Here is a 130,042-nt window from a genome sequence, read left to right on the forward strand (position 1 = left end):
TTATGGTTTATGTTTAAAGTTTCGGCTTCTGACCTTGTTTCTGTAGTTTTTCCACAACCATATTTTTAATATCAATAAATTAACTGAAAGCTTTATGGAAACACCAATTCCTGCACTCGCGTCATGCAACGTGTACTGGTATGGCACCAAATTGATTCAAGGAAATTTGACCTTTTTTCTATATGAAGAATATATTCATTCATGAGTTATTATGTTACTTATAGCTAAATGGTAATACGTATCTTTTATCTAATTAGGCAGTTATCATGTTACTTATTAAGTGGGATTCGCAAATCATAACTAGACAACCTGTTAGTGTTGTACAGAAGAAAAGGTAACGTGTATCAGTTCTGGGCACTTTAAAGTATGTCTGTAGTCTTATGTTATTCATCTTACCGAAAAAGTGTCCCGAGAATGTAAACTAGATAGCTAAATAATTATCGCGAAAATAAAGTTGTTAAGTGTCAAGAAACAATTCGCGAACGTTTTCAGGTTATCTTAAGGCAGTAAAATCTAACATAGATTTGGGTTTAACAATTACTTTCAAAATGTCATTACTGCCCATTATTTAAAAAAATATCATATCAAAAACTTTGGCTGTCATCTAAGACGCCACTTTGGAATTGGAAAAGTGGCTTTTCATAAACAATGGATATTCTCATAACATAACATATGGAAATAATTCGTATCACATGCCGGACATCTTTTTGTCACAAATGAGGACTACATGCTCCAAGGTTTGTTTAACTTACTTATTTTCATTTTTGACATTTCCCAGCATTCACTGCACTTACTGCTTTAGGCAATGTATTCTGTTCATATGACGACCAGAATGTTTTAATTATAGATGCATTATATATAAAGTTATATTGTTAATTATCCTAGTATTAAACATTTGTTTTGTATTGTACTATGGTCTGTTTAATGCAGCGAACAATTTTGCATTATTTAAGAGACTTTAAGAGAATCAACTCCTCCGTGGGATAATACCATTTTGGTGTCTTTATTTACCTTTGTCAAATGAGATTCCTTTGTGTGTGTTTCTATCTAAATATTAATGGGATAATTAAGATAATTTGTGATTCTCTTAAAGTGAATAAGTACGGTTATTATTCATACGATGTAATCTTAATCCTAATACCTGTCTGTAAATAGAATTATTATTTTAAGGAGATATTTAATTACTTATTGCTGACGAATAATAATTAAGTGATTACCATATCCTCCTTTTCTTACGAAACTACTTTGCTTTCTGATATTTCTCTGACAAATATTAACGAAATTACGGTTCCTTATGATTTGTATGGTTTGATGGATATTTGTTGTTTTATGTTTATAGGAATTGGTATTATTTAGAGACTTGTATTTGAAGGCAATCAGTAAATCAACCTAACTTAATGTTGAGCTATACATTTCTGAGCAAATAACCTGCGGCGTCACTGGTGAGCAGCACTCTGCTTGACAACAACTATAAACTTCACAGTCAACTCACGGTGAATCAAAGCATGATTATACTATCTCAAACCCTTGTCTTCTAACCATATTTATAGATTTTGAAGCGGAGTGGTTTGTGATTTTAGTAACAAGCTTAACATGCTGTATCTACTTGATATGCTGTTTTATTTACATTTTCGCTGCATTGTTTGTAATTTTACACCGAATGTGAACCTTTTCCCATAAATGGTATTTGAGGTAGAAAAGCACCAGGCATCAGTGTTATTTCTCGGGCAAATTGGTCAATTGACTATAGAATGTATAGAATTTCTTTAGTGGTATTTGATATATAAGCAAATGGAGTATCTACGCGTGCTCGGCGTGCATATTGGATGTTTTGGGCAAACCAACCCTACCTTACATCCCCCCGACGATGTTATCTTAGCATTGACGTCTTAATATTTGCGCGGAGTTCCTTTATGGGTCGAAAATACTAACAGCCAATTGGACTGAAAAGGGCTGGTGCATTTTGACGAAATACATGGAACATAAATGTGTAAATAATTATGCATAAGTACAAAGAATGGACACTTTGTAGAAGAACAGAAGAACTACACAATTTAGCAATGATGTAAATCTTATGGCAAATAGGCAAACAAGTTTCACTGCTGACTAGTAAACAATTTTAATTGCATAGGCAATGCTGGTGCACTACCAACATCAACATTTTATTGTAGGTATAGGCAAGTGATGAGAGTATATTTTAAAGATACACAACCAGTATCTCCATATTTGAAAAGGTGCAATGCAATACAATTCCTGCTCCTTCTGATGCACGACCAACATCAGCATTATTAGGATGTAATTTGTGAAAGTCTAATGTATCTTCTAAAGGCCTTAGATTTCCATCTTCCTAAAAGCATGATCTCTTGTTCAGATTTTCCTTATAATATGTGCGAACTCCAATCCGAATACTGTGGAATTTGTAGTATTTAGGTGACAGGCTTGCAAAGTGAAAAAGCTTCGCGAAATGTGTTTTGAATTTCCACAGGGTTAAGGAGGAATTGTTTGCCAATGTAAAAAGCGGACCCTGATTATTCCCTCACAAAATGAGATAGATTTCCAACAAATTGACGGGGGAGAAGGACTTAGAAGGAGGGATGATGATTGAACAGGGTTTGCTTGTTTTCTTAGTTTTGTGGTGTGCAGTCGTATGTGAACAGATTGTCAATTGAACGACTTGGTGGACTTTGCTGCTTTTTGAATGGAGAAGTTCGCCCTTTCGAAAGAATCCATGAAAGGATATCAAAAGAAGTGCTTGACACTACTGTTTTATAAAAGGGTTTACTGCAAATACTAAGGCAGTGGCTTTGCATAGTGTCCTTATGGCCTCATGTAGAAGAGGTTTTCGGCAGTCAGAGTTTAAGTTTGATTTGTGTGCGCCTAGAACCATGCGGCGTACAAAGAAGGAACTACACGGAACAGGATTCGTCTTTATTGACATAAAAACCCCAACATAATTCAAGATAAAACTGCTTTTCATATGCATACTATAAAACAGTTTCTGATTTCATATGAAATTACTTCAATTGTTTTGTTTGACACGATCGAAAAAGGACAAATCTTAATTACCTACTAAATAAGCGTCACTACTAATTTAATAATTCTTTAATATAAAGATATTTCAGAAAACCAAACAAGATAATATAAAGAAATTTATTTCAAAAGATTGCTGAGCTGTACCAACCTTTGTAACGATTTTCTATGAAATTTAATCCGCATCAACGCCTGAAAGAACTTTGTTATTAACTGACTTTTGAATGCAAGATTTTTACACAATCTTATTCTATTCTAAACCAATATCATAATTTTTACAGTACAGTAGTAAGATATCCACCAGAGCTCGGTTAGTTTCGAAAACCAGACAGATCCGCCCATGCATGACTAGATAATAGGCATTGAAAGTATTAAAAAAGTGCTATTTTTAGCCAAGAATATAGCAAAGTCTAGGATTAAAGAGAGACAACTTGTTTTCTGGTTGTTCAGTTGTTTTTATGTTGTACTCTCCCTTGCCCTTGATAAAAGAGATCAAAATTACAGTTTAAAGGGGATGGTTGATTTTTAGCATTATTGGCCAAAGGCAATTTTTAGCTCTATTTTAGCCAAAGACCAGAAAAGTATGTCGTTCGTGCATCCATCTGAACACAATTGCTTGCAAATGTTTGTACAATTTATGACCCTGGGGCCTTTACTCGTCACGCCTCGGGGGTTCACAGGTTTGGTATACTTATATAGGGAAATGTTTGAAAATCTTTTTGTCTAAAACCAGTAGGCAGACCCTGACTATATTGAATAAGGCATCATTAAGCATCTACCAAGATTGTTTAAATTATGCTCCTGGGGTCAAAACTGGCACTGCCCCGGGGGTCACAACTTTTCTCGAGACTTACATAAGAACAACTTTCAAAATCTTCTCGTATCAAACCACAAGGATCAAACAATTGATATATGTTGTGGAGCAACTTATGATGACCCTCTACCAAGATAGTTGAAATTATGCCCCTGGGCCTAAGCTGGCCCCGCCCATTTTGACTTACTTTTTTGTTTTTAAAGCTACAGCAATGAAATCTGGACCATGTGTACAGTTTTGAAAACAACTATTTATGTTTTTCTCGGATGACCTTGACTGTGACCTTTTGACCTGCTTTCTTATATTTGAAGATACAGCAATGAAATTTTGACTGTGTGTACAGTTTCGCAAACAAACATCATTGTTGTCCTTGGATGACCTTGTCTGTGATTTTTTTACCTACTTTTATATTTTTGAAGCTGCCGTAATGAAATTTGGACCATGTGTACTATTTTGTAAACATATATTTATTTTGTATTTGGATGACCATGAATGTGACCTTCTGACCTACTGTCTTATTTTTGAAGCTACAGCAATAAAATTAGACCATGTGTACAGTTTTGCAAACAAGTATCTATGTTGTCCTCAGATGACCTTGAATGTTACCTTTTTACCTACTTTCTTAATTCTAAAGCTACAGCAGTGAAATGAGGACGATGTGTACAGTTTAGAAAACAAATATTAATGTTGTCCTCGGATGACCTTGACTGTAAACTTCTGACCTTCTTTCTTAATTTTGACGCTAAAGCAATAACTTTTGGACCATGTCTACAGTTTTGATAAAAAATTCAATGTTGTGCTTAAATGACCCTTTTTCTGCAATTTCGGGATCATTGAGTAAAATAATGATAAAATAAGTGTTTTCAGATTATTTTATTACCAGGAAAACTAAATTTTGGTCCAAAATCATGAGCGAGTCCCTTTAAAACATTAGGTTCTCTTTGAATGTGTGCTGTAACTAGTATGTACATGATTTGGATATGAACATCTATTACTGGCACATATTAAAAAAGTTCATGCAACTAATCTGCTTACAACATTTTCTGTTCTTAGATGTTGAATGTGCAACGTTTTCAGCTAACCAATACACAAATCGTTCCAAGCGAACTATATGTTTGTTGCCTATAACCCATACATACATGCCCTGGATTAAAATTACCACAAGAGCCATGCCAGTAGAGCATAGGCTCTCATAGGCCTCTTGTTTTCTTTATTTGCATATTCTGTTTACTTGAACTATTTTAATTAAATCTAAAAATGGTGTAAAATGGCCCTAATGAGGAACTAAATCGAAATATCATTTATTTTTAGTGGGTGGTTTAAGTCTGCGTCCATTTGGCAGATACTGATATAATAAAAAATCTTTTCCCCAGTGTTTAGTGGCAAAAATATTAAGAACACAAATGCTTTATTCAATTTATTTAAAATACAACTAAGTAAGTTTGAATCAGACTGTATATAAATTGATGATACGTTAGACTTTCTTACCTCAGTAGTATTTATAATTAGAGGTCTTAAACCATGAACATATGGTTTATTTGTCAGTGCTTATACATACCTCTTCTCCAAATATAATATTTGACTGTGAGTGATTTAGTTAGTTAAATATATTTATATATAAATAGTGAAGTGTGAGTATCAATCAGCTACGATGTTGTTATACTTGGATGGCTGTTAACTAATATAGCTTTCTTACTAATAGAACGTCATGCTAGTGATCTGGCAGAATGGGTTTGAACGCCAACAAGCACACACGTCTTTCAAGGTTAAATTCTTTAATATCAACGGACAATTTTGCTGTTCCTATGAATGACAGGCATTTAAATTTCAATCTTGTCGTAAAATTCAGAGGGCACTATGATACCAAATATGGCAGATGATGTTGTGTTATTTTCAAAATTTGAAATATCATGAAACAAACAAGCCAACACATTCCTGCAGGTTTGTACAATTAATCAACAAAGAGTGATTATACATAAAAAATAATAATGTAGTAGAATTAAGGGACAGATGGAGGTTTAAGACGACTTGCAAAATGGAAAAAAACGTCATTTTAAATATTTAAACAAGCATTAAAGCTGCACTCTCACAGATTGATAGTTTTTCTTGGCCATTTCTCAAATGACAGTTTTTCTCTAAAGCCTTTCAATGGATATTAAAGTAGTAGGTGAAGTGATTCTTTAACTTAAAGCTACACACTCATAGACTCACAGTTTTGACATTTTTAGGAAAGGTGTCTCAGAATCCGCTGATATTGGCATTTTTCCTTCAATTCAGTCAAATAAGATAACTCAAAATAGAACATATCTTTGTTATTTGGATAACTGCCGAAAATTACATTTTTTCTAAGAGTGTAAGTATCGGTTAAGTCATAAAACAAAAAGTTTGGAATTTGAATATGATCGATTGTGATCTGATATTTTGTCACAATTATGATTGGCTCATTCAAGGACAAAAATAAACAAAGGTCTCATTGATGTAATTCCAATGTTATTGTACAGGCTTTTGAAATAATTGATGTTAAATTTCATTCCTATTTTTTCTGTTATATTATTATATATTATTTGTATTCCTGGCACTGCAATGTTACACAGCTGCAATGCCAACATGGAAGAAAAATAAACGCAAGATGGCATTGGCGGACCAAATAAAGAAGAATTAATTGTGTTCAGTTAAGTTTTAAAGCCTACAGAATATGCTTTAATAGGGCACACTTTTGGAAATACCATATTGTGAATTGGGATCTTTGAAATGTGAAACGTTAGATTGGTATAGTGGATAAGGTGTCCGCCTCAAACCCAAGGTTGTGGGTTCAAGCCCAATCAGGGTACTTTCTCATGCCTCTGAAAAAGGATATCAGTACTGGTTTCTACCCAGGAAGCGGACTTGAGGGTAATTCTACCTTAAATAATTTGGCATTAGCTAAAATGTTAGCTGACCATTTTTGTTGACTTGTTTCGCTATCAGTCAGAATGTTTGCTTACTGCGACCGATATTTATTTTCTTTATTTTGTAGCTAAACACGTAATATCGATTCGTATTGCATTATGAGATTGCATCTGTTCAGTTTGAGTAAATGTAAATAAATTTTTCCAATTTAGAATAGTCCTTCCATTAAGATCAGTTGAAATTAACATAACTTGACATGTGTTGTTACAGATTCATTTTCATTGAATTGATTATGGGTTTATTTTCTTAAAATATGTAATAAAAACAATGCTGAATTTCCTTGTTTTTTTCGAAGAAATATTGATGAGATTTTGGCATAGCATTAGTGTCATCATCCATCATTGTTGTTTGAAAATTAAACATTCAAACAATAAAACAAAAGAAAACACCTAAGGTCAAGCCAAATATTCAAAGTGGCACTTTAAGTCATTGCCAATGAGACATTGAAATAGAGACCAAAAGTAAAAACAAAACACATACTAGTAGCAAAAATATCCTTATTAAAATGTGTTGGATACAGCCTTGCAGTGGTTAGCCTAACAAATCACTTTACATTGATACTAGTTATTAAGCGTGCAGCCTACAACTCTATAAGTCTCTTTCTACTAGTCTATAATTAAATATTTATCTAGACAAAAAATGTGCATATAATAGTCCAAACCTCTGACTTATTGTTTGGCTTTAGTTCTCTTATTGTGGATTTACTGTTTAAGACAGAGACATTTAGGATTTTTCATGATGGAGATCTAATTTTGTACTGGAAAATCGTCAAAGTCATGCATGGGGGTTAAATAAAAGACATAAAACATAAGAAAGATTGAAAAAATCTCATATGCTACTCAATCCACTTAAAAGGGCTTGACAAAGAAATCAAACTGGGAGCAAAACCTAAATTAAACTTAATATTACATTGGATTACATGCAGATCACTTATTTCTTGTCTTATATTTAAAACAAAATTAAGTAAAATGTCGATCTTATAAAAACTGAAAGTTACTGGAATTATAATGGTTTGCATATAATGGAGTCAGACATTAAAAAAGTGTGATAAGTGATCAAAAAGCTTGGAACAATGTTAACTTATTATTCGAAATAGATCAATAGGATTACTGAAAAAGGTGACTAGGTCTGCCACAAATTGCCGAAAAGCTTTAGTTAACTGGCTAAATATTTTAAATTTAAGGCTTCTTTTTAGAAAATAAATGTTCAATTAAGTATCTATCACTGTTTTGTGGTTTATAAAGAAAGACAAATTACTCAAAGACATAGAGACTAATCGATTAAGACAAAAATGTTGCGTACGGAAACTTTTAATGTGTGGGTTTATCCACAGCCTATATAGCAGGGAGAGTAAGCTCTTTGTGAAGCATGATCTGCCGTGAACAAGACCTGCTGAAAGACAATAAAGTTCTTCCATTTGAGCTTATCCGGCTTTTAATCCCACTCACTTTGTATGGTACTCTACACATTGAATTAACTAGGTGGCTAGTCCCCACCATGCTCACACCCACTCCATCCCCACAGGACTGGGAACACCAAAAATGTTCATTGTTTGGCCCGAACCCTATTTTACTGAAACTAAGGCATGCATGGGAATAAACTGATAAAGCAAACTGGAGGGTTAGCTTATCTCCGACCAACCACTACAACAACAACAACACAGAGTTCTGCACACTGCAAGCAATGCTTTTTTACAGATCGAATAGAAATATTATTTTAATGGGAAGGAAAGCTGAAAAAGATGCAAACTATGACAAACTGACATATCATAGGGAAATTCTACTGAGATTGATAAAATGCTTCCACTTAGTGCATGTTACGATGTATTATTTTATGCATCATAGCGGGCAATCATTGGGGCCATAACATTTTGTTATGTGCTGAAAATGCTCCAACGCGTCTTCCATTATAGTGCCAATGAGTGGAATATGGATGTCAATAGTGAGTATTGACTTTGCAATGTGTAACATGTACTTAAAAAATGTTTGTGAAAGCCTCCCTATGAAAGTACGATATTATCCGATTTTAATTAAACATGACCAACTATTGACATCAACAACAACTTAGGACACATATCTGGTCGTAAATAGCTATCAGTATAAAAACGAACAATAGTACGGACTGACCGAACAATTTATAAGGCTTTTTTGATATCTGTTACCTTTGAAACCATAATCTAGGCTCTATGGTAATAATATTATTTTTAATATACTATTTATTTAATGATAGCACATGTTCTTGCCTTTACAGTGATATTCAAAACGAAAATAAAAAGCTAAAATGTATATCGACTACTTAATGTATTGATGCGTTTTGTGTGAAAACATGCACTTAATTAAATGTTGCTTGCCGTTGATAGAATTGAATATTTCAGATAAATGCATATTAAGTAACTTGTTTAATTTTACATATTAAAAAATAATAATAAAACAATAATTGTTTGAATCCAGTTCCAAATGATGCTTAGTCCTTAAGGTAGACAAGTTGTTTCAATTCTTCCCATAACAACAGTGTTTCTTTACGAATAAAAATGAGTTTTATTTTTAAATATGTTCTAATTGTCCTGGGAGTTTTATCTTTTCTGGACTAAAAAAAATAACGAGTGAAAAGGAAGTGTCGGAACATTTTCCATTGTCAAATGCAGATCCCATGCAGATTTTAGTTTTAGCGTCTGTTCAAATGGTTTAAAGGGAACTATTTTCGAAACAATCCCCTCCTTCTTCTTTAAAGCGAATATATAAAACAAAACAAAAACATATTTTTCGCTATTCGCTCGCTTTGTTTATATGAAAAGAAAAACGAAAATAACAATATTTTTTTTAGCTCGGTCGCTCATTTTTTCCCCTCCAAAATCCATAGAACATAAAAACAATTTGGTATGGCCCTAACAGTTTTACTCTACTTTTATCCATTAGAAGGTTTCACCCTAATACCAATCATTGCTTTAACTTAAAAAGAAACGAGAAAACAACAGCATAAGCTTCGTTTAGTTCGAAGTATATGCATGCATCACAGTTTCAAAGCACAGGAACGTTCAAACATTTTATGTTTTGTCCAAGGTCAAGGTACTAAGTCACTGGCCGCGTTGAGCTCGTATGAATGAAGGGAAAGTTTAAAACAAGCTTTGAATAAAAATAGGGCATTTAGTAATGCCATAACAGTTTTTACGAAATCTCGTTAAATGAACTAAGAGTCAACAGCATGTGTATAATAACATTTCCCGAAATACATATCTGGGTGGACCAATCCGCCCTACTAGAAACATATTATATTGTCAAAATAATGCCTGACAAAACATGGAAGAGAAAAGAAACAAGGTTCTGTAACAACAGATATGGCAAGAAAATATGAAGAAAAACATGGAAGTAAACACTGTGTTTACTATCAAAATAGAACCATTATGAAACAAAAACAGTCAGATCGGCTCATCGACCTTACAAAATTGACAGATAATTAATCATAAGGTGATGGAAATGGTGGTTGTAGATTTTGTGAAAATGCCGAGGCTTTCGCCCACGCTAAATTTTCATCAGTAATGGCAACCAGGTATCACGATTGGCTGTTCAGTGCCAAGTGAGATAAAACTCAAGAAGACTGGCTGAGGAAATCATTTTCGCTAACTGCTGACATGGTTAAACACCACCAAACTAATGTTTAAGAAATGCCATCAATAATTTTATGTAAACATAAAATTTCATATATGTTTTGTCCAAGGTCAAGGTACTTGCCGGGTCGAACTCGAATCGATGAAAGGTAAACATAACACAAACTGTGAATGAAAATAGGTCATTTATTAATAAATATCGTAAAATGAAACGTAAGAGTCAAAGCATGTGTATGATAACATTTCCCGAAATACATATCTGGGTGGACCAATCCGACACGATGAGAATCCTCCACCACCACCCAGAGAGACCGGACTGAGACCTACTACGAGTTCATCCAAGCTCATGAATGCAAACGAACATTAAAGACAAAATAAAAAATGAAATTATTAATTGTAAAACACTAGCAAAACGAACAGATACATGATGTGCATACTGCATATCTTTAAGTATATACATGCATGTGGCCTAGAACATCAGGTAACGGCTATAAAACACACACTATAACATTGAAATCAAACTACGGCCAAAACCGTCTGGGAATGTAAAACAAATCGGCCTGAATGCCAAATTGGCGAAAAGCTATTGAGAGCAATTATAAAAATAGGTAACCAGTCCATGCAAATCACAACTGCGGCCTTAGACCGTCAGAGATTGGACAAGAAACTGGCAAAAATGCGGTTTAAAGGGTAGTTCTGAAGAAAAAACATAATAGGTAAAAATAATCAAAAATCAACATTTATAAGTTAATTCATAAGGACGCGGCACTGAACCGACTAAATATGAACATACATTGCTTATGGCCTACAACAACAAGGAGAAAACAAAAGCATGGAAATTAAAACTGCGGCCTTTAACCATATGAGATTGTACAAAATTTGGCAAGAATGACAATTTGGCAAAAATTCTGTTGGAGATCAAAGCTTAAAGTAGGTAACGTGGATCGTAAATCAAAGTGCGGCCTTGAACCGTGATCGTGATTAAACATGAATAAAAGTTTACCGCGGCCTTTATTCGTCGATAAAACTTGTGTAATGCTAAGAAGTATATCAATGCACATACATATAAAAAAGAGCACCGCGGCCTTAAACCGTCAGCAAAATGGTTGTAATGCTAGTACATTGATTAACAGCAGTAAATCATAAATGGAAAAACCACCGTGGCCTTAAACCGTCGGTGAGACCGTGTTTATGCAAAGTGTAGCTAACAGATGGTAATGGCATTTAATGTGCTGGGTGATGTTATGAGTAGATCTGCTGCATAAAACCTTCAGATCCAGTTCAAGATGGATATGAAATATTTGTATGATCTGCTGCCTTAAAGCGACAGATCAAAACAGTACAAGATGGTAATTATGCATGAGAAGAGGTTATTGTTATGAGTTGACGTGTATTTTTGGTAAGCGGTTGATTGCCGCTGGCCAGGTCATTGTATATTAGAAATAGAGATGTCATTTTTTTGTACAAGCGTAGCTTTAAATAAAAATGAAGGTGACCCTTCAGAACAGTGCAAGAAAAGAGGGGAGCGTTGAAAAGTGAGGCTTGTGTAAATAGCGCAACAGGGCCTGAACTGGGAATATTGTAGTGTGTCCCTGGAGTGTGGAGGGGACACCCTGCGTTTTACCCATTGAAATGTTTATCCAGTATATGGTAAATTGACTGTGTCTTGTTTACTTGAGAATTTGCAGTGGTAGGCTTCATGTGACCCCCTGCAGAAACCACAGATGTGTGGGTGAGTGCATTTGACATTGTGACAAAGCGTATGTTTTTGAAATTCTAGCAGGTCTTTTCATGGCACCGATTGATGCGCGAGTGGGACGAGGTATGAAAGGATGGATGAAGGAAAGGAGATGACTAAGTGGGTTGTTGTTGAAAGGATGTACACGCCATAAGCCAAGTCTGCAAGTCAGTATGCTATATATCCCAGGGAAAGGGGACGGATTCGCGCTACCTTCTGAAATGGGTGTCGAAATAGGGAAAAGCAAGACCTGGACAACAAGCTGCAATATCCAAGACGATATTTTACGTATTTCATCAGCTGAGCAGTTTCATGGGGAAATTGGGGTTGTACACACTGCTGTGAATTTGATAAAAGCTGATGTCCAGGAATCTATGTTTGTGATTTTCCGTGCGTGGGTACAGGATTGGAGTGAAATGTTGGTCGAGTTGTAATAATAATTAGGCATTAAAGTTAAGAAAGAGGGTACTAGGGAAGAGAGGTCGATGAATTTGTTTCATCAAATATCTTTACAGATTGACCTCTTGATTTTGGCGATGATGGGTGTAATGATGAGTAATTGGCTCAGTTTAGTGAGCGCCATTACCTGTCATATTGGCTGTGTGATTGGGAATGGCTTTTTGAAAAACATAAAAGTCGTTCGAAATTCAATTAGTATGCGTTGGGGTTCATGTCTGAGCCCAGTTAAAAAAGATAGAAATGCCGTCATATGGGAGGGAAATGGTCATAGGTAAAGTTTGTCTGAAATCGAAGCTAATTGCACTAATATTGTACCATTTTTAGCAGGAATCGACTATGAAAATCTTGAAAAACATGGTAAACATTAATTGAAAAGCATTGGGTGCCTAAAGCCAAGCCGTGAGTAGTTGTAGTACACATGGTGTTCTAATGAAACCAAGGAAAAATGATGCGACAAGAACAGAAGAGAACAGAACAATTTATTTGGATTTAAACATCATCATTATCCATCAACATGATCACACATATAAACAATAATCAATATACCATTTAGTATTACATCTAGAATACATTACAAACATATCAAATATATACTTATTACTAGGGAGAACATGCATCAAAACAAATTATCATAGCAAATATTATACTTGTATCAGTTATAACATATATTCATTTTATAAGCATATAGCATAGTTTTATGTGTTATTTTTATGAAACATACATAATACGAAAAGCAACATCAGCGAAACAACAACAAATTGATTCGTATTTTACGCGCATAATGTATGCACGTCACTTATTACGGAATTAGTTTCTCTTTACTTTATTTTTATCAACTCTAGACTTTTTATCATGTTAGGTCTGTCAATATAATAGTTAGGTAAATATCGTTTGCGTATAACTTTATATTATTACAAATGCACAAGAAGTGATACTCATCTTTTATGACCACAATATCACATAGTTCACAGTATCTTAGATTTCTGTCAATGCGACTTCTTTCATATCGCCCGGTTTCAATTCTTAGACTGTGACGTGATATTCTCATTCTGAAATAATTTTAAAAATAGTAGGGAATATTACTAGTAAGATAAATTTCGTATTCAAACTAACCTTAATTTTTTATACATATTTAATACTGAAATTTTCATTATATAATCTCTCCAGTTTTGCATATTACAATCATGTAATCATCATTTAATCTGTGTTTAAAGATAAGTAAAATATATCTGTATCAACTAAATAAGGCTGTTCCCACACGTCACTAAAACCATACAAGTTTTTCACATCGACAACCAGTTATTTTTGTTATTCAGTATGCAATTCTCTAAACACATCAACTTAAACTAGTACTTTATTAATCTATAATACCTAATTATGAATAGCAGGCGTCTTCCCAGTTCACCATAGATCGCAGCATTACTTGCCAACAATTTACCACCTAAGATTCGTTTACAGAAACGCAAATGTATACGCTCAATTTCAATTTTGTAAAGCCCCAAACTACTGATGAATCATTGAGTATAGAAAATACAAACGTTCAAACAATTGGCATTTTGTCTTCGCTGTGAAACTAATACTTTTTTAATTAAACAATAACATTTTAAGGCATTTAAGGCATTTCCACGCAATAGATGTACATTTGAATTAAATGATCCATAACAGTTAAAAATCGTTCCTAAATAATTAAGGTTGTCTACAATCGCGAGAGAAGTGACACCATTCATCCAATGTTCATCATTACGTAAACGACCGCGACGTCTAAACACAATATTATTTGTTTTATCAACATTTACCATCTATCATAGTATGTCCTAAGATTGTCCAAACTGCGCTGCAGGTCTTCTACTGTTTCGGCTAGAATCACCATATCGTCAGCATACAACATCAAAAGTAAGACCGATTTCCTCAATTATAATTCCGCTATCAATGTTTGACTGTAAATTTAATTCCAGATCTCCTATAAAGATGGACCAGAAAAAAGGAGAACAAATATCACCTTGCTTGAAAACAACTGATATTTCGATAAAATCTGAATATTGATTGCAATGCTTAACTTTAGATTTATCAAAAGGATTCATAGATCTGACAGTTCTAAGCATCTTACTATTTATTCCTATTTTAGACATCTTTAACCACAGAGAATGTCTGTTCACGCTGTCAAAACATTTCTTCATGTCCACTCATGCGCAATATAGACGAAGTCCGTAATTTAGCCTCGTATCAATGAAGGATTTTAAACATAATATTGCGTCAGTTGCTGAAAAACCCTTACGGAAGCCGAACCGTGCATCCGTTACTTTGTTGTATTTGTTTCACCAACTAGTCAGTCGTTTATTTATTAGTGAGGAATAACATTTTGCTAATCTTCTCATAAGAGTAATTCCCCTGTAGTTGTTAGTACCGTGTCGTCGCCCTTTTTGAAGACAGGAACGATAATTCACATGGTGTTGGAAAATGACCCGATGGAAAATTAAATAGGTCTGTCATATGTCCCGCCATTATATCTCGAAATTCAATAAAATATTCATTAATGACAAGGCGTGTAAACTAACCCAAACCTTAAATATTGAAGTTCACTTAGTGTGTTAATAAACCATCGGAAATGATGGAACAAGGCGTGTAAGAGAAGCCAAGCAAACCATATTGTAGTACACATAGTGTGATTACTAAACCATGATAAATGATGATCTGTTACAATCAATAAGTTGTTCACCAAATCAGTATTATGCCGAGCAACGGTTTCCTGGTTTACATGGCTATAGCAATGACCAGCACGAGAACATCTGAGCTGACACCTGAACATCTGACACCACGTTCATATTCTCCATTGTTTTAACGTAGCTCCAAGAAAACCCCGAATATTGCACGAAAGGAGGCCCATATTAGTCCATATTGGATTCAAATCACAATTATGACGTATGAATTCCCGAAGTCTTGAAGAAAAAGAAGTTGAGTTCGACACTACTGGGCGCCGCCATCTTGAGTCGCGCGATCCCGTGAACAGTTGATTATTGTTTGTTGCCTTTTCCGCACTAAACTTTGCTATTAATCTTGGTCGCCGCCCCAAAATGTTTAGTTGAAAACGTAAAGTATAGCAAACAGCTATACAGTAGAACACCGCTACTTCGAAGCCGTCGGGACCCAGCTAAATACTACTTCGAAATAACGATTATTCAAAATAAACATTGAGAGAAATAATCCGAAGTTCCACCAACAATTGTCTCCGAAATCCGGCGCATCCGAATTCTACTCTAACGGCGTCACAAAATATTTGTGTCGTGAAATTTCAAATGGCTGCATTATACCATTGTATTTTACACTATGTAAAATGATGTTAAATAAAATTGCGAAACATATATTTTTTTATTATTTTATATTTATATTCTCATGGTATGTTATGGAGTTATGACGTCGCTTAACTCCTTTCCCCTTTACTGCCGATACGGATATCCTCCCGGGTTTATTACCGGGCCCTTCTCCAGATTGCTCGGCATTGGGTCGAGAGAATAAAGCATCGATCGGTGTTGTTGTGGCAGACATTTCGAATGACGATTTTACCGAAAAAAACATCCGTTATATACAAATAATATCACTCAACATTAATCACTCTATGTATTCGATACCGTTATTTGCTCCATACACGCGCCAATTAACCCAAGGCATTCCTTAAACCGCGATTATTGCACCTTATTATAACGTTAATTGGTCTGTCACGCCGATGTCAGCGTAGGTGTGAAAACACAACAAAGCGAGGAGCATGGGTCGTCTGCTAACGGATTCGGAAATTACATCGACTATTTTTTGTGCACAGTTTCGAATTCGAAATAAAGATTGATAAATACACGTGAAAAACGTATTTGGTACCGAATATTTAGTTCGAAAAATCAAATAAAGAAGGAAAAAAATCGGGACCGAAAAAGTTCGAATTAATTCGGTATATGATATACGTTAATGACCTTGAAAGTTACAAAAGTTTCCAATCTTTCGTGAAAACTTATAATAAAATGCCGAGGCTTTCGCCCACGCTAAAGTTTGATCAGTAATGGAAGCACTATTGTCTGTCCAGTTCCACGTGAGATTAAACTCAAAGGTGATTGGCTGATGCAATGATTTATACGGGAGCTTACTGCTGACATGGTTCAACACCACCAAACTAATGTTTGAAGAATGTCATAAATAATTTTATGTTAACATAAAATTTCATATATAAAAGTAGAGGCTTGTTAACTAATTGACGTTGTAGGTTGGGGGAAAATCGGACAGCCCCTCCCTGAAGGGATGGATATTGTAAATCAAGGATGAAAATCAACACCAGTGTTCAGAAGCTGTCGATCTAATATTTAATCAAAGCGCTTTAACCGTTGACAGTCTCTCGGTCTGTTTCGTTTTGCTAATCATGTAATGCCGAATGGAACAAACTGTGTGTGAATATTTCTCTGTTTGTCTCAGTATTAACATGTCCAATGCATTTGGATAAGCCGGCATGGTAAATTAAAAACGAATAATGTTTGAAATGTAGAGTAGATTTCTACGGTCTGAATTGAAAGACTAAAACTGACTAAATGCTTTATCCGTGGCATTGTTAAAGAAACCAATATTCCAGATAACGTTCATATACAATTTTTTGTAATAGTTCGGGTATTCTGCATATTGAATGAATATTGCAAGTGAATGCATCTCCATTGTTTTGATTAAATTAAGTATCATAAAAAATCTAAAAGCACTTCAAAGGAATTCATGAGCACGCATATACTATCCTAAGTTATCAAGATATAAATATTTCATTTGTTTACATAACTATGCTCGCAAAACGTATCATGCATGCGCGAAAGTCTTTCAAAGCTTCTAGCGCTTTTAATCTTAGACCACTTTACGACATAATTGGATAGTGTGGTCAATTCTGTTATCATACTCTTTTATATGACATTTTGCAGGAAACTGATCAAGATACTAAAATGCTTGCATACAATAAACATGTGATTTCCGCCTGAATCCAGTTACTATTGTATTTACCCAGCCATCAAAGTTCAGCAGCTTGAATTATACGCCGAGGTCTCCGTTTATTATGCGTTTGGTTATGACAAAATGCTCGGCCAGTCACGAAAACCTATGACCCTGATTCCATTTTTAACCGAAATATTCTAGTATACAAATACATACATGTACATTAGGCCTGTTTTCTAACGTACATAAAACCTTGCACAATGGACGTTTCTGGACGGTTTTCATTTTGGAGACGAGTAATAGATTCTATTTAAGCTTAAAAAAAAGGAGATTGGAGCCATTTTGAAAGTCGAAAGTTACATACAAACGCTACATATTCTACATACCCACACAAACATTATGTGAAACAATTGGCAGTTATGCGTCGATAGTCATGATACTATCCACAACGCGCAAATAAAGCCACCTCACGAACGATATCATCGAAACAGACAAGTGGTTATAATACAGGACAACAGCACAAGCCCCCAAAACGTTTAAGCAACAGAAACAACAAAGCTCATGTGTGCATATTTGAATTGCAAATATTTTGGAGAATTCTTCGAGCTAGTCATTGGCTAAAACGTATCAAAATGCGGAAAATTTCATTAGTTCGCTTCAGATGATTTCGGTCCAGGAAATTAAGACGAAACAAAGTCTCTACACACGTGAAATAGCTTGACATTTCGAACGGCGATGCTTTTATAATAATCATTATTTTTCTAAAATATACGCCATTAGTCAGCAAAGAACAATTCAATTTTAATTAGGTAGGGGGGAGTGGCTTACATTTTACGTAGGTGCTGTGTTCCAAATTCAAATGTGATTATATAATGAGATTTAAAAAAAGTATATAATCAATAAAAAAGAAACAATCACATCCGGGAGATTAAAGGCAAATACATATTGTGTTGTTGATTTCAGTATCATTGCAGGAGGAAAATCCCGTTAAAAAGGGGCATCATCAACCCAATTGATTAAAACCATAATTTTTGTCAAGTAGAACAAAATAGAAAACATAAACTTGAGGCTTAAGTCAATTTTCGAGGCTCATGGTAGTATCGAATGAACTCTTCAGCAAAGGTTGAGAGAACCTTACAGTCTTGGTATCGGTTTAGTCATCGATAAAAAGACTAACGGAATTTTTCGAATTTGCGCGAAGCTTTGTGAAAGCTGTAGCTTCATCCCAACATTTAACACTCCATTTTGGAAAAATGACATTCGGGATATCTCCTGCATATGAATATCTTCAGCATAATATTAGCAGGAATTAAAGAGATCGCAGAAAATATCGTTATATAAAGGCCACATGTATGAAGAAACTGCCCGAGACCATGACCCCCATCTCACGCAGCTACTTGAAAGCTATGCTTAGGAGAGTATTTAGCTGAACAAGATAAAAGTGCCTACTTCACCAAGCAATAAACATGTGAGAAAAATGTGTCCCTGTTTTCCCTTCTAAAATAGCAGTTGCAATACACATTATGGTATTGTGAATTACATTCGCAAACTTCTTATCTTACTGAGTGAACGTGCCAACCACTTTGGCAACCTATTCGATGCGGAATTTAGCGCACAAGTATAACGCTACTAAGACTCGAAAGATTACACTGTTATTAAATGTAAATCCTCTGGATCAGGAATTTGATGAGTGCTATTCCAAACCGGACAACCAGTTGCGTTTTCAAGCGGTGCTGAGGTCATACAGTGTTTTATTAATGCACAAAACTTCGAAAAAGGAACAGAAAATGGTGAAATTTCATCATTTCTATTCATTTAAATGTTGACGAGGCTTCATACATTCATAGTTTCAGACAATGGTTAAAAGGAATACATTTTTGTCTTTGAACAGGGGGCATATATTGTAGGGTTACAAAAAAGTGATTTTGGTATCCAATGTGGGTTTTATCTACTCTCATAGCAATCATACAACGCTAGTTAATCTTTAATGTTTCTGCTACCGACTGAGTTAAAAACACTATAAGTATTAAGAAAGCTTAAAATAGACAATGCACAAAAATGACGAAATAGAAAAGTGGTATTTGCAACATTTTCAAAATATGTTGATTTATAGTCCGGTGCATTTTTAAAACACTTTAAGCAACACAATGCTTATATAGACAATGCAAACATGCAAAGTTTACGCGTAGATTATGGTTTAGAATTGTTTGTCACAAAGTTACAAATTAGAAGAGTTGAATTTCATCGTTTTCACCTGTTCGTGTTATAACTCAAGAATCGTTCGCTCTTATATATTATGGCTTACTTCAGAGGCCCCAACTCGCAGTGTTTAGTTGCATCTTTTTGCGATTAAATTTTACAAATGTGTACACTGTATAATCACAATAGTGTGCCCTATTGAAAAATGCTGTTTTTAAGTGATAGTTTACTACCTTTAAAACAAACAAAAGATATAAAACATAATCCAATTACTGAAAGGGGTGTTATTGAGGATTCAGGGTGAGACGAAAACAAAAATAAAATATTGCAAGAACAATTATAGACAAAGAGCAGAAAATCAGCGACAGCAGCACCTACATAACTGCAGTATGAAAATAATTCAGTGAACTAGCATCAGACAAGGTGAACATTAGGAGGGTTAAACCAATATAGTTTTATCAGGAAAGTTCTACTACAACACAGCATTATGAAAATTAATACACACAGTAAACCAGCATTGGAAGAGTAAATATTGCAAACTAGTATATATCATATCTTTCAAAGATGTCAAGTTCCCTACAAATGAAAAACAACTAAAAAAAGGCTATACAGTGGTTTAAGGTCCAAAACAAAATATCTACGACATTTGCAAATATAGATTTGTCAATACAGTTTTGGTCCGCTACCAGAAACATAAAGACAGTGATGCCGAGAGAGCGCCATCTTTTATAGGAAATATATGACTTATACCACTAACCTTGTGAAATTATTACCATAATCAAGTTGTTTTTCTATTTTTTGACCGATATCTATAAAATAATTCTAAAAATACTCATTTAAACCGGCGCAGATTAACATTACGCTTACCTCCCTAATAACCTTCATATTTCAATTATCATAAATTATTTATTCAATATGTTGTTCTCTCATTTATTTATTTTAAGTCCAACATTGTATATGCACCATTTTTAAATTGATGAAAGATGAAAACAAAATGTTGGAATTGATATTTATTTTTAAAGAAATCACGTTTAAATTTTCATAAAAATATGAATTTTTATTGACAATGTTTGTATCATTATAAAACAAATATTCATCGCATCTCTCACATACTTATGATGACTAAAATGTTGTATCTAAGAATCGCAAATAAAGTGCAAAAGAACAACAGACTTGCCTTGAGTCATTCCAAACGCACAACGCAATATAACAGGCACAGACAGGAAAAACCGTTACTTGTATTTCGATGACTCAGAAGCAAGTGCGGATCGATCCAAGATCCAAGATATTACTCTACAGGATGCGCATTGAGACGTAACTTGTACATGCGCCCCGTCCCTTTAGACTCGAAAAAATAAGGTCTGCAAACATTGCATGGGGACTGGGAGAAATATCTGCTCATTTTCGTCGAAAATGGTGCATTCTTGTGTTATTAATGCATACTTCTTTTAATCATATTGGCATTCAAAGTTTACATATTGGACGCTTTTAGGTTGGGGTTGGATGCCGCCTTAATCCTCTAGTGATCTCGTAGTGTACGGCTCATATATAACATTCCTTCTCGCAAAAAGGAACTCGGCACTGGGTTCGATTCCCAGCTAAACATAGACGTGGGCTTGTTTCTTGGCACGTGCACTGACTGTGTAATTATGCACCTGTGACTTTACCTGAGGACACTCAGGGCATTTTCGTTCATATTGATATTCCATAAAAAGCCGACCTTGGTGTTAGAAAACAAAACAAAAATAAGATTGAAGTGAGTCCATCCACATTGTTAATGCTATATTTTGAATAAGGAACCAGTTCCAACGTCTTTGATTCTCCTAGTCAGGAATAGGTACAGCTGTGCAGAACTCTATAATATGGTCCTTGAAATACGCTTGTTTCTGGATTTGATCTGTCCGTTCATATTGCATTTATGTACACTTTTTGTGCCTACCGTATTCTAAATAATATGGTACAACATTTCATTTAAACAAAAACATGATCACAACATGATCACAACGACAAACTTTGATTAAAATAGTTTATACTATATTTAATCACTTCAAATTTTAATATTGCTTTTAATTGCATCTTTTACAAAATAAAGAGTTAGATGACAATATGCATAGGCATAATAAAATAACACATAAGTTCAACATAAATCAAAACTATGGAGTTATACCTCTTGAATCGTTTGCACTTACATATTATGGCTTATTTCACGAGCCGCTTTAGTTGCATCTTTTGCGATTGTTTTTTATTTCCGATTTGAAATTCTAACTCTACAGTATAATTATAATAGTGTGCCATATAGAAAACTGCTTTTTGATAGTTTTATGACTTTATTATTATTATAACACATATATAGGATCTGACACGAGCTGTCATTTAATACAAGATTTTATTAAACGAGTTTATGAAATTCGTTAGTAAGCGAGCGTCTGGTTTCCAGAGAACATGATGTTCTAGCCGCCATGGGATGTGCTGCGGAATTCGTATTTGTGTTTTCGGTAACCGACAGCTGATTAAACTGGCAAGCAAATGGCATTGATTGCATATTGCTTGTGTTGGTCAAGATGGAAATGTTTGAAATGTTCTTGTGGTTTTTGTCACTAATGTGTCTGTATTTGTTGACTGACTGGATATTTCTGTGACTAATGATCTTCATTATCTGGTTGGCGGAACATTGTTATCAGAAAGTTTTTGTACAAGATGCTTTCTGGCACTATAATTGACCTTACGACAGGATTTGATTGACAGGTCCTATCAGCCAATCAGAATACAGCGCTGATAAGCCGTGTTGTTATCCGCCATTTTGTCCGTCAAACTGACCAGAGTCCGTCATATACATGCATTGACATTTCCTCGCCTTTTTAAATATTATGGTAAAAAGGTGTTGTAATGACACTTGTAATTCGGATACAAGGTAGCCAGACCGGCGTGGAATTCGTTCCGTTTCCGAAACAAGCGAGAAAAATGCAATCGCTGGATCAGACTCTGTGGAAGACATCACCAACAGTTGAACTTCGAAATTTTGAAAGATCGTTCAAAGGCGAAACATCTATACGTCTGTAAAAAAGTATGTTTCTGAAATAACTAATTAGTTGCTTATAAGGGGGGGGGGGGCAAATCAATCCGCTTTAAATTTTTTTAATACTGAAGTTGTCCGTGACCTAAATTAGTGTTACTATTTTTAAACTTTAAACATCGTACATTTATGCTTTCGCTTGTGTTGTCAAATCGGCAGAAATGGCCATTTAAGATCAGGTTCAACATGGACACGATTGATTTCATTCAAGATAGAGCTTTTTTAGTTGATACCTTAATATAAGCTAATAAACTGCTTTGCCTTCAAAGTAAATTAGGAAATATTGTAAAACTAAATTTTTGTCCGAACCGGCGCATGCTTCCGAATCTCATCTACTCGTATGGTTACTATATAAACAATGGCTATTGTAGCTGTCATTTCGACACAATTTCATAGATTTCTTATTTTCATATCAGCACTTTGTCGACGGGAAACCCAGTCAAGTAAACCCTGACCCTCAAGCAGCTACTGTACTGTTTGGTGTATTTGACAAGCTTACACCGGGACCGGCTCACATCAGCAAGACCTCCTCCAAAAATCAGATTTATATCTGAACCACCCCAAAAAAACAAGAACAGAACGGTCTGAATCGTTAAGGTTTTATTTGCTGTATAAATCAATTTATTTCATGTAAACAATGGCTATTGTAGCAGTCATTTCGACACAATTTCATAGATTTCTTATTTTCATATAAATCATTTAAATCAATTATTGAGTTCACTTGATTCTGCCAAGCATGTGCTGTAAAGACTCACTGTAGTCTCTTATTATGAATAATGAACAAGTCAAACATGTACATGATTTCGATGTTATTCTTATATTTGGTGCCAATTACGTAAATCTATTATCTTTAATGAAAGTTTATCCCATTCTTAAAGTTGCACTCTCACAGATTTCTGTTTTGACACTTTTCTGTTTGAGAATGGGGCTAATTTTGTCATTCTTTCAATCAAGTCCTTATATATAACCACAAAGCAAACCTCTTTGAGCCAAAATATGATAAATGCAATCAGATCTTTTGTAAGTTGTCAAAGCGATCAATCTGTGAAAGTGCAGCTTTAATAGAGAAAAATAACTTCTGCTTATGCAAATATTTTAAAATATATTTGCCATTGCAATAAAGAGATGTACACCTACAATATCATGTATAAGCACCAAAGAAATGTCAAAGTTTAAGTAATGTTTTCAACACAACAATGTATTAATCTGATATTAAATATGAAACAACTGGTGTTATATTACAGGACTGAAGCTAACACCATAGGTACATCCTTCCAAGAATCCAACAACACAACATGCTGAACAACTTCAAGGACTCTCTTCAATGACCACACTTTCCTGAAATAAATAAAAGATGCCACTATTTAAATAAATCAGTTACATGTCTTGTTAAATATTTTAATTCTGGCTGTAAATGCTACTGCATTTGATGTTTGCTTTCTACATGTATATAATAATGAAATATTGACAAGAAAACAGCTAACTGTATGTTTTGTGGTTGTTGTCTTTTTTTCTGGACAAATAGTCCATAACTTTTGTACAGCAAAGTAAAACTAAATGTTATAAAAAGCTTTAAAACAGGTCCTACCGATTATTTGTAAAACTTACCATCACTGGTTTTCTCTTGCGGTTGACATTGCCCGGACTGGCAAATATCATGGGGGGGGGGGCGGTTTCTGGTCTTATTCTAGGTCCCCTGTGCCAGGCTGTGGCGGTAGGCTTGTTGAAGACAATAACAACGGGACTTCCTTATATCCATCAATCAGAATACTTTAATGGTGGCAGCATTGGTTACAACCAGCTGCCCGGTCAGCTTAGTTGGTTAGAGCGCCGTGCTAGTATTCTGGTGGTCGTGAGTTTAAGCCCCACACCGGGGGCACTTTTCCTCCCAGGTTTACCAGTGTGTGAAATTTCTGTAAGAACAAGAATCAAAGCATATGAATGTTTAAGCAATGCAAAAGTTACAGATAGGTATCACCCACAATAGTCACTTGTCAACTATTACACTATTATTTATAGTCGCTGAGAACTGAAACTTGTTATGCATTAACATAAAAAAACAGATATCTGCTCATACTATAAAATATAAGGTTATATATAGCTGGCATGTAACTGTCATTTTATGTCACTTCCGGGTTCCCCATTCGGGCCATTCATGATATACTCATATTGTGTGATAATTTAGTCTTTGTTTCAACAATCCTGTAAGAATAACCGGCGTTATTAAAAGTTAAACTTACCCTTTGCATTTACAGTATGCGTCACACACACGCTTTTCCTTTGTATCGATGTCAATGTTGACAACATGGCGGCTATCCGATTTCTCTGACTTGGCATTCCACTTGGATAGATTTCAGCCCGTAAATGTTAGATATCGTCGTCTTCTAAAATTATATCGAGCTTTCCGATGTAGCAGCCGTTAACAAATTCCTTTGCCTATTATTGTTTTCGCAGTGAAATGTCACATTTATGATAATTTGGCCCCAAACCGTCAGGAATATCGGTAGGCGAAACGACGCCATTGCTTCCTTGTTTGTTTGACGGACATAGACAGAGTTCGCTCCCTTGATATCAGGGGGCGTGGCTTAGTAGCCGCTGTCGTAAGGTCAATTCGTTAGCCATTTGTCTCCCGGAAGTCTTTCAGCTTCATTATTGGGGTAAGTAAGTGTTGGCATTTAAACCATTTTGTTTACAAACAATGCGGAGGGATATCTAGGTTGCGTGTGATTAGTCTAGCCAATAGAAATGTCTGATAGGTTATCTTACAAATGTGTAAGATAAAAATATTCGTAATGGGTATATTACACGGAAAACAAGGGTAAGCATGTGATAAAAACTTATCCATTTACTCAAAAGGGTGATATAGAAGCTTCAGTATGATATGAAAACGGACATCGCCTTATACAATAACAAGAAAAAACACGAAAAGAAAATGTCAAAAAAAATTAATAGACAGAGACAGCAATGCCAACATCATGCACGAAACTGCTGTTTTAAAGGGCAATATCAATGTATGTCCAAATAACACCAGACAAAACACAACTTAGAAAGATTTATATTTGTCAGACGGTTAACTCAGGTGCCACAACGTCTAACTTACAGGCAGGGGTTGTAGGTTCAATTTCCTGATTCATCGCAAACCTATCCCGTAAACAGATGATTTTGATTGTAAATGTCACATTCCACATGCTTGTCGCGCTTAAAATCTCTAACCGCTAAATACTTAACAAATGCATTTGCGTGCATAAACATAAAAGTCACACTGCACGACATTGAATGATGTTTTGATGCTTGAAAATAAATCTGACAAAGATTCGCACGTTTAAAAAATGTCCGAAATAATGCTGTTTTGTTTACATATAACGTGAGTGTGAAGAGGTATGGAAACCGTGATAAGACTAAAATTTCATCACATTTTTTTCTCCTTCATTAGCTTCCACAATTGTTACTTCCCCTGAATTGTGGACTTAGCTGAGTTCCCTCACTTTAGGGCAACCCATTCCCTTATAAAGCTTGTCAGGCTACTGCTGTTTATATCTTTAAATATGAAGAGAATATTTGTTGAACGACGTCGTAGGATCAAAATTTCTTCCACCGAATGATTACAGAAAAGAACATTATCACGATCAGCGTAGCCACGCGGGAAACAATAATCTTCTGTGATCACGAGTGGAAACCAGTGTGATCTTACGCCGAAATTCAACAACTTATGTGTCATTCATGCTAACTTTAAGATAATGTCAATTTGCTTTCAAACAAACCATCGTGACGTCATTTTTGTGTCATTATTTTAATAAAATTCTTACTGTGATCCGTTTACTTTTTATTCAAAACTGATATATTTACTGCAATGAAAACAACAGTGAACAAAATATGATATTTCACAGATTAGGTTACAATAAAAACAAACTTAAACTAAACATGTCCGATGCCACTTTTTCTACATACTACCATGTCGGCTCTAATTCAGCAAAGAAAGCGTCGGAAAATTGCAAACCCCCACTTAACAAACATTGTGGAAGATAACATATTCCAAACTACTATGTTCAAAGATCAAAGATAAAAAATCCCAATTAATGTTTCCATGTTTACAAATATGTATTCGTCAATTATTTCTTTTTTCCGCTACCAGAAGCCTAAAGACGGTGTAGCCGACATGGCAGTCGCGATTAATGGGAATCATATAAAACAGAAACAGTCGAGCAACGTTCAAAACCAGTCCAGTATAAATGCCTCCGAACTGCAGGTGAAAACTAGCACTACACGCAAATCTCGAGGAGTTGTTTCCGAGCAGATTAAAAATACGACAGTGGGGAGTAAGAAACCAGTTGGATCCCAGCAACTTACAGCACAGGGGATCGAGAAACAAGACACGACGGCTAAAAATAGCTCACCTCAGTCTGATGTGTCCGAATACTCAGGCCAGAAGTGAGGAGAATTGTGGGATCACATTTTGTTTACTCAATGTACAAGGTTTAATTGGTAAACGATTTAACAAATTAGACTCAGAAGAAATGATTGCTTTATTTAATGAAAATGATATTCTCTTATTAACGGAAACATGGCTAAATGATAGTTATAACTGTCAGGTAAAGAACTTTCATTATTACCAGTTGAACAGGCAAAATAAACATAAAGGTGCGAAACGCGATAGCGGTGGTGTATTTATGTACATGATAAACTGAAAAATACCACAGGTGACAGTGTATTATGGTTAAAACTAAGTAAAGACCTGTTCCAGTCAGATGTGGATGTTTTTCTGTGTTTATCTTACAATGTTCCAAGTGGCAGCAGTAGGGAGTTATTTAATGACTTAAATATATTTGATTTAATTACAAATGACATGCATAATATTGAAAATGATTTTGAACACAGTGTTTTCTTTATTTCTGGGGACTTCAATGGGAGGGTTAGCGACAGACCAGACTAGCTAAGTTTCCTGGTATATCAATAAGCCACTATTTGTCATTATTTGATAAATTTATATACCCAGTGTTAAATTATGGCTGTGAAGTCTGGGGGTTAAACGATAGCATAAAGATAGATCGAGTTCATTTGAAGTTTTGTAAAGAGATTCTAGATGTAAGAACTCACACACAGAACAATTTTGTTTATGGAGAACTTGAAAGAACACCATTAGTCACTAAAAGAGTTGTAAGCGTTATAAAGTACTGGTTAAATTTTTTGCATTATGATGATATCAAATATGTAAGAGCAGTTCATAAAATATTGTATAGAGACTTAGAGCGACTGCCTAATTGTAAATCATGGGCAAAGAGCGTTAGAGATATTATTTACAAACATGAGGATTTAATGAAGTTTGGTTATTTCAAACTGTTGGTGACGTTGATAAATTTATATATGAATTAAAGCAGATACTGCAAGATGTTTATGTACAAAACTGGTTTGCAGAAATTAATGACTCATGCAGAGCAAAATCATATGTGCTGTTTGCAGATTTTAAGTTACAATCTTACTTGTGTGATGTAAATATTGTAAAATTTCGGAAAGCCCTTACGAGGTTAAGACTCTCTCATCACATAGACTAGAAATCGAGACCGGTAGATGGCATAAACCTGAATCTATACCTGTTAGTGAACGAAAATGTCAAATTTGTAATATCCTCGAAGATGAGTTTCATTTTTGTTAGAATGTACATTGTAAAATGATTTAAGAAAACAATACATCAGTAAATATTATCGGAAAAGACCAAATGTACTGAAATTTGTTGAACTTATTGCCAGTGATAGGAAAGCTACATGTAGAAAATTATCGATGTATCGATACATTTGTTTATATTTAACATATGTTATAAGTTTATATCTATATAACAGCCACTGTCTCCTCACTGTGATACTATTATAGTATTATATATATTATAGTTTCAATTATATAATAATATAGTGTTAATTATTGTAAAAAAAATGTATCTATGAAATTGTATTTGACCACTGATCTATGAATTGTCATGATATGTGTATATATGCAAAATTCTTGTATGCTCATGGGCCTATGGCCTTTATGCATTTGAAATAAACAATGAAACTACTATAATTAATATCACTTACCATAAAAAAGGCCATACACACTGTGTTTTCTACATTTTCGCCGCCATCTGACTTCTTTGTTAATAATAACAATAATAATCTTTGTTAATATTCTGTTTTCTTATGTTTACTACTAATCCTTATGGTATCTTACACAAATGGAGGCTAAATATGCTTAAAGCGGAACTTTACAATTAATATAGCTGCTACTGAATGAAAATGAGAAAGTCTAGACCGGATGAAGTCTAACTGCTGGGATCCCAAATGATCAATGATTCAGATTGAGAGGTTATTTTTATTCTTATATGTCAAGATATCAGTTATGTTCATTTAAGAAACACTTTTTATTTGCACATATGATTTAAAAGCTGAACTGTATAAATTAAGAGTTGACATTTGTAGAATTAAGAGTATATAAAACGATTCCAGAACAAACATTTTCACCAGTGTGTATGTAAAGATGAACTTTTTTTTAAATTAATCCTAATGTAATTAACAAATTAACTCAGCTAGTATCGATTTCAATTGATTTTAACCTCGTGTTAACCACATCCAGCAAAGAGAAGTGCTGTCATGTTGAAAAGAATGATTGCTAGAATCATTATTTAAGATATATTATAACCCACTGAGGGTCATATGACATTATAAGGACCGGCCAGTCAGCCACCGAAAGTGTATATGGACCGAGTCGTTAGCTTTAGAACGCTGGAAACTTAATTTATCTCGTGGGAACTCAACACATAGATCAGCATTTCGTTATGAAGTTGAATAACGCTCATCAGTATGTTGAGATTCTAGTTTGTATGAACTAGTTAACGACCGAATGGTTGAAAGTAGCCATTTTACCGAAATACTTTGGTCGAAGCGATACTACTTTACAGGTTTTGAAGTCCAATGTTTAACAGTCATGTCGTGTGTGCGGAATTTTAATTGGTTCTCAATGCAATGTTGTTCATTTGATGTACCGTGGTAGGAATCGAATGGGAGACAGAATGGTCAAGGATTTAAACCTCTATCATGATTATTGGTGCCTATTCGAATGTGTTTAGTTGTGATCACTTTACAAAAAATGCATTTTTTCGATCCTTAAACATACTTTAAAATATGTTATATCAAGTTGTAATGCTAAGCCTGCGCATTCTCTAAATTTGGATAGCCTTGCAAGCCACAACGCTTCCACAACGCTTAGACCCTAGATTTTTGCATTGTATTGTCTGGGAATTTACCATAACCAATGGAATTCCTGGATCTAAAACTGGCGATATTCCTTCCAATGGTTTTATAAAGATATATAAACAATTTAATGAATAATGACTAGGCATAGAAATAACATATTTGACATCGTCTAGCGGTTAGCTATGAGCCATACTTAAAAGGTGCGGTTTGTTTAAATATGTTTTCTGATGTCATTCCACCACAATGATTCAAGTGATGTCGCCTTCAGACATTTTGGTAGAGCCAAGGAATGCATTGTTTTTGGTGCATAGAATGCATCCGCGTTGCAGTTGTTTAAAGGGCGTTACTCAACGAAATAAAATTCAACTAAAGGCTGCTCATGTGGTCCAAATTGATACTGCGCCTTTGGTGGATGCGATAAGATTGTATATACTAAACAATCTTATTAGAGAATCAAAATCAATGACTAATGTTTTATGCAATATCTTAACACGGTCGGAATAAACTTAGCACTGGACATTTACTGACTATTTCTGTAACAGGCCGGCATTTCCGGTAAATAAAGAGTTATAGTATTTGTCTAGGGATCGGGTATAATGTCCAGGTGAATAAATGGATAAATCGACAACTACAATATCTTTCTATCATATGTGTATTCCATGATAATCGTTTAACAATCACAAATGTGTACATAACATTCCTTTTCTATAAAAAAAACTGAAAAAAGACAACGAGATAACAATTAATACATAGTTATAATTATACATTGCATGTTTATATATATACTGTTAAACATGTTACTTCAGATAATCTTGTACACAAATATCATAATGCTAAAACTCTAAAAGGTAAAATTAAAGATGTTTCCCAAAAGTGATGTTTGAAATGAGATCATCTCACGAAAAACTTCATACATGAATACGCTAATTTCACAACATAATGATATACCAAGGAAATAATCAATAACGGCAAATTAGCTACGGGTTGCATTTTGTTTAAGATCATTATTAGATCCAGAAATTAGTTTTCCCGGTATGCACCTAAAATACTTATTTTATTATTATTTTACTCTATGCCATCGAACTTGCAGAAATGAAATACAATTAAAGCATAAAAAAAATCGTTTTAGTGGGATGCGAACACACGCCGGGTTGAGAGGTTGATACAACAGAGGTTGATATTTTGACGTTACAACTATACATTGATATCATCACGTGAAAATGTCAATCAACCAACCTTGCAATAACGACATCGCTAAGATCAGTTAGTAACGCCGTCTTCAAAGGCGATATTTGAGCAAAAGTCAACATTTGTCTATGCTGATACATTTTTGTATTATCTAAGTGTTGCCAACAAATAGGTTACTAAACATGTTACTAAACATGTGACGGTGCACTGTACAAATATTAAATGCTATTCATCGTTGGCTGAAAATGTTCGGACATACATCACTTTGTCTTGTTACGTGAACAAAGTGCGCTATATTGGCCAAAATCTGCATGTCATAAAAATATCCTACAAATGTCAGGTATGTATATACACTCGGAATAAAATGCATGTATCCATTAATAAACCTCTGCCTTACCGTTAAGGGTATCACTTTTAAAGGTGTGCGTATAAGTGTCAGGTTTAAACAAATATAACATGAAACGCGTTTGCAATATAATATGGATTGGGTCGGCTCTAAAGTGACATCTTGCGATTGCCTTGAGGGCGACCTATCCCCATAACACGACTTGTATCGTCGTCTGTCAAAATACCTATCCCTGTGATAATGCAATATGTACTTTTAAAACCACGATCCAGTGCATTAAGCAAAGCATGCGAGCAACGTATTTAAACTATGCCATGCATGTTGGCGATAAATCAAACGGTATATTACGCATAGGTAAAGCCTCCTGCATTTGTTCAAGTGTTTTATTATTTTGTGCGTCTTTGTCACAATAGAAACGCTTCATTTGAACTTCTCAACGTGTCCATCATTCTAATATCTTATTTTATATATATAATGATTTTAAAATAATATATATAACATAAGTCCACAATTATACATCGACAAAATAACCTAAACATGCAAAATAAAATACGAATATAGTTGAAAATACATTTTACTCGTATTACACAAACGGGCCACTTAAACATGCCTCAGTAATAGCCTTTTTCACACGAACCGGCCTCACTAACAGACGTTTCTTACACTTACAGGGCCCATAAAGAGACGTTTCTTACACAAACAGACAACATCAACAAACCTTTCTTTCACTAGTTGGCCACATTTACAAACCTTTATGCCGCCTTAACGCACATTCCTTTCAATAAAAGGCTTCATTTACAGATGTTTCTGACACTTGCAGGCCACACGTTCAGACGTATTAATACTAACAGGCTACACAAACAGACGTTTCTTACACAAACAGGCCATACTAACAAACTTTCCTACAAAATTCATAGACGTTTCTTACACAAACCATATGAGCAAACTATCTTACACTTTCAGGCCATATTAACATTATTTTTGTACATTGACAGGCCACACTAGGTAACTTTCATATTCTTACAGGCCACATTTACGAACGTTTCTCACGCAAACATGCCATACTAGGAAATTTACTTACACTTTGAGGCCACATTTGCAGATGTTTTTTAACACTTAGGGACCACACGAACAGACGTTTCTTACAATAACAGGCCACATGGACAGACGTCTCTTACACTAACAGGCCACATGGACAGACGTTTCATACACTAACTTTTTATATTAACAGATGTTTCTTACACTAACAGGCTACAGGAACATACGTTTCTTACACTAACAGGCCACATGAACAGACGTTTCTTACACTAACAGGCCACATGAACAGACGTTTCTTACACTAACAGGCCACATGAACAGACGTTTATTACACTAACAGGCCACATGAACAGACGTTTCTTACACTAACAGGCCACGTGAACAGACGTTTATTACACTAACAGGCCACATGAACAGACGTATATTGGACTAACATGTCATATTAACAGACGTTTCTTACACAAACAGGCCACATGAACAGAGGTTTCTGACACGAACAGGCCACATGAACAGACACTTCTTACACTAACAGGCCACATGAATAGACGTTTCTTACACTAACAGGCCACATGAACAGACGTTTATTACACTAACATGTCATATTAACAGACGTTTCTTACACAAACAGGCCACATGATCATACGTTTTTTTTACACCAAAAGGCCACATGAACATACGTTTATAACATTAACAGGCCACATGAACAGACGTTTCTTACACTAACAGACTACATGAATAGACGTTTAACAGGCCACATGAACATACGTTTTTTTACACCAACCGGCCACATGAATATACGTTTCTTGCACTAACAGGCCACATGAATAGACGTTTCTTACACAAACAGGCGACATGAACAAACGTTTTTTACACCAACAGGCCACATGAACATACGTTTATTACACTAACAGGCCACATGAAAATACGTTTCTTACACTAACAGGCCACATAACCAGACGTTTCTTACACTTACAGGCCACATGAACAGATGTTTCTTACTCCAAAAGGCTACAGGAAAAGACTAATCTTACACAAACAGGCCACATGAACATACATTTCTTACACCAACAGGCTACATGAACAAACGTTTTATACACTAAGAGGCCACAAGAACAGACGTTTCTCATAATAACAGGCCACATGAACAGACGTTTCTTACACTAAAAGGCTACATGAACAGACGTTTACTACACTAACAGGCCACATAAACAGACGTTTTTTACACTAACAGGCTACATGAACAGACGTTTCTTACACTAACAGGCAACATGAACATACGTTTCGTACACAAACAGGCTACAGGAAAAGACTATTCGTACACTAACAGGCCACATGAACATACGTTTCTTACACCAACAGGCTACAGGAACATACGTTTCTTACACTAACAGGCCACATAAACAGACGTTTCTTACACTATTAGGCCACATGAACAAACGTTTATTACACTAACGGGCCACATGAACATACGTTACTTACACTAACAGGCTACATGAACAGACGTTTCTTACACTAACAGGCCACATGAACAGACGTTTCTTACACTAACAGGCTAGAGGAAAAGACTATTTTTACACTAAAAGGCCACATGAACATACGTTTCTTACACCAACAGGCTTCAGGAACATACGTTTCTTACACTAACAGGCCAAAGGAACAGACGTTTTTTTTACACTAACAGGCCATATAAACAAACGTTTCTTACACTATTAGGCCACATGAACAAACGTTTATAACACTAACGGGCCACATGAACATACGTTTCTTACACTAACAGGCTACATGAACAGACGTTTTTTTTACACTAACAGGCCACATAAACAGACTTTTCTTACACTTACAGGCCACATGAACAGATGTTTCTTACTCCAAAAGGCTACAGGAAAAGACTAATCTTACACAAACAGGCCACATGAACATACATTTCTAACACCAACAGGCTACATGAACAAACGTTTATTACACTAACAGGCCACATGAAAATACGTTTCTTACACTAACAGGCCACATGAACAGACGTTTCTTACACTTACAGGCCACATGAAGAGATGTTTCTTACTCCAAAAGGCTACAGGAAAAGACTAATCTTACACAAACAGGCCACATGAACATACATTTCTTACACCAACAGGCTACATGAACAAACGTTTTATACACTAAGAGGCCACAAGAACAGACGTTTCTCATAATAACAGGCCACATGAACAGACGTTTCTGACACGAACAGGCCACATGAACAGACACTTCTTACACTAACAGGCCACATGAACAGACGTTTCTTACACTAACAGGCCACATGAACAGACGTTTCTTACACTAACAGGCCACATGAACATACGTTACTAACACTAACAGGCCACATAAACATACTTTTCTTACACCAACAGGCTTCAGGAACAGACGCTTCTTACACTAACAGGCTAAAGGAACAGACGTTTTTTACACTAACAGGCCACATAAACAGACATTTCTTACACTATAAGGCCACATGAACAAACGTTTATTACACTAACGGGCCACATGAACATACGTTACTTACACTAACAGGCCACATGAACAAACGTTTCTTACACTAACAGGCCACATGAACATACGTTTCTTACACTAACAGGCTAGAGGAAAAGACTATTTTTACACTAAAAGACCACATGTACATACGTTTCTTACACCAACAGGCTTCAGGAACATACGTTTCTTACACTAACATGCCAAAGGAACAGACGTTTCTTACACTAACAGGCCACATGAACAGACGTTAATTAGACTAACATGTCATATTAACAGACGTTTCTTACACAAACAGGCCACATGAACAGACGTTTCTTACAGTAACAGGTCACATGAACAGACACTTCTTACACTAACAGGTCACATGAACAGACGTTTATTACACTAACAGGCTACGTGAAAAAACGTTTCTTACACTAACAGGCCGCATGAACAGACGTTTATTACACTAACAGGCCACATGAACAGACGTTTATTACAATAACAGGCCATGTGAACAGACGTTTCTTACACTAACATGCCAAATGAACAGACGTTTATTACAATAACAGGCCACATGAACAGACGTTTATTACACTAACAGGCCACATGAACAGAAGCTTCTTACACTAACAGGCCACATGAACAGACGCTTCTTACACTAACAGGCCTCATGAACAGACGTTTATTACACTAACAGGCCACATGAACAGACGCTTCTTACACTAACAGGCCACATGAATAGACGCTTCTTACACTAACAGGCTACATGAACAGACGTTGCTTACACTCACAGGCCACATGAAAAGAGATTTCTTACACTAGCAGGCAATATTTACAGTCGTTTCTTACTGTAACAGGTTTTTCTTACACTTACAGGCCACATAAGCAGACGTTTCTAAAACTAAGAAGCCACATTTTCATACGTTTTTTGTTTGTATCCGAATATATCATTTCAATAGATTTAATAATATTTTACCATCATGTCTCATGATGGATTTATAGATATACATATAGCATAGAATAAAACCAGTTTAGGAATTTAGTGGAGAATGGTTAAATGCTAATTTCCGTGCCGGTTCGCACCCCACACACTCCGTACAAGAAAATTTAAAATCACAGGTACGCTATTAGTTTTCCGCACATCTAGTAAGTATTTGTACTAGTTATAAACGCACATATGTGTTGTTTAAGTGGTCATGTTTATAACTGATATTTGCGCAAAACGTTTAAAGTCCCATTATTTTTTTAGCAATATCAACTCTTTTGTATATATTTCCAAATGTCTTCTCTTAACCTTTTTGACCTATTTTAACCCCAAGAATGATGCATTTATCGCAATTACAAAATGCAACATAACCGAATGTATTATCTTAAATTTGGCATATTGCGTGACTTTCCGAAAACCTGAAATTCTGTGTTGCTTTTTATACTAATCATTTACATTTTAAAAGTTTGTGTTTAAATAGTTTTCCCGGTTATGCTTCAGAAACACTAATCATTATTCTTTTCTATAAAATCGAAATTTTATAAAAGAATACAGTTATAGTTTAAAATATATTTGGGTTAAGTTGGATGCGAACCCACGGAATTAAGTCAGGAATTAAACTGGTAAGGTTTCAGCTGAAACACTAGACCACGTGGTCTTCGATACATTTTGTCGATATATTAAATCAACTAATTACGCAACAACAAAGCATGAAAATTGTGGTCTTCAAAGACGATATTTGAGCAATTATCAAGATTTGCTGAAAGGTTCCAGCATATAGTATCTCCTTATGATTTGCCAAATTTTATTTTGCCATACACAAAAAGTACAATTAACAAAAACATAAGCGAGTGCGTATCTGGGATTTTTCGCTGAACAACATTAATGCTATGCTTCGCCCACTTATCTGTCACAATAACATATATTAAGTGAGTGGACCAATTTCGTTGGTATTTCCCATAGAATTCTTTTCAATAAAGCATCGTGTGAATCTCTGGTTTTTATCTGACATTATACAAGACTTTATCATAGTTATATACTCACTTTCATTTTTGTTTTCTTATGATTTAATCCTTAGTTTCACTGAGACTTTAAGGGCTGAGGTGACAGCCGTGAGACTGTTCTCTCGGTCAGTACCTTTGCTGGATGGATGATTTAGCTAAACTACTTTTGGAGATATGCGCAAAATAATCAAATAAGACGGACGGAAGGACAGGCGGACGGACAAATGTACCCCCAACCTGACAGAATGGGGGTACAAAAACATACGATGCAGTCTCCCATCAAAATGCCAATTCGAAAATATAATAAAAAAGAAAGGTCATATCTTAGATTAAAGACTCTAAAGTAAAAGTCTAAATAAAATAATTTTGAAGCAGAATTTTGTAAAAGGAATTTCGAAAAATTCCGCTGTCAATCAACAAACGACAATTCCTTTTCTTATTTCGTTGCTTGATACACCTTTGCATGTTTTTAGTATTCAATCTTGGTAATTTGTTCACACATTTCTTAAACAAAATGCCGGTTATACTTTTTGCCATTATATATATATATAATTTCTGATGGTTAGAATTTTGCTTCTCTGTGTGATTGCTTGACATTTTGATCACATGATGGAACACCATTTTCTCATTGGACTATTTATTCGGCATTTTGCAGCTAGTTGCGGCTCTCCTTATTGATTTTAGTGATGTAATAATTCCGAAACAGAAAAAAATCAGTATCGGCATTTTGAAGTGATATTAAAACGTTCCAGCCGTCACAATGCATCAAAAGTAAATGTCATTCAATTTGGAAGACCATTTGTTAATCAATAGCATGCTATAACAGGGTCGTTTATTGTCGTTGATTGTTTTTCCAACCTTCCTTTCCCCAATGACTGAATCCACCATAAATATGCATCAAAGTAATATAAGAGACATACCAGACATTAGCGTCAATAACACTTATATTTGAGAACAGACATTATCGGCGTATTACCTATCTATATATTGTTTAACTGTTTTAAACGTTTAAGAATATCGGCAACAATCGCAAATTTCCACTATTGTTTACATTGGCTCACTATGTCGTGGCCACGAGATAACTGAGTCGTGGCCACGAGATAGAATGTCGTGACCACGACAAGACTTAGTCAATACGTGACTAATTACCTTAAGTATATTTTGTTTACTTCTTCTTGTTTCAGAACGGCTTGTTGCAAAAATTCAAACTTATAAGCATCCAAATGTTAACGATTAGTGTAACCGAAAACGCTGTTATTTGCCAAAAAGTGAACATAGTCTTTTGGGGAATCCCAAAAAATGGCTGTTTTATTGACTTTGACAAGTTTTGAAGCAAAGTAACGCCCGTTAAAATGCTTATCAGCGTTTTCAGCATTTGAAAAACCTCTGGAATAAATACTAGTACGATTCAATTATATTGATTTCGCAAATAAACAACCTAGGGTTGTGTGTTAAACTGTTGTTCTTCTGGATTCGTCTATCTGTCTGTCACAAATTGTGTCTTCTGTATATCTCACGAGCCACTTCAATGATTTTGTATAACTTGCCACAAATGTTCACGCTATTAAAAGGATGTGCAGAGCTCATGTTACCATCACGTTAGTTCAAGGTCAATGTCATTCTTACAGGTCAAAGGTCATATGACTATTATTTGTCTATATTTTGTGTTAGCTCCATATCTCTCTTTTGAATGATTTTAAAATCACTATCCATTTAATGAGACAAAAACATAGAGCGCATGTTACAACCAGCTCGTTTCAATATCAAGGTAACACTTGGAGATCAAAAGTCATATGACTATATTTTGTGTCCGCAAAACGGCTTGAAATACTCAAATGTTCACCATATTGAGACGACTTGCAGAGCGTATGTTACAACCAGCTCGGTTCAAGGTCGAGGTCGCAATTAGAGATCAAAGGTCATATGACTATAATTTGTGTGCGCTCCATTTCTCGTGACCCGCTTGAATGTTTTTTTTTAAAGAGCTGGCCCAAAATGTTCACCGTATTGAGGCGATGTGCAGGCCGAATGTTACAACTAGCACATTTCAAGGTCAAGGTCAAACCTCAATGTCAAAGGTCCTATGAATATATTTTGTGTCTGCCTACATCTCTTGAACGGTTTCATAACGTTAAATATGTTCGCTCCATATTTCTTGAACAGCTTGAAGGAATTTTAAATAAATTGCCAATTATATCCTTCAGAAATAGTGTAATCGAAAAATCATGTTTGCTCCATAAAAATACAGTCAACCAAGCCTCAAGCACTTTATTCAAATAACAGTATCAGCAACAAAATGTACTTTCTGTGTATGTCCCGCTGTTTCTATTTTGAGCGTTCTGTGCTTTTTCATACATATTTGTTTTATTTTTCCAAATGTCAATCAATCAATGTGGCTCTGAATGAGACAACCATAGGGGAGGACATCGATTTTTTAATACAAAAACAACTGTCTGGTTTAAGAACGAAACTAGTAAGCGAAACAATACTTATTTCATTTTAAGCAGAACTCAGATGTTTTAAAAATCCCTATCAAATTCAGATATCCCAAGATTTCTGTCAGATGAATTGTTATAGGTCTTAGCTAGCTGCCAGAAATGCAGACCAGAAATAGAACAGTTAGTTTTCTTTGACAATTAAACGACCTTTAACTCTTTAAATGTATATTTATCTTTCAGACCCAAGCCCGAGAACTCTGAGGTTCACGGCAGACGAGCTTGTTCAGATTCTAGTTGGCCGACAGGAGAGGGGAGAGCGGATATCAGACGATGAGACTGACCCAGAGTAGCAGGATTACTCTCCCCTGACCTAAAATGTATGTTATGTACAATTTTGTCGAATGTAGCTTCATAAATATTACACCAATATACATGTACATGAAACAGCAATGTTGATCAGCATGGGAAATTGTGCATTTGTGATTTCTATGACACTTCACTTCATTTGACGTTTGAGTTATGGCCCTTGACTTAGTAAAATATGGTCTGTTAAATATTATATTATAGGAATGTTGGTCTGCAGGGGAAATTGTACACCGGAAATGTTTTTGGCATATCACTTTGTATCACAAAAAATATTTCTCTTTTAAAAAATGGTCTGAAAGATCTTATGTTGAATGAATTTCCAAGGGTATTGCCCCTAAACACATGAAACTTCATAGCAATACTAGTCAGCACAAGAAATTGTGCAACTTAGATTTCTGTGACATTTAACAACGTCTAAAAATAGTCATGCTCCTTTCATTTAAAAAAAAAAATGTTCTTCAGAAATATGCAAGTGTACCCTCCTGTACCTTGTGTAGTTCCAGGGTAAATGTAACTTGATGTACCAGGATAAAGCTTGATAAAAGTTCATTTCGCTATCGCTTTATCCTATGCAAATGTTTTAATAAATATAAATATCAATATTGATTACAATTCTTTCATGCGTTGATGCTTTGTAAATACAGGAGCGTACACTTGCATATTTCTGAAGAAGCGCTGGCGACATTCATGTATATATTTGCATGTTTTCCTTGGTTTATACAGCATGAAAAAAATAGATGGACAATTAAATTTATTCAATAAATCATCCCACCAGTATTTTAAGACCCACTCGCAAGATCATGGGAGGTTCTAGGCAGCGCCAGCAGAAGCACCTGAAACACAATTGACAAGACTTACGGGTATGTTCTTAATTGGACGATGTAAATGTGGTGTAAAGTTAAATTTCAGAACTAGTCATTTCTGTAAATCTCTAAACTAGTCACAACCCCAATGCCACGAAACAAGGTTTTCAATTTGCGCTATCAGAAAGTTTTGGCAAATTGAACAGGTGATGGATCGACATACAGATGGAAAAGGGAGCGCAATATCTGCTTGAGCCCTGTTGACAAATAAGCAGTGTCAAGCCTGCTGCTTAATAGAAATGTTTAAACAGTTCTTTAAAAGGTTGATTAATTAAATATCAAAGCTTTTTTATGAATATGGATCTCATACTGTTTAATTATTGGTTATGTTTCAGAGCACATACAAGCTACTTATGGTGAACATTGGTGCTAATTTGAAATTATTTTAAAATCTACCAATGCATCAACAAACTACAGCCTGGACAAGCCATAAAAACAAGTAATTTGAGCAATGACCCTTTATTGTGCCCTTTGACCAACAGACATTGGTCTTGTATTTACATGCTGGTTTCTCAAAGTGAACATGTGTTATTTTAAAATCACCAAATGCATTGACAAATGCCAAATACAAAACAATATGACCTTAAATGGTGGCCTTGACCTTCAACTTACTGACATACGTCTCCCATATGACACACTGTATTGTTATGGTGAATATTTAAGCCACTTTATTTCAAAATCCCTCTATGCATGGCGAAGTTACAGCCCGGGAAGGCTAAATTACAATGAATTTTGATAAATGACCTTTAAGTGTTACCTTTGACCAACAGACACGGGTCTTGCATGCAAAACACCGTCTCGTCATCATAAGATTCAAGCAATCCTGTATGCATGGCCAAGTTAAACTGTTTTGAAATTTAAAAAAAAACATGAGCATTTGCATTATCGAACTCATCAATATTCTGCTACTGTTATATTAGCCCCTAATAATTATTGACCACTTTCTACTATGTCAAGGGCTATTAATCCTGTAAGTTGAGGCGAAGTGTCACACAAAAATGCAAATGCATAAATTACCAAGCTAATAAACATTGTTATAAAGTTACTTGTCATGTTATACAACACTTTGGAGATACATGCGACAAAAGATCTTTCAAATCATTCGTTGATAATATAAGGGTCATTAATCTTGCTAGACTAAAGTGCAATGTCACAGAAATCGCAGGTGCACCTTTTCTCGTGCTGACCAACATTACTATAAAGTTTCTTAGCTGTTGAGCTACATCCTACATAATATTTTTAGAACATTTTTTTTTTTAAATTAAAGGAGCATGACTATTTAGACGTTGTTAAATGTCACAGAAATCTAAGTTGCACAATTTCTTGTGCTGACTAGAATTGCTATGAAGTTTCATGTGTTTAGGGGCAATACCCTTGGAAATTCATTCAGCATAAGATCTTTCAGACCATTTTTTAAAAGAGCAATATTTTTTGTGATACAAAGTGATATGCCAAACACATTTCCGGTGTACAATTTCCCCTGCAGACCAACATTTCTATAATATAATATTTTGCAGACCTTTTTTACTAAGTCAAGGGCCATAACTCAAACGTCAAATGAAGTGAAGTTTCATAGAAATCACAAATGCACAATTTCCCATGCTGATCAACATTGCTGTTTCATGTACATGTATATTGGTGTAATATTTATGAAGCTACATTCGACAATATTGTACATAACATACATTTTTATAATTAAAGGGCCATGACTCTTGTAATAAAAAGTGAAAAGTCACAGAAATGGCAGGTGCACCATGCTGACCAATATTGCTGTGAAGTTTCATCGCTGTAGGTGTTTTTGAACTGACGGGACATAAGCAACTTCCATGTAGACCCCAGATGCCCAAATGCCAAGAGGGTATAACAGTTTAAATGCTGTGTTAAATTTAAAAAACTGAAGTTTGAAGAAATAAATGGTTTTAACATCAAGCACTTTTGGCTGACCAGAGAAAGTTCAAAGATTGTCCAAATATATTATAAGAACATTATAGGATGTTTAGGTCAGGGGAGAGTAATCCTGCTAGTCTGGGTCAGTCTCATCGTCTGATATCCGATCTCCCCTCTCCTGTCGGCCAACTAGAATCTGAACAAGCTCGTCTGCCGTGAACCTCAGCGTTCTCTGGCTTGGGTCTGAAAGATAAATATACATTTAAAGAGTTAAAGGTCGTTTAATTGTCAAAGAAAACTAACTGTTCTATATCTGGTCTGCATTTCTGGCAGCTAGCTAAGACCTTTAGCAATTCATCTGACAGAAATCTTGGGATATCTGAATTTGATAGGGATTTTTTAAAACATCTGAGTTCTGCTTAAAATGAAATAAGTATTGTTTCGCTTACTAGTTTCGTTCTTAAACCAGACAGTTGTTTTTTGTATTAAAAAATCGATGTCCTCCCCTATGATTGCCTCATTTAGAGCCACATTGACTGACATTTGGAAAAATAAAACAAATATGTATGAAAAAGCACAGAACGCTCAAAATAGAAACAGCGGGACATACACAGAAAGTACATATTGTTGCTGATACTGTTATTTGAATAAAGTGCTTAAGACTTGGTTGACTGTATTTTTATGGAGCAAACATGATTTTTCGATTACACTATTTCTGAAGGATATAATTGACAATTTATTTAAAATTCCTTCAAGCTGTTCAAGAAATATGGAGCGAACATATTTAACGTTATGAAACCGTTCAAGAGATGTAGGCAGACACAAAATATATTCATAGGACCTTTGACATTGAAGTTTGACCTTGGCCTTGAAATGTGCTAGTTGTAACATTCGGCCTGCACATCGCCTCAATACGGTGAACATTTTGGGCCAGTTCTTTAAAAAAAAACATTCAAGCGGGTCACGAGAAATGGAGCGGACACAAATTATAGTCATATGACCTTTGATCTCTAATTGCGACCTCGACCTTGAACCGAGCTGGTTGTAATATACGCTCTGCAAGTCGTCTCAATATGGTGAACATTTGAGTATTTCAAGCCGTTTTGCGGACACAAAATATAGTCATATGACTTTTGATCTCCAAGTGTTACCTTGATATTGAAACGAGCTGGTTGTAACATGCGCCCTTTGTTTTTGTCTCATTAAATGGATAGTGATTTTAAAATCATTCAAAAGAGAGATATGGAGCTAACACAAAATATAGACAAATTATAGTCATATGACCTTTGACCTGTAAGAATGACATTGACCTTGAACTAACATTTGTGGCAAGTTATATAAAATTATTGAAGTGGCTCGTGAGATATACAGAAGACACAATTTGTGACAGACATATAGACGAAATCCAGAAGAACAACAGTTTAACACACAACCCAAGGTTGTTTATTTGCGAAATCAATATAATTGAATCGTACTAGTATTTATTCCAGAGGTTTTTCAAATGCTGAAAACGCTGATAAGCATTTTAAAGGGCGTTACTTTGCTTTAAAACTTGTCAAAGTCAATAAAACAGACATTATCTGGGATTCCCCAAAAGACTATGTTGCAAATTATATACTATTATACAATGATGTTTCTATGACTGTAAGCATGTATTATCGATTTGACAGACAATGCATTATTTAAATATTGTCCTCGGCAGTTTTTATGTACTACATATTATCAAGTAGCACAAGGTATAACACACTCTAGATATGTTAGCCGTTCGTGTTGGTTCAAATTTGCAACATGACAAATCCGAATAAAAAATTAAGATCCTAAAATTTGTACTGACTCCTAATTTGTTGTATTTCCACAGTTTCATAGTCTTATGAAAAGAAAGAATTAATATTAATACATCATTCTTGATGCAGAACTGCATCAGGAGACTGGTTATGCCAACCAAATAAGCATTTAACGCCAAAGAAACAAGAGACATTACCAAATAGTGTTTTATTGGAGAACTTTTTCATGATACTTAACTAATGATTTTTTCAGTTTCCAATAGCTTAACTATCACTTTTGGCAAATAACAGCGTTTTCGGTTACACTAATCGTTAACATTTGGACGCTTATAAGTTTGAATTTTTGCAACAAGCCGTTCTGAAACAAGAAGAAGTAAACAAAATATACTTAAGGTAATTAGTCACGTATTGACTAAGTCTTGTCGTGGTCACGACATTCTATCTCGTGGCCACGACTCAGTTATCTCGTGGCCACGACATAGTGAGCCAATGTAAACAATAGTGGAAATTTGCGATTGTTGCCGATATTCTTAAACGTTTAAAACAGTTAAACAATATATAGATAGGTAATACGCCGATGATGTCTGTTCTCAAATATAAGTGTTATTGACGCTAATGTCTGGCATGTCTCTTATATTACTTTGATGCATATTTATGGTGGATTCAGTCATTGGGGAAAGGAAGGTTGGAAAAACAATCAACGACAATAAACGACCCTGCTATTGATTAACAAATGGTCTTCCAAATTGAATGACATTTACTTTTGATGCATTGTGACGGCTGGAACGTTTTAATATCACTTCAAAATGCCGATACTGATTTTTTTCTGTTTCGGAATTATTACATCACTAAAATCAATAAGGAGAGCCACAACTAGCTGCAAAATGCCGAATAAATAGTCTAATGAGAAAATGGTGTTCCATCATGTGATCAAAATGTCAAGCAATCACACAGAGAAGCAAAATTCTGAACCATCAGAAATTATATATATATAATGACAAAAAGTATAACCGGCATTTTGTTTAAGAAATGTGTGAACAAATTACCAAGATTGAATACTAAAAACATGCAAAGGTGTATCAAGCAACGAAATAAGAAAAGGAATTGTCGTTTGTTGATTGACAGCGGAATTTTTCGAAATTCCTTTTACAAAATTCTGCTTCAAAATTATTTTATTTAGACTTTTACTTTAGAGTCTTTAATCTAAGATATGACCTTTCTTTTTTATTATATTTTCGAATTGGCATTTTGATGGGAGACTGCATCGTATGTTTTTACACCCCCATTCTGTCAGGTTGGGGGTACATTTGTCCGTCCGCCTGTCCTTCCGTCCGTCTTATTTGATTATTTTGCGCATATCTCCAAAAGTAGTTTAGCTAAATCATCCATCCAGCAAAGGTACTGACCGAGAGAACAGTCTCACGGCTGTCACCTCAGCCCTTAAAGTCTCAGTGAAACTAAGGATTAAATCATAAGAAAACAAAAATGAAAGTGAGTATATAACTATGATAAAGTCTTGTATAATGTCTGATAAAAAACCCCAGAGATTCACACGATGCATTATTGAAAAGAATTGTATGGAAATACCAACGAAATTGGTCCACTCACTTAATATATGTTATTGTGGCAGATAAGTGGGCGAAGCATAGCATTAATGTTGTTCAGCGAAAAATCCCAGATACGCACTCGCTTATGTTCTTGTTAATTGTACTTTTTGTGTATGGCAAAATAAAATTTGGCAAATCATAAGGAGATACTATATGCTGGAACCTTTCAGCAAATCTTGATAATTGCTCAAATATCGTCTTTGAAGACCACAATTTTCATGCTTTGTTGTTGCGTAATTAGTTGATTTAATATATCGACAAAATATATCGAAGACCACGTGGTCTAGTGTTTCAGCTGAAACCTTACCAGTTTAATTCCTGACTTAATTCCGTGGGTTCGCACCAAACTTAACCCAAATATATTTTAAACTATAACTGTATTCTTTTTTGAAATTTCGATTTTATAGAAAAGAATAATGATTAGTGTTTCTGAAGCATAACCGGGAAAACTATTTAAACACAAACTTTTAAAATGTAAATGATTAGTATAAAAAGCAACACAGAATTTCAGGTTTTCGGAAAGTCACGCAATATGCCAAATTTAAGATAATACATTCGGTTTTGTTGCATTTTGTAATTGCGATAAATGCATCATTCTTGGGGTTAAAATAGGTCAAAAAAGGTTAAGAGAAGACATTTGGAAATATATACAAAAAAGTTGATATTGCTAAAAGAATAATGGGACTTTAAACGTTTTGCGCAAATATCAGTTATAAACATGACCACTTGAACAACACATATGTGCGTTTATAACTAGTACAAATACTTACTAGATGTGCGGAAAACTAATAGCGTACCTGTGATTTTAAATTTTCTTGTACGGAGTGTGGGGTGCGAACCGGCACGGAAATTAGCATTTAACCATTCTCCACTAAATTTCTAAACTGGTTTTATTCTATGCTATATGTATATCTATAAATCCATCATGAGACATGATGGTAAAATATTATTAAATCTATTGAAGTGATATATTCGGATACAAACAAAAAACGTATGAAAATGTGGCTTCTTAGTTTTGGAAACGTCTGCTTATGTGGCCTGTAAGTGTAAGAAAAACCTGTTAGAGTAAGAAACGTCTGTAAATATTGCCTGCTAGTGTAAGAAATCTCTGTTCATGTGACCTGTGAGTGTAATCAACGTCTGTTCATGTAGCCTGTTAGTGTAAGAAGCGTCTGTTCATGTGGCCTGTTAGTGTAAGAAGCGTCTGTTCATGTGGCCTGTTAGTGTAATAAACGTCTGTTCATTTGGCCTGTTAGTGTAAGAAACGTCTGTTCACGTGGCCTGTTAGTGTAATAAACGTCTGTTCACGTGGCCTGTTAGTGTAATAAACGTCTGTTCATGTGGCCTGTTAGTGTAATAAACGTCTGTTCACCTGGCCTGTTAGTGTAAGAAGCGTCTGTTCATGTGGCCTGTTAGTGTAAGAAACTTATGTTCATGTGGCCTGTTTGTGTAAGAAACGTCTGTTAATATGACATGTTCTTGTAATTAACGTCTGTTCGTGTGGCCTGTTAGTGTGAGAAACGTCTGTTAATATGACATGTTCGTGAAATTAACGTCTGTTCGTGTGGCCTGTTAGTGTAAGAAACGTCTGTTCCTTTGGCCTGTTAGTGTAATAAACGTATGTTCCTGAAGACTGTTGGTGTAAGAAACATATGTTCATGTGGCCTTTTAGTGTAAGAATAGTCTTTTCCTCTAGCCTGTTGGTATAAGAGACGTCTGTTCATGTGGCCTGTTAGTGTAAGAAACGTCTATTCATGTAGCCTGTTAGTGTAAGTAACGTATGTTCATGTGGCCCGTTAGTGTAATAAACGTCTGTTCATGTGGCCTAATAATGTAAGAAACGTCTGTTTATGTGGCCTGATAGTGTACGAAACGTATGTTCCTGTAGCCTGTTGGTGTAAGAAACGTATGTTCATGTGGCCTGTTAGTGTACGAATAGTCTTTTCCTGTAGCCTGTTTGTGTACGAAACGTATGTTCATGTTGCCTGTTAGTTTAAGAAACGTTTGTTCATTTAGCCTGTTAGTGTAAGAAACGTCTGTTCATGTGGCCTGTTAGTGTAGTAAACGTCTGTTCATGTAGCCTGTTAGTGTAAGAAACGTCTGTTCATGTGGCCTGCTATTATAAGAAACGTCTGTTCATGTTGCCTCTTAGTGTATAAAACGTTTGTTCATGTAGCCTGTTGGTGTAAGAAATGTATGTTCATGTGGCCTCTTTGTGTAAGATTAGTCTTTTCTAACCTGTTAGTGTAAGAAACGTATTTTCATGTGGCCTGTTAGTGTAATAAACGTATATTCATATGGCCTGTTGGTGTAAAAAACGTATGTTCATGTGGCCTGTTTGTGTAAGAAACGTCTGTTCATATGGCCTGTTAGTGTAAGAAACGTCTGTTCATGTGGCCTGTTGGTGCAAGAAACGTCTATTCATGTGGCCTGTTGGTGTAAAAAAACGTATGTTCATGTGGCCTGTTAGTGTAAAAAACGTCTATTCATGTGGCCTGTTAGTGTAAGAAACGTCTGTTCATGTGGCCTGTTAGTGTTATAAACGTATGTTCATGTGGCCTGTTGGTGTAAAAAAACGTATGTTCATGTGACCTGTTTGTGTAAGAATCGTCTGTTAATATGATATATTAGTGTAATAAACGTCTGTTCATGTGGCCTGTTAGTGTAAGAAACGTCTGTTCATGTGGCCTGTTAGTGTAAGAAACGTCTGTTCATGTGGCCTGTTAGTGTAATCAACGTTTGTTCATGTAGCCTGTTAGTGTAAGAAGCGTCTGTTCATGTGGCCTGCTAGTGTAAGAATCGTCTGTTCATGTGGCCTGTTAGTGTAATAAACGTCTGTTCACGTGGCCTGTTAATGTAAGAAACGTCTGTTCATGTGGCCTGTTTGTGTAAGAAACGTCTGTTCGTGTGGTCCCTAAGTGTTAAAAAACATCTGCAAATGTGGCCTCAAAGTGAAAGAAAATTTCCTAGTTTGGCCTGTTTGCGTGAGAAACGTTCGTAAATGTGGCCTGTAAGAATATGAAAGTTACCTAGTGTGGCCTGTCAATGTACAAAAATAATGTTAATGTGGCCTGAAAGTGTAAGATAGTTTGCTCGTATGGTTCTTACACAAACGGACAACATCAACAAACCTTTCTTTCACTAGTTGGCCACATTTACAAACCTTTATGCCGCTTTAACACACATTCCTTTCAATAAGGCGTCATTTACAGATGTTTCTGACACTTGCAGGCCACACTTGTAGACGTATTAATACTAACAGGCTACAAAAACATTAATATCGCCTTTGAAGACGGCGTTACTAACTGATCTTAGCGATCTCGTTATTGCAAGGTTGGTTGATTGACATTTTCACGTGATGATATCAATGTATAGTTGTAACGTCAAAATATCAACCTCTGTTGTATCAACCTCTCAACCCGGCGTGTGTTCGCATCCCACTAAAACGAATTTTTTTTTATAATTTAATTATATTTCATTTCTGCAAGTTCGATGGCATAGAGTAAAATAATAACAAAAAATAAGTATTTTAGGTGCATACCGGGAAAACTAATTTCTGGATCTAAAAATGATCTTAAACAAAATGCAACCCGTAGCTAATTTGCCGTTATTGATTATTTCCTTGGTATATCATTATGTTGTGAAATTAGCGTATTCATGTATGAAGTTTTTCGTGAGATGATCTCATTTCAAACATCACTTTTGGGAAACATCTTTAATTTTACCTTTTAGAGTTAGGAGTTTTAGCATTATGATATTTGTGTACAAGATTATCTGAAGTAACATGTTTAACAATATATATATATAAACATGCAATGTATAATTATAACTATGTATTAATTGTTATCTCGTTGTCTTTTTTCCGTTTTTTTATAGAAAAGAAATGTTATGTACACATTTGTGATTGTAAAACGATTATCATGGAATACACATATGTTTATCTTTACTTCCGACCGTGTTAAGATATTGCATAAAACATTAGTCATTGATTTTGATTCTCTAATAAGATTGTTTAGGATATACAATCTTATCGCATCCACCAAAGGCGCAGTATCAATTTGGACCACATGAGCAGCCTTTAGTTGGATTTTATTTCGTTGAGAAACGCCCTTTAAACAACTGCAACGCGGATGCATTCTATGCACCAAAAACAATGCATTCCTTGGCTCTACCAAAATGTCTGAAGGCGATATCACTTGAATCATTGTGGTAGGAGAATGACATCAGAAAACATATTTAAACAAACTGCACCTTTTAAGTTTGGCTCATAGCTAACCGCTAGACGATGTCAAATATGTTATTTCTATGCCTAGTCATTATTCATTAAATTGTTTATATATCTTTATAAAACTATTGGAAGGAATAGCGCCAGTTTTAGATCCAGGAATTCCATTGGTTATGGTAAATTCCCAGACAATACAATGCAAAAATCTAGGGTCTAAGCGTTGTGGAAGCGTTGTGGCTTGCAAGGCTATCCAAATTTAGAGAATGCGCAGGCTTAGCATTACAACTTGATATAACATATTTTAAAGTATGTTTAAAGATCGAAAAAATGCATTTTTTGTAAAGTGATCACAACTAAACACATTCGAATGGGCACCAATAATCATGATAGAGGTTTAAATCCTTGACCATTCTGTCTCCCATTCGATTCCTACCACGGCACATAAAATGAACAACATTGCATTGAGAACCAATTAAAATTCCGCACACACGACATGACTGTTAAACATTGGACTTCAAAACCTGTAAAGTAGTATCGCTTCGACCAAAGTATTTCGGTAAAATGTCTACTTTCAACCATTCGGTCGTTAACTAGTTCATACAAACTAGAATCTCAACATACTGATGAGCGTTATTCAACTTCATAACGAAATGCTGATCTATGTGTTGAGTTCCCACGAGATAAATTAAGTTTCCAGCATTCTAAAGCTAACGACTCGGTCCATATACACTTTCGGTGGCTGACTGGCCGGTCCTTATAATGTCATATGACCCTCAGTGGGTTATAATATATCTTAAATAATGATTCTAGCAATCATTCTTTTCAACATGACAGCACTTCTCTTTGCTGCATGTGGTTAACACGAGGTTAAAATCAATTGAAATCGATACTAGCTGAGTTAATTTGTTAATTACATTAGGATTAATTTAAAAAAAGTTCATCTTTAAATACACACTGGTGAAAATGTTTGTTCTGGAATCGTTTTATATACTCTTAATTCTACAAATGTCAACTCTTAATTTATACAGTTCAGCTTTTAAATCATATAAGCAAATAAAAAGTGTTTCTTAAATGAACATAACTGATATCTTGACATATAAGAATAAAAATAACCTCTCAATCTGAATCATTGATCATTTGGGATCCCAGCAGTAAGACTTCATGCGGTCTAGACTTTCTCATTTTCATTCAGTAGCAGCTATAATGTAAAGTTCCGCTTTAAACATATTTAGCCTCCATTTGTGTAAGATACCATAAGGATTAGTAGTAAACATAAGAAAACAGAATATTAACAAAGATTATTATTGTTATTATTAACAAAGAAGTCAGATGGCGGCGAAAATGTAGAAAACACAGTGTGTATGGCCTTTTTTATGGTAAGTGATATTAATTATAGTAGTTTCATTGTTTATTTCAAATGCATAAAGGCCATAGGCCCATGAGCATACAAGAATTTTGCATATATACACATATCATGACAATTCATAGATCAGTGGTCAAATACAATTTCATAGATACATTTTTTACAATAATTAACACTATTTTATTATATAATTCAAACTATAATATATATAATACTATAATATTATCACAGTGAGGAGACAGTGGCTGTTATATAGATATAAACTTATAACATATGTTAAATATAAACAAATGTATTGATACATCGATAATTTTCTACATGTAGCTTTCCTATCACTGGCAATAAGTTCAACAAATTTCAGTACATTTGGTCTTTTCCAATAATATTTACTGATGTATTGTTTTCTTAAATCATTTTACAATGCACATTCTAACAAAAATGAAACTCATTTTCGAGGATATTACAAATTTGACATTTTCGTTCACTAACAGGTATAGATTCAGGTTTATGCCACCTATCGGTCTCGATTTCTAGTCTATGTGATGAGAGTCTTAACCTCGTAAGGGCTTTCCGAAATTTTACAATATTTACATCACACAAGTAAGATTGTAACTTAAAATCTGCAAACAGCACATATGATTTTGCTCTGCTTGAGTCATTAATTTCTGCAAACCAGTTTTGTACATAAACATCTTGCAGTATCTGCTTTAATTCATATATAAATTTATCAACGTCACCAACAGTTTGAAATAACCAAACTTCATTAAATCGTAATGTTTGTAAAATATCTCTAACGCTCTTTGCCCATGATTTACAATTAGGCAGTCCCTCTAAGTCTCTATACAATATTTTATGAACTGCTCTTACATATTTGATATCATCATAATGCAAATTTTTTAACCAGTACTTTATAACGCTTACAACTCTTTTAGTGACTAATGGTGTTCTTTCAAGTTCTCCATAAACAAAATTGTTCTGTGTGTGAGTTCTTACATCTAGAATCTCTTTACAAAACTTCAAATGAACTCGATCTATCTTTATGCTATCGTTTAATCCCCAGACTTCACAGCCATAATTTAACACTGGGTATATAAGTTTATCAAATAATGACAAATAGTGGCTTATTGATATACCAGGAAACTTAGTTAGTCTGGTCTGTCGCTAATCCTCCCATTGAAGTCCCCAGAAATAATTTTATCTTTAATCTTTCAACATAGTATTTTGGAATATGTTATCTTCCACAATGTTTGTTAAGTGGGGGTTTGCAATTTTCCGACGCTTTCTTTGCTGAATTAGAGCCGACATGGCAGTATGTAAAAAAAGTGGCCTCTGACATGTTTAGTTTAAGTTTGTTTTTATTTTAACCTAATCTGTGAAATATCATATTTTGTTCACTGTTGTTTTCATTGCAGTAAATATATCAGTTTTGAATAAAAAGTAAACGGATGACAGGAAGAATTTTATTAAAATAATGACACAAAAATGACGCCACGATGGTTTGTTTGAAAGCAAATTGACATTATCTTAAAGTTAGCATGAATGACACATAAGTTGTTGAATTTCGGCGTAAGATCACACTGGTTTCCACTCGTGATCACAGAAGATTATTGTTTCCCGCGTGGCTACGCTGATCGTGATAATGTTCTTTTCTGTAATCATTCGGTGGAAGAAATTTCGATCTTACGACGTCGTTCAACAAATATTCTCTTCATATTTAAAGATATAAACAGCAGTAGCCTGACAAGCTTTATGAGGGAATGGGTTGCCCTAAAGTGAGGGAACTCAGCTAAGTCCACAATTCAGGGGAAGTAACAATTGTGGAAGCTAATGAAGGAGAAAAAAATGTGATGAAATTTTAGTCTTATCACGGTTTCCATACCTCTTCACACTCACGTTATATGTAAACGAAACAGCATTATTTCTGACATTTTTTAAACGAGGCGAATCTTTGTCAGATTTATTTTCAAGCATCAAAACATCATTCAATGTCGTGCAGTGTGACTTTTATGTTTGTGCACGCAAATGCATTTGTTAAGTATTTAGCGGTTAGAGATTTTAAGCGCGACAAGCATGTGGAATGTGACATTTACAATCACAATCATCTGTTTACGGGATAGGTTTGCGATGAATCAGGAAATTGAACCTACAACCCCTGCCTGTAAGTTAGACGTTGTGGCACCTGAGTTAACCGTCTGACAAATATAAATCTTTCTAAGTTGTGTTTTGTCTGGTGTTATTTGGACATACATTGATATTGCCCTTTAAAACAGCAGTTTCGTGTATGATGTTGGCATTGCTGTCTCTGTCTATTAATTTTTTTTTGACATTTTCTTTTCGTGTTTTTTCTTGTTATTGTATAAGGCGATGTCCGTTTTCATATCATACTGAAGCTTCTATATCACCCTTTTGAGTAAATGGATAAGTTTTTATCACATGCTTACCCTTGTTTTCCGTGTAATATACCCATTACGAATATTTTTATCTTACACATTTGTAAGATAACCTATCAGACATTTCTATTGGCTAGACTAATCACACGCAACCTAGATATCCCTCCGCATTGTTTGTAAACAAAATGGTTTAAATGCCAACACTTACTTACCCCAATAATGAAGCTGAAAGACTTCCGGGAGACAAATGGCTAACGAATTGACCTTACGACAGCGGCTACTAAGCCACGCCCCCTGATATCAAGGGAGCGAACTCTGTCTATGTCCGTCAAACAAACAAGGAAGCAATGGCGTCGTTTCGCCTACCGATATTCCTGACGGTTTGGGGCCAAATTATCATAAATGTGACATTTCACTGCGAAAACAATAATAGGCAAAGGGATTTGTTAACGGCTGCTACATCGGAAAGCTCGATATAATTTTAGAAGACGACGATATCTAACATTTACGGGCTGAAATCTATCCAAGTGGAATGCCAAGTCAGAGAAATCGGATAGCCGCCATGTTGTCAACATTGACATCGATACAAAGGAAAAGCGTGTGTGTGACGCATACTGTAAATGCAAAGGGTAAGTTTAACTTTTAATAACGCCGGTTATTCTTACAGGATTGTTGAAACAAAGACTAAATTATCACACAATATGAGTATATCATGAATGGCCCGAATGGGGAACCCGGAAGTGACATAAAATGACAGTTACATGCCAGCTATATATAACCTTATATTTTATAGTATGAGCAGATATCTGTTTTTTTATGTTAATGCATAACAAGTTTCAGTTCTCAGCGACTATAAATAATAGTGTAATAGTTGACAAGTGACTATTGTGGGTGATACCTATCTGTAACTTTTGCATTGCTTAAACATTCATATGCTTTGATTCTTGTTCTTACAGAAATTTCACACACTGGTAAACCTGGGAGGAAAAGTGCCCCCGGTGTGGGGCTTAAACTCACGACCACCAGAATACTAGCACGGCGCTCTAACCAACTAAGCTGACCGGGCAGCTGGTTGTAACCAATGCTGCCACCATTAAAGTATTCTGATTGATGGATATAAGGAAGTCCCGTTGTTATTGTCTTCAACAAGCCTACCGCCACAGCCTGGCACAGGGGACCTAGAATAAGACCAGAAACCGCCCCCCCCCCCCATGATATTTGCCAGTCCGGGCAATGTCAACCGCAAGAGAAAACCAGTGATGGTAAGTTTTACAAATAATCGGTAGGACCTGTTTTAAAGCTTTTTATAACATTTAGTTTTACTTTGCTGTACAAAAGTTATGGACTATTTGTCCAGAAAAAAGACAACAACCACAAAACATACAGTTAGCTGTTTTCTTGTCAATATTTCATTATTATATACATGTAGAAAGCAAACATCAAATGCAGTAGCATTTACAGCCAGAATTAAAATATTTAACAAGACATGTAACTGATTTATTTAAATAGTGGCATCTTTTATTTATTTCAGGAAAGTGTGGTCATTGAAGAGAGTCCTTGAAGTTGTTCAGCATGTTGTGTTGTTGGATTCTTGGAAGGATGTACCTATGGTGTTAGCTTCAGTCCTGTAATATAACACCAGTTGTTTCATATTTAATATCAGATTAATACATTGTTGTGTTGAAAACATTACTTAAACTTTGACATTTCTTTGGTGCTTATACATGATATTGTAGGTGTACATCTCTTTATTGCAATGGCAAATATATTTTAAAATATTTGCATAAGCAGAAGTTATTTTTCTCTATTAAAGCTGCACTTTCACAGATTGATCACTTTGACAACTTACAAAAGATCTGATTGCATTTATCATATTTTGGCTCAAAGAGGTTTGCTTTGTGGTTATATATAAGGACTTGATTGAAAGAATGACAAAATTAGCCCCATTCTCAAACAGAAAAGTGTCAAAACAGAAATCTGTGAGAGTGCAACTTTAAGAATGGGATAAACTTTCATTAAAGATAATAGATTTACGTAATTGGCACCAAATATAAGAATAACATCGAAATCATGTACATGTTTGACTTGTTCATTATTCATAATAAGAGACTACAGTGAGTCTTTACAGCACATGCTTGGCAGAATCAAGTGAACTCAATAATTGATTTAAATGATTTATATGAAAATAAGAAATCTATGAAATTGTGTCGAAATGACTGCTACAATAGCCATTGTTTACATGAAATAAATTGATTTATACAGCAAATAAAACCTTAACGATTCAGACCGTTCTGTTCTTGTTTTTTTGGGGTGGTTCAGATATAAATCTGATTTTTGAAGGAGGTCTTGCTGATGTGAGCCGGTCCCGGTGTAAGCTTGTCAAATACACCAAACAGTACAGTAGCTGCTTGAGGGTCAGGGTTTACTTGACTGGGTTTCCCGTCGACAAAGTGCTGATATGAAAATAAGAAATCTATGAAATTGTGTCGAAATGACAGCTACAATAGCCATTGTTTATATAGTAACCATACGAGTAGATGAGATTCGGAAGCATGCGCCGGTTCGGACAAAAATTTAGTTTTACAATATTTCCTAATTTACTTTGAAGGCAAAGCAGTTTATTAGCTTATATTAAGGTATCAACTAAAAAAGCTCTATCTTGAATGAAATCAATCGTGTCCATGTTGAACCTGATCTTAAATGGCCATTTCTGCCGATTTGACAACACAAGCGAAAGCATAAATGTACGATGTTTAAAGTTTAAAAATAGTAACACTAATTTAGGTCACGGACAACTTCAGTATTAAACAAATTTAAAGCGGATTGATTTGCCCCCCCCCCCCTTATAAGCAACTAATTAGTTATTTCAGAAACATACTTTTTTACAGACGTATAGATGTTTCGCCTTTGAACGATCTTTCAAAATTTCGAAGTTCAACTGTTGGTGATGTCTTCCACAGAGTCTGATCCAGCGATTGCATTTTTCTCGCTTGTTTCGGAAACGGAACGAATTCTACGCCGGTCTGGCTACCTTGTATCCGAATTACAAGTGTCATTACAACACCTTTTTACCATAATATTTAAAAAGGCGAGGAAATGTCAATGCATGTATATGACGGACTCTGGTCAGTTTGACGGACAAAATGGCGGATAACAACACGGCTTATCAGCGCTGTATTCTGATTGGCTGATAGGACCTGTCAATCAAATCCTGTCGTAAGGTCAATTATAGTGCCAGAAAGCATCTTGTACAAAAACTTTCTGATAACAATGTTCCGCCAACCAGATAATGAAGATCATTAGTCACAGAAATATCCAGTCAGTCAACAAATACAGACACATTAGTGACAAAAACCACAAGAACATTTCAAACATTTCCATCTTGACCAACACAAGCAATATGCAATCAATGCCATTTGCTTGCCAGTTTAATCAGCTGTCGGTTACCGAAAACACAAATACGAATTCCGCAGCACATCCCATGGCGGCTAGAACATCATGTTCTCTGGAAACCAGACGCTCGCTTACTAACGAATTTCATAAACTCGTTTAATAAAATCTTGTATTAAATGACAGCTCGTGTCAGATCCTATATATGTGTTATAATAATAATAAAGTCATAAAACTATCAAAAAGCAGTTTTCTATATGGCACACTATTATAATTATACTGTAGAGTTAGAATTTCAAATCGGAAATAAAAAACAATCGCAAAAGATGCAACTAAAGCGGCTCGTGAAATAAGCCATAATATGTAAGTGCAAACGATTCAAGAGGTATAACTCCATAGTTTTGATGTATGTTGAACTTATGTGTTATTTTATTATGCCTGTGCATATTGTCATCTAACTCTTTATTTTGTAAAAGATGCAATTAAAAGCAATATTAAAATTTGATATGATTAAATATAGTATAAACTATTTTAATCAAAGTTTGTCGTTGTGATCATGTTGTGATCATGTTTTTGTTTAAATGAAGTGTTGTACCATATTATTTCGAATACGGTAGGCACAAAAAGTGTACATAAATGCAATATGAACGGACAGATCAAATCCAGAAACAAGCGTATTTCAAGGACCATATTTTAGAGTTCTGCACAGCTGTACCTATTCCTGACTAGGAGAATCAAAGACGTTGGAACTGGTTCCTTACTCAAAATATAGCATTAACAATGTGGATGGACTCACTTCAATCTTATTTTTATTTTGTTTTCTAACACCAAGGTCGGCTTTTTATGGAATATCAAAATGAACGAAAATGCCCTGAGTGTCCTCAGGTAAAGTCACAGGTGCATAATTACACAGTCAGTGCGCGTGCCAAGAAACAAGCCCACGTCTATGTTTAGCTGGGAATCGAACCAAGTGCCGAGTTCCTTTTTGCGAGAAGGAATGTTATATATGAGCCGTACACTACGAGATCACTAGAGGATTAAGGCGGCATCCAACCCCAACCTAAAAGCGTACAATATGTGAACTTTGAATGCCAATATGATTAAAAGAAATATGCATTAATAACACAAGAATGCACCATTTTCGACGAAAATGAGCAGATATTTCTCCCAGTCCCCATGCAACGTTTGCAGACCTTATTATTTTGAGTCTAATGGGACGGGCGCATGTACAAGTTACGTCTCAAGGCGCATCCTGTAGAGTAATATCTTGGATCTTGGATCGATCTGCACTTGCTTCTGAGTCATCGAAATACATGTAACGGTTTTTTCTGTCTGTGCCTGTTAGATTGCGTTGTGCGTTTGGAATAACTCAAGGCAAGTCTGTTTTTCTTTTGCACTTTATTTGCGATTCTTAAATATAACATTTTAGTCATTATAAGTATGTGAGAGATGCGATGAATATTTGTTTTATAAAGAAACAAACATTGTCAATAAAAAGTCAGATTTTTATGAAAATTTAAACGTGATTCCTTTAAAAATAAATATCAATTCCAACATTTTATTTTCATCTTTCATCAATTTAAAAATGATGCATATACAATGTTGGAATTAAAAAAAAAGAAATGAGGGAACAACATATTGAATAAATAATTTATGATAATTGAAATATGAAGGTTATTAGGGAGGTAAGCGTAAAGTTAATCTGCGCCGGTTTAAATGAGTATTTTTAAAATTATTTTATAGATATCGGCCAAAAAACTTGATTATGGTAATAATTTCACCAGGTTAGTGGTATTAGTCATATATTTCCTATAAAAGATGGCGCTCTCTCGGCATCACTGTCTTTATGTTTCTGGTAGCGGACCAAAACTGAAAAATCTATATTTGCAAATGCCGTAGATATTTTGTTTTGGACCTTAAACCACTGTATAGCCTTTTTTTAGTTGTTTTTCATTTGTAGGGAACTTGACATATTTGAAAGATATGATATATACTAGTTTGCAATATTTACTCTTCCAATGTTGGTTTACTGTGTGTATTAATTTTCATGATGCTGTGAAAGTAGAACTTTCCTGATAAAAACTATATTGGTTTAACCCTCCTAATGTTCACCTGATGCTAGTTCACTGAATTATTTTCATACTGCAGTTATGTAGGTGCTGCTGTCGCTGCTTTTCTGCTCTTTGTCTATAATTGTTCTTGCAATATTTTATTTTTGTTTTCGTCTCACCCTGAATCCTCAATAACACCCCTTTCAGTAATTGGATTATGTTTTATATCTTTTTTTTGTTTTAAAGGTAGTTGACTATCACTTAACAACAGCATTTTTCAATAGGGCACACTATTGTGATTATACAGTGTACACATTTGTAAAATTTAATTACAAAAAGATGCAACTAAACACTGCGAGTTGGGGCCTCTGAAGTAAGCCATAATATATAAGAGCGAACGATTCTTGAGTTATAACACGAACAGGTGAAAACGATGAAATTCAACTCTTCTAATTTGTAACTTTGTGACAAACAATTCTAAACCATAATCTACGCGTAAACTTTGCATGTTTGCATTGTCTATATAAGCATTGTGTTGCTTAAAGTGTTTTAAAAATGCACCGGACTATATAAATCAACATATTTTGAAAATGTTGCAAATACCACTTTTCTATTTCGTCATTTTTGTGCATTGGCTTATAGTGTTTTTAACCCAGTCAGTAGCAGAAACATTAAAGATTACCTAGCGTTGTATGATTGCTATGAGAGTAAGTAAAACCCACATTGGATACCAAAATCACTTTTTTGTAACCCCACAATATATGCCCCCTATTCAAAGACAAAATGTATTCCTTTTAACCATTGTCTGAAACTATGAAAGCCTCGTCAACATTTAAATGAATAGAAATTTCACCATTTTCTGTTCCTTTTTCGGAGTTTGGTGCATTAATAAAACACTGTATGACCTCAGCACCGCTTGAAAACGCAACTGGTTGTCCGGTTTGGAATAGCACTCATCAAATTCCTGATCCAGAGGATTTACATTTAAGAACAGTGTAATCTTTCGAGTCTTAGTAGCGTTATACTTGTGCGCTGAATTCCGCATCGAATAGGTTGCCAAAGTGGTTGGCACGTTCACTTAGTAAGATAAGAAGTTAGCGAATGTAATTCACAATACCATAATGTGTATTGCAGCTGCTATTTTAGAAGGGACAACAGGGACACATTTTTCTCACATGTTTATTGCTTGGTGAAGTAGGCACTTTTTTCTTGTTCAGCTAAATACTCTCCTAAGCATAGCGTTCAAGTAGCTGCGTGAGATTGGGGTCATGGTCTCGGGCAGTTTCGTCATACATGTGGCCTTTATATAACGATATTTTCTGCGATCTCTTTAATTCCTGCTAATATTATGCTGAAGATATTCATATGCAGGAGATATCCTGAATGTCATTTTTCCAAAATGGAGTGTTAAATGTTGGGATGAAGCTACAGCTTTCACAAAGCTTCGCGCAAATACGAAAAATTCCGTTAGTCTTTTTATCGATGACTAAACCGATACCAAGACTGTAAGGTTCTCTCAACCTTTGCTGAAGAGTTCATTCGATACTACCATGAGCCTCGAAAATTGACTTAAGCCTCAAGTTTATGTTTTCTATTTTGTTCTACTTGACAAAAATTATGGTTTTAATCAATTGGGTTGATGATGCCCCTTTTTAACGGGATTTTCTTCCTGCAATGATACTGAAATCAACAACACAATATGTATTTGCCTTTAATCTGCCAGATGTGATTGTTTCTTTTTTATTGATTATATACTTTTTTTAAATTCTCATTATAGAATACATTTGAATTTGGAACACAGCACCTACGTAAAATGTAAGCCACTCCCCCCTACCTAATTAAAATTGCATTGTTCTTTGCTGACTAATGGCGTATATTTTAGAAAAAAAATGATTATTATAAAAGCATCGCCGTTCGAAATGTCAAGCTATTTCAAGTGTGTAGAGACTTTGTTTCGTCTTAATTTCCTGGACCGAAATCATCTGAAGCGAACTAATGAAATTTTCCGCATTTTGATACGTTTTAGCCAATGACTAGCTCGAAGAATTCTCCAAAATATTTGCAATTCAAATATGCACACATGAGCTTTGTTGTTTCTGTTGCTTAAACGTTTTGGGGGCTTGTGCTGTTGTCCTGTATTATAACCACTTGTCTGTTTCGATGATATCGTTCGTGAGGTGGCTTTATTTGCGCGTTGTGGATAGTATCATGACTATCGACGCATAACTGCCAATTGTTTCACATAATGTTTGTGTGGGTATGTAGAATATGTAGCGTTTGTATGTAACTTTCGACTTTCAAAATGGCTCCAATCTCCTTTTTTTTAAGCTTAAATAGAATCTATTACTCGTCTCCAAAATGAAAACCGTCCAGAAACGTCCATTGTGCAAGGTTTTATGTACGTTAGAAAACAGGCCTAATGTACATGTATGTATTTGTATACTAGAATATTTCGGTTAAAAATGGAATCAGGGTCATAGGTTTTCGTGACTGGCCGAGCATTTTGTCATAACCAAACGCATAATAAACGGAGACCTCGGCGTATAATTCAAGCTGCTGAACTTTGATGGCTGGGTAAATACAATAGTAACTGGATTCAGGCGGAAATCACATGTTTATTGTATGCAAGCATTTTAGTATCTTGATCAGTTTCCTGCAAAATATCATATAAAAGAGGATGATAAAAAAATTGACAACACTATCAAATTATGTCGTAAGGTGGTCTAAGATTAAAAGCGCTAGAAGCGTTGAAAGACTTTGTGCATGATACGTTTTGCGAGCATATTCATGTCAGCAAATAAAATATTTATATCTTAAGATAGTATATGCATGCTCATGAGTTCCTTTGAAGTAGATTTTTTATGATGATACTTAATTTAATCAAAACAATGGAGATGCATTCACTTGCAATATTCATTTAATATGCAGAATACCCAAACTATTACAAAAGAAATGTATATGAACCTAATCTGGAACCTTGGTTTCTTTAACAATGCCGCGGATAAAGCATTTAGTCATTTTTAGTCTTTTAATTCAGACCATAGAAATCTACTCTACACTTCAAACATTAGTCGTATTTTATTTACTATGCCGGCTAAACCAAATGCATCCAACAAAATGCATTGGACATGTTAATACAGTTTTAGTTTAATGTTTCTTTCTACAATGACAGGATCCTCGTGTAAAATTCCTCTGGATCGAATTATGGTTCTTAATACTGCCCAAAACCTACGTCACTCGTGGTTAAATATGCATAAGCAACATGCTTATTTCTGAGACAAACAGAGAAATATTCACACACATTTCGTTCCATTCGGCATTACATGACTATATAACAAAACGAAACAGACCGAAAGACTGTCAACGCTTTAAGCGCTTTCATTAAATATTCGATCGACAGCTTCTGAACACTGGTGTTGATTTTCATCCTTCATTTACAAAAGCCATCCCTCCAGAGAGGGACTGTCCGATTTCCCCCCAACCTACAACGTCAATTAGTTAACAAGCCCCTACTTTCATATATGAAAATTTATGTTAACATAAATTATTTATGGCATTCTTCAAACATTAGTTTGGTGGTATTTAACCATGTCAGCAGTAAGTTCCCGTATAAATCGTTGCGTCAGCCAATCACCTTTGAGTTTTGTCTCACGTGGAACTGGACCGACAATTGTGCTACCAGGTAGCCATTACTGATCAAACTTTAGCCTGGGCGAAAGCCTAGGCATTTTATTATAAGTTTTCACAAAATATTGGAAACGTTTGTAAACTTCAAGGGCATTTACTTATATCATATATAGCTGTTTGCTATACTTTACGTTTCCTACTAAACACTTTGGGGCGGCGACCCTGTTTAATAGCAAAGTTTAGTGCGGAAAAGGCAACAAACAATAACCAACTGTTCACGGGATCGCGTGACTCAAAATGTCGGTGCCCAGTAGTGTCGAAACTCATCTACTTCTTCTTCAAGTCTTTGGGAATCATACATCATAATTGATATTTGAATCCAATATGGACTAATATGGGCCTCCTTTCGTGCAATATTCGGGGTTTTCTTGGAGCTACGTTAAAACAATGGATAATATGAACGTGGTGTCAGATTTCAGCGCAGATATTCTCGTGCTGGTCATCGATATAGCCATGTAAACCAGGAAAACGTTGCTCGGCATAATACTGATTTGGTGGACAACTTATTGACTAGTTTCACTGTTTACCTGTTTTTTCAGGATTTTACTTACTCAGGAAGAGCAGGTATTCCTAAATCTCATACTCAAACTCCATCGTCCCCCATCATGCAAGCCACAGATTCGACTGAAGATGATGAATAAATCCACCCGGCAATTGCAGACAAACTAGTCCAACCGGCGTCAGGAAACGGAATCGGAATGAATTTAGATAATGCTGACGGTGATGCTGCTGGCATTATGTTGGACCAGCACTCGTTTGATGAAGACATTGCTGAAGTGGATGCTTTTGTTGGATTTGGTGATCTTGATGTACCAAATCTTTGACGTAAATATTCATTAAAGTTTCCTATGTCTTCGGTCAACTTAGTACACAGCGTGGTGAGTAATGTCAGTACCGGCATTAATTTAATTGGAATGAAACACAACTCTGAGTTAGGACAGAAATAATTGATTTGAACAGACTCTTATAAGTATTTTAGATTTAGATTTAGATTTAGACATTAGGAATCTACTTATTGGTTTATTGCATTTAGTAGGTACTGTATGAGGTCTGTAATTTGGCTTGTCAAGATTTAACTTACTTGGCCATGTATTGAGTGGGGGACTTTAAAATAATGGGGCACAAATGTTCATCATATATTAAACATTCAAGAAGTGCTACGAAAATGAAGAGATATTATTTCTTTAACAACAAGAAATGATCTCGCCAAGTTTTGTTGTAGAGAACATATGAACCTTTTCATATTTGAGATTATTGCAACACTTTGTCAAACAATGTATGTTACCTTTTTTCAGCACTGCAAGTTGAAATCCAAAGATTGCGTCAGATATGTATGTGTCAATGCTGTGGAGAGGTTGTATTTTCCATGTCATCACGTGATATGTATCACTTGTGCCGAAAGTCATACCCAGTGTCCAATATATAATGCTCAAATTCATTATAGTATCCGCGTGTTTATGTGATGGTAGAAAAATAAGATATACGTTGTTGTGGTAATTAGGTAAATAATCAAAATTATATTTTTGAGTCAATAATATTTACTAAAGTGTTCAATTTTGTGGTACAAAGATGTTATGTACTGTTAAAAAAATTTGAAGCTGAAACCTTTAAACCCGTATACAAAATCGATTATTAAATGTTACTTCAAGAATGTATAAAAATGTTTTACATAATAAGAATGACAGAAACAAATATTCAACCGATTATGTTATGCCCTTAGATATATGTATCTAGGGTCTAAATAATAGCTGCGCATGTCACAACCGTACCTACACATCAGGGCTTCTAAAGGATTGCAACCTCAATCCTCCCCGGGAAAAACAACAACAAAAATCGGCTGGTTCAAAAGTACGATTGTAGAAATGTCTGGTACCCGGCGGAAAGTGGTTGGACGACAAAAGATGTAAAAGTATTGTGATATTTTTGCTAAATGCTTCTAGAGTATTTGGTGTAAATTCTTCAAACTTTCCAGACAGTTAAATCACAAATTCGTCTATCAAATAATTTGGAATAATTATACGCTGTTGCTTTTAAAATCCATTTAAAATATTATATGCTGAAAAATGTGTATTTATAAATATGTATTATATCTATAGAAATATAGTTATATAACAAACTGTTTCCGTCCTTTGAATGGAACACTATTCATGATGTCTTAACATAGACACATATCTGACGAAAGATTTTCAATAACTTACGTAAAAAAATATTATTGAAAATACTTTAAGATTTTATTAGTTTTATAGATTTACTACATGTTTGGGCATGCATAAAGATTTATTTATATTGTCTTATTTTTAGCTTCTGTTGCAGTATTTAAAACAAGTATAGTTTGTAAGAGTTTTATTAAACTGACTATAATTAAATGTATTGGATGGGAACAAATAAGTAGCCTTCAGAAAATTGTCTTAAAAACTGCTAATTAACACTTCCCAACGCCGCGTATAGCGTTGATTCCAAGCCGTTAACGTGGGGGAATTATAGAAATTAAAGCGGTGGGCGTTATTAATGTTGGTGCCAAAGTATTGCTCCTTCACACCTTATAATCACATGAATGCTGATCCGTTAGGGAAACTGTGCACCTCGAATGTGTGTGACATATGACTTATTCTGGCAGCTCTACTTTCAGACTAAACCGGTGCAAGTTAATATATTTATGAATTCTTTACTGATGTGATATAATATATTAATACGTGTACTTATCATTCCAGCATTAATCGGTTTAATAGGAGTATTTTTCATTCTTTAATAAGAATGTGCTAAAGTTATGTTATTGTGATAAAGTTTCAATTCATTATTTTTTCTATGCAACAAATTGTGGTATAATTGAATGTGTTTTTATTGTTGTAATTTTCATGTTGATTATTGTTTACAACTATGAGCCAAACCATTATTTTTTAGGTCTAAATTTGGCTGTGGTGGCTAGGCATTGCATTAAATGAAAGGAGCATATGTGGTAAACGTTTAGATATGAAATAAATAGAACTTGGTGTAAAATCTTCAAATTATTCAGACAGTTTAACCGCAAATTTGCCTTTTAAATAATTTTGAATAATTATACGCTGTTGCTTTTAAAATTAATTTAAAACAGTATAGGCTGAAAATTTTGTATTATATTTTATTTATAGAAATATGTTTTCATAAAAAACTGTTAAAATTTAATCCATACTTTGGAGTAGAACAATATCCATGATGCAGTTTTAACATTGACACATATCGAATGAAAGACATAAAAGTATGTAAAAAAACTATTGTAAATACTATAATATTTCAGTAATTTTATATATTGATTGGAATGGCTTTATATTGATAGTCTACATGTTTGTGCATGTATAAATCTTCATTTATGTTGTCTCATTTGTAGCTTTTGTTGATGTATTTTAAATAGCTGGCCATTTCATCTTAACATTGTTTGTGCCTATTTCTAACGTTAGTTTATTTACGTGTAACTAGAAATAAATTAAATTCATGTGCAAGTCCAAGAATGCATATAGTTTGTTCACTTTTATATGAGTTGTATTTATACAATTTATGTGAATCTTTTAAGCAACAGTTTTACTGCTTTCACAAGGTCAGCTATGCAAACACGTATGTTTGAATGTTGCGTTTATCCATTTTATGTGAATTAGAATTGAAACTAAATTTCAAGGTTCAACTTAAGAATGGGAAGAGTGCAAGTTTGTTGTTTACATAACAATCAAATTGTTATCCATGTAAGTTCTCTGTTGTTTCATTATATTAATCAAGTGCTAAAACTGTGTAAATATTTCGGTATTTTTATTCATTTTATAGAACATATCTGTAATGATGTTAAGCTGTATTTACTCATGCATTCCTATGAACCAGGCATATCATATGAGATTTAGGCAGAAGCATTGTTTGTTTTCTTTTTATCTAACTTCTGCTCAACCATTGAAAGCCAACTTAAGTGAGGTTGTGCCTACAAACTAGTTTAAACCCCCAGTAAATATATATTTAACTGACCGTTCCAAGGCGTTCCTAAAATCCTTGATAGACATCCCTAGTTTTATATATTTTATATGTAGTGTGTGTTGTTTGTGGAGTTTTGTATTGTTGTTCAATGTTTTTGGTTTGTGATTGTTTGTTGTTGTGTTATATGTCATCGGCGTTTACCCAGTGCCATTAAACCGGGTTTATGTTTAAATATTTTGCTAATGAGCTTGTTTCTGTAGCTTTTCGCATAAATATTTTCATATAAACATTAAAGTGTAAGTAATTATTGTAAGTCTGATGATTTTGTCCACCCCCAGTTTCCTTGAATTATGATGAAATATGTGAAAATGTAAATGTACTGTATAATTTCAACTAGATCAAGATGGGTTGATTGTTGTATAATCATTTCATTTCAAGATGAAAGCTGTCGAAATTGTTAAATACGGTTTTACAGGAGATTCTATTTCTTATTGATTACCAGTATCATTAAACAGGCTGACTTTTTAGGGCAAATAAAAAGAAATAGGGCTTCAGATTGTATATATCTGGCACAAAAATAGCACATTTAATAAACTGAAAGGAAAAGTTACAAATTCAAGATAACTTAATTGGGTATTAAGAAAAATTGATTTAAAAAAATAATATTTTTGCAAAGTCTAAAAAGACTAAAATTTAATGATACTGTAGGGCCTGTTAAGTGATGTGAAAGAGAGATGTTTCTGTCTTCATGTGTGTTACCTGTGAGTGATATTGTAAGTGGTTTAAAAGTTTAGTTATTGCTCATGCCAAATTGTGTATTTGACATTTAAATAAATTCATGAAAAAAGCTTCTTATTATCAACATACAAATACTGATTATCCCCATATTATTATATGCGCATACAATGTATTTGCATGTCTGAAGTCGGACATAATAATAGTGAAATTGAGAAACATTATCTGTACTGTACTTGATTTATAATTGTAAATGTAACTACCCATACAAGTTGCAATTAGCCATAACAGTCGTTTGCTGACTGATTCAAGATTTTGACCTAACTAACTGCTTTACAACAAGTTTCATCACTACATCTTTTCTAGCAGAAACTGTTTTTCAGTGTTAAGCAACAGTGACCTTGACGATGACCCTGCCAATAACAAATGGAAATTGGAATGGAGTTTCTCAATCTCTAATGTATGGAGTTTTTCATCCGCTTATGTGTGGAGTTTCTCAATCTCTAATGTGTAGAGTTTCTCAACATTCTAATGTGTGGAGTTTCTCAACCTAATATATAACTGTTATATTTACATTTTAAATAAATATGCATTACGATTAAAAATTGGCAGTATCTTCTGCAATCCAATATTTCTTCTTTTGGAAATGTAACCGACATATTTGTATGAAAGAATAGCGGATCTTTGTTTAGTAGTTTATCAATGGTTAAATGATGTCACGCTATATAATTATAGCGCAATATTGACATTGACAATGATGTCAAAACTTATTGCGTGTTACACAAAAGAACGTCAAGTTTTATCTATACAAATCACTAGGCGAATGTAAATATAACATTGCAAATTCCTTCCCAAATAGGAGGAATTACAACATATAGAGAAACTACATTCAATTTTCAAATGTCTTGTAAATAGCAAAATAAACGTAGAGAGAGAACAATATATTTTTATTTTGCTATTTACAAGACATTATAACTATATTTCTTTAAATATAATACATATTTATAAATACACATTTTTCAGCATATAATATTTTAAATGGATTTTAAAAGCAACAGCGTATAATTATTCCAAATTATTTGATAGACAAATTTTTGATTTAACTGTCTGGAAAATTTGAAGAATTTACACCAAATACTCTAGAAGCATTTAGCAAATAAATCACAATACTTTTACATCTTTTGTCGTCCAACCACTTTCCGCCGGGTACCAGACATTTCTACAATCGTACTTTTGAACCAGCCTGTTTTTGTTGTTGTTTTTTCCCGGGGGAGGATTGAGGTTGCAATCCTTTAGAAGCCCTGATGTGTAGGTACGGTTGTGACATGCGCAGCTATTATTTAGACCCTAGATACATATATCTAAGGGCATAACATAATCGGTTGAATATTTGTTTCTGTCATTCTTATTATGTAAAACATTTTTATACATTCTTGAAGTAACATTTAATAATCGATTTTGTATACGGGTTTAAAGGTTTCAGCTTCATTTTTTTTAACAGTACATAACATCTTTGTACCACAAAATTGAATACTTTAGTAAATATTATTGACTCAAAAATATAATTTTGATTATTTACCTAATTACCACAACAACGTATATCTTATTTTTCTACCATCACATAAACACGCGGATACTATAATGAATTTGAGCATTACATATTGGACACTGGGTATGACTTTCGGCACAAGTGATACATATCACGTGATGACATGGAAAATACAACCTCTCCACAGCATTGACACATACATATCTGACGCAATCTTTGGATTTCAACGTGCAGTGCTGAAAAAAGGTAACATACATTGTTTGACAAAGTGTTGCAATAATCTCAAATATGAAAAGGTTCATATGTTCTCTACAACAAAACTTGGCGAGATCATTTCTTGTTATTAAAGAAATAATATCTCTTCATTTTCGTAGCACTTCTTGAATGTTTAATATATGATGAACATTTGTGCCCCATTATTTTAAAGTCCCCCACTCAATACATGGCCAAGTAAGTTAAATCTTGACAAGCCAAATTACAGACCTCATACAGTACCTACTAAATGCATTAAACCAATAAGTAGATTCCTAATGTCTAAATCTAAATCTAAATCTAAAATACTTATAAGAGTCTGTTCAAATCAATTATTTCTGTCCTAACTCAGAGTTGTGTTTCATTCCAATTAAATTAATGCCGGTACTGACATTACTCACCACGCTGTTTACTAAGTTGACCGAAGACATAGGAAACTTTAATGAATATTTACGTCAAAGATTTGGTACATCAAGATCACCAAATCCAACAAAAGCATCCACTTCAGCAATGTCTTCATCAAACGAGTGCTGGTCCAACATAATGCCAGCAGCATCACCGTCAGCATTATCTACATCATTCCGATTCCGTTTCCTGACGCCGGTTGGACTAGTTTGTCTGCAATTGCCGGGTGGATATATTCATCATCTTCAGTCGAATCTGTGGCTTGCATGATGGGGGACGATGGAGTTTGAGTATGAGATTTAGGAATACCTGCTCTTCCTGAGTAAGTAAATTCTGAAAAACCAGGTCAACAGTGAAACTTCGGTCAAAGACAGGAGATGTGTAGAAGTTAGCGAGCATTAATAAACCGAACGGATGTCTTGTCTTGGCCAAATTTTGAAAGTTATCTTTTGAGAACTACGGATATTGACTAGGGAACTGATGTATTTGCGATCAAAACATGAGTATGCTAAATGATCTTTTGTTTTTCCTTAGGACAATTCTTATATGTCCATGTCTTTGAATTTTGTTTAGATATTCCTCTTGTTTAGAAAAACGTATATGTGTATCCACTAGCCAAGTAATGAGATACAGTCGAAACTCGTTATGTCGACTTTGTCGGGACCTAGGGAAAAAAGTCGAGATAACTAACATTCGACACATCCGAATTACAAACAGGTATCACCGATCCCAAGACATATAATATAAGTCCGACATCCGAATCCTGCAATTGAACGGTCTTGTTACGGTCGTGGACACAGCAAACGTTTTATTTAAATTATAAAGTGATAAAAATGAATTATCTGTGCCAAATGTATTTAATTTACGTTTATTGATAACACAAATCAGATATAAAACCACAATTAAATGCACTTGTATATTGTAAGAAAACGGTAAAGCACATAAGACAACAGCTTAAAATAGCATATTCGTTAAATGTTGTCGAATTTTCAGATGATGTCATCGTCGACCTAAATTGTGCATTTCAATGAATAATTTGATCAACAAAAACTCTTTAATTAAAAACATAAACAAACAACTTTAATTATTCACACTTAACAAATATCCTCCAATTATGACAGTTTGTTATTTTTGGAACGCACGGTTTTTGATGTTATCGAAGGACGGACCGCATATGTCGGGTATTTAAATGTCATCTTGCGATCGCCTTATGAGTGGCCGTTAAATTTAACGGTGCACGTAAGATGACATTGCGACCACCTTGGGGCACTCGTACGGCAAACGCACTTTTTGCACGGACTCTTACTGAACTTCCGATGCCATCAGGCGACTGTCCAGTGCCTATACGGGCTACAAGTAACCATGGCAATCGCAGTCACCAACATCGTACGAAACTTAGTGATATGAAGTGACCGCAGTAGCTGAGCCTTAAAATGAAGTCGTTCCGCTTTCTGCGGTATGGCTCATCTCAAATGATGCGCGTGCGGAAAACACTCGAATATTTACCTTTTTATGTAAACAATAGCCATGCGATAATGGCGAATAAAACAGAAATTACCAAAAATATGCCAAACAGCCTAATGACTCCTGAGTTTTTTTAAGTATCTATGCTTATACATGTGTGTATTATCTGAGTGTATTTAAATAATAGGTTATTAAACATGTGACGGCGCACTGTAGAAAGATGAAATGTTATTAATCATTGACTGAAAATGTTCGGACATATATCACTTGGTCTTGTTACGTGAACAAAGTGCGCTATATTGGTCAAAATCCGCATGTCATAAAAATATCCCACAAATGTCAGTTATGTATATACATACGGAATAAAAATGCATGTATCTATTATTACTCTTCTGCTTTACCAATAAGAGTATCAGTAAAGGTTTGCGTATAAGTGTCTAGTAAAAACTAATGTTACAAAAACTGTTTGCAATATACTTAGGATGGATTCGGCTCGCGAATGCCATGAGGGCGACCAATCCCCATATCACGACTTATATCGTTTAAATTATTCGTCTGTCAAAATACCTATTCCTTTGATAATACAATATGTACTTTTAAACGCATGATCCAGAGCATTATGCAATGCATTCGAGCCTCGTATTTAAACAATTTCATGCATGTTCGCGATAAATCAAACCGTGTTATATTACACATAGTTAAAGGCTTCTGCATTTGTTCAAGTGTTTTATATGTTCGTCTATGTCACAGTAGAAACGCTTCATTTATATTCCGCGAGTCTTTCATTCGAATGTCTTCTTATATATTTATTACATAATTCTAAAATAATACACCAACAAAATAACCCAAAACATAATACAAATTCGAATACAGATGAAAATACATATTATTCTTAGTACACAAACAGGCCACATAAACATGCCTCAGTAACAGCTTTTTTTTACACGAACAGGCCTCACTAACAGTCGTTTTCTACTACTAAATGGCAACATAAACAAACATTTCTTACACTTACATGCTGCATTAACAGATGTTTCTTACACTAACAGGCTACACTAAAAGACTTATCTTACAATAACGTAAGTATTAACAAACCCTCTTTCCTTAATGGGCCAAATTTACAAACCTAAATGACACATTAAAACACGTTCCTGACAAAATCAGGCCTCATTAACAGATGTCTCTGACAGTAACAGGCTAAACAAACAGACGTTTTATTACTCTTTCAGGTCACATTAAAAGACGTTTCTTAAACTAACAGGCCACATGAACAGACGTTTCTTACACTAACAGGCCACATGAACAGACGTTTCTTACACTAACAGGCCACATGGACAGACGTTTCATACACTAACAGGCTTCAGGAACAGTCGTTCCTTATACGAACAGGTCTCATCTAAAGACGTTTCTTAAACTAACAGGTCACATGAACAGACGTTTCTTACACTAACAAACCACATGGACAGACGTTTTCACACCAACAGGTCACATGAAAAGAAGTTCATTACACTAACAGGTCACATTAAAAGACGTTTCTTACACTAACAGGCCACATAAACAGATGTTTCTTACGCTAACAGGCCACATGGACCGACGTTTTTCACACCAACAGGTCACATGAAAAGACGTTTCTTACACTAAAAGGCCACATGAACAGACGTTTCGTAAACTAACAGGTCACATAAAGAGACATTTTTACACCAACAGGCCACATTGACAGTCGTTTCTTACACTAACAGGCCACACGAACAGATGTTTCTTACACTAACAGGCCACATTAACAGACGTTTCTTACACTTACAGGCCACATGGACAGACGTTTCTTAAACTAATGGGCCACATGAACAGACGTTTCTTACACTAACAGACCACACGGACAAACGTTTCTTAAACTAACAGGCCACATGAACAGACGTTTCTTACACTAATATGCCACATGCAAAGACGTTTCTTTAACTTACAGACCACATGGACAAACGTTTCTTTCACTCACAGGCCACATGAACAGACGTTTCTTACACTAACAAGCCACATGGACAGCAATCTTAAACTAACAGACCACACGGACAAACGTTTCTTAAACTAACAGGCCACATGAACAGACGTTTCTTACACTAACATACCACACGGAAAAACGTTTCTTAAACTAACAGGCCACATGGACAGACGTTTCTTACACTAACAGGCCACATGGACAGACGTTTTTTACACTAACTGGCCACATAAACAGACGTTTCTAACACTAACAGGCCACATGAAAAGACGTTTCTTACACTTACAGGCCACACGAACAGACGTTTCTTACACCAACAGGTCGCATAAACCGACGTCTCTTACACCAACAGGCCACACGAACAGACGTTTCTTACACCAATAGGCCACACGAACAGATGTTTCTTACACTAACAGGCCACATGAACAGACGTTTCTTACACTAAGAGGCCACACGGACTGACGTTTCTTACACTAACAGGTAATATGAACAGACGTTTCTTACACTAACAGGTCACATATAAAAATCTGTTTTTTATAAGTGATATTTTTATGACTTTTAAATTCAATTAGTATAACACACAAACTTCTCCATTTACTCAAAAATGTAATATAGAAGCTTCAGTATGATATGAAAACTAACATCAAGTATCGCCATATACAATAACAATAAAAAAACGAAAAGAAAATGTCAAAAAGAAATCAATTGACAGAGACAGCAATGCCAACATCATACACGAAACTGGTGTTTTAAAAGGCAATATCAGTGTATGTCCTCGTAACACCAGACAGATAACAACTGAGAATGATTTATAATTGTGAGACTGTAAGCTCAGGTGGTACAGCGACTAACTTACAAGCAGAGGGTTGAATGATGTGTTGATGCTTGAAAACGACTCGCCTCGTTTAAAAAATGTCCGAATTAATGCTGTTTTTTACATATTACGTGTGTGTAAAGAGGTATGAGGACTGTGATAAGACTAACATTTCTTCACAATTACATTTTTTTCTCCTTCATTAGCGTCCACAATTATTACTTCCCCTGAATTGTGAACTTCCCTGTCTACTGTTGTTTATATCTTTACATATTAAGAGAATATTTGTTGAACTACGTCGTAAGGTCGAAATTTCTTTTACCGAGTGATTACAGAAAATAACATTTTTTACGTACAGCGTAGCCACGCGTGAAGCGTTAATTTTCTGTGATCACGAGTGAAAACCAGTGTGATCTTACGCCAAAATTCAACAAATTATGATTCATTCATGCTAACTTTAAGAAAATGTCAACTTGTTTTCAGACAAACCATCGTGACGTCATTTTTGGGTCATTATTTTGATAAAATTCTTCCTGTCATCCGTTTACTTTTTATTCAAAACTGATATATTTACTGCAGTGGAAACAGCAGTGAACAAAATATGATATTTCACAGATAAGGCTACAATAAAAAAAACTTAAACTTAACATGTCCGATGCCACTTTTTCTATATTCTACCATGTCAGCTCTACTTAAGCAAAAAAAGCGTCAGAAAATTGCAAACCCACACTTAACAAACATTGGGGAATATAACATATTGCAAACTACTATGTTTAAAGATCAAAGATCTAAGATCAAAAATCCCAATTAATGTTTTCATTTTTACAAATATGTTTTCGTCAATTATTTCTTTTTTCCGCTACCAGAAGACTGAAGACGGTGTAGCCGACATGGCGTCGCGATTAATGGGAATCATATAATTTATATCGGTTACCTTAAAAAAGGCCATACACACTGTGTTTTCTACATTTTCGCAAACATTTGACTTCTTTGTTAATATTAACTATGCTAATATTTTGTTTTCTTGTGTTTTCTTCTAATCCTTACGGTATCTTACGCATATGGAGGCTAAATATGTTTAAAACGGAACTTTACATGTAACATTTAAAAAAGCTGCTACTGAATGAAAATGAGTAAGTCTAGACAGGAATTAGTGTAACTGGGATCCCAATGAGTCAGAATCCAGAGGCGTATCCGTATTTTTCATGTATGGCACGTGAACAGTTTAAAATGTAATGTTGAAAATGCCATTAAGTTAAAACAAAAGCAGAATGCTATTTCTGCTAAGACACATTCTTATCTAGTTCCTTTTATTCTTATTTGTCAAGATATCAGTAATGCTCATTACATATATAATGACTTTTTATATGCTTATATGATTTAAAAAGCTGAACTGTGAAGATTAAGAGTTGAAATTTGTAAAGTTAAGGGTATATAAAACGATTCCAAAACAAAATTTTCACCAGTGTGTATGTTAAGATGTTATATACCTTTTTAAAAATAAATCCTAATGTAATTAATAAACGAGCTCAGCTGGTATCGATTTTATTTGATTTTAACCTCGTGTTTACCACATGCAGCGAAGAGAAGTGACGTCATGTTGAAAAGAATGATTATTAGAATCATTATTACCTATTATGACTTCTCGCACATAGCTGCTACTGGATAAATATGACATAATGTGTAGACAGGACAAATGCTACTGGAATCGCTATGACTCAGAACCCAGAGGCGGATCAGTACATTTCATGTATGGCACGTTAAAAGTGCTTACGTAAATGCCATTTAGTTAAAACAAAATCAAGATGCTATTTTTTAAAAAGATAAGTTGTTCTTTTTATTCCTATTTGACAAGATTTCATTTATTTTCATTCATTAAAATTATATTTTTACTTGCTCAAATGATTTAAAAGCGGAACTGTAAAATTCACTCATAGAATTTGCAATATATAAAAAAGATTCAATTTCACCAGTGTGTATGTCAAGATGTAATAATTATACTGTTTTTAAATGAATCATAATGCAATCAGCAATTTGGCTCAGCTGGTATCCATTTCATTCGATTTTGTAACACCGGCAGAAGTGTACAAGTTTGCTCGATCTATTCCGATTGTATGACCTATTTCGATGCCGTCCGCGTTTACAAAATAAAATGAATGTGGCCGGAGTCAATCACATGCATCAAAGGAAATTAAGTTCAAGTTGGATAGAATGATTGCTATAATCATTATTATTTCTTAAAAGTACGTTATGCGCTATATGGTGGTCGAACTAATTCGCCCCGTATTTCGTCCAAAGTATGGTTGTTCATATACTAAATAATCATGTAGCTGACGTTTGTTTAGGGGAGCTTAAGTGCTCAGTTGCAATAGAAAGACCAAGCTGCGCAAGACCGATTGTTCATGTTCGGCATATTGTTTTTTGTCAAATTTGTTAGCCACTCTGATAAGCGTAATGAATATATACCTTCAGCAACAGGCAACTTTGCTAACAGTTTTAGTTGCAAAACTATTTATTTAGAAACAACTAGATTTAGAGTTGTGTATATTAGATGAATATACCACCATCAGGCGGTCTACAAATTCATCAGCTCCGTTGGACCAGCCGGACAGAATGCAAACTATCCGCAACTTTTGAACGCTAGATACATTTGTTTCTCGTGAGAACCGACTACATAGTTCAGCATTTCTTGATGAAGTTAAATAAAGCTCATCAATATGCTGGGATTCTGATTTGTACGGATTTGTTATCGACCGAATGGTTGAAAGTAACTATTTTTACCCAAATACTTGGGTCAAAACGATAACAGTTTACAGGTTATTAAGAACAAATGTGAATGAATGAATGAATGAATGAATGAACGAACGAACGAACGAATGAACGAACGAACGAACGAACGAACGAACGAACGAACGAACGATGAATGAATGAATGAATGAATGAATAAATGAATTGATAAAATGTGATTGATTTAAACAGCTAGGGAACTAATGATGATGATAATAACATGGAAACAAAATTGAAAACCTCCCATATATTATCTGTTTTTGTCGAAGTATATATTGCGAGTATCCAACTTTGCTGATGAAATTTTGGTATATATCGCGAAAGGTATCGCAATACGCTGATGGCATATCGGAATATAGCGATATGTGTAAATTATATTTTTATTTGCTCAAATAATTTAAAAGCGGAACTGTAAAATTCACTCATAGAATTTGCAATATATAAAAAAGATTCTATTTCACCAGTGTGTATGTCAAGATGTAATAATTATACTGTTTTTAAATGAATCATAATGCAATCAGCAATTTGGCTCAGCTGGTATCCATTTCATTCGATTTTGTAACACCGGCAGAAGTGTACAAGTTTGCTCGATCTATTCCGATTGTATGACCTATTTCGATGCCGTCCGCGTTTACAAAATAAAATGAATGTGGCCGGAGTCAATCACATGCATCAAAGGACATTAAGTTCAAGTTGGATAGAATGATTGCTATAATCATTATTATTTCTTAAAAGTACGTTATGCGCTATATGGTGGTCGAACTAATTCGCCCCGTATTTCGTCCAAAGTATGGTTGTTCATAAACTAAATAATCATGTAGCTGACGTTTGTTTAGGGGAGCTTAAGTGCTCAGTTGCAATAGAAAGACCAAGCTGCGCAAGACCGATTGTTCATGTTCGGCATATTGTTTTTTTGTCAAATTTGTTAGCCACTCTGATAAGCGTATGAATATATACCTTCAGCAACAGGCAACGTTGCTAACAGTTTTATTTGCAAAACTATTTATTTAGAAACAACTAGATTTAGAAGTGTGTATATTAGATGATTATACCACCATCAGGCGGTCTACAAATTCATCAGCTCCGTTGGACCATCCGGACAGAATGCAAACTATCCGCAACTTTTGAACGCTAGATACATTTGTTTCTCGTGAGAACCGACTACATAGTTCAGCATTTCTTGATGAAGTTAAATAAAGCTCATCAATATGCTGGGACTCTGATTTGTACGAATTTGTTATCGACCGAATGGTTGAAAGTAACTATTTTTACCCAAATACTTAGGTCAAAACGATAACACTTTACAGGTTATTAAGAACAAATGTGAATGAATGAATGAATGAATGAATGAATGAATGAATGAATGAATGAATGAATGAATGAATGAATGAATGAATGAATGAATGAATGAATGAATGAATGAATGAATGAATGAATGAATGAATGAATGAATGAATGAATGAATGAAAATGAATGAATGAATGAATGAATGAATGAATGAATGAATGAATGAATGAATGAATGAATGAATGAATGAATGAATGAATGAATGAATGAATGAATGAATGAATGAATGAATGAATGAATGAATGAATGAAAGAATGAAAGAATGAATGAATGAATGAATGAATGAATGAATGAATGAATGAATGAATGAATGAATGAATTGATAAAATGTGATTGATTTAAACAGCTAGGGAACTAATGATGATGATAATGGCATGGAAACAAAATTGAAAACCTCCCATATATTATCTGTTTTTGTCGAAGTATATATTGCGAGTATCCAACTTTGCTGATGAAATTTTGGCATATATCGCGAAAGGTATCGCAATACGCTGATGGCATATCGGGATATATCGATATGTGTTTTTGCTTTAGTATCAATTCCTATTATTAATTTATTGCATTTTCAAACAGTGTATAAAACATCTCTCTAATTAGAAATAGCGCCATTAAGTGTAGTTTATTAACTGACTTAAGAATCAGGTGAATGTATAAGTAGTGTCAAATGGGTTGGTTAAACGGTTACGTTTGCGGTGCATAACTTACCTTTTATATCATGGGTTGGTAAAAGATTACCTATCTTTAAACACAAGATTGTCGAACTCGCGTATATTTAAAATCGTAGTAAATGCAGGGTGAGCTATCTTATAGCTTCATAGTTTATGTGGGGAAAACAATAAACGTATTACGCTAGCCCTCCTTTAATGTGATTGAAAAACAATATCTCGAAATATTAACCATTATCTTATTAAACTATTAAAGGCAGTGGTTTAGTGTTATCATGATGCCTATCACTAAAGAAATTGAGATCACCAGATGATCGAATTACTTAAGCATAGTGACCTGAAAAGTGAAGTAATTAAGGTTGGCATTATATAAGATACTATTACACTTATTATTACGAACTTGCTTTACAAAACCAGACAGGTGTGGAAATCGTTATAATTTTTATCAGTCTTTGATGTATAATATATTAGAACATCAAATATGTATAATTTTAAGATTTTATAATCATAACAACTATTTTAAGATATTCTTAAGTATAAGTGATGGGATGGCAACATTAATCACAAAAACTTGTACTTTAAAATTTACATAACCTAAATAGACTTTAAACTTCACTATTAGATTTACCTTTTTGACGTTTGTATTTTTTGTTTTGTTTTAGTAACAACGGATTTGTTTGTATCATAGTCTTTAATTAAATGATATTTGTGCTCTGTGTAGCACTTTGCAGCAACAAGTGTTAATAATTGACTAACAATAAGTATTCCTAGTATTTACATTTCATGTTAGTGCAAAATCATTGGCATGCTATTTCAATTTGTATCCCGTAGACGCAATATGTTCGCATCTGCATACCTGTTGTTACAATCATGCCAACACATTATCAAACAATATCCAGGCGGTCTCAAAAAAGGTCCAGCCAGAGCTCATTCAACAACATTTTTGCTACTACATTCAGTCCCCACACATTGATTTGTATTTAGTCCACTGCGTTTCCGAAAGCCTTTGTCAATCCATTTTGCCCAAAACATACAATAAAGATGCTTCATTAAGTGCTCAGTATACAAAAGTTATTCTACCTGAGACCAATGGATATGGGAAAAACAACCATGAAGCCCATTTAGAGTAAAAGCAACAACAAAGCCTTATTCATTGCATAAATACTACATTTTAAAAATCATCAGAACCATTTTGAGCGAATCAAAAGCATGTGCTGTTCTAGTTAAGCATCATCACATCGTGGCAACACTACAGGCCAAACCGATACCACGACCATACATATACAACTCTAGTTAAGACCATTCAGAGCCAAACCTACCACATTATTGCTACCATCAAGCCCATTTAAAGCCAAATGAATTAATGTTTTGCAATCATATTAAATCATACTTTTATATTGTAATAAACATCAAATATGTATAAAAGGCCAATAAAGAAGGGCGTGTTGTATTTTTCCTTCGAGTATATAAACAGTAGATATGGATGTGCATTTACTGCTTTGTTATGTGTATTTTATGAAATCAAGCCGTTGTTTTGAATTCACAAACGCTAGGGTTAAACATTATAATTAAGCATATTGACTATATTATCAATTTGGTGCATCAAATTGATTCAACTAGCTTTAAATATTTGGCGTTGCACGGTTTATTCTTTTGTTAACAAATAAATGGAGTAATGAGGAAGTTAGCGTAATCTTATTCTTTAATATCAATATAAGATGGCTTATTCTTTAAGAAATTGCAGGGAATGAGATTTAAACAGAAAACTAAATAAAAACGAACTTACATAGTGTGTGTAAATTGAGATATTGATAACTTATGATGACAGAGCAGGACATCGGGCGTATCTGGACAGTGGTAAATATTTTTCATAGCATTTGTTTAGGTTATTTTCAACAATTAAGTAACTCAGTTTTATTTTAACAATCAAAAACTCACATAAGAAAGATGCATTGAGAGGAAGCAATTCTAATTTAAAAAAATGCAATGAAGTTATATCGTGCTTTGAAGCGGTTCGTCGTCAAAAAAACCAAGATGTTTGGCGCAGTTAACCAGCTCCTAAAAATGGAATCAATGACATAGTACGGTTGATACTGAATTGGTATTGTAGACATATTATGTAGTGACCGTACAATGTATTACAACGTATAAGCTGCAAAACCATGCATACGAATAGGGTATATCATTGGATCAAAGAGACTCAATTGTATAACAATGGTAACAATAACGAGTTTTGTTAATGACTAAATACATAGCACCTGTTGCTTGGTCGATAAGGAATGTTTTGGTGTCATTTCATATCAGAAAGTTTATGAACTCTAGACACTCAAGATGATAACTATCGAAATAAAAAGGAGCATATTCCTAAAACTCATCTTGAGCCTCAAACTAATAACTATCTATTTTTTTTTGGTGTTTGCTTGCAGACGACAACTCTATCGGGTCATTGCACCCACAGCTGGTTGTTAAAGTATCTTCCATGGCCAAGAGTGTAAGATAGGTTCATCCCGACCCGAGCGTTGAGTGTTTTGTGACACCCTGCGCGAGCGGCTATGGTAGATGCTTTTCTCCCACCTCAGTTAAACAAAATTAAGTAAAAATGTATTTTTTGCTGGAACTCTATTGTGCGTAGTGAAAATAAATGCGTATGGATAAGTGCTATTTGGTGGTTGTCATGAATATGCGCGCATTGATTCAGATTATGTCAGTAGTCAAATCGGTCTTTAAATTGTTCTGAGTGGAGTGAAGCATTATTTCTTAAAAGGTGCGTGAAAACATTTTTATGGTGACATTTGAAGCGAAAAATAACTAATTAGCATTCTTAATATTGACACAAGACAAGGTTTCTATGATGGTACAGACGACAGTTTCATACGGGTACTTTTTTATTTTTGCCTGTGGGCAAGATTATGAGTATCTTCCATGGCCGAGTGTAAGATATGTTCATTCCGACCCGAGCGTAGGGTGTTTTGCGGAAACGAGGTTCACCGAGTTTCCATAAAACACTTTGCGCGAGGGTCGGGATGAACCTATCTTACACGAGCGGCTATGTTGGATGCTTTTCTCCAACCTCGTTAAACAAAATTAAGTAATAATGTGTTTTTTGCTGGAACTCTTTTGTGCTTTGTGAAAGTAATTGCGTAATGGATATGCGATAAATTGTGGTTGTCATGGATATGCGCGCAGTGATTCAGATTATGTTAATAGTCAAATCAGTCTTAAAATAGTTCTAAGGAGAGTGAAACATTATTTCTTGAAAGGTGCGTGCAAACTGTTTAATGGTGACATTTGAAGCGAGAAATAATTAATTATCGTTCTAAATATTGTCACAAGACAATGTTTCCTTGATGCTACAAACGACAGTGGCGACCATTAAAAGGAGTTCAATACGGGCATTTTATCTTCGCCGTGGGCAAGATAAGAAGTTCTAGCATGGTAAAATTAGTGGATCTACTTATCTGAGGTGAGAGAAAAAGAGTTTCTAGCATGGCTAATTTTCTGGATCTACTTATCTGAGGTGGGAGAATAGTATATCTATATTTCAGCAAAAATGGCCTTGTCATCCGCATTAAACAACAAAAATGATGTTTGATGTTTGAATGACCATCATCATCAGTTAGCAATTTCCCAAAATCATAAGAGGCAAACAAGTATTTTAGGGTACATTAAATGATTCAAATCAACAGGAGGACATCTTGCCTGACTTCACATTGACCAGCAAAAAGTCAGACATTATTATTTGCTTTGAAACATAATTCAAAATCATTTTCCCTTAGATCTTAAAACGCATCAACTTAAAGGTGCACTGTTTTGACAAAATCGATATTTTACGATACTCAATACATTAACAAAAAGTTACATAGGTACATGCAAATCAATAATAAGCAATTTCAAGAGAAAATATAGTCAACAGTGTTGTGTGTTTTTTGGACCTGCTTGTCCCCCACAAAATCATTTGTAAGTTTTAGGAAAGTTGTACTGACGAAAATTTAATAAGAATATAAATGGTTTACCGAAACAACCAAGACAATACATTTCGCTCATCATTATGGTATCCTTGTAATATTACAAATGTTCTTAAACACACTTATTTTTAACAAAAATAACAATGTTATCTTTACTTTATATAATCAGAAATATCTTAGCAACTTTACAATTTACACAACAACTACAAGACAGATGAGTATAAAACTACAGGAAGATCCTCAGGGAACCATATCCTTAAACCATATTTTATCAAAATGAATGAATATCAGCCTTCTTTTATTTATATATCTTGTAAATTATCTTTTGCTTAACAATAACATATTTAAGCAGTAATTAACATTATACTGCGGCATATTAATATCAACGTCGTGCAGATTGTCAAATTCAATTGAAATACCATTGATAGCTTTTGATCAATACTGTCTTTATAAATTATATCTGAAAATCAAGACATGATTTACGTAACATTTAAAAACAATTACCTGATACCTTATATCTTTTCATGCTGTTCGAACAAGTTATGCTCTTGAAGATATTTATAACCTCCTTGTTTAGGTGACCATATTGAATATAAAAGAGAGGGCCAAGATGGCCATATATCGTCGCTCATCCGATTGGACAAAGGGTTATAATGATATTGATCGAAATGCATACTGAATGCCTCCTGCCTGTTAGCGGCAAGTGAACCTATAAAACTTCCCGCTCGTATAAAAACGTGACTTTTCACAAAAGATCACATTGTTGATGTGAATAAGTTCATGAAATTTGAAGTTGATTTTTACAGTAATTGTAAAACAATTAAGAAATTATAGAAATAAAATATCAAAAAATCTCTCTATAATTATTTACATAAGAAAATATAATAAATTATAAACACAAATTTTATAAAAGGGTCACACAAGGAATATTTTCATGTAAATATATTGAAACATTATTTCGCCGATGTTTGTGCATATATATAGTTGTTTGGTGCTGCATTGAATCTTAAAACGATTTGACAGTAAATCTAAACGTTATATAATAATAAACATTGTAGAACAATTTACAAATGTGGTTTGGGGTGGGGTAAACGGTATGGTTACCTGAAAATAATGTTGCTTTTTTAATTTTCAACGATTTAAAATTTATAGATGCACTCAAATACTAATGGCTCACCATTCCATAATGATACCAAGAATGAAGAAGTGTAAAAAAACTGAGATCGAATCAAAACCAGATTCATGGTCAAGAGCGTGAGCTATACGCCGCGCAGCCATTGTCCTATTGGAAATTGCAATATTGTAAGTATATAATTGACTTGTAATCGCAAATGACTTGTTCTGAGGGTTTAGGGGTGTTAACCCGGTGGTTCATAATACATTTTTTAAGTTCTAATAAAGGCAGGTTTAAGGTTAGTGTAAACCTAAACAGCATAAAAACGTTTATATAATACAGCCACTGTCTGTAAATACAGATTCAAATATTTTGTATTCGTAATAGCTTTTGTAAATTGATAAGTACAGGGCACGCCCATTGCCGGATTGATTCGACGTTTCAGGTGATGATTTTGGTGTCACTAACAAGGATTTGCGATGGATTAGGAGAAACCTGTACCGACATCTGCGCCATCGGGGAAGTTTGCACTCGGAGCGGCATCTCTGAATGTAACTCTACAACACACTACACAGTGACAGGACAATATCAAACGCAATGCTTACCAAGTAATTATCTATTTAGAATATCTTAATAAAAGTTGTTATAACATATAGTGTAAATTGTTTAAATTCATAATTATTTGAATAATAATAGTTTTTGTTTTCAGTTATGAAGATTTGACCTTGTATACATCAAACAGAATTACTTATGTAGAAATTTAGTTATTTGACCATGCGGAAGGGAAATTAAAAGGAACAGGCATTACTGTGCCTGAAATCAAGGAGGCATGTTCCATTCAAGACCCATACAGTTCGTCAAAGCTAAACATCACACTGTAGGTCATTGTTCAAAATTTGGCTTGTATGGGATGTAACTTGGAACACTGGTTGAATTAAGACAAATGTTCGCATAAATAATCACGAGGAGAAGTCGGCATGTCTCGCGCATGACCCATGTATGTTGGTTACACTCAGTGGTCATTCTTCAAAACCTATGTAGTTTTGGTTGCCCTAGCCTAAATTTGGCCATGTAATTGGAGATATACTATCATGTTACCACTAAGAAGGGTATTATTGGTATAACAGAAGTTGTCCAAGCATTGTTTGCTTAGTAAACATGATCTTGTTAAGTTAAAATATGCAACAGCGAGTGTGCAATGTTAGGCTAGAACGATTTGATTAATGTTCTTTTCGTTAACGTTTTACTTTCACTTTCACTTAAGTGAATTACTTGGGCCGGATGTAAAATAAAAACTATTCATTAAATATTGTTTTACACAGTGTCGACTCAAATGCAACGTGCATCGTACGTTTTTTAATGTAAAAATTTATGTACGTTGATAACAAATCTTCGAGGATCTTTTGTTTAAACAGTTTTAATTTCACTTTCATCGAAAACAATAGGAAACAACGCGATATTACTTACAATTTCATTTATTGAATAATGTGGTCTGACAATGATCTGCTAAATCGATCATATCCAACACGCACATAGTTGTTACTGAATATTGCATTAATGGTCACAGATTAACTAATCAACAGTGCAGCAAAGCGATTTCTTAATTCATCGAGAATTTAAAACACACAAATAATTTTCTTTAAAAGGTTTCATAGTTTGTATCTACAATTGTATTGACGTTTTAATGGACTTGTTAATTATTTGAAAAAGTATCGCATTCGAGCCTGTTGACAAAATGATCCAGATGTAGCTTTGTAATATGGCCCAGCTGGTCGCCAGACAGTTGAAATATTCATAATCGTTAATAGAAGATGTTTTACTATTCAATGTTTCTTTTTGAAGCAAACTATCAATGTAATACTCATACTTGAGAATTCTCGAAGTTTATAACGAATAACCTAGGTGTTTCATAAGAGAAATAAATCTGTTTCACCATTCTAGTTAGAAGTGCTCACAGTTTTTATAGATTCATAGTGATTTTCTATTTGAAAAACAGCGCGAAAGTATATGGGAAGGGATTGTTCACAATCTTCCACACGTCGCTCATTTGGAATAATCCGTTAGATAGACAAAAGAATAACAAGTTGTTTCCCACCAAGCGAGATTTCAAGTATATTATGTTCTCCTGCACAGAACGGACTTTTCAAGTAAAGGGGTTCGTTCGTTTCAAGAGTTTAAAGTGTTATCTGCTACGGCTTATTCCATAGTAATATTGTCAAAGATACCAGAAACAAAAGCACAAGTCACATCCTGTTTTCGTGAGATGGGAATTCGTATCACGAGAAGATTTGTTCAAGGAACCCGTCGGTAGCACATCGGGTAATAATGTTCGATGATACAAAGCCCTGTGCGACGCGTTTATGCAATTCAGATTCTGTGGTATTTGTGGAAAGAGTCCTGTGTTTGAAAAAAATGGAGGAATGGGCAATATGAACCGTCTCGGTCAGTGATTATGAAGACAGTATAAAGAAGACACCAGGCGTGGTTCAGTAAACATTCATATTGCTAACGTTTTACATTAATTTGACATTAATTTGACATAAAAAGTTCGCTTGTAAATAGTTATTATCCGGCGATGATTCATTTTGATTTTCTTCGATTTTACGCTGGAATTGAGTAACATGACAATAAAATTGATATGAATTACACTGTTTTTGACCTCGCGGCAAACCAATTGTACAGCTTCAAGATTCGCATATAATCCCATAAACACTGCACGGATCATCAATTAAAACACAAACCATTATTATAAATTATTTATATATCCATTTGTCAAGAAGCGTTCAGATATATCAAAGAACTTTAACCATTTCTTTTTATTGTTCACAATTTGTTTCCATTTTTTTCAATCCATTCGCCATGACGATAAAGAGGCAAAATAGTATATAATCTGATTTAGTTTGTTACAGTTCTTCATCGTAACAAATATGTCTCCGGTCAGGTGCCAAACGGTGATGTCTGCTTTGCTTATTTAAGCAGGATGACACCAGACATTAAACTATTGGCCATTGTCAAGGTTATTATGGGATTCAGCTGGTTTCGTTGGATATTTCATAAGCTAGATTTCAGACTTAATTTCGATTTGCATATCATAATTATGTGTTATTTTAGCTATATATTTTCAAAGGCTATATGACTGTCTCTTTGGGAAAAATCGAGACTATTAGTCCGTTATGATGCAGTTTTTTTAAAAATGCGTAAAGTGGCTTAAAATAACTTTATTTTTGTAATCATCATGCTGCATTTTGTAGTCATATAAGCATCTGACAAGTTACAAAAAGTTACTTAACCTAAAACACTACTCAAAAAATAATCGTTTAAATTTTCATTTTGTTCAAAACCGTGACAAACATGGCGGCCTTTTCCAGCTTACTTAAACGAGATTCATTTCTAAGATGGCAGTCTATGCTTTGCATGCTCTTGAAAACTTTGCTACTGAATATCAGTAGCAATCTAGAAACGTTTGCCGAGAAATAAATGCTTTACAAGGCTTATAGGGGAAGATTTATTCTGAAAATATATCTTTGTACAAAACAATAACAAACAACAAAGTACATAGTGATATAGATATATCATCCATGATTTATATTGCTTATCAATAAATCGATTGCATACGTACTAATGAAGAAAATGTTTATCATGACAATACATGAAGCATTTTACAAAGCAAGTTGGAAGAGACAACGATTTCAAAAATGTTTTAGTTTAAAAAATGCGGTCACGGATAAATATATTGTTTTCCAATTATATTACAAAAAACGTCAATTTATGTCTACTGAACCTCTGTGCAAAATATGTACGGAAGTGAATAGGTTCCTTTTAAAATGACAGTAAAAACAACAATATCAGCGTCAGTAGTGGGCTGTCATTGATCGTTTTGCCAGCGATTAAATTACATCAAAATGTATATATCAGGTTTGTTTTACGGTATATATCAGTACCAAATTGTTAAAACATTGCTGTTTGAAACGAGTGAAATACAAACTGCCTTTAACACAAGAGCAGAGAGAAATCAGGGCGATCTCCCAGTCTATCATTTAATACAATTATAAAAATAAACCCATTGCTAGATGGCAAAGTTTTACGATTATAAAACACGATAGGCGCGATTATTTTGTAAGAACATTATATCAAAAAAGGTATAAATAATATTTTATCTGTTTTGCTTAATCAGTTATAGAATGAAAACGCACTAGTCGAATTCCATGACAAAATTGAGCGGCGTAATCTCATTCCAACTCAAAATTATACGCAAAACGTTTTATGATTTCTGTAAAATGCTTTTTGGTTAATTGTAATTCAGTTTAAACTTATTTAGTTTACGCTGCAATTATTTTTTTAACGAATGTGAATAAAGTTAAATTACCTTATGGTCATTTACTCTCGTTGGAACAACGTAGCACGAGGATGTGGTTTTGTTTTTGTAGGGGGAACCGGATAACTCGGAGAAAGCTGCTGAAATCGAACACGTATTTAAGGCAATATTCAGATTAGTCATTTTGTAGCACTGACATATTTACTTACAATAACATTTTACACAAATTCATCGTAGCCGGCCATACAGTACGTTATTCAATAAAAGTCAATTTAGCACGTTAATTATATATTTTGGGCTGTATCTAACGAAATACATAAGATTCGTGTTACCACTTATCTAAAAACAGATTTATACAACTGTTTATCTTGTTATGATTTTCGAATTCCACTTAGTAAGTGGTACCAAGAATCTTATCTAGTTAACCAGTTAGTATGTTACTTACTAAGTGGAATTCGTATACTAGATAACCTGTTAGCGCCTAAATCTGAAATGCAATAGGTAACTGGTAACACGAATCGTATCTACCTACTCAGTGTAATTCGCAAACTATAACTAGATAACCGTTTACCAGTTACTGCCAAAAGTAAAAATGCATTTATAGATAAGTAGTAAAACGAATCTTATCTAGTTAACCAGTTATTATGTTACTTATTAATTGGAATTCGTAAACCATAACTAGTTGACCTTTTTATTTTGTACTGCTAAACATGTAACAGGTGGCAGATCTGGGTACTTTCAAGCCAGTTATTATCAAGAAAATTAAGTGGTTAACACGAAACAGTTCGCGAACATTAACAGGTTATCTTACGGTAGTTATATGCCACCATAGTTTGGTCTAAGGTTGCTCTATTAGTATGTAATGGCTGGTAAATATTTATATGTTTTTTAATAGTAACCAATTTAAACTACCATTTAAAGTTACTCCTTTTTTTGTATATTTATCAGTGAACTCAAAGACACGATTTATATAATGAACGTAGTGAATAATCTTGATACAAATGTGAGCTTTGAAAAATATAAGTTTTTGAATAAAAAATGTGAACTAACTATGATAATTATTTCAGAGGTTGAACTCGGTGGCAACTGCACTAGTGGGGATGCCTGTGCTACAGAATATGCTATTTGCATTGGATTTGGGAAGATAGAAGGCAGAAAATGCATGTGTGGACAAGATTATTTTGAGACAACTACTGCACAGAGAAGAGTTTGCAGACTAAGTATGTAAACGCACTGAATTCAAGAAATGCCTTAAAAACATAGTGGGTACGGTAATTTTGAGCAACAGGTACTGTAAATCAGAAAAAGTCAGACAAAATTTATAATAAGATTATTCGGAATAATCACAAGCCAATTTGATTATTGATGTAATATGTTAAGATATTTTAAATTCAAAGTTATGTTTAGATTAAAATAGTATAAAGATTGATAAACAAGTGTATTTCAATAAGAACAAGGTAAAAAACAATTGAAAATTATTTTATATATTCGGTATCTCTTTCCAGTTGACATTGTCCTTGTTTTCTTACAGAAATCCCTTTGTTTTCTTATTGTGACAACGTCTATTCGGGCAGAGACCAATGCAAGGATCCAAATGCAAATTGTGAAAGCACTGCTGACTGTCGATGTAATAGTGGCTTTCATGATGAGACTGTTAACGGTGTTGTTAAATGTGCAGCAAGTAAGAAGTTATTTATTATGATACCAATATACCTGTTTATCCAAAGACAAAGTATACCCTGTTTAGCTCTTATTTTGAAAAGTGATTGTCAGACATAGGCTTTGTGTCGTTGTAGGCCTGTTCAGCGTGGATTTTACATACAGATAACCTTATAACCTTAAGAATGATTCACAAACTGTTAAAAGATACCACCAAACTGCACCTGTATTGCAGAGAACATTACTCATGTTTCGCAAGTTTAAGAAATGTTGCGTTATGCTCTTGCTAGTTTGAAAACGTAACCATTCGACATTTCATGTAAAAGTGCAAATACATATCTTTGGCCATACCTGAAGTGCGAATGTTTACGTCGTTTTCTTCCTATTGACTAAAAAGGTACTAAAAGTATTGAATTTCGCTGTTGTTATTATCTCCTTGTGTTAAATCATGTTTTGGTCATCGATTATCATTTTTTTTCTTTAATCACCCTATTCGTTTTTAAAAAGGGGCAAAAATGCAAAACAAATCCATAGTCTGACGGTCGACCGACCAAGTCTTTTCCACACATAACTAAAGAAATATTTGATATAGAACAATGACGCCTTTTTGTCAAGGTCACAAACAACAAACTACTGTACACAAAATAACTTGAGATCGGGTTTGATCTAGGACCATAACACTGCATAGTACCCCTTACCCCTATTATCTTGCGGTCAGAAGGTATAATGTTACTAGTAACAGTGTTTAAAAACATTGTAAACATAATTACTTTTGCACGGCTCGGCAAAGGAGCATGCGACTTCTTTGTTGCCTTCGACCAGTAAACGACACTCATTGTTCTTTATGTATGTAAATTACATTTCAAGAACACAATTAACATTGTTATGAATAAGTTCAAACTTATGAAAACAAAATGATAAAACTTTCTTAACGTAAAGCTAAGCAAGCTAATGCTGGAACAACATCATTCTGTAATATTTCTATGAAAAAATGGGTTTATAATCATAACATTGTCATTGTCCAATCATAATGTTGGTGTCTTGGACGGCCTGGCCTTTGTTGTAGTTGTTTATCAAATAGTAATAAATCCACCTCTAACAATACATGCATTTAAAATGTAAACACAACACGTACTATACATTTTAAAATAAATTTTATATTTACATTTCACACAATGTTTTCATAAAATTGATCAAAAAAGGAAATTTGCATTAGAGCATTTTCAAAATGTCTGCCAAAAAATAAGATCAACTATATTCATAAAAAGGTCTAAAGCAGCGTTTGTAGGTAATTATGCTAATAAACAAGCAATTGATTCATGTCTTATTCAACATAAATTTTATCGGATATTAAATAAAACTCACTCAACACACACATTTTTTCAGACAAAGCCCTTGGAGTTTCATGCAGAGCTGCTTCTGAATGTTCTAATACAAATGTTAGGTGTTTCGATGATAAATGTAGATGTACATACGGTTTCTATGATTCAAATGGATTTTCAACACATGGCGGAAACTGTTTTCCTGGTATGTATTTACAAATAAATGATTTTGGTTGATGCTTGCCATTATGCATTTATCTCCGGAAGATGTCCATAATGGTCGTAATACGTAATGATTTTAAATGGTGAGCAGCAACCAATTAATAACCTCTTTATTATGAACTAATTTCCATTTACGTCATTCCCATGTTCACATTGATCTCTTTGATAACAAGGGTACTGAGTAGATATCTTACTGTTGAGTTCATCTTCAGATTGATGCGGATATTGGGTACGTTGACTTTAATTACTTAAGACAAACAGTTTATATTCCGGAGTTATATCATGAATAAAATTTTAGTAGACCAGCTCTTTAAATTTATTTTTATTTGACATGTTTACTGTCTGAATACTCCTGTCTGGATTTCGAATATCTTATAATTAAATGTTAAAATTGCATTTCATAACTTATGTGAAAAACTACAGAAATAAGCTCAGTCAAGTGTATCTCTTATTATCAACTGTATAACTGATAACTGATAACGGATGAAATATTGTCAAAAGGTTATGTGTAAGTTATTTAAGAGGAAGAATTATAATTTAAACATTTTGGCACTAGCTTTGTAAACATGGGGTAATCTTTATTACAAATATATGTAAGCTTCAATGATGGTAAGAACATAATGGATTCATTTATGAAGTAAGTATTCAAAATGCATTAACACAGGTCTACCTGGTTTAAAGGCACCTTTAAGAAATATGTGAGTTCAGTGTTTAAGAAACATTTAATGATATATGGTCCTGTTATTTGATTTTTCAATACCTGAATTGTTTCTTTTTCGATTCAGATGCACAGTTGAGGGTTTTGAATGTACAATTTACGGTGAACACAACGTCTATGAACATATCTTGGAGTCCACCCGCAGAGGGAAAACACCAAAATATACTTGAATATGTAATTAATTATTTCAAGTTATATTCTTATTCTGGGTTCGGCAGATCGACAACATCGTTGCAAACTACGTTATATAAACTTATACCAGGAGGAGTCTACCGTGTAAGCGTTGGTTCGCTCTACGATAGACCAACGCCAAGTCAAACTGTGTCAGAAGAGGTTACTGTCGAACAATCAACAGGTAAGATTCCTGGAAACATACCTTTATGTAGCCTGTATACAGTGAAAGGATATACAAAAGATACACAGCTTAGATTCGATAACCTGAGATATTTTGCTTTTCTTGTGTTCTAACTTCTTTATTGAAATTAGTAAATTAATATGCATTTAATCAAACATGTCTAAACTTTATTTTAGAACCAAATCCTCCGACTGCTTTAAATTTAACCGAAGAGAATCTTGATGCCAGAGATAAAACGATAATACTCGTTTGGACTGCTCCTGCAATTGGTGTAGTAAAAGACTATGAAATTCAACTACTCGAGAACTTTGATAGATAAGGATTTTTCCAATCGGTTTACGTAATTTTCAAAACACAAAATTCAAACCCTCTTATATCACGGTTAACTGCATTTTTGTATGATAAGTATTGGTCTTAACATTAATTTGGCCCGTTTTGTGTGTTAATTCTTAAAATCAAAACATCGTTCATTGGATCCAACAGTTACATTAAAACATAAAAAAATCATGGAATTGCATACACATGTATTGGTATGGCCCCAGTTATTTTAATGAAATCTGACACTTTTCTCTGACTACTGATAAAATAATGCGTATATATGACGGCCAGCTCTGTAATCATATTGTGAATGAATGTGCGGTGATAAACATTAAAACAAATTTCTAAAAAGAATATATTGGCACGAAAACGCAACCCTTCGCGAATCTTACAGCAATAACAATTGTGAGATCACCATTTGCACTGTGTAATGTTACAAATCAATGGTGATGGTAAATATAGATACAAACATACCCTTTAATATTATTTTGAGTGAAATAACCTACAATTTACAGTTTTTCCACATTTGTTCATCGAAATTTAACATAAACAACTTTGAAAGAAGAAAAGTATACAGATTTTTTTAGTTTTTTTGTACTTCCACCTTGAAATGACCTTGTCCTTAACATTGAAGAAGTCAATGTCATTTTTCACTTTGAAGTACATCATGGGAGAAGTAATATCCATGTGAATATTCACTTGTATCCTTTGAAGGATAATTGGCATATTCGACTTTTACATTTAATATGAATTTGCAATTTATGGTGGCAATCTATTATCTTGAGCGCCATCTTGGGCGCCATCTTGGATTATATGGTGCGCACCAAGTTTATAGCGCCAGTTTTATATAACACCGAATTTCTGAACAATTTGGAATATAGCATCGCTTAATCTACTTTTGTTGCCTCAAAATCCACTTATTGTCACCCAGGTTTTAATGCCTATTAGAGGTATAACTTTCAGGTGGTATGTAACCTATAGATGACCTAAATAGTGGACCATTTAAATTTCAATGATTCATACATGACCATGATTATAATAATTAAATAAGGTTTTGAAGCATCAATGTAAATTGACTAAAACATCAAAATACAAAATAGCCTTTATAGTCTATTGAAAAATGTTGCTTGTTTAATAATATTACAACTAGAACATTTTTCAGCAAAAATCAGAATAAGGTGGTGGTACGTAATTGGCTGGTGTTTCTTACTATTACACCGTATGTGGTCCTCTTTTAGCACTTATGCACATTTCGACCTTGAAATGACCTTGACCTTGAATTTTGCTGACCTTGATGGTCAGTGTGTTAGAAAACTTAGCATATGTACATAACTTGCTTCAAACATTTAAGTCAATAAATGTTTGTGTTAAATAGTGTAATAAATATTGTAAGACTAGTTATGGGCTAAGAAAACGGCGGTCATCTTGGCTGTTGTCTTGGTTACCATGGTAACCTGGGTGATGCCAGCTGTCCACCCTCACTAAAAATGAACTTCAGACAGCCCCCTACACAAAAATACCAAGAAACGCTCTGGACAAAAAATGCACACAGATACCTCTAGGGACTATACTACCAAGCAATAAACATGTGAGAAAACATATTGAGAATTCAGGGTGAGACGATAACAACAATCAAATATTGCACAGTGCAAAAACAATTATATACAAAGAGAAGAAAAAAGCAGCAACAGCAGCACCTACATAACAGCAGTATGAAAAAAGATCAGTGAACTAGCATCAGGTGTACATTAGCAGGATTAAGCCAATATAGTTTCATCAGGAATGTTCTACTGCAGCAACACAGCATCATGAAAATTAATACACACAGTAAACAATATTGGTATAGAAAACTATTGCAAAATAGTATGTATCATATCTTTCAAAGATGTAAAGTTGCCTACAAATGAAAAAAAGACAACTAATGAAGGCTATAAAAAGGTTTAAGGTCCAAAACAAGACAATCTACGATATTTGCAAATAGAGGCGCGTAGCTCCTATAAGGCACAGCTGGCCCGGGCCTTAAAAATATTTTCAAATAGTCAAAAATGAAATTTAAAAAAAATGCGAAAAATGTAATAAAAATGAAGACAGAGGGGGGTGAGGGCTACATCCACAACTTTTTAAAGACCTTCAATCAGTTAAGTCTCATATGAACTTGCGGTTGTCGCCTTGTCGGGTCAATATTATGTCCGTAATATGTGAACGCACTTTTTACGCGAAGTATAGATTTAGTTCGACAACAGTTGTTTCCCTTTTTTGCAACAGCGCTTTATCGTAACGAAACTCAGTATCCGAATGATGTTTACAAAGCGGCAAATTCCAAAATGGCAAGTTCGGACAATTTCAACCCGCCCTACCCCGACCTTTTTACCAAATCTGGATCCATTGTCAAACTTGATGAACAAGAGAAACTGAGTTTGTTTACCGTGTCCTGGCTTGAGGCACATGCCTATACGTTTCCGTCAAGGTAAATTTGACACTTTTATGCAAATGCTAATGACATTCACATTGAATTTAATTATTATTTAACCCAATGTGTTTCCTTTGAAACGTCATTTTTTTTAAACAAAAGAAACTAGATCTATATTTGAAACCATTATGCGATGTGTTAAGAGAAAAAAAGAACTTAAATAATAGGATAAGGGAGAGTTGCTATTTTGTTTTTATTAAGTATACTACTCATATAAAGTAACGCACCAAGTTTAATGGGTGAACTATTGTTTTCGGTAAGCTTGTCTGAGATGGTAAACTGACGACTTTTCTGTTTTTCTTTCGATTAAAATTATTGGAAAAACAAATACATATAGTTTGTTAAAATAAAACGCATGTCGATGTGTTCTTAATTTCTTATGTAGATTTCCGCGTGATTTGTTTCAAAAATAGTCCTCATTGTAGGCCTTATTGTATCAAATGACATAATTATTCTTGATTTACAGGCTTATTGGTGGTAAACTCAGAGCATTTAACGCAAAGTGGTTGAACGACTTCCCGTGGTTGAGGTACTCGGTAAATATGGACTCCGTGATGTGTGCCCCTTGCGTGATCTTCGATACAAGGAAGACCAGATGTTTTTCCACGCTCCCTTTTAATGATTGGAAAAATTTGTCAGCCAATGTTAATCGTCATCATATAGACAAAGTCCACAGAAATTGTGTCGCTATGGCGGAAAATTTCGTTGATGTCATGAAACGGAAGAAGGAGTCTATTGTCTGTAAGCTATCTTCGTTTACCAAGGACTTGGTAAAAAGAAATAGACATATTCTTGGACAGATAATAAGAGTTATTTTGTTGCTTACCAAACAAAACATACCCGTTAGAGGCCACACGGAAGAAAGGAGTAATTTTATGGCGGTTCTCCAATCCCACGCGTTAAACGATCCCATACTCGCAGATCACCTCCGAAACGGAAAAGAAAATGCCAAATACACATCGCCTGATATACAGAATGAGATTATTACGTTATGTGCCGATCACGTTCTTCAGTGTATCCTCACACAGTGTAAAGAAGCCGGATATTTCGCCATCATGGCCGACGAAGCTACCGACTGCTCCACAAAAGAACAGTTATCTATATGCATTCGCTTTCTTACAGTCAACGAAGGACGTTATGAGCTTAATGAAAAATTCATTGGCTTTGTTACTTGTAGATCAATTAAGGGCGTTAATCTTGCTGAGGCCATTGTAGAGTATCTCCAAGACTGTGGATTGGACATCTTGAAACTGCGTGCCCAGTGCTATGACGGAGCGGGGAACATGGCAGGAAAATACAATGGAGTTCAAGCACTGATACGGGAACGTGTACCACTTGCGAGCTACGTACATTGTAAGTCTCACTGTTTGAACTTGGCTTTGGTACATACATGTAAACTACAATGTGTTAGAACAATGATGAAAACAGTTCAGGATATTGGATTTGCATTTTCCTACTCTGCGAAACGTTTAGATGCATTCGCTACTGAGCTGTCTCAGGATCCTGTATCACGTGCCCAGATGGATGGTCGCCAGAAGTTGAAGACTCTCTGCGAAACGCGATGGATGAGTCGCACGGACGCTCTCACAACGTTCACACAGGCATTTGCAGTTGTCGTCCATGCCTTGGAAACATTGGAAGCAGATGGTGACGATAAAGCAGGAGAACACGTGCGTGCAATCCTGAGATTCGAGTTTATCCTTACACTCGTGGCATGTGAACAGGTACTCAGCTCCCTCGTTGGATTGACTGCAATCTTACAGGAGGTAAACTTCCTTTGGTACATACATGTAAACTACAATGTGTTAGAACAATGATGAAAACAGTTCAGGATATTGGATTTGCATTTTCCTACTCTGCGAAACGTTTAGATGCATTCGCTACTGAGCTGTCTCAGGATCCTGTATCACGTGCCCAGATGGATGGTCGCCAGAAGTTGAAGACTCTCTGCGAAACGCGATGGATGAGTCGCACGGACGCTCTCACAACGTTCACACAGGCATTTGCAGTTGTCGTCCATGCCTTGGAAACATTGGAAGCAGATGGTGACGATAAAGCAGGAGAACACGTGCGTGCAATCCTGAGATTCGAGTTTATCCTTACACTCGTGGCATGTGAACAGGTACTCAGCTCCCTCGTTGGATTGACTGCAATCTTACAGGAGGTAAACTTCATTTAAAAAACGTATTACATGTATATAATAATACAAAGCAGTAAATACACATAGACTAGTCATTCGTAAACTAATACTTAATTTAAAAAAAGTCAGAAATTAAACAATATTTCGTATTTTGCGTTTCAAAATACGAAGATCGTTTGGTATTGCCAGGTCCGATATACACTGTATAATAATATGAAAATATCACACATATTGCAATTTAAACTGACCAGGGTGTACGTCTGTAGCAAATATGTCATCGCCATGGTCTATCTCATTCTCAAAAAGATCTTTGCATGATTCACTTACATTCTGCATAAATATTAAAAAAAAACCTGGTGCTCGTTTAAACTAGAGCCTCATTTTTATTTGTTTTGATGTTTTTTTTTAACATATCAGGATTTTTTTTAAATTTTAGGTTAGTATGGATTTACTTGAGGCTGTACGAGAGGCTGGTGTAGTCGTAGACATCTTGCGAGCCGAGCGAATGGATGAAACTGTGTTTGATGCCATTTTCCAGAAGGCAGCTGATATTGCTTCGGAGTTCCAAGTAAACAATTACATTTTGAATAATTATGATATTCTACTTTACTTAAACATCATTCTCGAGTTAGAATAAAGCTAGATCATCAATAGAAGGTATCGTTGATGGAATCCATCAACGAAACCTGCCAGGAACATGTGACTTGTTTTGAATGAGACCTCAGCAAAATATTAAGATAACGATCGCTGAAACTAAAAACAGAATGGCAAAGTGGTCAACGTTCAGAATTACACAACCGAACATTTCTTGTTTGTGTGTGTGTTATATTCTGCTAGCTATAATCTCCTGTTGTTTTATATGCAGACGGATAGTTTCATAATCAGTTGTAAACATCGCCCCTCGTACATATATACATGTAGTTCTACCAAGTGTTTCTCACATAAACTCACGACCCTCATAAGTGAGAGGTTATAGCGGTTTACAACTCTAACCATTGCATTATGAAGCCGAGGCCGCGCAAAATGAAACAATTCCATGCTGTCCGCATCATAGAGTGTGTTTATTGATTACATGCTCAACTTACGTAACTATTATTCATTTAACGTAAGACATAATTACTTTATTAGATTGATGCAAGCGTGCCTCGCCAGAACCAACGTCAACGGAACAGGGCGAATTACCAAGTTGAAGACCCGAAGACATACTGGCGCATTGCTTTGTACAATGTTTTCGTCGATCACCTCATTGAAGAAGTATCTAGCAGGGTAATGGCCAACCAAGAACGGTTCTGTGCACAGTTGCTCTTACCAGTCCGGTTGAGGGATCTTGACGATGGTCAGACTGATGTTATTTATAACAGCTTTAAGGACGATATAGAATCGCCGAAAGAAGCGTTTGCTGACGAGGTTCGACGATGGAAAGTGCGTTGGACCAATGATGATATCCAAAAGCCTACTACGCTGCTAGCAACGCTGGATGCAACACCACGGACAGCCTATCCCGGCATTCATCGTGTGCTGTCGATACTCTGTGTAATGCCAGCCACGTCTGCATCGTGTGAGCGCTCGTTTAGCTCAATGCGTCGCATAAAGGCGTACCTTCGCAGTACTATGACCGGTGAAAGGTTGTCTAACCTGGGCATATTACACATTCACCGAGAGGCAGACGTTGACATCGACACAATCATCAACAAATTCGCGTCTGCCAAATGCAGAAACATGGAGTTTATTTAACTCTTACCGTAAATTATAAATTGGTAAATATTATGTGAAAGAAATTAAATATCGTAGTATAAGAATACGGCGTTTTCAGAGTATTTTATTCTCAGGTTGTTTATTGCTTCTGGGGGGCTTCGCCCCCCAGACCCCTGACAAAGGGGCATCCGCCCCTTTGATCCCCAATCGGGCCTTAAGTTCAAAAACGGCCAGCTACGCCCCTGAATACAGATATGTCAATAAATATTTGGTCCACTACTAGAAACGGAAAGACAGTGTGGTCGAGAGGGCATCATATTTTATGGGAAAATTATGACTAATTCTACTTACCTTGTGAACTAATTACCATTATGAAGATGTGGTCTATTTTTAAGCGACATCTACGAAGTCAGTCTAAATATAGTCACTTAAACCGGCGCAGATTCTAATCACGCTTACCTCCCTTAACCTTTTTATTTCAATTATCATAAATTATTTATTCAATATGTTGCTATCTCATTCCTTAATAGTATTCCAACATTGTATATTTATCCTTTTTAAATTGATGAATGATGAAGAACAAAATGTTGGTATTGATATTTATTGCCAAAGGAATCACGTTACTTTTTTTATAAAAAATCTGACATCTTATTGACAATGTTTGTTTCTTTATAATATAAATATACATTGCATCTTGCACACAATTGTAATGACTAAACTGTTGTTTAAAACGTCAGTATCTTTTCTAAGAATCGCAAATAAAGCGTAAAAGAAAACTAGACTTGCCTTGATTCCCTTTAAACGCACAGCGTAATATAACAGTTACAGACAGTGGAAAACTGTTTCGTGTATTTAAAGATATTACGATGAATCAGCATCAAGGGCGGATCAAGATATTACTCACAGGTCTGCAAAAAATGCATAGGAACTGGGATAAATATTTGCTCATTTTCGTTGAAAATGGTTCGTTCTTGGGAAATGAATGCATACTTCTTTGAATCATATTGGCATTCAAAGTTCACTTGGATACTTTTAGGGTGGGGTTGGATGCTGCCTGAATCCTCTAGTGATCTCGTAGTGTACGGCTCATATATAACATTCCTTCTCGCAAAAGGGAAATCGACAGTGGGGTCGATTCCCAGCTAAACATAGACGTGGGCTTGTTTCTTGGCACATGCACTGACTGTGTAAATATGCACCTGTGACTTTACCTGAAGACACTTTGTTAATTTTAATATTCCATAAAAAGCCTAACTTGGTGATAGAAAACAAAACATTTAAGATTGAAGTGAGTCCATCCTTATTGTCAATGCTGTATTTTGAATAATGAACCAGTTCCTACAAGTTTGTATGTTTTTGATTCTCCTAGTCAGGAATAGGTACAGCTGTGCAGAACAGTTCGATGTTTTAAGAGAAACACAACCCAAGCTCACACTAAACTCTGTAATATGATCCTTAAAAGGCGTTTGTTTCTGAATTTGATATGCACGTACATAATGCATTTATTTAATTGTTTGTGCGTTCCGTATTCGAAATAGTATGGTGCATAGCTTCATTTGAAGAGAAACATGACTCCAACATGATCACAACGACAAACTTTAATAAAAATAGTTTATACTATATTCAATCACTTCAAATTTAATATTGCTTTTAATTGCACCTTTTGCAAACTAAAGTGTTAGATTACATTATGCACAGGTATAATAAAATAACACATAAATTCAACATAAATTAAAACTATGGAGTTATATCTCTTGAATCGTTTGCACTTATATATTACGGCTTATTTCATGAGTCGCTTTAGTTGCATCTTTTTGCGATTGAATTTCTTTTCCGATTTGAAATTCTAACTCTACAGTATAATTATAATAGTGTGCCATATAGAAAACTGCTTTTTTTACAAGTGATAGTTTTATGACTTTATTATTATTATATCACATAAACTTATCCATTTACTCAAAAGGGTGATATAGAAGCTTCAGCATAATATGAAAACGAACATCAAATATTGCCTTATACAATAACAAGAAAAAAAAACGAAAAGAAAATGTCAAAAAGAAATTAATAGACAGAAACAGCAATGCCAACATCATACACGAAACTGCTGTTTTAAAGGGCAATATCAATGTATGTCCAGGTAACACCAGACAGAACACAACTTAGAAAGATTTATATTTGTCAGACGGTTAACTCAGGTGTTACAACGTCTAACTTACAGGCAGAGGGTTGTTGTAGGTTCAATTTCCTGATTCATCGCAAACCTATCCCGTAAACAGATGATTTTGAATGTAAATGTCACATTCCACATACTTGTCGCGCTTAAAATCTCTAACCGCTCAATATTCAACAAATGCATTTTTGTGCACAAACATAAAAGTCACACCGCACGACATTGAATGATTTTTTGATGCTTGAAAATAAATCTGAAGAATCGCCTCGTTTAATAATGTCCGAAATACTGCTGTTTTGTTTACATATAACGTGAGTGTGAAGAGGTATGAAAGTCGTGATAACACTAAAATTTCATCACATTTTCTTTTCCTTCATAAGCTTCCACAATTGTTACTTCTCCTGACTTGAGTTCCCTCACTTTAGGGCAACCCATTCCCTTATAAAGCTTGTCAGACTACTGTTTCATAAGCTTCCACAATTGTTACTTCTCCTGACTTGAGTTCCCTCACTTTAGGGCCACCCATTCCCTTATAAAGCTGGTCAGACTACTGTTGTTTATATCTTTAAATATAAAGATAATATTTGTTGAACGACGTCGTAAGATCGAAATTTCTTTCACCGAATGATTACACAAAAGAACATTTTCACGATCAGCGTAGCCACGCGTGAAACGGTAATCATCTGTGATCACAAGTTGAAACTAGTGTGATCTTACGCCGAAACTCAACAAATTATGTTTCATTCATGCTAACTTTAAGAAAATGTCAATTTCCTTTCAAACAAACCATCGTGACATGATTTTTTTGTCATTATTTTGATAAAATTCTTCCTGTCATCCGTTTACTTTTTATTCAAAACTAATATGTTTACTGCAATGAAAACAGCAGTGAACAAAATATGATATTTCACAGATTAGGTTACAATAAAAAACCTTAAACTAAACATGTCCGATGCCACTTTTTCTATATTCTATACCATGTCAGCTCTACTTCAGCAAAGAAAGCGTCACAAATTTGCAAACCCACACTTAACAAACATTAGGGGAAGAGAACATATTGCAAACTACTATGTTCAAAGATCAAAGATCTAAGATCAAAAATCCCAATTAATGTTTCCATGTTTACAAATATGTATTCGTCAATTATTTCCTTTTTTCAGCTACCAGAAGCCTAAAGACGGTGTAGCCGACATGGCGTCGCGAATAATGGAAATCATAAAATTAATATCACTTACCTTAAAAAAAAGCCATACACACTGTGTTTTCTACATTTTCGCCGCCATCTGACATCTTTGTTAATAATAACTGTGCTAATATTCTGTTTCCTTGTGTTTTCTACTAATCCTTATGGTAAGTTACAAATATAGAGGCTAAATATATTTAAAACGGAACTAAACATGTAGCATTTAATATAGCTGCTACTGAAATAAAATGCGTAAGTCTAGACAGGATAAAGTGTAGTTGGGATCTCAATGATCAATAATTCAGAACCCTGATCGCTGATCCCTTTGTTTAATGCATGGCACGTACAATGTTTGAAATAACACTCATCGCGATTGAATAACTTAAGTTTTTGAAAGAGCGTTAATCAACGAAATCAAACCCGACAGAAAGCTGCTCATATGGTAAAAAATGATACTGCCCCATTTGGTGGATGCGGTAAGATTTTATATCAAACAATCTTATTAGAGAATCAAGTCCAGTGACCTATGTTTTATACAATATCTTAACAAGGTGGGAAGTAAACTTAGCACTGACCATTTACTGACTTTTTAGGCTAGGGTATTTGCCCTGTTTAAATAAGTGACGCAAGACTTTTATGATTCTTTAGATGTATGTTTTTATTATTTATTTTAGGTGTAATGAAACATAAATAAAGTATGATACGTCATGAATAAGCATACTAACTTACAAATAGCTTAAACGGACTCGGTCATTTTTAGGACCAGAAATTAGTTTTCCAGGTAATGCACCTAAAACACTTATTTTATTATTATTATTTTACTCTATGATATCGAAATTGCAAATATAAACACAGTTTAAGTGTAGAAAATATTTCTTTTATTGGGTTGCCAACACACGCCGGTTAAGATAAGAAAAACAACGATTTAACCGCTAAACCACAAGCCGTATATAACAGAGATGGATATTTTGATGTTATAACACTACATTGATAACATCACGTGATAATGTCAATTAACCATCCACGCGACAAGAAAATCGCTACAATCCGTTAGTAACGCAATTGAAAATTGTGGTCTTCAAATACGATATTTGAGCAAATGTCAACGTTTGCTGAAAGGTTCCAGCTGTCAGTATCTTAGTTTTAACACTCCTAACACTCGAGAGTGCATTTAACAAACAATGAGCGAATACCTTTCAAGTATAGTGCACCCGTATGTGATCTGTTTTGGAATATATATGTCGATGTAACAGTCTCTATCATGAATAAAGTATACAAGTGGTCGATGAACATACAAGTAGCACGTTTTATACCTCTATGCTAGTGACATATTTAGGAAACAACTCTTACGGACTGAATGGCTAACTTACCGAGTTGTCACTTCTTTACTTGAGGACACTAGTTTGAATTTTCTTACGCTCAGTCGATGACTCGGGCGAAATGGAATATGAAAGAAGAATAAATAAGTTGCAATTTTAAACTGTTAGGAATACTTAGGATCAGTATGTACCATGTAGTTTATATACCCTTATATCCTTACATCTCATGTTTCTCATAAGTCATAAATATTACGACGGAGCTGTTGGAATATTACAGAACCAATCTTAAAAATATCATTTTAAAAAAGGGGTTATAACATAACAAGGAGTTTCTTGTTACTAGCACCCCTTTTAACTTAAAACTATTCTTGATAGCAGCTATTTTAATGTTTTGCATTGAGATGAAAACATAGTGTCTTGCTTAATAACTCAGTTATTGAAGCAGCTTGAGGTCTTTTACCTTTCACCGTATTCTCCGTTCGCGCAACGTTAAACTGACGTACGTAAGCTTTTCCAACTGAGAGACTTAACATATCCCACCGTGCACGGATGTTTTAAAGCTGTTACAACTATACCGGTAACATGGCCACATACATTTGCGGTGAAATGGACACTAACAAAGAAACTAAAAGGCACATTCATTGAGGTTAGTTGCTTTAACGTGTCAAGATGTCGCCTATACCCCTTCCCTCATTTTCAGTCGACATACCACGAAGCCCGAGATGGCATTACAGTTTATTTTTATCTGATGAAGGACGGACCGCATAATTCGGATACTTAAATGTCGTCTTGCGGTCGCCTCAAGAGTTACATTTAACGGTGCACGTGAGTTGACATTACGACCGCCGTGGTGCACGCGTACTGCAAACGCACTTTTTGCACGGACTCTTACTGAACTTCCGATCAAGGTGAACGGCTAGTGCTTATACGGGCTACAAGTAACTATAGGCATCGCATTCACCAACATCACATGAAGTGACCGCACATGGTTGTAGCTGAGCTATAAAATGAAGTCGTTCCGCTTTCTCCGGTAAAGCTCATCTCAAATGATGCGCGTGCGGAAAACACCATACGATCAGCCATCAAATATTTACCCTTTTATGTAAACAACAGCCATGCGATAATGGCGAATAAAACAGAAATTACCAAAAATATGCTTAACAGCTTAATAACAGCGGGTTGTTTTATCTATCTATCTATGCTTATACATTTGTGTATTATCTGGATGTATCTAAATAATAGGTTATTAAACATGTGACGGCGCACTGTAGAAAGATAAAATGTAATACATCGTTAACTGAAAATGTTCGGACATACATCACTTTGTCATGTTACGTAAACAAAGTGCGCTATATTGGTCAAAATCCGCATGCCATAAAAATATCCAACAAATGTCAGTTATGTATATACATCCGGAATAAAATGCATGTATCTATTAATACTCTTCTGCTTTACCAATAAGAGTATCAGTAAAGGTTTAAACTAATGTTGCAAAAACATGTTTGCAATATAATAAGGATTGATTCGGTTCGCGAATGACATGCGTCTTTGTCACAATAGAAACGCTTCATTTATACTTTTCCACGTGTCCATCATTCTAATATTTTATTATACATGTATATATATATAATAAATATTAAATAATATACAGTTGAACACGGCTATTCCAAACACCGTTTATCCGAAATTATTGCTATTTCGAAATTATTTTTCGGTCCGAAATGATCCTTATTCCGAAGTAAAAATTACGATCCCGATTTGGTATTTCACACCTATTTATAAATTCTTATTTCGAACTCGATCATGTCATAGTTTTTTAGACCATTCGGCGAATGCACTCGGGCGCCGGCTAACATAAGTCTACAATTATACATCGACAAAATAACCTTAACATGCAAAACAAAATACGAATATAGTTGAAAATTCATTTTATTCGTATTACACAAACGGGCCACATAAACATGCCTCAGTAACAGCCGTTTTCTACACAAACAGGTCACATAAAGAGACGTTTCTTACACTAACAGGCAACATCAACAAACCTTTCTTTCACTAGTTGGCCACATTTTCAAACCTTTATGCCGCATTGACACGTTCCTTTCAGAAAAAAATCTTCATTAACATATGTTTCTGGCACTTGCAGGCCACACTGTCAGACGTATTAACACTAACAGGCTGCACAAACAGACGTTTTAAACAATTCATAGACGTTTCTTACACAAACCATACGAGCAAACTATCTTTCACTTCGAGGCCACATTAACATATTTTTTGTACATTGACAGGAAACTTTCATATGCTTACAGGCCACATTTACATACGTTTCTTACACAAACAGGCAATAGTTGGAAATTTTCTTACACTTTAAGGCAACATTTGCAGATGTTTTTTACACTTAAAGGCCACATTAACAGACGTTTATTACACTAACAGGCCACATAGACAGACGTTTCTTACACTAACGACCACATGAACAGACATTTATTACACTAACAAGCAACATGAACAGACGTTTCTTACACTAACAGATCACATGAACAGACGATTCTTGTACTAACAGGTCACATGAATAGACGCTTCTTACAATAACAGGTCACATAAACAGAGGTTTTTTACAGTAGAAGGCAATATTTACAGACGTTTCTTACACTTACACATCACATTAACAGACGTTTCTTATACTAACAGGTCATATGAACACACGTTTCTTGACTAACAGGCCACATGGACAGACGTTTATTATACTAACAGAACCACAAGAACAGACGTTTCTTGTACTAACAGGCCACATGAACAGACGTTTCTTACACTAACAGGCCACATGGACAGACGTTTCTTACACTAATAGCCACATAAACAGACGTTTATCACACTAACAGGCAACATGGACAGAAGTTTCTTACATTAACAGCCACATGAACATACGTTTCATACACTAACAGACCACATGGACATACGTTTCATACACTAACAGACCACATGTACATACGTTTCTTACACTAACAGCCACAGGAACAGATGATTCTTACACTAACAGGCCACATGAATAGACGTTTTTTACACAAACAAGCCATACGAACAGACGTTTCTTACACCAACAGGTCACATGAACAGACGTTTCTTACGCAAACAAGCCTCATGAGCAGACGTTTATCACACAAACAGGCCACATGAACAGACATTTCTTACACTAACAGGCCAAATGAACAGGTGTCTCTTACACAAAGGCTACATGAACAGACGTTTCTAACACCAACAGGTCACATAAACATACGTTTCTTACACCAACAGGTCACATGAGCAGACGTTTCTGTTACTAACAGGCCAAATGAAAAGACGTTTCTAACACCAACAGGCAACATGAACAGACGTTTCTTACACTAAAAGGCCATATGAACATACGTTTCTTACACTAACAGGCCACATTAGCAGACGTTTCTTACACTAACAGGCCACATGAACAGACGTTTCTTACACCATTAGTTCACATTGGCAGACGATTTTTACACCAACAGGTCACATGAACAGACGTTTCTTAAACCAACAGGTCACATGATCAGACATTTCTTACTCCAACAGGCCACATGTACAGAAGTATCTTACACTAACAGGCCACATGAACATACGTTTCATACACTAACAGATCACATGAACAGACGTTTCTTACACCAACAGCCTCATGAACAGACGTTTCTTAAATTAACAGGCCTTATGAAAATACGTTTCTTACACTAACAGTCACATGCACAGACGTTTCTTACACTAATAGGCCACAAGAACATACGTTTCTTACACTAAAAGACCACATGAACAGACGTTTCTTACAACAATAGGTCACATGAATAGACGTTTCTTACACTAATAAGCCACATGAGCAGACGTTTATCACACTAACAGGTCACATGAACAAACGTTTCTTATACTAACAGGCTACATGAACAGACGGTTCTAACACTAACAGTCCACATGAACAGAGATTTCTTACATTAACAGGCCACATGAACATACGTTTCTTATACTAACAGGCCACATGAAAAGACGTTTCTAACACTAACAGGCCACATGAACAGAGATTTCTTACATTAACAGGCCACATGAACATACGTTTCTTACACCAACAGGCAAAAGTAACAGACGTTTCTTAAACTAACAGGCCACATGAACAGACGTTTCTTACACTAACAGGCAACATGAACAGACGTTTCTTACACCAACAGTCCACATGAACAGACGTTTATTACACTAACAGGCAACATGAACAGACGTTTCTTTCACCAACAGTCCACATGAACAGACATTTCCTACACCAAAAGGTCACATGAACAGACGTTTCTAACACTTACAGGACGCATGAACAGACGTTTCATACACCAACAGTCCACATGGACATACGTTTCTTACACCAACAGGTCACTTGAACAGACGTTTCTTACACCAACAGGTCACATGAACAGACATTTTTTACACCAACAATCCACATGAACAGACGATTCTCACAATAACAGGCTACATGAGCAGACGTAATTACACCAACAGGTCACATGAACAGACGTTTCTTACACTAACGGGCTGCAGGAACAGGCGTTCCTAACATTAACAGACCACATGAACAAACGTTTCCTGTACTAACAGGTCACATGAACAGGCGTTTCTTACACTAACAGGTCATATTAACAGATGTTTCTTACACTAACGGGCTTCCGGAATAAACGTTACTACGATTAACAGGCTACATGAACAGAAGTTAATTACACTAACATACCACATAAACAAACAATTCATACACTAACAGGCCACTTGAACAGACGTTTCATACACTTACAGGCCATATGAACAGACGCTTCTGACCCTAAGAGGCTATCACTAACATGCAACATGAATATACGTTATTTACACTAACAGACCACATGAACAGACGTTTCTTACAACAACAGGCCATACGAACAGACGTTTCTTACATCAACAGGTTACATCAAAAAGACGTTTCTTAACACTATCAAGCCACATGAACAGACAATTATCACACTAACAGGCAACATGAACAGACGTTTCTTACACTAACAGACCACATGAACAGACGTTTCTTGTACTAACAGGTCACATGAATAGACGCTTCTTGCAATAACAGGTCACATAAACAGAGGTTTTTTTACAGTAGAAGGCAATATTTACTGACGTTTCTTACACTTACACATCACATTAACAGACGTTTCTTATACTAACAGGTCACATGAACAGACGTTTCTTTACTAACAGGCCACATGGACAGACGTTTATTATACTAACAGACCACAAGAACAGACGTTTCTTGTACTAACAGGCCACATGAACAGACGTTTCTTACACTATTAGGTCACGTAAAAAGACGATTCATACACCAACATGTCACATGAACAGATGTTCTTACACTAACAGACTACATGTTCAGACGTTTCTTACACTAACAGGCCACATGAACAGACGTTTCTTACACAAACAGGGCACAAGAACAGACGCTTCTTACACTATCATGTCTAATGAACATAGGTTTTTTACACTAGCAGGCAATATTAACAGACTTTTCTTCCACTAACTGATCACATGAACAGTCGTTGCTTACACTAACAGGTCACATGAACAGACTTTTCTTGTACTAACATGTCACATGGACAGACGTTTCTTATATTAAAAGACCACATGAACAGACGTTTCTTGTACTAACAGGTGACATGAACAGACGTTTCTTACACCAACAGGCCACATCAACAGACGTTTCTTACACGAATAGGCCACATGAACATACGTCATTTTTTACACCAAAAGGCTAGAGGAACAGAAGTTTATTACACTAATAAACCACATGGACAAACGTTTCTTACACTAACAGGTCACATGAATAGAGGTTTCCTACACTATCAGGCAATATTTACAGACGTTTCTTACACTAACAGGTCACATGAACAAACGTTTCTTAAACTAACTGGTCACATGAACAGACGTGTCTAACACAAACAGACCAAAAGAACAGACGTTTCTTACACTAACCGATCACATAAACAGAAGTTTCTTACACCAATAGGCCACATGAACAGACGTTTCTTACACGAACAGGCCACATGAACAGACGTTTCTTACACCATAAGGCCACATGAAAAAACGTTTCTTAAACGTACAGGCCACATGCACAGACATTTCTTTTACTAACAGGTCACATGAATAGACGCTTCTTACACTAACAGCCACATGAACAGACGTTTCTCACACTAACAGGTCACATGAACAGACGTTTCTTATACTGACAGGCAACATGAACAGACGGTTCTAACACTAACAGGCCACATGAACAAACGTTTCTTGTACTAACAGGCCACATGGACAGACGTTTTTTTATACAAACAGACCACATGAACAGACGTTTCTTGTACTAACGAGCCACATGAACAGACGTTTCTTACACCAACAGGCAACATTAACAGACGTTTCTTACACTAACAGGCCACATGAACAGACGTTTTTTACACCAACAGGCTACAGAAACAGAAGTTCTTACACCAACAGGCCACATGAACAGACGTTTCTTACACTATCATGCCACATGAACTTACGTTTCTTACACTAAAAGGTCACATGAACAGACGTTTCTTGTACTAAGAGGCCACATGGAAAGATGTTCTTACACTAACAGGCCACATGAACAGACGATTCTCCCACTAACAGTCCACATGAACAGACGTTCTTACACTAACAGGCCATATTAACAGACGTTTCTTACACCAACAGGCAACATGGACAGACGTTTCTTACACCAACAGGCCACATGAACAGACGTTTCTTATACCAACATGCTTCAGGAACAGACGTGTCTTACACCAACATGCCATATGAACAGATCTTTCTTACACCAACATGCCACATGTACAGACGTTTCTTACACTAACAGGTCACATGAACATATCTTTCTTACACCAACATGCCACATGTACAGACGTTTCTTACACTAACACGTCACATAAAAAAAACTAAAAAAGCTAAGATGATTGTTTTAAAGAGCTGGCCTAAAATGTTCACCATATTGAGACGATATGCAGGCCGAATGTTACAACCAGCACAGTTCAAGGTCAAGGTCAAACTATAATGTCAAAGGTCCTATGGATATATTTTGTGTCTGCTACATCTCTTGAACAGCTTGAAGGAATTTTTACTAAATTTCCAATTATGTCCTTCAGAAAAAGTGTAATCGAAAAATCATGTTTGCTCCATAAAAATACAGTCAACCAAGTCTCAAGCACTTTATTCAGTATCAGCAACAAAATGTACTTTCTGTGTATGTCCCACTGATTCTATTTTGAGCGTCATATGCTTTTTCATACATATTTTTTCTTTTTCCAAATGTCAAAAATGTGGCTCCCATAGGGGAGACATCGATTTTTTAATACAAAAACAACCGTCTGGCTTAAGAATGAATCTAGTAAGCGAAACAATACTTTAATTGTTTTACGCAGAACTCAGATGTTTTAAAAGTCCCTATCAAATTCAGATATCCCAAGATTCTTGTCAGATGAATTGCTTAGCTAGCTGCCAGAAATGCAGACCAAAAATAGAACAGTTAATTTTCTTTGACAATTAAAACACCTTTAAGTGCATATTTATCTTTCAGATCCAAGCCAGAGAACGCTGACGTTCACGGCAGACGAGCTTGTTCAGAATCTAGTTGGCCGACAGGAGAGGGGAGAGCGGATAGTAGACGATGATACTGACTCAGAGTAGCAGGATTAGTCTCCCCTGACCTTAACATCCTATTATGTTCAAATGACATATTTGAACAATCTTTGAACTTTCTCTGATCAGCAAAAAGTGCTTGATGTTAAAACCATTTATTTCTTCACACTTCAGTGTTTGAAGTTTAACACAGCATTTAAATTGTTATATCCTCTTTTCATCTGGTCTACATGGAAGTTGATTATGTCCCGTCAGTTCAAAAACACCTACAGAGATGAAACTTCACAGCAATATTGGTCAGCAAGGGAAATGGTGCAAATGCCATTTCTGTAACATTCCACTTTTTATTACAAGAGTCATGGCCCTTTAATTAAAAAAAAATGTTATGTACAATATTGTCTAATGTAGCTTCATACATATTACACCAATACACATGAAACTTTACAGCAATGTTGATCAGCATGGGAAATTGTGCATTTGCGATTTTTTTGACACTTCACTTCATTTGACAAGACTTATGACCCCTGAAAAAAATAGCCTGTAAAATATTTCGAATGTAGCTCCAAAAGTATTGCACAAACAAACATGAAACTTATTAGGAATGTTGGTCTGCATGGGAAATTGTACACCGGGAATGTGTTTGGCATATCGCTTTGTATCACAAAAAATACTGCTCTTTTAAAAAATGGTCTGAAAGATCTTATGTTGAATGAAGTGCCAAGGGTATTGCCCCTACACACATGAAACTTCATAGCAATACTTGTCAGCACAAGAAATTGTGCAACTTGGATTTCTGTGACATTTCACAACGTCTAAAAATAATTATGCTCCTTTAGTTTAAAAAGAAATGTTCTAAAAATATTGTGTAAGATGTAGCTCAACAGCTGGGAAACTTTATAGTAATGTTGGTCAGCACGATAAAAGATGCACCTGCGATTTCGGTGACATTGCACTTTAGTCTAGCAAGAGTGATGACCCTTGTATTATTAACGAATGATTTGAAAGATCTTTTGTCGCATGTAGCTCCAAAGTGTTGGACAACATGACAAGTAACTTTATAACAATGTTTGTTAGCTTGGTAATTTATGCATTTGCATTTTTGTGTGACGCTTCACCTCAACTTACAGGATTAATAGCCCTTGACATAGTAAAAAGTGGTCAATAATAAATAGGCTAATATAACAGTAGCAGAATATTGATGAGTTTGATAATGCATATGCTCATGTTTTTTTTATATTTTAAAACAGTTTAACTTGGCCATGCAAACAGGATTGATTGAATCTTTTGATGATGAGACGGTGTTTTGCATGCATGACTCGTTTCTGTTGGTCAAAGGTAACACTTAAAGGTCATTTATCAAAATTCATTGTAGTTTAGCCTTCCCGGACTGTAACTTGCATATGCATGCATAGAAGGTGTCTTTATTTGGTGGTTTAGGCATTTTATTTTTATTTTTGCAAGTGAAAAATTAAATTTATTTCGTGAAATTTACTCTATTTTTATCTCGAAGAACTCATTTAAGTAACGTGCATGAGATGCTGTACTGGAAAATAGCGTATTAATCACATACTGATTTACCCTTCTCTGTACGCATACAAATATATTGTTCTCTCTCTACGTTTATTTTGCTATTTACAAGACATTTGCAAATGGAATGTAGTTTCTCTATTTGTTGTGATTTCTCCTATTTGAAAAGAAATTTGGAATGTAATATTTACATTGCCTAGTAATTTGTATTGATAAAACTTGACGTTTATATTGTGTAATACGCAATGAGTTTTGACATCGTTTTCAATGTCAATATTGCGCTACAATTGTATTAGCGTGACCTCATTTAACCAATGATATACTACTTAACAAAGATCAGCTATTTTTTCATACAAATATGTCGGTTACATTTCTAAAAGAAAAAAAATATTCGATTGCAGAAGATACTACCAATTTTTAATCGTAATGAATAATTATTTAAAATGAAAATATAAGTATTAATGTTTCTCTCGCATTTCCTTTTGGCTACTGAGCTTGTTTCTGTATTTGTCACACAAGTATTGCTGCAGGACTAGCACGGTTGACGTAATTTGCTCGCGTGCTCTACTGCGTTTAAAAAGCATAAACGCAAGAAAAAAATGAGATCAATGCTTAAAATATCTTATGAAAGTTCATTTTCGCTCAATTTCCAACTACACAATCCAACAAATAGCGGATATCATAACTCAAACTAGTATATACAGATTTGGCAAAAACTATTTTTGACGTGCTGAGTAATTATTAGAAATTGAAAAACAACCTTTAGCCATCAATCGATAATAATTGGAATGTCTATTCCGGACAGCAGTAAGTAAGCACCAGTACGTCATGATTTAGATTTTGAATTTATATAGCAACGATATGTATGTATCAGTATACATGTACATTGAAAAAGGGTTTAGGGGTTAAGAAATATATGTTGGAACGTTAGTTATATATACATATATGTATTAGAGGTTTTATGTGGTTCAAATAGTGAAGTGTTAAAATGATTTAGACTATATGTGAATAACAATATTTTTCATTTTAAAATATATCGTTTGTTAATGTGTTGCTTTGAAGCGCTTGTCACAATGCTATGAAGTAAAATAAAATGCTCTGGTATACCCATATGTTTGAATTAATTTGTGTGTTTTTTTCATATACTTTTTAAACATATAAAGGCAAAGGATAAGAAACATACATTCTTATACATGAATTAAATATCAACTGAATATTTCTGAGTACTGAAACCGATTTTGGCCCGGATTATTGAGGTTTAAATATGATTGGTGATAATTGTTCAAGATTTTGATCATTGCTTTAAGTTAAAATGGCTATGGAAAGTCAAATGAACGGACAGCAACTTATAAATTCTATTTTTTGAAAAGCCATGCAGCTAAAATACGATATGATTTGTAGGGATATGTATTTCATACAAGATTTTATTTCATCAAACATAATATTTTAAGAAACCCAACACATGACAGGTTGAGAAACTTCACACATTAGAAGGTTGAAAAACTCCACACATTAGAGGTTTAGAAAATCCATACATAAGTGGTAGAGAAACTCCACACTTTAGAGGTTGAGCAACTCCACACATTGGAAGGTTGAGAAACTCCATACTTTAGAGGTTGAGAAATTCCACACTTTAGAGGTTGAGAAACTCCACACATTAGAGGTTGAGAAACTCCATACATTAGAAGGTTGCGAAACTCCACACATTAAAAGGTTAAGAAACTCCACACTTTAGAGGTTGAGAAACTCCAACATTAGAAGGTTAAAAAACTCCACACAATGGAAGGTTGAGAAACTCCACAAATTAGAAGGTTGAGAAACTCTATATATTAGAAGGTTAAGAAACTCCACACATTAGAAGGTTGAGAAACTCCACACATTAGAAGGTTAAGAAACTCCACACATTAGAAGGTTGAGAAACTCCACACATTAGAAGGTTGAGAAACTCCACACATTAGAAGGTTGCGAAACTCCACACATTAGAAGGTTGAATGACTCCACACATTAGAAGCTTGAGAAAATCCTCACTTTAGAGGTTGAGAAACTCCACACATTAGAAGGTTGAAAAACTCCACACATTAGAAGGTTGAGAAACTCCACACATTAGAAGGTTAAGAAACTCCACACATTAGAAGGTTGAGAAATTCTACCCATTAGAAGGTTGCGAAACTCCACACATTAGAAGGTTGAGTGACTCCACACATTAGAAGGTTGAGAAAATCCTCACTTTAGAGGTTGAGAAACTCCACACATTAGAAGGTTGAGAAACTCCACACATAAGAAGGTTGAAAAACTCCACACATTAGAAGGTTAAGAAACTCCACACATTAGAAGGTTGAGAAACTCTACACATTAGAAGGTTAAGAAACTCCACACATTAGAAGTTTAAGAAACTCCACACATTAGAAGGTTGAAAAACTCCACACCTAAGAAGGTTGAGAAACTCCACACATTAGAAGGTTGAGAAACTCCACACACTTTAGAAGGTTGAGAAACTCCACACATTAGAAGGTTAAGAAACTCCACACATTAGAAGGTTGAGAAACTCCACACATTAGAAGGTTGAGAAACTCCACACATTAGAAGGTTGAGAAACTCCACACATTACAGATTAAGAAACTCAACACATTAGAAGGATGAGAAACTCCACACATTGGAAGGTTGAGAAACTCCACACATAAGAAGGTTGAAAAACTCCACACATTAGAGGTAGAGAAACTCCACACATTAAAAGATCGAGAAGCACCACACATTAGAAGGTTGAGAAACTCCACACATTAGAAGGTTGAGAAACTCCACATATTAGAAGGTTGAGAAACTCCACACATTAGAAGGTTGAGAAACTCCACACATTAGAAGGTTGAGAAACTCCACACATTAGAAGGTTGAGAAACTCCACACATTAGAAGGTTGAGAAACTCCACACATTAGACGGTTGTAAATCTCCACACTTTAGAAGGTTAAGAAACTCCACACATTAGAAGGTTGAGAAACTCCACACATTAGAAGGTTGAGAAACTCCACACATTAGAAGGTTGAGAAACTCCACACATTAGAGGTTGAGAAACTCCACACATTAGAGGCTGTGAAACTACACACATAAAAAGGTTAAGAAACTCCACACATAAGAGGTTGAGAAACTCCACACATAAGAGGTTGAGAAACTCCACACATTAGAAAGTTGAGAAACCCCAGATATTAGAAGGTTGCGAAACTACACATAATAGAAGGTTAAGAAACTCCACACATTAGACGGTTGAGAAACTCCACACATTAGAAGGTTGAGAAACTCCACATATTAAAAGGTTGAGAAACTACACCGTTAGAAGATTGAGAAACTCCACACATTAGAAAGTTTCGAGACTACACATAATAATAGGTTAAGAAACTCCACACATTAGAAGGTTGAGAAACTCCACACATTAAAAGGTTCAGAAACTCCACACATTAGAGGTTGAGAAACTCCACACATTAGAGGTGGAGAAACTCCACACATTAGAAAATTGAGAAACTCCACACATAAGAAGTTGAGAAACTCCACACATTAGAAGGTTGAGAAACTCCACACATTAAATGGTTGAGAAACTCCACACATTAAAAGGTTGAGAAACTCCACACATTAGAAAGTTGAGAAACTCCACACATTAGAGGGTTGAGAAACTCCACACATTAGAAGGTTGAGAAACTCCACACATTAGAAGGTTGAGAAACTCTACACATTAGAAGGTTAAGAAACTCCACACATTAGACGGTTGAGAAAATCCACACCCTAGAGGTTGAGAAACTCCACACTTTAGAGGGTTGAGAAACTCCACACATTAAAAGGTTGAGAAACTCCACACTTTAGCGGTTGAGAAATTCCACACATTAGAAGGCTGAGAAACTCCACACTTTAGAGGTTGAGAAACTCCACACATTAGAGGTTGAGAAACTCCACACTTTAGAGGCTGTGAAACTCCACACATTAGAGGTTGAGAAACTCCACACATTAGAGGCTGTGAAACTACACACATAAAAAGGTTAAGAAACTCCACACATAAGAGGTTGAGAAACTCCACACATTAGAGGTTGAGAAACTCCACACATTAGAAAGTTGAGAAACTCCACACATTAGAAGGTTGCGAAACTACACATACTAGAAGGTTGCGAAACTCCACACATGAGGAGGTTAAGAAACTCCACACATTAAAAGGTTGAGAAACTCCACACATTAGAAGGTTGAGAAACTACACACATTAGAAGATTGAGAAACTCCACACATTAGAGGGTTGCGAAACTACACATAATAGATGGTTAAGAAACTTCACACATTAGAAGATTGAGAAACTCCACACATTAAAAGGTTGAGAAACTCCACACATTAGAAGGTTGAGAAACTGCACCCATTAGAAGTTGAGAAACTCCACATATTTGAAGATTGAGAAACTCCACACATTAGAGGTTGAGAAACTCCACACATTAGAAGGTTACGAAACTCCACATAATAGAAGTATGAGGAACCCCACACATTAGAAGGTTGAGAAACTCCATACATTAGAGATTTAGAAACTCCACACATTAAGAGATTGAGAAACTCCACACATAAGAGGTTGAGAAGCTCCACACATTAGAGGTTGAGAATCTCCACACATTAGAACGTTGAGAAACGTCACACATTAGAGGTTGTGAAACTCCACGTTTGAGCGATTGAGAAACTCCACACATAGGAGATTGAGAAACTCCACACACTAGAGGTTGAAAAACTCCAGACATTGGTGGTTGAAAACTTTACTCATAAGAGGTTGAAAAACTCCACGCATAAGAAGGTTGAAATACTCCACACATTAGAGGTAGAGAAACTCCACACATTACAGATTGAGAAACTCCACACATTAGAACGTTGAGAAACGCCACACATTAGAGGTTGAGAAGCTCCACATATAAGCGGTTGAGAAACTCCACACATTAGAAGGTTGAGAAATTCCACACATTAGATGTTGAAAAACTCGAACATTAGAAGGTTGAGAACTCCACATAAGATGTTGAAAAAGTACACGCATAAGAGGTTGAGAAACTCACACATTAGAGTTTGAGATACTCAACACATTAGTGGTTGAAAAACTGTACCTATTAGAGGTTGAAAAACTCAAAACATCAACAAATTAAAGGTTTAGAAAATCCACACTTAGAGGTTGAGAAACCAATTTTACCAATTGACTACTTGTTGAGTGCAACGTCATCAAGGTGTATTACCTGTTTAATCAGATTTAAGCGTCATAACGTTTCAACGTCATAAGTGTAAGAATGCTGAAGGTCTTTATTACTAAAATATAAAAAAATCACGTGATGTTTTAAGTCACCATTCGAAGTAAACTGCTGCCTTCCGACGTAGCGTTTATGACACAAATTATCACGTGGTATACACACTCTGGATGTTAACCTCTAAAGCATGCATAATAATAATAATGAAATTTCCAGTACAGGCACCAAATGAAATCCTGTTGCTTGCTTAAATGTGTTTCATACAAATTATTCGTACTCGTAGCAATCCAGTTGTATAAACTAGGATTCTAAGCAGTGTGTGACATTTATAATGATTAAGGAAGCAATATATGTATATACTCTAAAAACTAAACTGAAGACTTAAAGAGACCTTCAACACCATACTTCTTGTGAAATTCTTTTGAAACAGCAACATATGAAAGCCAACGCAAATTGAACAATGACAAAGTGACTTCGCTTGATTTCATCAGGTGGTATCCTTTTGGGATATGTTGAAAATGTAGTTATTGTACATTTTATATATATGGATGTACTATGTAGTATATATTGTTAGTGTTGATCTCTCTATTGTGATGACATATGGCAAATAGGACGTCAATGTGGAGATGTACCTGTTTCAGTGGAGTCAATGTCGTTATTAAAGAAAACTGTAAATAAAAGAAACAGTTTTCCCATCAATAATTTGAGTTTAAGGAATTACGTATTGTGATTAAACTTGGTGCATAGCAAGTTCATATAAGCATTTTTGTTTACAGGGTCATCGTCAAGGTCACTGTTGCTTAACACTGGAAAACAGTTTCTGCTAGAAAGGATGCAGTTATGGAACTTGTTGTAAAGCAGTTAGTTAGGTCAAAATCTTGAGTCGGTCAGCAAACGACTGTTATGGTCAACTGCAACTTGTATGGGTAGTTACATTAACAAGTGCAAATCAAGTACAGTACTGATAATGTTTCTCAATCTAATAATTATTATGCCCGATTTCAGACATACAAATTTTGTGTATGCGCATATAATAATGTGGGGATAATCAGTTTTGTATGTTGATAATAAGAAGCCTTTTCATGTATTTATTTAAATATCAAATAAACAATTTGGCATGATCAATGACTAAACTTTTAAACCATTAACAATATCAGTCATAGGTAACAAACATGAAAACAGTAAGATCTCTCTTTCACATCAGTTAACAGGCCCTACTGTATCCCTAAATTTTAATCCCTTAATACCCAATTCAGTTATCTTGAATTTGTAACTTTTCCTTTTAGTTTATCAAATGTGCTATTTTCGTGCCTGATATATACAAAATGAAGCCCTATTTTTTATTTGCAATAAAAAGCCTGTTTAATGATACTGGTAATCCATAAAAAATAGAATCTCCGGTAAAACCTTATTTAACAATTTCGACAGTTTTCTTCTTGAAATGAAATGATTATACAACAAACAACCCATCTTGATCTAGTTATACAGTACATTTACATTTTTAAATATTTAATAATAATACCAGGAAACAGGGGGTGGACAAAATCATCAGACTTACAATAATTACTTACACATCAATATATATACTCGAAAGTTTAAACATAAACCCCGTTTAAATGACAAAGGGTCAACGCCGATGACATAAAACACTAAAACAAACAATCACAAACCAACAACATGGAACAACAATTCAAAACTCCACCAACCACACTACATATGAAATATATAAAACTAGGCGTGTTTATCAAGAATTTTTAGGTACCGCCTTGGAACGGTCATTTAATGTACATTTTCTGGGGGTTTAAACTAGTTTATGTGCACAACCTCACTCACTCAAGCTGGCTTTCAATTGGTTGAGCACAAGTTACATAAAAAGAAAACAAAACAATGCTTCTGCCGAAATCTCATATGATATGCCTGGTTCATAGGAATGCATGAGTAAATACAGTTTAACTTCAATACAGATATGTTCTTTAAAATGAATAAAAATCCTGAAAATATTTACACAGTTTTAGCACTTGATTAATATAATGAAACAACAGAGAACTTACATGGATAACAATTTGATTGTTATGTGAACAACAAACTTGCCCTATTCCCATTCTTAAGTTGAACCTTGAAATTCAGTTTCAATTCTAATTCACATAAAATGGATAAACGCAACATTCAAATAAACGCGTTTGCATAGCTGACTTTGTGAAAGCAGTAAAAACTGTTGCTTAAAAGATTCACATAAATTGTATAAATACAACCCATATAAAAGTGAACAAACTATATGCATTCTTAGACTTGCACATGAATTTAATTTATTTCTAGTTACACGTAAATAAACTAACGTTAGAAATAGGCACAAACAATGTTAAGATGAAATGGCCAGCTATTTAAAATACATCAACAAAAGCTACAAATGAGACAAAATAAATGAAGATTTATACATGCACAAACATGTAGACTATCAATATAAAGCCATTCCAATCAATATATAAAATTACTGAAATATTATAGTATTTACAATAGTTTTTTTACATACTTTTATGTCTTTCATTCGATATGTGTCAATGTCAAAACTGCATCATGGATATTGTTCTACTCCAAAGTATGGATTAAATGTTAACAGTTTCTTATAAAAATATCTTTCTATAAATAAAATATAATACAAATTTTTCAGCCTATAATGTTTTAAATGAATTTTAAAAGCAACAGCGTATAATTATTCAAAATTATTCAAAAGGCAAATTTGTGGCTAAACTGTCTGAATAATTTGAAGATTTTACACCAAGTGCTATTTATTTCATATCTAAACGTTTACCACATATGTTCCTTTCATTTAATGCAATGCCTAGCCATCATAGCCAAATATAGACCTAAAAGATAATGGTTTGGCTCATAGTTGTAAACAATAATCAACATGAAAATTACAACAATAAAAACACATTCAATTATACCACAATTTGTTGCATAGAAAAAATAATTAATTGAAACATTATCACAATAACATAACTTTAGCACATTCTTAATAAAGAATGAAAACTACTCCCATTAAACCGATTAATGCTGGAATGATAAGTACACTTATTAATAAATTATTATTATATCACATCAGTAAAGAATTCATAAATATATTAACTTGCACCTCTTTAGGACGAAAGTAGAGTTGCCAGAATAAGTCATATGTCACACACATTCGAGGTGCACAATTTCCCTAACGGACCAGCATTCATGTGATTATAAGGTGTGAAGGAGCAATACTTTGGCACCAACATTATTAACGCCCACCGCTTTAATTTCTATAATTCCCCCACGTTCAACGGCGTCGAATCAACGCTATACGCGGCGTTGGGAAGTGTTAATTAGCAGCTTTTAAGACAATTTTCTGAAGGCTACTTCTTTGTTGTTCCCATCCAATACATTTAATTATAGTCAGTTAAATAAAACTCTTACAAACTATACTTGTTTTAAATACTACAACAGAAGCTAAAAATAAGACAATATAAATAAAGCTTTATACATGCCCAAACATGTAGTAATTCTATAAAACTAATAAAATCTTAAAGTATTTTCAATAATATTTTTTTCACGTAAGTTTTTGAAAATCTTTCGTCAGATATGTGTCTATGTTAAGACATCATGAATAGTGTTCCTTCCAAAGGACGGATTAAATGTAAACAGTTTGTTATATAACTATATTTCTATAAATATAATACATCTTTATAAATACACATTTTTTCAGCCTATAATATTTTAAATGGATTTTAAAAGCAACAGCGTATAATATTCCAAATTATTTGATAGACACATTTGTGATTTGACTGTCTGGAAAATTTGAAGAATTTACACCAAATACTCTAGAAGCATTTAGCAAATAAATCACAAGACTTTTACATCTTTTGTCGTCCAACCACTTTCCGCCGGGTATCAGACATTTCTACAATCGGACTTTTGAACCAGCCTGTTTTTGTTGTTGTTTTTCCCGGGGGAGGATTGAGATTGCAATCCTTTAGAAGCCCTGATGTGTAGGTACGGTTGTGACATGCGCAGCTATTATTTAGACCCTAGATACATATATCTAAGGGCATAACATAATCGATTGAATATTTGTTTCTGTCATTCTTATTATGTAAAACATTACGTATACATTCTTGAAGTAACATTTAATAATGTTGTATACGGGTTGAAAGGTTTTAGCTTCAAAACTATTTTTTCAACAGTACATAACATCTTTGTACCACAAAATTATAATTTTGATCAATTACTAAATAACCACAACAACGTATATCTTATTTCTCTACCATCACATAAACACGTGGATACTATAATGAATTAGAGCATTACATATTGGGCACTGGGTATGACTTTCGTCACAAGTGATACATATGACGTGATGACATGAAAAATACAACCTCTCTAAAGGATTTCTTCCACAGCATTGACACATACATATCTGACGCAATCTTTGGATTTCAACTTGCAGCGCTGAAAAAAGGTAACATATATTGTTTGACAAAGTGTTGCAATAATCTCAAATATGAAACGGTTTATATTTTCTCTACAACAAAACTTGGCGAGATCATTTCTTGTTGTTATAGAAATAATATGTCTTCATTTTTGTAGCACTTCTTGAATGTTTAGTTTATGCTAAACATTTGTGCCCCAATTATTTTAAAGTCCCCCACTCAATACATGGCCAAGTAAGTTAAATCTTGACAAGCCAAATTACAGACCTCATACAGTACTTACTAAATGCAACAAACCAATAAGTAGATTCCTAATGTCTAAATCTAAATCTAAATCTAAAATACTTATAAGAGTCTGTTCAAATCTATTTATTTCTGTCCTAACTCAGAGTTGTGTTCCATTTAAATTAAATTAATGCCGGTACTGACATTACTCACCACGCTGTGTACTAAGTTGACCGAACACATAGGAAACTTAAATGAATATTTACCTCAAAGATTTGGTACATCAAGATCACCAAATCCAACAAAAGCATCCACTTCAGCAATATCTTCATCAAACGAGTGCTGGTCCAACATAATGCCAGCAGCATCACCGTCAGCATTATCTACATTCATTCCGATTCCGTTTCCTGACGCCGGTTGGACTAGTTTGTCTGCAATTGCCGGGTGGATATATTCATTATCTTCAGTCGAATCTGTGGCTTGCATGATGGGGGACGATGGAGTTTGAGTATGAGATTTAAGAATACCTGTTCTTCCTGAGTAAGTAAAATCCTGAAAAAAACAGGTAAACAATGACACTTCCGACAGGAGATGTATAGAAGTTGGCGAGCATTAACAAACCGAACGGATGTCTTGACTAGGCCAAATTTTGAAAGTTATCTTTTTAGAACTACGGATATTGACTAGGGAACTGATGTATTTGCGATCAAAACATGAGTATGCTAAATGATCTTTTGTTTTTCCGTAGGACAAATCTTAAATGTCCATGTCTTTAGCAATTTTGTTTAGATATTCCTCTTGTTTAGAAAAAAAACGTATATGTGTATCCACTAGCCAAGTAATGAGATACCGTCGAAACTCGTTATGTCGACTTTGTCGGGACCTAGGGAAAAAAGTCAAGATAACGAACATTCGACACATCCGAATTACAAAAAGGTATCACCGATCCCAAGACATATAATATAAGTCCGACATCCGAATCCTGCAATTGAACGGTCTTGTTACGGTCGTGGACACAGCAAAGGTTTTATTTAAATTATAAAGTGATAAAAATGAATTATCTGTGCCAAATGTATTTAATTCACGTTTATTGATTACACAAATCAGATATAAAACCACAATTAAATGCACTTGAATATTGTAAGAAAACGGTAGAGCACATGAGACAACAACTTAAAATAGCACATTCGTTAAATGTTGTCGAATTTTACGATGATGTCATCGTCGACCTAAATTGTGCATTTCAATGAATAATTTGATCAACAAAAGCTTTTTAATTAAAAACATAAACAAACAACTTTAATTATTCACACTTAACAAATATCCTCAAATTATGACAGTTTGTTATTTTTGACACGCACGGTTTTTTATGTGACGAAGGACGGGCCGCTTATGTCGGGTATTTAAATGTCATCTTGCGATCGCCTTATGAGTGGCCGTTAAATTTAACGGTGCACGTAAGATGACATTGCGACCACCTTGGGGCACGCGTGTACGGCAAACGCACTTTTTGCACGGACTCTATCTGAACTTCCGATGCCATCAGGCGACCGTCCAGTGCCTATACGGGCTACAAGTAACCATGGCAATCGCAGTCACCAACATCGTACGGAACTTAGTGATATGAAGTGACCGCAGTTGGTTGTAGCTGAGCCTTAAAATGAAGTCGTTCCGCTTTCTCCGGTATGGCTCATCACAAATGATGCGCGTCCGGAAAACACTCGAATATTTACCTTTTTATGTAAACAATAGCCATGCGATAATGGCGAATAAAACAGAAATTACCAAAAATATGCCAAACAGCCTAATGACTCCTGAGTTTTTTTATGTATCTATGCTTATACATGTGTGTATTATCTGAGTGTATTTAAGTAATAGGTTACTAAACGCATTACGGTGCACTGTAGAAATATGTTATTCATCGTTGACTGAAAATGTTCGGACATACATAACTTTGTCTTGTTACGTGAACAAAGTGCGCTATATTGGTCAAAGTCCGCATGTCATAAAAATATCCAACAGATGTCAGTTATGTATATACATCCGGAATAAAATGCATGTATCCATTAATACACCTCTGCTTTACCATTAAGATTATCAGCTTTTAAGGTTTGCGTATAAGTGTCTAGTATAAACTAATGTTACAAAAATTGTTTGCAATATACTTAGGATGGATTCGGCTCGCAAATGCCATGAGGGCGACCAATCCCCATAACACGACTTATATCGTTTAAATGATTTGTCTGTCAAAATACCTATTCCTTTGATAATACAATATGTACTTTTAAACGCATGATCCAGAGCATTATACAATGCATGCGAGCCTCGTATTTAAACAATTTCATGCATGTTCGCGATAAATCAAACCGTGTTATATTACAAATAGTTAAAGGCAACTGCATTTGTTCAATTGTTTTATATGTTCGTCTATGTCACAGTAGAAACGCTTCATTTATATTCCGCGAGTCTTTCATTCGAATGTCTTATTATATATTTATTTCATGCTTTACGATGAAATATGGGGTTTTAACAGTGAAATAACAACAGTGAAAATATCAATTTGATATTTTCACTGCAAAATAAGGAGTGAAAATATCAATTTTCAGAACTACTTTTAAAATCCTTTGTTGTTAATGTACGTGCCTTGGTCAAAACAGAACACTGGACTTCAGTAAATTATGTCAAAAAATGTTAAAAAAAAGAAAGAACTATTTTATAAATTTAAATAAATATATAATTGGAAATTAACAACTTACCGTTTATTACCGGTTATCCCGTTTATCAAACATTTTACTGATCTTTGAAGCTGAATGTTCGAACATTTGCTTTCATTCCAAACAAATTACAGACAAAAACAACTGTTCGAACATAAATAAAATTTTATAGCATCGTTCAAATGTATTTGGAACTGTTAACCGTTGTAGTACGTAGAATGAGCTTCCTGGAGAATTCACACAACAATATACAGATAGATCCGATATTTTTTACCCCACCCACATCTCAAAATGTGTCAACAAACTAGCGTGGCATTTACTCTTCTGGAAAACAAACATTTTAAAGCGAAACAGACTGGTCTCCGACAGTTAGATGACTGAATATTAACTTACTATAAAAACACGCGTATATGCAGTCTTAAACTAAGAAGAATGGTTAAAATCCAATGAGTATCCACATTTGTTTTGCTAACACATTTGACCTTCCAAATTTTCATTCTATAAATAGCGGCGTAGTAATTTGCTTAAAATAAAAAGTGTTTTCATTATTTTTAGGAACATTTGTGCACTAATAATACTTCATTTTTTACTGATCATAAAGCTTTGCAATAAAAAACGAGCGAATATTAAGCTATAAGAATGAATAGCAGAGAACTATTTCTCAGCAAACCGAAAGTAGAAAAGTTGACAGCTATAAATATGCATGAGGGGCGCCCAACGGGTAGCAGCGTAAAGCCCACCCTTTTCAAAAAGGAGGTAATTCAGAAATAAATAAAAAAACAAATAAAACTCCGAAAATTAGCATAAAAGAAACAGAAAATTTGTTTATTTCAGTGTAAGATCGTATTTAATTTCACTCGTGATCATAAAAAAAACTACATTTTCACTCGTGGCTTCGCCACTCGTGAAAATATGTTTTTCTATGACACTCGTGAAATAAAATACGATCTTACACTGAAATAAACAAATATCCTCTATTTATTACATAATTCTAAAATAATACACCAACAAAATAACCCAAAACATAATACAAATGCAAATACAGATGAAAATACATATTATTCTTAGTACACAAACAGGCCACATTAACATGCCTCAGTAACAGCCTTTTTTACACGAACAGGCCTCACTAACAGTCGTTTTTTACTACTAAATGGCAACATAAACAGACATTTCTTACACTTACATGCTGCATTAACAGATGTTTCTTACACTAACAGGCTACACTAAAAGACGTATCTTACAATAACGGAAGTATTAACAAACCCTCTTTCATTAGTGGGCCAAATTTACAAACCTAAATGACTTATTAAAACACGTTCCTTACAGAATCAGGCCTCATTAACAGATGTCTCTGACAGTAACAGGCTAAACAAACAGACGTTTTATTACTCTTTCAGGTCACATTAAAAGACGTTTCTTAAACTAACAGGCCACATGAACAGACGTTTCTTACACTAACAGGCCAAATGAACAGACGTTTCTTACACTAACTGGCTTCAGGAACAGTCGTTTCTTATACGAACAGGTCTCATCTAAAGACGTTTCTTAAACTAACAGGTCACATGAACAGACGTTTCTTACACTAAAAAAACACATGGACAGACGTTTCTTACACCAACAGGTCACATGAAAAGAAGTTCATTACACTAACAGGTCACATTAAAAGACGTTTCTTACACTAACAGGCCACATAAACAGATGTTTCTTACGCTATCAGGCCACATGGACCGACGTTTTTCACACCAACAGGTCACATGAAAAGACGTTTCTTACACTAAAAGGCCACATGAACAGACGTTTCGTAAACTAACAGGTCACATAAACAGACGTTTGTACACCAACAGGCCACATTGACAGTCGTTTCTTACACTAACAGGCCACACGAACAGATGTTTCTTACACTAAAAGGTTTCAGGAACAGATGTTTCTTACACTAACAAGCCACATTAACAGACGTTTCTTACACTTACAGGTCACATGGACAGACGTTTCTTAAACTAATGGGCCACATGAACAGACGTTTCTTACACTAACAGACCACACGGACAAACGTTTCTTAAACTAACAGGCCACATGAACAGACGTTTCTTACACTAATATGCCACATGCAAAGACGTTTCTTAAACTTACAGACCACATGGACAAACGTTTCTTTCACTCACAGGCCACATGAACAGACGTTTCTTACACTAACAAGCCACATGGACAGCAATCTTAAACTAACAGACCACACGGACAAACGTTTCTTAAACTAACAGGCCACATGAACAGACGTTTCTTACACTAACATACCACACGGACAAACGTTTCTTAAACTAACAGGCCACATGGACAGACGATTCTTACACTAACAGGCCACATGGACAGACGTTTTTTACACTAACTGGCCACATAAACAGACGTTTCTAACACTAACAGGCCACATGAAAAGACGTTTCTTACACTTACAGGCCACACGAACAGACGTTTCTTACACCAACAGTTCGCATAAACCGACGTGTCTTACACCAACAGGCCACACGAACAGACGTTTCTTACACCAATAGGCCACACGAACAGATGTTTCTTACACTAACAGGCCACATGAACAGACGTTTCGTACACTAACAGGCCACACGGACTGACGTTTCTTACACTAACAGGTAATATGAACAGACGTTTCTTACACTAACAGGTCACATATAAAAATCTGTTTTTTATATAAGTGATATTTTTATGACTTTTAAATTCAATTAGTATAACACACAAACTTCTCCATTCACTCAAAAATGTGATACAGAAGCTTCAGTATGATATGAAAACGAACATCAAGTATCGCCATATACAATAACAATGAAAAAACCCGAAGAGAAAATGTCAAAAAGAAATCAATTGACAGAGACAGCAATGCCAACATCATACACGAAACTGGTGTTTTAAAAGGCAATATCAGTGTATGTCCTCGTAACACCAGACAGATAACAACTGAGAATGATTTATAATTGTGAGACTGTAAGCTCAGGTGGTACAGCGACTAACTTACAAGCAGAGGGTTGAATGATGTGTTGATGCTTGAAAATAAATCTGACAAAGACTCGCCTCGTTTAAAAAATGTCCGAATTAATGTTGTTTGTTTTACATATTACGTGTGTGTAAAGAGGTATGAGGACTGTGATAAGACTAACATTTCTTCACAATTACATTTTTTTCTCCTTCATTAGCGTCCACAATTATTACTTCCCTTAAATTGTGAACTTCCCTGTCTACTGTTGTTTATATCTTTACATATTAAGAGAATATTTGTTGAACTACGTCGTAAGGTCGAAATTTCTTTCACCGAGTGATTACAGAAAATAACATTTTTTACGTACAGCGGTACCACGCGTGAAGCGTTAATTTTCTGTGATCACGAGTGGAAACCAGTGTGATCTTACGCCAAAATTCAACAAATTATGATTCATTCATGCTAACTTTAAGAAAATGTCAACTTGTTTTCAGACAAACCATCGTGACGTGATTTTTGGGTCATTATTTTGATAAAATTCTTCCTGTCATCCGTTTACTTTTTATTTAAAACTGATATATTTACTGCAGTGGAAACAGCAGTGAACAAAATATGATATTTCACAGATAAGGCTACAATAAAAAAACCTAAACTAAACATGTCCGATGCCACTTTTTCTATATTCTACCATGTCAGCTCTACTTAAGCAAAAAAAGCGTCAGAAAATTGCAAACCCACACTAAACAAACATTGGGGAATATAACATATTGCAAACTACTATGTTTAAAGATCAAAGATCTAAGATCAAAAATCCCAATTAATGTTTTCATTTTTACAAATATTTTCGTCAATTATTTCTTTTTGCCGCTACCAGAAGACTGAAGACGGTGTAGCCGACATGGCGTCGCGATTAATGGGAATCATATAATTTATATCGGTTACCTTAAAAAAGGCCATACACACTGTGTTTTCTACATTTTCGCAAACATCTGACTTCTTTGTTAATATTAACTCTGCTTATATTTTGTTTTCTTGTGTTTACTTCTAATCCTTACGGTATCTTACGCATATGGAGGCTAAATATGTTTAAAACGGAACTTTACATGTAACATTTAAAAAAGCTGCTACTGAATGAAAATGAGTAAGTCTA

General features: G+C 34.8%; 2 protein-coding genes and 1 long non-coding RNA gene across 4 annotated transcripts; all 3 read left to right on the top strand.

The window, feature by feature from the left end:
- The first annotated feature begins 22,539 nt into the window (after positions 1 to 22,539).
- Positions 22,540 to 24,138, top strand: LOC128238231 (uncharacterized). Its single transcript, XR_008261654.1, has 3 exons — positions 22,540 to 22,804; positions 23,230 to 23,395; positions 24,058 to 24,138. It is a non-coding gene; the product is annotated as an uncharacterized LOC128238231 (long non-coding RNA).
- A 56,600-nt stretch (positions 24,139 to 80,738) lies between these two features.
- Positions 80,739 to 93,458, top strand: LOC128236506 (uncharacterized). 2 transcript variants are annotated; one of them, XM_052951392.1, is made up of 8 exons: positions 80,739 to 80,939; positions 84,200 to 84,349; positions 84,607 to 84,769; positions 89,544 to 89,696; positions 90,008 to 90,157; positions 91,522 to 91,662; positions 92,465 to 92,752; positions 92,929 to 93,458. In XM_052951392.1, exons 2-8 carry the CDS (start codon positions 84,290 to 84,292, stop codon positions 93,069 to 93,071), a joined length of 1,098 nt encoding a protein of 365 aa, XP_052807352.1. In that variant the 5' UTR covers positions 80,739 to 80,939; positions 84,200 to 84,289; the 3' UTR covers positions 93,072 to 93,458. The 2 variants fall into 2 exon arrangements, with proteins under 2 accessions (XP_052807352.1, XP_052807353.1); XM_052951393.1 differs by lacking the exon at positions 84,200 to 84,349.
- A 3,884-nt stretch (positions 93,459 to 97,342) lies between these two features.
- On the top strand, positions 97,343 to 99,469 carry LOC128239245 (52 kDa repressor of the inhibitor of the protein kinase-like). The gene is made up of 3 exons (XM_052955794.1): positions 97,343 to 97,704; positions 98,117 to 98,248; positions 98,809 to 99,469. The coding sequence occupies exons 1-3, from the start codon at positions 97,354 to 97,356 to the stop codon at positions 99,412 to 99,414; spliced, it is 1,089 nt and encodes a 362-aa protein (XP_052811754.1). The 5' UTR covers positions 97,343 to 97,353; the 3' UTR covers positions 99,415 to 99,469.
- Positions 99,470 to 130,042: the final 30,573 nt, after the last annotated feature.

Source organism: Mya arenaria, chromosome 6 (genome assembly GCF_026914265.1).
Source record: "Mya arenaria isolate MELC-2E11 chromosome 6, ASM2691426v1".
Taxonomy (NCBI): Eukaryota; Metazoa; Mollusca; class Bivalvia; order Myida; family Myidae; genus Mya; species Mya arenaria.

Coding starts and splice junctions, on each gene's coding strand:
- LOC128236506 (XM_052951392.1), top strand. CDS start 84,290: ATGGTCAAGAGCGTGAGCTATACGCCGCGCAGCCATTGTCCTATTGGA. Junction 89,697..90,007: donor GAGAAGAGTTTGCAGACTAA/GTATGTAAACGC, acceptor GTTTTCTTACAG/AAATCCCTTTGTTTTCTTAT. Junction 92,753..92,928: donor TACTGTCGAACAATCAACAG/GTAAGATTCCTG, acceptor ACTTTATTTTAG/AACCAAATCCTCCGACTGCT.
- LOC128239245 (XM_052955794.1), top strand. CDS start 97,354: ATGATGAAAACAGTTCAGGATATTGGATTTGCATTTTCCTACTCTGCG. Junction 97,705..98,116: donor TGACTGCAATCTTACAGGAG/GTAAACTTCATT, acceptor TTTAAATTTTAG/GTTAGTATGGATTTACTTGA. Junction 98,249..98,808: donor ATATTGCTTCGGAGTTCCAA/GTAAACAATTAC, acceptor TTACTTTATTAG/ATTGATGCAAGCGTGCCTCG.